General features: G+C 41.7%; 5 protein-coding genes and 2 long non-coding RNA genes across 8 annotated transcripts in view; 5 read left to right on the forward strand and 2 right to left on the reverse strand.

The window, feature by feature from the left end:
* The first annotated feature begins 12398 nt into the window (after positions 1 to 12398).
* Positions 12399 to 38102, forward strand: LOC105930929 (monocarboxylate transporter 1). The gene is made up of 5 exons (XM_012869379.3): positions 12399 to 12570; positions 19525 to 19833; positions 34283 to 34426; positions 34516 to 35310; positions 36382 to 38102. The coding sequence occupies exons 2-5, from the start codon at positions 19617 to 19619 to the stop codon at positions 36660 to 36662; spliced, it is 1437 nt and encodes a 478-aa protein (XP_012724833.2). The 5' UTR covers positions 12399 to 12570; positions 19525 to 19616; the 3' UTR covers positions 36663 to 38102.
* Positions 38103 to 38818: 716 nt separating this feature from the next.
* Positions 38819 to 52646, reverse strand: LOC105930763 (vasopressin V2 receptor). Its single transcript, XM_036142803.1, has 8 exons — positions 52588 to 52646; positions 52465 to 52554; positions 47666 to 47934; positions 44382 to 44627; positions 42962 to 43108; positions 42636 to 42888; positions 40729 to 40914; positions 38819 to 39307 (listed from the first exon to the last, which is right to left on the reverse strand). Exons 3-8 carry the CDS (start codon positions 47927 to 47929, stop codon positions 39120 to 39122), a joined length of 1284 nt encoding a protein of 427 aa, XP_035998696.1. The 5' UTR covers positions 47930 to 47934; positions 52465 to 52554; positions 52588 to 52646; the 3' UTR covers positions 38819 to 39119.
* A 4772-nt stretch (positions 52647 to 57418) lies between these two features.
* fam120c (family with sequence similarity 120C) lies at positions 57419 to 88319 on the forward strand. 2 transcript variants are annotated; one of them, XM_012869391.3, is made up of 17 exons: positions 57419 to 59061; positions 62452 to 62698; positions 62781 to 62863; positions 66850 to 66978; positions 69949 to 70051; positions 70141 to 70214; positions 70294 to 70568; positions 72601 to 72763; positions 73172 to 73255; positions 75547 to 75718; positions 77153 to 77402; positions 79371 to 79485; positions 80342 to 80551; positions 80771 to 81005; positions 81749 to 81935; positions 83514 to 83577; positions 84848 to 88319. In XM_012869391.3, the coding sequence occupies exons 1-17, from the start codon at positions 58537 to 58539 to the stop codon at positions 85091 to 85093; spliced, it is 3162 nt and encodes a 1053-aa protein (XP_012724845.2). In that variant the 5' UTR covers positions 57419 to 58536; the 3' UTR covers positions 85094 to 88319. The 2 variants fall into 2 exon arrangements, with proteins under 2 accessions (XP_012724845.2, XP_012724856.2); XM_012869402.3 differs by having other exon boundaries at positions 81800 to 81935.
* An 8072-nt stretch (positions 88320 to 96391) lies between these two features.
* On the forward strand, positions 96392 to 101278 carry hsd17b10 (hydroxysteroid (17-beta) dehydrogenase 10). Its single transcript, XM_012869420.3, has 6 exons — positions 96392 to 96506; positions 98759 to 98923; positions 100240 to 100404; positions 100483 to 100611; positions 100690 to 100798; positions 100880 to 101278. The coding sequence occupies exons 1-6, from the start codon at positions 96483 to 96485 to the stop codon at positions 101068 to 101070; spliced, it is 783 nt and encodes a 260-aa protein (XP_012724874.2). The 5' UTR covers positions 96392 to 96482; the 3' UTR covers positions 101071 to 101278.
* Positions 101279 to 104622: 3344 nt separating this feature from the next.
* Positions 104623 to 105874, reverse strand: LOC110368949. Its single transcript, XR_004931230.1, has 5 exons — positions 105811 to 105874; positions 105433 to 105558; positions 105296 to 105354; positions 105117 to 105204; positions 104623 to 104947 (listed from the first exon to the last, which is right to left on the reverse strand). It is a non-coding gene; the product is annotated as an uncharacterized LOC110368949 (long non-coding RNA).
* A 22348-nt stretch (positions 105875 to 128222) lies between these two features.
* On the forward strand, positions 128223 to 133314 carry LOC118564521. Its single transcript, XR_004931907.1, has 3 exons — positions 128223 to 128656; positions 129999 to 130328; positions 133263 to 133314. It is a non-coding gene; the product is annotated as an uncharacterized LOC118564521 (long non-coding RNA).
* A 5-nt stretch (positions 133315 to 133319) lies between these two features.
* Positions 133320 to 144179, forward strand: part of LOC110367897 — a 57010-nt gene continuing 46150 nt past the window's right edge. Inside the window, exons 1-4 of the mRNA XM_036142832.1 lie at positions 133320 to 133430; positions 133510 to 133602; positions 135633 to 135682; positions 135761 to 135874. Coding sequence (XP_035998725.1) covers positions 135659 to 135682; positions 135761 to 135874 — 138 coding nt within the window. The 5' untranslated portion in view covers positions 133320 to 133430; positions 133510 to 133602; positions 135633 to 135658. The remainder of the gene's footprint in view (positions 133431 to 133509; positions 133603 to 135632; positions 135683 to 135760; positions 135875 to 144179) is intronic.

Raw genomic sequence — 144179 nt, forward strand, 5'->3', positions numbered from 1 at the left:
TCCACATAAACCCGTTATCGTAGCGCTCTGCAGCCCTTTAGCAAATAATCCTCCTTCTCAGGTCTGGGGGCTGGATGCCCTGCTGTTCTTTTTATATCTCTCTTTGCAGGTGTAGATACAGACTCTGAGGATGTTATATCGCTCTCTCTCCCTTTCCTCCTTTCTTTCACCTTTTCTCCCTTTTAGCATTTCATCTCATCTTTTTCTCTTCTACCTTTCCACTTTTGTGTCCTTGGAACGTGAAACAGTCCCAGAATAAAATCTAATGAAGCTTCCTGCATGTATAAATCAAACAGAATGCTATGGTGAAAGCAGGAAGGCTCCACCGGTGAAAGTAAAATCTGTTGGGCTCTTTTTGGCATTAGGACAACGATTCTTAATGGCACTTTGCCAGACAGGACAATAACTCTGCAGCCATTTTTCTGCTCCCCAGGTCTTCAGGTTTTCATGCATAGCTGCTCGGCTTCGTCTCCATGAAGACCACGTCTGGTCAGACCTCTGCACACAGGTGATGGGTCTACCTGGATCCCGCTGATTTCTGCCCGTTGTGAGCTGATGACACCCTAATAAGGAAGGGAAATAAGTGAAATGTGTTTTTTATCTGCTACGTCTGAGGTCCTCACCGTTTCTTTGTGCTCCTTCTAAAGAGCTGGAGCAGCACATGCTGACGCATCAGTCTGCTGGTGAATATTAATCTGGGGGAGACTCTGCTGATGCAGCATGACTACTGTGTGTCTTGTTGCTGTCCTCGGTGTTGCCGTAGCGTTTGACCTGAAGCTGTCTCGCCTCACCTTGGTGGGGGGGGGGGGGGGGGGGTGGGGGGGGGGGGGGGGGGGGGGCTCCTCGCTAAGTTTCATGCCTCCTCCACAGCTGCTGTTGATGACTTTGTTTCAACCCACATGTGACGCCAGCTGCGTTTCCATTACAAATGTACGCAAAACACTGTCGATATTCTGCTAATTTCGATAAAACACATTTTTGCCATTGCAGTGTTTTCATTAAATAGGAAATGCAATTAATACGTTTACTCACAAGTGTATCTCGTATTGTAAGTATTTGATTTTTTTTTAATTTTTTCCACTGGCGCCACTTTTGCCGAGCTTTCTTTTCCTCGCCAGGTATTTCTTTCTGTTTCAGAGTTTTCCATTTTGAACGTAAGATTTGCCACGGCTTGTTGAGCCCCGCTTCCATCATGGCCGCTTCAAGATCTCGGTAAATGTTTTGAATCTAGTATGTTGGTAGCACCCCCGTCACAAACTAAATTTAAAAATACAGCGTCTCCTTGTGAGTCCAAACATGCTGCGCCATCATCTTGCTACCACTTCCTGTCATCTTCTTCGTCCATTTCACCCGTAGTAACATCCCGTTGTTAATCACGTGACTCGTGTAATGCGAGAAAAAATTGTTTCCTTTGCAGTTTTGCGATGTATACTAATTTAGACAATGGCTGAAAAACCACCTCATCCTAGCGTAAAAATAGGAGTATTGTTTTGTAATTGCTACGTTTCCCTATAAGCAAATTTTTTTTTGTAATTACAATTAGCACAAATTGTTGGTCAATGGAAACGCGACTAGCATCATCACCTGGCTGGTATAATTGGTTGATCAGCAACTCTACAGCATCCTGTCTCATTACGGGGTCAACAGCAAGAAATCTCTCATGGGGGAGGAAAGGCAACTTCTCCACTTGTTAAATTGTTAACAGGTAATTGTTTTCGTGCCATCCCCGTTGCCACATCCGTTAAAAACCTGTTGCTGAAACTATTAAATCCTCCTTTTGCATGCAGGACAGAAAGGTGTTTCTTCCAGGCTTGCTTAATTTCTGCGTTATTTCTCTGTAGATACGAACGAGTTTAAACCAGCGGCTGTTTTCCTGTAACTTGTGAAGAGCAACATATTTCTGCATGTTCTCTTGCCTTTCCTGTCTTGAAGAGTAGTCAAATGAAACGGACCTCTGTGTCACGTCATATTTATGCTTATAATTTTTATATATTGGATTTATTTTATTCATTCTTGTATACTCTAACCAGATTTATTTTTTCAGTTTCCTTGTACTCTTGACAATAACTATTAAGGTCATACTATATTGTTTATATCCTGCAGACAGCAGGAACTTGCAGACTACTAATAAAAGTACATAATTACACAATATTACCTTTTATTTTATAGACATTTCATGGTCACTAGGCAGGCGATTTATTAAAACACAATTATTCTAAGCCCCACCCCAACATACGCACACTAAAACAATCAAAACACTAAATTAAGTTTTTACTGCAATAATAAAATAATGCAAGCGCTGTTCAATGTACTATTGATTTAAAGTTATTCAGTTTCATTTTTGTTTTTAAAGCTCATGATGAACTTTTTTGGGAAAAGCTGGTTTCTCTGTAGAAAACGCCTTAATCAGTGAAATTTAGTGCAGCCGTCAGCAGATTGTGGTGAGACCGGGATGTGCTCGCATTCTCGTTTCCGACTGTCTCCTGATGAGCTCAAAAAGCTCTTAGTTGTTACTCACTGACACTCCTCTGTGTGACAAAGGCAGGGAAATCACCGCTGGACGCGCATGAAAAACTTCAGTCGGTGTGAATCTGTGAACTTTTGAAACTGGACCTTAGATCTGCTGACTTCAACCTTTTTTTTTCCACGCACCAAAGTCCAGATAAAGCAGGGAAGCCTTCAGATTTTAATCGTTTTATTGCTATGAAGCCGCCCTGGAAGCGTATTCCTACTCATTCATTTATTGGCAACTTGATTTTGAAGTTTGCAATGATCCTGATTTAAGGTATTAAAGTAAATATGTTCAACTAGGGATGAGATTTAACAAACAGAAAACGATAAAGTGGGAGAAGAAATAAAATCAGCAGGAGATCTTCATGATAAGCCTCCACAGAGGGATGTTATCTGTGTCTTTCTGTGGCCCCATCAGAGCAGGCGGACTCTGGCCTTGCAGCGTTTTTATGGTTTCAAACTTTGTGCGGTGAGTTTGCTGCTCAGAGGGCCTCAGATCTGCTCATGTGAGAAGGAGAGACGCTCATGAAGCCAAAGGTTTGCTTCACTTGCAGCGTGCATTCCTCTGCAGGGGAACTGGCCCCTCAAAAAAAAAACCCAGTCCAGGTCTCAGGCTTGGATTTGTTCCATTTACAGTAGCCCCCATCCCCCTCACCATGGCGTTTCTCCTTTGTGAGGCCTCTCCTCTGGATGTTTCCTCTCTTTTCTCCGCTGAGCGCGGGTCCCTGACTCCTCTTATCTGTTTATTGTCCTACAACGACTGATTAGACGGACACACAACGAGGCAAACAAACCCGCTTGTTGCGTAAATATTTAAAAGGCATACAGCATCTTGCTAAAGTCTTGCCGCCCCGTGGGCTGTTTGCATGTCGTGACGTTACAGCCACAAACATTCGCTGTGTTTTACCGTGATTTGGTGTTATAGATCGGAGGTCCAGTCCTCCAGAGCCGCTCTCCTGTGACGTTTAGATTCCTGTTCCAGCACGCCTGGGTCCATGGCTGGATGCAGGACTCTGCAGATCCTAATCAGCCGAAGAGGCAGTGATCTGATTCACCTGACCCAAAGACCGGAGTCATGGACCTACACAAAGCACTGCATTCTTGCACAAATTATGATTTTGCACTGCCAACATTGAACTTTTCAGATGAATGCCTTTTTGCACCATCATCCTTGCACTACAAACATGGTGGAACATTCTTCTGCACACGTTTTTAAAAACTGTTTTTCTCCTGCACTGTTACATTCTTATCACTGCTGCACTCTATATTGTAATGTTATTTTATTTCAATTGCAATCTCATGCAACAAAATTTCATTGCATGAGATTGCATCAATAAAGTTTGTCTCGGTCTAAGATCGTAAGGTGGAAGGCTGATTATAGACGCTTTTCTAAAGCATTTACACACATATATACAGTATGTGTGAACAGCCCTTACATCTTTTTTATGCTGCAGACTCTCTGTTGGATTAAGGGTGGGACTTTAACTGGGTTATTCTAACACATAAATGTGCTTTTATCTAAATCCTTTCACTTGCTGAATGTTTATGACGGTTATCTTCCTACAAAGTTAACCTCCTCCCAGACTGAAGCATTTTCAGGGCAGAGGTTTTCTACCCTGATTGCCCTATAATTAGCTCCAACCTTCTTTACATCAACTCAGACCAGTTTACCCGGCCCTGCTAAGGGGGAAATATCCCCACAGCATGATGCTGCCTCCACCATGCGGAGCCACGCCTAGCATTTTGCTAACCTGCTCCACACGGCTCCACACATCCATCTGGACTCGCTGCCATTGGGAGGGATTTCAACACCACATAAAACAGACGAGCCAATCAGGATCGCCGGGTGGGACTTTAGTAGATGCAACATATCTGTTTGGATTCAGACAACAATGGCGGCTCGCAGTGAGGAAGCAAGCAGTAACATTGATGCTGTTTCATCATTGTTGTCTAATCTACTGAATATTAATTCTTTAAAAGAACCCCAGAGAACGGCTTTGAAGGCTTTTGCTGCTGGAAACGATGTTTTCACCTTTCTACCGACCGGGTTTGGCAAGAGCTTGTAACGTTTCAGTGAAGATGACGGACAAGTGGTCTATCCAATCATATGCAAGGAGTTTTGATTAGGCCCCGCCTTCTGAAATTAATTTCCAATGCAGCGATCCCAGATGGATGTGTGGAGCTACATCCATCTGGCGAGAGTCAGGTTAGCATTTTGCAGATATGCCTAAAAAAGTCCAGCGGTAGACACACGCTGCCTGTGTCTCCTACACAGACTTTTGGCCAACTACAAATACGGTAAACTTCTTGGCTTCTTTTTAACATTCTTCCACGAACAAAGATTTCCTGTCCCTGGATTCTTCCGCCTGAGGTGAGCATCTCTGCTGCCAACCTTTATCAGAGTAAAAATGCATTTAACATGTTAGTGCTAGGCATAATTTCCTTCCCTGTTGCATGAACGTTTTGTTGATCACATACAATCTGAACAAAATGCATTAAAATCTGTGTTTATGAAATAAAAAAAGCAGTGGATCCTTTCGCACTGCAGAAGATATCTGGATTTAAATGGCAGGTGTTCATCAGAACCATGTTTCCCATACTGTCTCAGTTTGTTGTCTGTAATTACACCGTGCTCCCTACAGGGACCCAAACATATTTTTCTTTCTCCTTTCATTTTTCAAAGCAGCTCATCTTCTTCCTCATTAGCAGAAAACAGAGAAAATGTCATGAATGGTCCAATTAGGTACTCCCCATTCCTCCTGCACGACCCTGAGCGGGATAAAGCCTGGATGGAAACTGAATGGAAGGCCGGATGAATGAGGTTCTGTAGCTGGGCTGTGGCGGGGCCATCCTCAGACGCTGCCATTTGGCACCAGGTCCCTGTGGCTGTGGTCATTAAGCAGAAGGCACATTACACAATGTGAGCTGCTCCTGCTGGAGTAAAGGCGTCCAGCTTTTCTTTTTTCACAGAGGGTATTTAGGGACGGGGTGATCGAGTTACAGCTACAGTTGGGAGATTTGAAAAGGGACTTTTTTTAAATAGTGGAGTTGGAAGAACGGCGATAGTGCTGCTAATAACTTCCGCTCTCTATATCTGCTTCTTGCAGTGGTGATGGTGGTGGTGGTGGGGGTTATATTTCCAGGGTACACCATGAAAAGTTTGCCAGGCAACACAGAGACACGCAGGAAAAGCAACAATGCATGCACACACTCACAGCAAAGCGCATTCAGAGCAACCAGTTACCCCGACTGTTGGGTTTTTAAACTGCGGGGAGAAACCGGAGAACCCGGAGGGAGCCCACACATGCAAAGTCCTTTAAAAACTTGGGCTGGGAGTTTTCACAGGAGAAAAAGGTGGAGGAGACAAATTCTAACCAAAGCAGGGAAATAAGGTGGGAAACCTCTGTTTCCAGCGACAGGTCATCTTTGGATCCTTTGTTTTGAAGCAAAGTCTTAGTTCAGTTTGCTGATTCTGCTTTTGCAAATCTCACGTCTATAATTCATCATACATGGAAGTTAAACGTGTGCCGGGTTGTAAACCTTATCCAAAGTCCAGACATTTACACTTTTATCTGAAGTATGCAAATGAGTGACAGTTTCCAGAGAAACTCTTGCCCTCTATTATATCTTCTAGTCTACAACAATGGATTCGGTTGGACAGCTTTCCTAAAACAAGCTTTCCAGTCAGCATTTGTATGTGAGGCTCCATGCGGACTTTGCTGAGGCTGGATGAGTATTTACTGAGCAAAATCTCAAAACGGGCTCCTTGTGTGGGGTCTACCTGGGTCGGCTAAATAATTTCTGGATCAGCAAAACGATTTGGTTGCTCTTGATAGTTCTTAGGTTGCAAAAGAAAATCTAATTTAAATTGAGCAACGCCTCTTGGATCTATATGGATACTTACCCTGAGTTGGATCTTGCAGAGTTTCTTTAGTTCTATGGGGCTCAGATCCAACAGGGTGTCAGAAATGTTCCACGGTTAATATAGATTTAGCAGATTTCCATCCACAACATGCTCGTGTGTTTAGATCTGCTGACTGTGGAGGCCATTAGAGTACAGTAAACTCATGCTAAACGTAAAGAAACCAGTGTGAGTCGATTTGACCTTTGCAGCATCATGGATCATCATGCTGGATATAATCAGACGATGTGGTCAAAAGGGGACGAACATGGTCAGAAACATTGCTCTGGTACGTCGTGGTGTTGAAGAAAAAAAACTTAAGTAAAATCTTTATGGTTCTGCCACTGTGTACTGGTGTTCCTCAGGAGTCTATTCTCGGTCCAACCCTATTTAAGATCTACATAGATCATTTTATCTATGCTGCCAGAACATCCTTTATTCGTTTATATGCTGATGACACCATTCTGAACACATCTGGAGCCACTTTGAACAACGCCATCGATACCTTACAAAGCATCTCCAGCGGCTCTCAACACGCATTTACCAAGCTCCAAAACCAAACTCATGATTTTATAAACATTTTTATCCCCTGACTGTCTTCTTAATATCTCCACTGTGGACTGTCCAGCATACGAACGTCTCTGTTATGGCTGGTATGAACTGAACCAGATATTCAAGCCAGAACATAGTGTTGCATTTTAAAAGTTTGTTATAAGTAGCAGAAAAGTCCAAAAGGAGCAGCACAAAATCCAAAACTCAGAGGTGGTGACCAGATAAAGCCTCTGTCGAGTCCCTAGAGCGCTCAGTGAAAGTGCAAAATCCAACCGGTATTTACTAGTAGCAAGCGTCACACACAAACACAAGTAACCGATTGTTATTATTATATATATTGAAGGCAGAGTAAACACAGGTCCACAGGAAAATGCTGGCAGAGCCACAAGACACTGGGGTAAATTTATGCAGAGCGACAACGGTGCAGGGAACGACTATGGGAGGCAGGTATAAACAGGAGCAGAGACTTGGGTCTGATTAACAGCAGCTGAAGCTGATAATGTGGAATGGAGCAGGGAAATAGGAAAAAACAGCCAGCCAACCCAAAAAACACAAACAGAAAGCCAAATATGTGACAATCTCAGCTCCTACAGACATTCAGATATCTGGTGCAATGCTTCATTGTCCTTTACTTTCTAAAGTCAAATCAAGAATCAATGTTCTGCATTGTAACAAGTACACTGGTCAGAATGACGATCCTTCCTGTTCTAGATTATGGTGACATAAACCTCCATTAACTAGATGTCACCTAATGTCACCTACCCCGCTGCTGTGATGATAGAGCTTCTCTTTTCAGCGCTGTATTCTGCACTCTGCTGTCAACCAGCCTTCACTTCCGTTCTCGCAGGTCGCTCCATTGTTAATGGGCAATTTATAAGGCAATTTATGCCCCAATAAACTTGTTGTTTCGCATTTCCTGCTCCAAACAACTGGAATCCTTGCTTCCTTCGTCTACTTTCAATGATACACGGCAAATTACAGTTTCTGACTCCTGCACATGCTTTCAATTGGTATAAATTGTAAATTAATTTCTTCTTTTCTCCAAATGTTACTTTGTAATTTATTTGTACTGTTTGCTTGATGAGAAGTAATTCATGGTTGAATAAATAAATAAAGAATAAATTATTTAAAATATAATTAGGTGTACCCCGCCTCTCGCCCAGTGAACGCTGGAGATAGGCACCAGCAACCCCCGCGACCCCATGAGGGATAAAGCGGTTTGGAAAATGGATGGATGGATGGATGGATAATTTAACACGAGTGTACATGGACAAATATGGAGGGTGGGTGGGTGGGGGGGTTAGTAATCTATGGAGAATCCCATCTGAAGCCCACTAATTCAAATATTGAATATTACAAATTTAACAACATAACAAACAAAGTTATAAAAATTTTACCTTTGCCTCTTGCCTATTAAAAGCGAATAACTGCCACAGTTTGAATATGGAGGAGATGAATGATACCTTGGACAGAGGTAGCCGAAAAAATGAAGCTTTTTACAATAATATTATGTTAAGTGTGCAATAATGTGCAATAATGAGCCAATAAATCAGGAATCTGTCCATCCGTATATCGTTTCCTTCTATCCAAGTTCAGGTTCCAGAGGTAAGACAGTTTTTTTCTGGAGGATTCCCAGGAACATTGTCCCTGCAGCAAATTCTGGCTCTGCATCTGGGTGTTGTCCAAGTCGGCTGTGAACGTAAACGCTGCAAAGAGAGGCACCCAGCAGATATCCTGAACCTCTGCAGTTCAATTCAGTTCAATTCAATTTTATTTATATAGCACCAATCCACACATCATCATCAAGTCTCTTTCCAAAGTCAGATTCCATCAGATCCTCCAGGTTGGTGAGAAAGTTTCCTCTCTAAGGAAACCCAGCAGGTTGCATCAAGTCTCTCCAAGCAGCATTCACTCCTCCTGAAAGAGCGTAGAGCCACAGTGGACAGTCGTCTGCATTGTTGATGGCTTTGCAGCAATCCCTCATACTGAGCATGCATGAAGCGACAGTGGAGAGGAAAACTCCCCTTTAACAGGGAGGAGAACCTCCAGCAGAACCAGAACCAGGCTCAGTGTGAACGCTCATCTGCCTCCACCCACTGGGGCTTAGAGAAGACAGAGCAGAGACACAGAAAGCTCAGAAGCTCACATTGACCCAGGAGTACTTTCTATGTTAGTTGACCGCCAATCCAAGGGGACAAAGCCAGTTGTCCCCTTGGATGTTAAGGGCAGCAGCTCTACATCACGGCCTCTATGAATGAAACTCTTCAGTGTTTAGAGCCGAACCCGGTCACCCTACAGAGGAAGCTCACTTTGACCAGATTTGTCCGGGATCTAATTGTTTTGGGTCATCATAATGAACGACTCGTGGCAAAAGGCGGCAGACTGGAATGTAGATGAAGGAGCAAAGACAGAGCTGAGCAGATCTGGTATTAGCGCCGACAAAGTCATCTACCCATCTCCTTCTCCCGGGGATCAATAGTAAACGAGACACCAGGACACTTGAACTCTTCAGGTTGAAACAGAATCTCCCACCTTGGAGGCAGCAGTCCATTGTTTTCCAGCTGGGAAGTAAGTATTGTTATTTCCGTAGAGGAGCTGATTTAGATCTAAGAGAGCAAAGTGAGCCTTCCTCCTGTCACGGCTCCTCACCTGACCTTTAAATCACCCCCATTGTGGCCGGGGGAAAGTGTTCATGACGCAATAAAACCTCTAAGTCATTGCAAAACCCAACAGGGTGTTGCTCGTGTCCTGCAAAGCCAGCGCGGCATCACAGGCTCATATAAAAAGCAATAACAGAGATTCCTCTCATTAGTAGGCCGACGCTAAAACACAAGTCGTTTCACAAGAGTGTGCCAGACAAGACAGAACACGAGGAGTGATTCTCAGCGCTGCACAGGATCCTGGACGGTTCAGACGTGCAATAACGCTGCATCAGGTAGTCACCAGGTGCAGCCACAGCCTGACGACGATTAATCACTCAGTTAAAGTGGGACAAAGCAGGGAAACACTTCCTGATGGAAAACACAGCAGCAGGAAACAATGGGGGCATTTACACCTAAATAACTAGCAGCGTTGGCTGATTGTATTTAAAACCTCATGTGATTACAGCAACATGTATGTTAATTAGTGTGTGTGTGTGTGTGTGTGTGGGGGGGGGGGGTATGCATGCTGCTGCATTCAGATGGGATTAATTTAATCTGTAAATGGTCGTATGGTTGATCTAATCTGATTGTGTTTGCAGGCCAGTCTTCTCTGACCCTGCACCCTGCAGCAGGGTCAACGGGGGAGGAAGACGGAGCGCCGCGGCTGAACACAAAATATTTTTGACCGTGTTTGCATGTCAATAGTGAGGATGTTGCTACAACAGATCTGTACTTCAAAGAAATATTTAAAGGTTTCATTACAAAAGGCTGCTGCGGCTTCAGAGAGTGGCGGTGAGGGCAGGCAGAGACTGGATTTAGCCAAGAGAGGCAGAATAAAGTTCTGGTTAAAAAAGGTTTTAAACCAGTGTTACTTGTATAAATGTCAGTCCTAACACTACAGACCCGTGTACGTGGGACCCATAAGTGTTTTGCTGCGGTTTGGATGAGAGCATCCTGTAAAAGACACATTGGGTCACCCATAGAAAACCAACATATACGTCTCAGCTGGGTCTCAAATGGGTTTTTACAAAAATCTGCTCAGATTTAGCAACACTTAGGACACCGTGTGGATTCTGCTTTTTCTTTACCCATTGTGGCCCCATATCAAGCTTATAAAAGCAAATAAGGCAAAGCCAATATGTAACCTACAGACAATCCTATCTGGACCCGTTTGTGTAAACAGTGAATACATGACTTCTGAATTCAAGCAGCCACAGCAGAACTTCTCTTAAGACAGAAAAGGAAATGTTGAAAACTGTAACTGCCCCCAAATGAAATGCTGTTCAGGTCTCATTTTTTTTTTTTGGCCAGCTCTGCATGTGGAAATCTGCAGACAGCTGCAACAGCTGCAGACGGACGCTTCAGACCAACAATTTGTTTTATTCTGCATTTTACTCATAATCTGATAATGAAATGTGGTTTTATGTTTCCAATAAATGATGTACTAGAAGGAAGTAGGCGTGGTCATAATCTCACAAGGTTCATAACAATCAACTGCTCTGCGTCACTTTGCTTCTTTGGTAATCGGTTTCCTCATCTCACACTCGTATGTAGCCATTTTGGCCTTTAATGCTTCTGTTTTGTACCTATGTTACTTAACCCACTGCATGTCAGATTGCTTTTTTTCCTTTGTATTCAAGTGTTTTCATGAATTGTTAGGATAAACGGACTTAAAATATTGAAATACTAATTTTCTCTGCCATTATTTTTTATTAAAACTTTGTATTATAACCTATTATCTTCCATTTATTTATATATCCTTACTTATTACGCCACAATTTGTTACTACTATCAGTAGATGAAAGAAAATTACCTTAAATTATTAGCCGTCGATGAAGATATGTCGTTAAGGTTGGTATGAGTTGGCACATTGGGTAAGGGTTAGGGAAAGTACGGGATTTTCTGCTATTTATAAATCGAATAAAATAACAGGGTTAGTGGCAACCTTGTAGTTAGGCTGCTGGTTCAAATCCCACAGACTGCCACTCTGGGTCAATGAGCAATACCTGAGCTCTGGAATGCTCTCTGGGAAACGCACCATGGCTGCTCGGTTAAACAAAGATAACAAATTTCATTAAACTGTATGCTACAATGACAAAGAAATATGGCAACTGTTATGAATTTGCCGTAGTAAACCAGAACAATGTCTAAACAGTCATACATGGATGGTATGAGCTGATATTTTGCTTATTGTTTTATGATCATTTGTATTTTATGATTGCATATAACACTTTGGTCCTGTGGGTGTTTAAATTGAATTAAATTCAATTTAATTTATATAGCGCCAATTCATGAAACATGTCATCTCAAGGCTCTTTCAAAAGTCAAATTAAATCAGATTATACAGGTTGGTCAGAAAGTTTCCTCTCTAAGGAAACCCAGCAGGTTGCATCAAGTCTCTCCAAGCAGCATTCACTCCTCCTGAAAGAGTGCATTATATTATAAAAAGCTTTTAAATAAAATGTGTATGGTATGATATACGGCTAACCATGGGAATGGGTGGCCCCCAAATTAAATGTTGTTTACAGACTTAAATTGGCTTTGGTTCCTTAATGTTTGTGGCCGTTTTAAGGGTATAAACGTGTTTATTTAACTTAAGAAGTGACCATCTGTTCGCCATTGACTGTAAAGAAAGTTGCTGCGGATGAAGGGAAGCTGCGTAAGCGCTGAGCGTAATCCCATTAAATGTTAAAACCTCTTGCCATCGGCTACGTGCCGCTCGGGCAGCGCCCCGCCCTCTGCGCGCACGTGCGCTCTGTCCCCTCGGCTGCTAGCACGGCCTCTTATACGCATGCGCGTACGGCTGGCTCGTAATGCCATCATCCTGCTCCTCATCCTCTGTGGCCGGACAGTTACGCGCTGAGGTCCGCGGCACCCCGAGCTGCCTCCACACCGGTCACAGCGGCGACTCCTAACGGGGAGACAGCGACCTTCAGCCGGACACCGAGCCGAGGAGACCCCGCGGTGAGTAAACCGGGCTACCGTCACAGCGTGCCGCCGTTTATATATAAAAAACATTTATTTTACTGATTATACGGAGAGCTCGGGTTGATTCACGCCACTTTTAATTAACCATCCTGGTCGGTTTTGGGGTTATTAGCTTCACGCGGGCACCGCGCTGCCCTCGCGGCTTCCGCTATTCCTCCTCTACGGCACGCGGGGACATCAAGCGGCTCCACGGGAGCCCACGGTGGCGTGATGCTGCCCGCGTGGCGCTATTTTTACACCCACACGTGGAAAGCGTGGGTGTCCGCTTCACGGCCGGGGCGTCCGGACCGGAGCGGCCCGGTTCTGAACCGGCTGGATTTATGATGCGCCTGACGGACCCGGACGTACCGAGGAGCCTCCCGGCTGCCTGCGCGCTGGGCTGACATGTGGCTATATTTAGTCCGGGAAATAAATGTTTCAGCGTGTGGTAACCCGGGTCAAGGTGAGCCGCTGAGAGTTTTTATGTTTTTAACCCACAGCTGATCAGCTTTGGCTCCTGATTACCATCAAAAAGCTGCGATGTCTGAGGAAATCACAGCGTTGGTCTCCAGATCCTCTGTTTCCCTGCTGTGGCGCTGCGCCTCCATTGTCTAACCTTGGAGCTGTTTTTTTGGGACTGTTTTGCATATCCTGCTGGATATTTAGCATGTGTGTGGAGGTTAATTGCTCCCACCTCTGGTTGCCATTGTTTTCCAATCTTGGCTTTTCGCTGATCTGCTAAGTGAGAAGCGCTTTAACACTAAATATCACCTTGGAGACTTTAGCCCCACCAGCAGAGCTTTTAGAGGTCAGTGAGTCCTGGTAACTTATTACTAAAGATTACCCCATTTTTGCTCCTCTGATAACAACCAAACCGGTTTGTGTCGCTGTATATTTCTTCAATTTAAGAGATAAAAATGTAACCAGATTTTAGATTAAGACTGGAATCCCATTTGTTTTTTTCATTCAGTAGAGAGATTTTAAATCTTCCAATTCAGTTTTTTATATAGCTCCAATTCACATCATGTCATCTCAAGGTTCTTTCCAAAGTCAGACTCCATCAGATCCTCCAGGTTGGTGAGAAAGTTTCCTCTCTAAGGAAACCCAGCAGGTTGCATCAAGTCTCTCCAAGCAGCATTCACTCCTCCTGAAAGAGCGTAGAGCCACAGTGGACAGTCGTCTGCATTGTTGATGGCTTTGCAGCAATCCCTCATACTGAGCATGCATGAAGCGACAGTGGAGAGGAAAACTCCCCTTTAACAGGGAGGAGAACCTCCAGCAGAACCAGAACCAGGCTCAGTGTGAACGCTCATCTGCCTCCACCCACTGGGGCTTAGAGAAGACAGAGCAGAGACACAGAAAGCTCAGAAGCTCACATTGACCCAGGAGTACTTTCTATGGTAGAGAAGACAGAGCAGAGACACAGAAAGCACAGAAGCTCACATTGACCCAGGAGTACTTTCTATGTGAAAGGAAAGTAAGATCGCATAGCGGCAGTAGCTCCTGTACTAGGTTCACCAAGGAGAGAAGCTCTGAGCCAGTTCTCAGGTCTAACGGATGAGAGGGAGCACTAAGCGTATCGTCACACGTAGAAGTAGAAAACATGGTTTCCAACATTTTAAAGCCTCTTACTTTCTTCCAAGAGCGACGGCCAGCAATTAACAATTCATTGATCGCTGTTGTCTTTACGAGCTGAATCATAAAGATGTCTATATTTACCCACCTCCACCAGAAGGAGCGCTGGGTCGTCCGCCATGTTTTTCTGCTGCGGGTCTGTCGGTCCAGTAAGAAATTTCCACGGTGGCGTTGAGCTGAAACTGAGCTTTAGAGCTAAACAGGACATCAGGCTACATGTAGCTATGAAGAGGGAGGAAAAACCATGACGTCGAAATGACAGCAAATGATGAGAAATTGGAGAGTAGTAGGAGAATGTAGCAGAGTAAGTGGAATGTGGAAACTATAAGTTTTGTCAAATGGGGAAGTTTTAGTCCGCGTCGTTAACCGTAGACGATGTCCTGCGTGTCTCCTGATGGTGATGTGGGTCCCTTCATGTCCGGTCAGTCTAAATCTGTCCCGTTATGATTCAGTCGTTTAGACCCGGTCACGTTCTGCAGGGAATCCATTGTCCCGCATCGGCCGGCGCCGCCTGTTTTATTAATAGGCGTGTAACCAGGAGATATCATCTGGAGCAGAAAGCGAGCGGCGGAGTCGTTTCCAGCGGCCTTCGCCTTCCCAGAGGCCTCAGCGTTCCTGCCGCGCTGACCCCTGACCTTTGTGAATGTCGCGCTGCAGCTCCAGTTTCACTTAAACTTCATTGTTCCTGGTTGAGTTTGTCTGAGTCTGCTGGGGTGTGAGGTTGGTACAATCATGGAGCTTTACCCCTACAACCCAAAAAACCCCATTAAAAAATTAAACTTCCTGTTTCATGGCCACACATTTGAATTATGTTGAGCAGGAGAACCGCTTTGACCTTCACCTTGAGCAGGAGAACCTGCTCTGCTGCTTGTTTCCACTCTCAGCTGTCTGTGGGCTGTAAGTTTATATATTTTTTATTCTTGAAATGAAAGAAAGGGGTTTTGTAAGCCTCTCTGTTGTAACCAGATGATTTCGATGTGTTAATGCAGGAAGTTCCCATTCTGTGAAATGCAGGTTTTTGCTGCTTCTTCAGCCGTTTTTTTTTATTGCTGCCGTCTCTAAAGCTGCACCGACTGCCTCCTTTGATTTAAAACGAGGGAGACGAGCTCCAGAGAACGTCCTGCAGCTTTAATGAATCTGATCATGTCATCGGTTTTAAAACCGTGCAGCCAGAGCTGGTATCTGGTCGTTTTTTTTGGTTTTTTTTTTTTAGCGCTGCTCCATGTGCATCATGTTCTCCACATGACCGGTCGCGTCCACTTCCACGTCTGCAGTAATTAAAGTTTTCCCACGCCGAGCCTCGGCTGCATGGTTTACGTTCTCCTGGCATTAATCTGGGTTTAAAACCTCGACGCAAACTTCACTAATGCAGCTAAAGGCTTTTTTTCCTCCTGCTGCTGCTGGTGGGCAGTAATTTCCGCTGAATGACTCCAATGTCCTGTGGAGGAAAAAGGCGTAAAGAGCAGCAGAATGTTAGCAGGACGTTTAAAGGTGTTTTTTAGGCTCCGCTGCTGTTTTCAGGTAACGCTGACCTGCGTCTCCAGGTTGAATGAGGCGTCTGTGACGTCTGAATGAATGTCTCCATTCAGGACTCCTCTGGGGGGCTGCCCCACTTTCACTGGCACCCACACACCCGGCACCGAGGGGGGGGGGGGACCTCCTGGGGGAAAATGGCCGCATGGCTCCAATCCCACTGGTTTATGATAACAATTCACTTTTTGTTTTGTTTTTTTTACTCCGTTAACAAGACTTCAGTCTGATGCTTAATGTTTCCTGAGTGGTGCTTTAGGTGCTGCTTAACCCTTTTTAGATAATTATTTTTGGTTAAAAACATTATTAAACTTTATTATAACAGAATCACTGCAGCAGAAACAGCATCAGTTCTAAAAATCCAGATTTTCAGAGGTTGTGTTGCAGCTAATGCTGGTTTGTGTAAAATTATCACCGTTTCTCTCCATCCTTATGATTCTTGATGTTTTCTAGATGCACCAATAGTTATAACTCCTCATATTTAATATTTACTGGTGGTGACATCACCGGTCATAAGTTTACATACACCGAGAAAGGTTCTCTTTTAACTTGTATGTAATACATGGTGGCTTAAATGTGTAGAGACGCCCCTAATGATGATTAACTGTCCCAAAGCAAGTTAACCCTCTATCACATGTTTTTAAATAAATTTTTATTATTGTAATCTTGTTTTATGTGCTGAGTTGCAGCTTCCAAACACAGATTCATCCTGTGGGAGACTAATAAATAAACTTTTAGTCACACAAACAGCTTTCTGACATTATTCTGACAACTGTTGCTCTCAGGACTGAATTTAAATTAGTTTTCTGGAGCGGATCTGGCTTTTAAGCCCATTTCATAAATTTATTTTGGTGTAGTTGAGGTCAAGGTTTCCATGGGTTTATTGTCAGCCTGTGGCGTCCATTAAACCTTTTAATTTTTGTTTGGGATCATTGTGTCGTTAAAGCGTCCAAATGTCGCCGTTTCTACCAGGGCTGTACGGTCAATGTTGTGATTTATTTAAGCATAATTTGGATTATAATATTGGACTTTAAAAGCACACAAGCATACGCAAAATGTTGAGCTTATTTTAATCATGTGATCAAAATGTATCGTATTAATTAATTGCTTATCGTGAGAGGCCTACTGCACTCCATTGACTTAAAGCCCACAGGAGCCCTTACCTTCATGACCCTGATGGGTATGTAAACTTTTGGCCAGCTCTGTAGGCTGCCCCCCCCCAGCATTAAGCAGACGTCTGTCCTCTGGTACATTCTGTTTAAGTCACAGCAGCAGCGGTGGCTCCCGTGTCCCTCGCTGCTGCTCAGCAGAGGAAGCTGAGCCGGGTCTGAGGCCCCGCTGCTGAACTCTCTGCTGTGAGTTAACAGTGAGGTGCAGGAAACAGCAGGGGGGGGGCTGTGGGGGGGGGCTGGGGGGGTGTTTGTCAGATGTTGGACTTGGAACAGACGTGTGATCTGCAGCGGGAACCCGTCGTGAGTTTCTCTTCTTCCTTCAGCTGTAGCTCGACTCCAGCCGATCCTGAGGGGGGGGGGGGGGCTGGTTGGCGTGGGGGGGGGGGGGGGGGGCGGGTTGCTTTTAGGCGTGAGGCTCGCTGTGAGGTCGGCCAAGATGGACGAACGCCATCAGGTGTGTGAGCAACACAAGACGACCAGCCGGCGTCTGCCAGGACGAGCTTTCACCGCCTCATCTGGACTTTAATGTCAGAACGGGTCGGAGGCCACGCTGTCAGGAGCTGCTTTGATATTTAACGGGATTTAAACCCCCAACCCCACCATTCAGCAGACCGGGTCCTCTGTGGGGGGGGGGGGGGCTTTTGTACCCGACCTTAAGCGCTCTAAGCTGAGTAAACACTGATACTGCACTGCAAAAAGGAACTAAAAGGCAAGTCCTCTTGAAATGAGTGTATTTGTCTTTTGATTTGAGAAGATGAATAAAATCTCCTTATGTCAAGTGCATTGCATCTAATTATCTTATTTTAAAGGTAAAAATACTCATTTCAAAGACAAATGCACTCGTTTCAAGACGATTTTACTTTTAGTTCCTTTTTCCCCAGTGCAGCTGATACCTGAAGTGGTTTGGATAAATCGGGCACATTGTGGCTTTTAAAGCGGCTCGTTAACTTCCTAACGAGGAAGTGCAGCCGCCTCCATGCTGCGTGCAGATCTGGGTGTTTTTGGCTGATTCTGGGCCAAATGTGACTTTAAGGACACGGTAGATCCAGAAGAGGAGAACCTTTTTCCACCGGTTCCAAACAGGCTCGGGTTCTCCTGTGTGTCCTGATGGGGGGGGGGCTCCCCCCCAGGGCCTTGGGGTGGGATTGTTTTAATGCTCATTAAACAGACAGAGGTGACTTGAATGCTTCCATTTTGGAAGTTATGACTCGCGTTTCGGCACGGATCCCGTTTCCGTGTGTGTGAGGTAATGTAAGCCCTGCGCTGAGTTCAGACCCGGGGGGGGGGGGGGGCAACGTCTGCACCCTCAGCCCCTGTTCAGACCCCAGAAACCGGGGCGGGACCTTCTGAGGTCACACGGGTTTCCTGCTCAGAACCTTCAACGCAGGCAGAGAGCGAGTCTGAAGGCACGCCAGGTTTTTAGACCATTGAGTTTACTTATTTCTGCCCCATACAGACCATAATAACACTGGTCCAATGGTCTGTGATGTTTACTCACTGCAAACAGACAGAGCACGGCTCATGAAGTGATCAGGCACAACATTATGACCACTGCAGGAATCCTGAAACTGATTCTGAATAAACATGGAAAATTCTTGCTCTGTTTTTCTAATGTTTAACTCAGAGTTTCTTTACATTTCTAAGCGGCCTACATCACATTTATCCATTAACGTGTGTGTATTTTTGTTTTTAGACATGGCTGGTCTGCGTTTGGTCATGTTTCCGGTCTGTGAACGTCACGTATCATGAGGCTGAAATTAACCAGTTTTTTTTTTTAAAAACTGGTTGAGCAGGGCGCTCTGTGGTGAGGATGCCGGAAGCTAAATGGTTAGCTGGTGGAAGTGAAGGCGTTTCCTCTGCGTGCATCAGACTGGGGGGGGCGGTGGTGTTAACCGGTTATTCAGTGTAATGATTGTTAGGGCACGCTTGTTTACAGCTAAAAGCCTTGTAGGCAGCGTGAGTCCTGGCTGTTAATTGGCTCCAACGAGGCTGCAGGAGCTCAGCCGGCCTCTCCTTTCCAACATAAAGCATTTATTCTCCCATGCTGGCAGCCATTCGTGTACTCTGTGGCTTTTTTTTTTTTTTTTTTTTTTTTTATACAGTCCCTGCGTAGCTTCACTGGGTCATTTCCCTTACATGGTGTCTAATGCACAAACAGAGCGGATCATAAATAGCAACATGTGGCCTAAATAAGGAGAAAAAAAAGGATGTTTTTATTCAAGACGCTGCAGCATTGCGTGATTACCCACTAACTGTGTGAGGGCATACAGGGACGACTAAAAGGGCTTTTTTAAAATCCTTTTTACAACACAACTGGTTAAAGTCAAGTGAAGACGCCTCTTCTAACTAACTTCAGCAGCTTTAACTGCACTGATGTGAGGTTTTTTTTATTTTATGGTGGAAATTGCTCAACAGGAATTGGTGACTTCGTATTTTATAGCAGCGTTGCGCTTCCTGAGAAACTCTCCATGTCAGATGTTCAGACGTTCAGAGCGAGGAGAAAACAGAGGGACGTCTGGGGTGAAACGCTCCACTGGGATTATGGAAATGAATGAAAACTATTCTCCATTTGTCCAGTTTTATAACCTCTGCTTTGTTTCTTGTCCCCCTCCAGGTGCTGCTTTGAATCCCCCCCCCGTCCCCTGCCCTCAGGAGGGTCACCTGTCCGTACCTGCACCACCTTCTGCTCCGTCTCCCTGAGCAAACATGCCTCCCGCAGTGGGTGGGCCCGTGGGGTACACCCCCCCAGAAGGAGGCTGGGGCTGGGCCGTGGTGGCGGGAGCCTTCATCTGCATCGGCTTCTCCTACGCCTTCCCCAAGTCCATCACCGTGTTCTTCAAGGAGATTGAAGTCATCTTTGACGCGTCGCCCAGTCAGGTGTCCTGGATTTCCTCCATCATGCTGGCCGTCATGTACGGCGGAGGTGAGGAGAAAACTAACGTGAATGCAGTCGTCTGCGTATAAAGAGCAGAGGGCCGAGAACACGAGCCTGAGGGACGCCGCTGCTGCTGCCTGTTAAAGTGCTGCTGCTGCCTTTCAGCCAGCTGACCGGCAGTGCCTCCTCTCAGCATTTCTTTGGCCTCCAGTTAAGATTAACTTTGAACAATAAACCTCGTCGTACAAGTCGTATGTTTCAGTCTTAAAACCGTAACTTTTAACAACTTTGCGTACCTTGATGCCATAAACTCGCCCAAGCTTTATGCAGTTATTTATTTTTAATTTAACAGCTGATAAGAAAAGTCATTAATGAACAATTTAGGGTTGGCTCAAACTGAGACAATTCATGGTTTCTGAGTTAAAACAAGATAAATTGGGTTATTTATACCATTTTGTGTCCTTTTTAAACATTTTGCATTCTGTTTTTTTTTTTAATCTAGAGTGGAATAAAATGTCATCAAATGGGAACTTTTATTGTAGATTTTGCAAATATTAGCAGAGATGTTGAATATTATGTGGGAATGATTGGAGAAATTATTTCTATCGTTATTAATTTACCAATTTTAGCAGATTAAAAGATGGAATGTGGGATTAAATCAGGTTATTTTGTACCATTTTGTCCTTTAAAACGGACTGAAGCTCAACATTTTGCATTGTCTTTAATCTAGAGTGGAATAAAATGTGATCGAATGGTAACTTGTATTGAGGATTTTGCAAATATTAGCAGATGTTGAATATTATGTGGGAATGATTGGAGAATTGATTTCTATTGATTATTAATTTACCAATTTTAGCAGATTATTAGCTTAATGTGGGATTTAAAATGCAGTGATTGCAGTATTTCAATCTTCCTGAGATGTCAGGGCGTTTTTTCTTTTGAAGGTCAAGATTCTCAGGCTGACTGGAATATTTTATAGAAATTACAGGAATATCTTGTCAGTCATGTGTCTGCTGCTGGTGAGTGATGAGACGATGAGGAGGACACCAGACGTCCAGCCGGTGTATCTGAGGAATTCCTTCCTGAGGCCCTCAGGAGCTCCGGCTCCGGTTTTCCCAACATGCAGGAGAAAACTTTGCTGTCCGCCTCGTTTCTTTTCCTGCAGGTGAAGCTGAGCTGGCCGGCCTGTTGAGGCTCAGATTATCCTGAGGAGTCTTGTTTGGCAGGGATTAGCTCGGTGCGCTGCGTGTCGCCTTATCGTCACCGTGCTCCCCCCCCCCCCCTGTATTGATTTCACGTAGCGGCTCATTTTGTGGCGGTTCAGGCGTGACATTTTGCCGTCTTCTTACCCTCCTATCTGCTCTCCCTTCAGCGAAGCAAGAGGAAAACATGCTTTATCTTCACCACGCTTGGCCAAGCCGAGGCGTCGGCCCCGACGATGTAGAAATGTGCGCCTGCAGGGCCGGCGTTGCGCCACGGACGCTCGCTGGTTCTGATGTAATCCAGAGAAAGCTTCTGCAGAAAGTACACACGGCGAATTAGTGACGGCTTTATCTCTGGTTTAGATTCTGCTTTGACACCGAGAATAAAAGCAGAGCGTGGCTCAGAGGTGAGAGGCTGGCTTTGTGGCTGTGGAATAATTTACCTTGGCATATTCCATCGTCAGGCTCCTTGGCAAGGCAAATTTATTTATATAGCACAATTCAGTACAATTCAATTTTATTTATATAGCGCCAAATCATGAAACATGTCATCTCAAGGCACTTTACAAAATCAAGTTCAATCATATTATACAGATTGGGTCAGATTATACAGATTGGTCAAAAATGTCCTATATAAGGACAATACAAAGTGCTTTACATGATTAAGATATAGCAAAATAATAAAATGTAGATAGAAAATGGAATAAAAGCAAGTAGGGATAGAATGTAGTAACAAAAAAAGAACATTAAAAACAGTAAAACAGTTTAACTAGAACAGTCAAAGGCAATCCTAAACAAATGTGTTTTTAATCTTGATTTAAAAGAACTCAGGCTTTCTGCACTTTTACAGTTTTCTGGAAGTTTGTTCCAGATCAGTGGAGCATAGGAACTAAATGCTGCTTCTCCATGTCTGGTTCTGGTTCTGGTTCTGGTTCTGGTTCTGCAGAGCAGGCTGGAGCCAGAAGACCTGAGTGGTCTGGAGGGTTGATGCCCTGATAAAAAGTCTGTGATGTATTTAGGTGCTAATTCAGGGATTTATAGACTAACAGAAGGATTTTAAAGTCTATTCTCTGAGATACAGGGAGCCATGGAAGGACTTGGAGATTTTTAAATCCTCTCTTAACACATTTCTTTTCCCTGGCTTTTAATCAGGTCTAGGTGGACATTTGGCAAATTATATTTTATTTTAACATTTATTTTATTTAAATTTAAACATTTATCCTGTTATATTTTATCTGCATTCAATTTTTCTTTTTGCATTGTGTTTATCTATTTTAGCATTCAGTTTTTATCTTTTATCTGTACAACACTTTGGTCAACCCCGGTTGTTTTAAATGTGCTTTATAAATAAAGTTTGAGTTGAGTGTTAGAACGAGGCAGCCGGCTCGCCTTTAACAACTCAACCTTATTATTTTATCAGCAGGGTTCCCACGGGTCCTTGAAATCCTTGAAAGTTTGTGAATCTGAAAAAATAAATTCAAGGTCCTTGAAAGTCCTTGAATTTTTTTGTGGGGTTGAAAGTTTACACGGATACCAACTCACGTGTCATTATTTTACTAACACACGATCTTTTAAAATGATATTGATTCCGCAGACTTTTAATTTGCAAAAGTACGTTTGCTCTTCTTCGTTAGTTGCTAGGCTACGGTTTAGGCCTACGTGCGTCCAACAGGTTACATTCACGCAGTGTTGCCAACTCAGCGACTTTGTTGCTATATTTAGCCACTTTTCAGAGTCAAAGTCAAAAACTAGCTTAATGAAAAATGAAAGTAAGTGAAACAAATTGATATAATTCTGAACATCTCAATGCTGCACTTTTTTTCCATAAATTCCATGAAGCGGTAGACTAATGTACATCTTATATGTAATGTAGTATGGCTTAGCCATGTACTGTGGATATAAATGTAGGCTATGAATATGATCAATATCAATGTAGGCTATAAATTAAGTCCACTTTCTTGCATTGCTTCTGACCCAACAACTTCTATGCTGTTTAGTCTTTTATTGAATTTGCATTGTATTAAAATATGATAACCTATTCAGCGGTCACAGTAGGTAAATGCCGCCACGTGTGGTCCTTGAATTTGAGGAAATTGGTCCTGGAAAGTCCTTGAAAGGTCCTTGAATTTGATGCTCACCAAGGTGTGGGAACCCTGGGTTGGAGAACATGTTGTGAAAGCCTACATCTTACCTCCTGGCCTATTTATTTGATCAAAAATCCTAAATATGTGAGATGACATGAAGTTGAGGCGTTTATCTCGTGCTGCTGAATGATCTGAGGTCCGTTAAACGGGACGTCTCGGCTGCCTTCAGCCTCAGCAGTTATGATTTTTAGCTGCAGACATGTTTGATCCAGAGATCAGAGACGTTTCTTTTTTACAGTATTTATCTGCGGTTTGGATCTTCAGACTCGACACTTGATTGACGAGCTGTAAATGTCTGGTTAAAGCTAACGGCGCTGGCGTTGGAGGACAGATGGTCTGGACTTGATGACGGGCTCGTCTTTCAGTACCGCTTCAGACGTTGACGTGATAAAAGCTCCTGGTTCTGCTCTGATATAAAGTATCTGATGGTGACATGAGGGGGGGGGGGGTCTTTGATCACTCTGCAGACCAGAGACGCTTCATTTCTCTGTCTCTGTGGTTATTTTTACTGATGCGTTAGTGATTATCCCTCTGAAATACTAGATGATCAGGTTTCTAACAGAATTCACCAGATTTCTGTTTAAGATCTGGTGTTCCAGTTAATCGTTTTTGGAAGATAATCGTAATTTTAACAATATATCATGTTCAAATCACAGAAGACTGCAAGTATCGGCTACGTAACGAAGGATAAAAGGCGTCCTTTGGGTGTTAATGTTTAAAATGGGTTTGCTCCACATTTTAAGAGAAGAGAAAATATAATTATATAAACTCTGAAATAATAAAATTACACTTTTTTACCAGAAACTTTCAGGAATCTCACCACAGCGTTAAGTAGCGGTCAAACTGTTTAATACATGGACTTATTTGTTGTTTTCACTTTATGTTCAGCAAGGGTAATTTGTTTGCATAACACGTTTCATTACAAAGACGACGCAAAAGGCTTTACATGATTGAAATATAGGAAAATAAAAGTTGGAATAAAATTTAGAAAAAATAAAAGATGGGGGAAATGGAAACTAAAGGCAAATATTAAACAGTTGGAACAAGGATTGATTAACTCAAAGCTATTCTCGTAATATTCTGATTTAATAAGAAACGGTTACATTGTTAACAAGGACAATTTAAAACAAAACGTCTTTATCTGCAGGGTATTTTCGTTGTTTGTTAAAATTAAAGCTAATTTATGTTTGAAATATATCACAGTATGAGATTTTTGGCCAATTCGTGCATCTTTAAGTCGGTTCCAGGCCCTCAGCATCACAGAACCTCCTCCGTGCTTAACAAAGGACAGGAGGTTAAAATGAGGCTCTTCTCATTCAGGCACATTTATTTTAACTTCCCTTACATTCTCCATGTGTGAGGAAGAAATGAATCACTCAGTTAAAGCTGCTTTTTAACATTTTCTGACTTTACATGTTAACTAACCACTATTTAATCATTTTTTTTAGTCTTATTGTGACCCATAATAAAAAAGAAAAAATCTTTAAGTCTAATTTTTTTGCCGCCTTTTTTATTTTTCTTGATTTTCTTTTTTATTATAGGTTAAAAGGAAAAATAAGTCTGTGCCACATCATTCATACCAGGAAGTCACAGATTACTAGTTTCTGAAACGCTTTGCTCAACACAAGCAGAAACTCTTAAACGTAACAATTATTTTTATTTTGATATTAAAAGATTATAATTTTGGGCATGCTTTGGTGGCGCAGTGGTTAGCGCGCGACGATGTACGCATGTCTGCTGCGTGTCTCTCCCCGTCTCTCGTCCCCCTTTCCTGTCGGCCCACTGTACAAAAACAGAGCCACTAGTGCTTTAAAACCTTAAAAAAATATATAATCTTTGTTTAAATTCAATTCAAAAAGACTTAATTAATCCCAAATGGAGAAATTAAACCTTTAACTAGGGATGTGCGATATATTGGCATTTTTAATTGACCAAACTTAAATATATATAAACATTTCATTGATAAATGTCGGTTATCGGACATAAACGTAATATTATTGGACATCGATATCTCCACATCTCTAGTTAAGAGGAGAGGATGCTCAGGTTGTCCATAATGTTATGAAGTCATCTCCAGAGGTTCTGCAGGAGTCCCCAGAACAGAACCAGCGTTCTTTATTCTTTGGGCTTTAAGGCGCTGGCACTGATGCTGCTGCTCCAGCAGATGTTGCTCTCCTTATAGACCAGGTGTGTCCCTGCTCCATCACACCTGAGTCAAACGGCTGAATCGGCTCCTCAGGTGCAGCCAGGCTCTCCAGAGTCCTGCAGATCACCTGATCATGTGACTCAGGTGTGTGGATGCAGCAGAGATGCACACAAAAGCTGCAGGACTGGAGCTGAAGCTTCCTCAGGAGCTCCAGTCTGCTCTGTCCTTCATGTAGACTCCTTCACTCCTGCATCTCCAGTCTAGTCTGCTGGACTGCGCTGGAAAATGTCAATTATCGTCTTTCAACGCAGATTATTGTGGAATTAAGCTACAGCAGTAACACTTTCTTTTCAAAGCGATTTGCTCCTCATTACCAGAGGTACCTAAACATTTGAGTTTGCAGCTTGATGCATCAAGGCAAACCTCCTAAAACTGGATTTAACTGATTTTTATCTGCATTTATCAGAGCGCTGAATGTTTATTTTTAGGTCAGTAAAGTAAGATGCATCTGATGGGACAGGATCTGAGCTAAATGGGCTTTCTGAGCAGCTGATTTCTGCATAAACTGAGTTAGAAGAAAGTGGTTTTGTTAACTCTAGCAGCAATGATGTTCCTGCACATCTGCATTGGAGCAGTTGGCTGTCTGGACAGATAGTGGTTCTAAAAATGGTCCGTTTCACTCCACATTTCAGAACCTGCAACGATCACAAGCACAGCTCGACGTCAGTGTTTGTTTGTTTTTTATCATTTTAATCCAGCAGCTGATGCAAAGATGGCCCCCGCTGTCCTGAACTCTTCTTGCTTCTCCTCTCAGACAAAAAGTGATCCAGTTCCAGGAGGAGTCGAGTTTCCCTTCCCGTCTCTGGGACAAAGCGAGCTCTTATTCTCCAGAACTTTTTTTTCACTCTTTGCACAGTAAGGATGCATGGGGGGGGGGGGGGGGGGTGCACTGGGTAAATACAGGGAGGCCGTCCCGCCTGCAGCGCTCCAAGCCGGGAATGACGAGGCAGAAAAGCTTACAGGAGTAGAAGTTGCGTAACAGGAACCAGATGTTGGCGTGCATAGTTTCTCCCTCCGCTGCTGTATTTCCTCACTGAGCGCTCCTCCCAGTTACCGTCTCTGTAGAAACCGCAGTTCCCCAGAAGCTGAGGGGGGACGCCTGCCTGCCTGCGCCGGCCGGCTCTTTGACTCACCGGCTGCTTTGTGTGACGCGACGCACGTCCGCACTCTTCCACACAGGTTAGAAACGCCACCTACCCGCTCAGAGCCACGTCACAGACGCCTGACTCACCGCAGACAGGATGCTCGACGCGATGGCACAGATGACAGGTTAATGCCTTTTATAGCAAGGCATTAACGCATCATTGTCAGGATGGCTGTTCAAAGCACCACAATGGGCATAAATAATTCACAGATGAGGGCATGTGAGGTTAATGTGGCCATTAGAGGAAACAACCGGAGCCAGTTTGACTTTTATTGACCCAACTTCTTCTTTTGTGATTGAATTTGGGTCTCTGATATGTTGCCACACCACCACAATGAGGCTCCAACCCGGATAAATATTTAGCTTGATATCAGTGGCATATTTTCTCAGCCTCTGTCTGACGGCCAATCAGCACGGCTCTTCTGTGGAGCCCGCTGACTGTTTAGTGCTGCAGCTACTAAATAATTCATGGCTTCAACCCATAAAGCGCATTTCAGTTTGGTCAGCTCGTCCCTAGCGTCTTTCGTCAGCACCGGTTAAAGCTATAGTTGGTAATCCTGTTCACAAACGCTTTCAGTAATCCTGGGTAAAATGTTTACAGTTCTTACAGGCCTGCAGCTCCCACAGAAGACAAAATTTAACCTCCTTTTTCTAAATGCATAAATGTTTTGACAACTCCCTGCCCTTCAGACCGAGGGGCAGAGATTGTTAAAGTTTTGTTTTTGTCTCTCACCCAGAGGCGTTATCGATTCACGCCCCTCTGTCCCTCCACTACCAGGTGTATCGCCTCATCTACATCATTCTGACGCGCTCAGGTTTCCTTCTTACTTTCTGCTTGCTAGCTGCGCTCTTCTACTGTTTATGTATCTGGTTAGCTGAGCGGTTAGCTGAGCGGTTAGCTGAGCGGTTAGCTGAGCGGTTAGCTGAGCGGTTAGCTGAGCGGTTAGCTGAGCGGTTAGCTGAGCGGTTAGCCAAGCAGTTAGCCAAGCAGTTAGCCGAGCAGTTAGCTGAGCAGTTAGCCGTTCATTGTAGCTCTGCTCCTCTCACTGTAGACTTTGAACATGGCTGAGAGTCAGAAGAAGCGAACTGTGTTCATGTTTTTAACAAAGAGGAAGGATTCAGTAGAAGGAAATAAGACCAGAGTGGATTTGAGAGATTTTTAAGTCGTGATCCCCCTTGAAGAGCGAGATAAGCCAGTCTTGCGCATTAACAGTTATTGAAAAAGCGATTTGGGAAAACTTTGGGGGGAAAATCACAGACCCTAGCTTTATAAATGCAGAGTTTCTGTGGCAGGTTTACAATCTGCGCTTCTTTGGACTCGGAGATGCTGTGGTTGCTAGCTTCAGATATTTATTTTAGGAACATATTAAAAATAAAACAATATTTGTCATCCCCTCAGATGTGAACTTTAATCATCTAAATTAGTCGTACGTTGCTTCCACTCTTGTTTATTTGAAATGTAGAGGTGTTGTGTTAGCTGTTAGCATTGCTAGCATGACAAAACCTGCATTCTCCATGCATGTTCCTTAGAGAATATAAACCTGAAATTAACCTGCTGAGGTTTCTTAAAGTTTGCCAATATTTATTTTTTATCCAGCATGTTTCAGGACAGACGGATGTTTAACTCTCACACATATCTGGCCTTTCTGTTAGCTACTCAAAGGCCTGCTCTCTCTTGCAGCCTTAATGAAAGGAAGACGTGTCTTAGAAACTGCAGTTTTGTTTATAGATGGCCTCTTAAATATTTTTTTTCTCGTTTTTCTTTGGTTGTGTTTAATAACATGTGGACAAAAACTACCTGTGTGCTTTCGTCATATGTTCATTTGTTTTTACGACATTAATAACCTGTAAAACCAGAGTGGACTGCTTCTGGGAACGCATGGCGACGTTCTCAGAACAGTCATTACAGATTAAAGCAGTTGGCAACAGTGTCGCAGCGGTCTTATGTGTAATTTTGTTGGATGAAATGTCTCCTTAAAGGCTCTATCCAGCCGTTTAAATGTAAATATTCTAACGATGTATCCATTTTTATCAGCAATGTCGAAACTTTTTGGCTATTGGCCCAAAAATGGCTAAATTGAAACCGCTCAAGGGCCAAAGATAAAAATAACCAAAAATGCTAACCTTGCCCAACAAAATATGATAATTTTAAGAAAAGGTATTAAACTGTATTTATCCTACTTTATTAAAGGAATTCAATCAGGTCTTAATGAACCAAAGTCGGCATTTGCGTCACCCAATTTACCCAATTTACCATGTCCTTTAATAAGGCACTTCTTACATTTGCTTTAATTTCAAACGTTTTGTGTTGTACAGAACATTAATTTGTAAAATATTAACTTGTCTATAATAAATTTACTTTAATTAAAAATGAAAAGTTTCCATCTGCAAAAAGCCACTAGCGTTGGTCTTAAAATTCTGGTTTATGGCCGCACAAAGTCAGCACAGGGGCCACAAATGGCCCCTGGGCCACAGTTTGGCCACCCCTGGTATAGATGGTAAAAACATCAGTTTTATATATGGTTTCTGGTTATTGCATTTATATTAATTGACTCTGAAATGTGTAACAAGTTTTCAAACTTCCAGTCACCAGCAACTGAGTTCTGTTGAGTCTTTTGTTGATGAGTTGGAGCTGGACGATATACAGAAAAAAGCATATCGATAAAACAAAATCACATTTATCGATGATTATCAAAATATTCAAAACTTGCATTTTAAGTGCAGCAGTGGCTGTTTTATGTAGTTTCTTAGCGACTTATTTTTAGATAAAGACACAAACACTGAATTCAAACTCGACCATTTATTCAACCAACTTTTTAACCAAAACTGCCAGTTTTTTTAAAAAAAGAATGCAAACTCTCTGAAGGGGGCGGAGCTTGGTTCCTGGGTCTACATTGTGATTGGCTGGGAGGATGTAATGATGTAACATTAACCTACATGACTAGAATGCATAAGGAAGGAAAGCTGTTATTCTATTGAACTTTTTTTATTGACCCTTGTTCTATCATCAATCGATAAATATTGTTATTGAATTATTGTCCAGTCCAACATTGAGTCTTTGTAGTTGAAGTTAATTCTAAGGAATTAAGCTGTAATTATTTTTATGGCTCAGGGTTGGAGTCTGCACAGTTTTACTGCCTCTTAATGCTTTTATTGTTGGCTTGTCTGAAACGTTAACGTTGGATCCCTAACAAAGGAAAGCTCTCTCCTCCTCACATGTGGGTTTGTAGATGAAGCGGCGGCTCTCATGTCTCCTCCGCTGCTGCAGCAACAACGGACCGTCTGTCCTGCAGATCCTCCAGCCTCACTCAGCCATTGTTGCCTTCGTATCCGCCGCCCCGCCTGGTTCTGGTTGCTGTGGCGCTCAAGCTTTAGACGGTCTGCTTGGTGTTGATTCTGTCCTTAGGCTGGTGGCCCTGCAGTCAAACTATCGATTTCTCCACTTTCTGTGGGGCTGAAGTTAAAGCTAATTTAATCTGTCCTGTAAAAGAGACTAAGGCGATTAGCGGTAATGACCGTTAGTTGGTTCAGGTTTTCCTAATCTTCCCGGCTCTGGAGGTGTTTACAAACAAGCGTGATCCGTAACTGTTCCTGTGAACCCAAGACGTTCTGCCCGGGGCGCTAAAAAGAGCTTTTGTTGCCGGCCAGAGGCACAGAGTGGGCGCCCTTATGGTTGCTCATGTGGTCTGTGGGTGGGAAACTGGTCTGGATGGACAGAGGAGAGCGTTTGTGCCGGTTTATAATGAAACTGGGCCGATAAGGGGCTGAATCTTTACTCCTTTAATGTGTCCTGTGCAGCTGACCAGATAAACCTGATAGAGGGGGAAATATTTCCAGATAGGATCTATAATCCAGTCTGGGGAGGTGTGCAAACGTTCAGACTTCTATTCTGACGCATCCTTTGGTTTGATTCAGGCGTAAAGTTGACGTCTGTGATTGAACTTGAGACAAAACCAAAAGAACCTGAGCGTCGTGCTGCGGGCTTTTCTGCAGCTAGAACTGAGGTTGTTGCATTGGTTCATGATTAACAGTTCCAGATGTCAGTCAGAGCTGACCAAAACTCTCAGTTTGTGGAAGCGGAAATCTCTGCAGCTTTCTAACTCTACAGGAAAAAAACGTGACTATTAAAATTAGTGGTGCACCAATCGATCGGCCACGATTTCCTTAATTTCTGTAGATCTGTGATCGGCTGATATTTGGATGTGAAGCCGATCTTGTCTACCTCTGCAATGGTCTCACTGCTCTAAACGTTAGATTTGCGATGGTTTTGTTTCACAGGTACTGATTAAGGTTTTTCAATTGAAGATGTCTTGTGATCTTATATAAACTGTCCTGTTATTTTAAAAATAAAATCAGTATTGGTCTGATTCGGCATGTCGGACTTTTTAAAGATCGGCCAGAAACCTGCAATCGGTGCATCCCTGATTTTAAACGCCCAGCCAGACTAAAGCAGCATTTTTCCTCCTTTTCTACCAACATTTATGCAGAATGTTGCATTAAATGGTGGAAAAGCTTTTGAAGATTCACCCTGATCTCGTTTTTCATTGGATAAACACCCACAGAGCCGCTGTAGATTTGGGGGGGGGGGGGTGCACATAAATACTAGTCAGCAGACATGGTTTAATGGTAAAAAGCAGCTTAATAAATGTTTAATGTCAGTTTCTAGCTGTTTTATTTTGGGTCTGTGGATGAATCAACAAACGGCATGGTCAGTTTTAGATCTTTTTAGCTTAAAATGTTTAAATTAAAGCAAACGTATGTTCTTGTAAAGACATCAGGATTCGTGGTTCAGCCTGAATCTTAACGGGCCACGAAAGGACCGATCGGTGCGTCTCTGCAGCTTAAAGCTTGTGGACCCACAGGTTCTGCTGGGTTCCTGCAGAGAACCTGGGAGAACCCTGGTAGGGAGGTTATTCTGCTTTGTGACAGTTCCTCTGTCTGGATTGATTGATGGATTGATGGATGGATGGATGTTGGCCAGTTAACGAGTCGTGCAGCTGGTGCGTCGCTCTGATTGGACCAGATCCAGTCGGCGTCTCTAGTCACTGACTCACCAGCAGCTGCTCTCCTCTCCAACGCTTCAGATGGTCCTCCTGAACGCTAGCCGTCCCGTTAGCGGGAACGAGGCGCCTCCTCTGCCAGGTTGAACAAACTGGAGCTGTGATGCTGCGGCGTTGGAAGCTTTGCTGCTATAACGGGAGACGGGAAGCTAAAAGCGGCTCCTCTTAATCTACGTGTTGACCGGCTTGGGGATTCCTGGGAAGCTGAAGTCGGGTCTTTGCTCGGCTCCATCTTCCTTCAGGGAGGAGATTAGTGCAACAAACAGGTTATGTAATCCCAGCCGGGACAAAGACTCCAACGTTGGGGGGGGGGGGGGGGTTTAGCACGTCGAGCCTCTCAGGGTCTCGGTTGTCCTCTCTCAGCTCGTGGTTCTGGAAACTCACTGTGCCGTAAACTCGCCCTGACCTCTCCGGTGCGGGTGCAATGCACCCCCCCCCCCCCCCCCATGAAGGTGGCAGCCCTCCAGCACACTGAGTGTCGGCACTCAGCGCCTCGCTGACGGACGCGGCAGAAGTGACGAGTCCCTCGCCGGCATGTGTGGGTCGGACCGTCCAGGCCGGCCTGACCTTTCCGTACTGCTGCCAAACTCCAAGGGCAAAGCTGCCATGTTCTCTGAGGGGGGGGGGGTGTAAGGGTACCTGGAACAGCATCACCTCTGAGATCATCTCTATTTTATACTTGGTTCACAATTTTAACAGGGCTGTGATCAGCGTGCAGCTCCTCTGACCGAGGAACTGAGAACTAAATGGCAGCAGCTATAATCTGGGTTAAAGCTATACATTTATTCTGGAACCCCCTGGATTGGGGCAGAAAGTTTCCACTTTAAGAGAGGAAAAAGCTCTGATTCGCTGTTGAACAATTTTTCTGTGTTGGCCTGAAAAAGCAGCTTACTGAGTAAAAACTTCCTCACTGAAGAGGGTTGGTGTAGCCGGCTGGTATCTGGACGTCCTGTCAGAACTGGCAGGTTCAGAACATCATCTGATATCTCTGCGCATTTAAAGGTATATAGCCATGTTTATACGCTTAAAAGACCAAAAACTGTTTGATCATGATAAAATAAGGTTATATACACAAAATGTCCATCCTGAGTGTGTAGATTGTCCTTTTTTGAGCATAAAAATAGCCCCACAACGAGCGCAATGAGCAGATAGAAACAGACGCCATCTAGTGACAGTATCACAGAACTATATTAATGCCAATTTGCTTAATTAATAAATCACTAGTAAATAATGATAGCCTGAGCCTCTGCAACGCCTCGCAGTAAAGCAGCAGCTCGGCGTGATGAAGACCAACCGTTAGTTTTATCGTTTCATTTAATTAATAACAGCAACTTTAAGAGCCTCGTATCAGAACATTTACTCACTTTAATCAACTCTGCGTCACATCTGAGCCTCGGCAGGTTTAGTGTCTGCTTCAGTAAATGCCAACGTTCAGACTGGATTCAGAGCTTCATTCTGGGAGACGCTAACAGCTGTTAGCTGTTTTTTAACCCCTGCTGCACATGGGCAGTACGTACTTCCTGTTATTATAAATAAACATGAAAGACTTTATGTACTAACTGAGCAAAAACAAAGCATAAAACACCAAAATGATCTTTTCATTAAAAACTTCATATCCAACCAGTGAGCTACTGACGTATAAACTTAAAGTAAAATAATGTTGCTATGCACCTTTAAGGTCCAACTCCAGGATAAAGTTTGGCTTTGTGGCTTCTTTGCTTCAGTTCTCCTTGTGTGTTTCAGGCAGAAAACCGCTTTTCTGTGATCGGTTCTACTCATTAAATTGCGATAGTTTCAAAAAGAACGAAAGTTTTGGAAATCATCTTGTTGCTCTGGATCAGTCCTCTTGCTGCTTTGCTTTCTCCCAGCATGGCTGAGGATCTGCAGACTTTCCACCCTGCAGAGCGTCTGTCATACCGGGTCCATCTGGAGCTTCGGTCATCTTCCTCCTGCTTCACGCCTTCATCTTCCTCCTGCTTCAGGCCTTCATCTTCCTCCTGCTTCACGCCTCCCTTTGTAAATCAGCGCCATATTTTTGCTAAGATGGCGCCCTCTGCTGGTGGCTGGATGGGTTGTTTATCTGGAGACTGTCCTGTGAGATGGTTTTATTTTAATACGGCGGCTTGGCTGCACTGCTTTGTTCCTTTTTTTTAAAAACACATTTAAACATTTTAATGTGAACTCGCTGCGCTTAGAGACCCTTCATGTCGAATTCTTTTTTTTTTTTTTTTTTTTTTTTTTTTTTTTTTTTTTTTTTTTTTTTTTAGACCACTGCAAACATGCTTTGACATTTTTATCAACCTTATTACTTTCAGTTTTTCCCATTCAGAACAAAAGTACATAAACAATAAATGTTTGTTAAAATTAGCATTTACATTTTATTTATTTTTTTTTACTTTTGTCCCTAAAAAGATCAAAAAGCCAAAGGGTGAAAAGAAAGACACAAAAAGATGAGATAACGATGCAGATTGGAGAGCAGTGGGTATAGTTCCTGTATTGTGCTGATTTACGTCCTAAAATAAGTGAGTTGCATTGACTCTGATGCACAGCAGGCGTATTTGTTCAGAGGCGGTGAAGCTGCAGCTCGTGGAGATCAGGAGGCATGCTGGGAAAAATATGTGGCTGTAAATGAGGGTTAGCCTTCAGCGACGGTGCTGCAGGTTAAATGCTTCCCTGAAGTTGTGTAAATCTTTTTTCTTTAATGTATAAATCTGTTTAACGTTTTATTGTTTGTCGTTCAGGTCCGATCAGCAGCATCCTGGTGAATAAGTTCGGCAGCCGGCCCGTCATCATGCTGGGCGGCTGTCTGGCGGGTTCAGGCCTGGTTGCTGCTTCCTTCTGTAACACCGTGGAGCAGCTCTACTTCTTCATCGGCGTAGTTGGAGGTAAGATGTTCGCTCATCTGGTTCCTCCTTCCTGGTTCCCCCTCAGCTAACCTCCCCCCCCCCTCCCCGCCTCCATGTTCTCTGCCCAGGTCTGGGTCTGGCCTTCAACCTGAACCCCGCCCTCACCATGATCGGTAAATACTTCTACATCCGGCGGCCCATCGCCAACGGCATCGCCATGGCGGGCAGCCCCGTCTTCCTGTCCACCATGGCGCCCATCAACACGTGGCTCTACGACGAGTTCGGCTGGCGGGGCAGCTTCCTGATCCTGGGCGGCCTGCTGCTCAACTGCTGCGTGGCCGGCTCCCTGATGCGCCCCATCGGACCCAAACCCCAGCCGCCGGCGCCGAGCGCCGACCCGACGGCGCCGCCGCCGCCCAAGAAGACGGCGCTGCAGACGGTCAACAGCTTCATCGACCTGACGCTCTTCAAGCACCGCGGCTTCCTGCTCTACCTGATGGGCAACGTGGTGATGTTCTTCGGCCTCTTCTCGCCGCTCGTCTTCCTCTCCAACTACGCCAAGAGCAAGGACATCAGCAAGGAGAAGGCGGCGCTGCTGCTGTCCATCATGGCCTTCGTGGACATGTTCGCCCGGCCCTCCATGGGGCTGCTGGCCAACACCAAGTGGGTGCGGCCCCGGGTGCAGTACTACTTCGCCGCCTCCGTCCTCTACAACGGCGTGTGCCACGTGTTCGCGCCGCTCACGCACGACTTCACCGGCTTCGTGGTGTACGCCATGTTCTTCGGCTTCGCCTTCGGCTGGCTGAGCGCCGTGCTGTTCGAGACGCTGATGGACCTGGTGGGGGCCCAGAGGTTCTCCTCCGCCGTGGGTCTGGTCACCATCGTGGAGTGCATACCTGTGCTGCTGGGGCCGCCGCTCACCAGTGAGTCCGCCGCCGCCGGGCGCCGCTTTATCAGAACCGTTTAACGTCAGAAACTCCTGCTGCTGGGGGCTGAGCAGCTTCCAGAGGTTCACAAATAGGGCTGGGCGATTAGGGTGGAAAAGCACATGGATAAAATATAAATCATATTGATCGATATCATAATTATCAACAAATTCAAAATATATGTTAAAGGCAGCCCTGGACATTTTTAGATTAAGACACAAACAATTAATTCAAACTCAATTCAAACTTTATTCAATCAACTTTTTACCAAAACTACAAGTTTTTAAAAGAAAAAAAGAATGTGCTCCCTGAACCCTTAGAAGGGGGTGGAGCTTGGTTCCTGGGTCTGCGTTGTGATTGGTTGGGAGGGTGTAGCGATGTAATAATAACCTACATGATTGGCTAAAATACAAAAGGAAAACTGTTCTATTGAACTTTTTATTCACCCTTTTTTTTATATCATTGATATACGTCTATTGAGAGAGATATAAATAAAAAATATATAACTAATTGAATTATCGTCCAGCCCTATTCACAAATGCTATCATGACTCATCCATTGTAAAAATATTAGCACCCTTTGAATTCTAATTTAAAGAGGAAACTTTTTACCATAATTCGAGGCAAGTTAAATTAGTTTTTTGAGTTAGTTTGAAGTTACATCAGGGAAGTGAAGCCTGTTCTGAGCTTATTGTGTAAAACCACCAGCAGCAAACATTTAGTTATATTTTAATTATTTACAACAGCAGGGCGGCCATCTTGTTTTTACAGCTTTTATTAAGTTACACTTTCATTTCAGGTCAATTCCAGACAAAATGCTTGACATAAAACTCCGTTTTTAAAATTTCTTTTTGTGAAACGAAAAGGAGGGGAAACAAAAATTTGATCAGATTTTATTTTTAAGCCGCATTGCCACAGCTATACCCTGAAGTTTTCTATATTGTCACTTAAAGAGTTGTAATGTTGTATTTTACATATACTGTCCTTCTGAAAATGTCTTTAAATTAATGTTATTTTTAGGAGAGATAATTTTTTAAATGGAGCTCATTCTGACCCCCCCTCCCTCCAGGTACCTTCTACAACTACTACCACCACTACGACTACACCTACCTGACCTGCGGCATCATCCTCATCATCTCCAGCGTCTTCCTCTTCGTGGGGATGGGCATCAACTACCGCCTGCTGGACAAGGAGAAGAAGGAGGAGGAGAGGCTGGAGCGGGAGGAGCCTAAGGAGGAGCGCGCCGCCATGTTGGAAGCCTCCCCGCAGTCCAAGTCTGACGACGGCGCCGCCGACAAGGACGCCGTCACGATGGCCGACGTCGCCAAGATGGACGAGGACTCTGTGTAGAGCGGCGGGACTGGAGGGGAGGCAGCCGCAGCCACGCCCCCCCCCCCCCCCCCCCCCCCCCCCACCCTGAGGCCATAGTTTCTCTCTTTAGTGTCAGGGCGGCGCCTCGGCACGCTTTGGGCGCCGCCTCCTCCGTGCCTTAGGAAAGCTCGGCATTCTGGGAGCACAGGTACTTTTTTCACGTAGAATCGGAGACGGTTAACAAACCAGGACTTTTTTTTGTTTTTTTTTTTTTTTTTCACTCTCAGGGTGCGAAGCTGCTGCAAACCTCCAGAACTTCACACACTTCTCCTTATTGCCTCCCTCCCTGCTGCCAGAGAACAGACTGAGCCCGTTTTGTTCGGCTACTAACGGTCCCCCCCCCCACGCCGCCGTTAAGGCCGCTACGCTTGGTGTTTATTGTAGGGACGTATATTTGTTAGCTGTGAACACGCGTTATTAAAAGAAAAGACAGGTAGGAGGGGACGTTTAGATTACTAACACACGGGGGGAAAGGTGTATTTTATTAGCTAGGCGACGTGTTTTTAACCTCGTTAACGATGACTGTACGACGCGGAGCGCCGCAGAGGGCAGATCTGTGCGGCCGTCAGACGTCTTCCACAGCGGGCGGCGTGGAGACGAGCCGGACGGCCGCCTGCAGGACCAGACTCCTGAGTTTTAACGCACCGGTTCACAGCTGTGATGGACTCATTTTAGCGTCATTACAGCGACTACAGCACAGGATTCCCTATAAAATCTGATCTTTAGCCATTTTTCTAACGACAGTCCTGACTAAGGCTGTAGGTTTCAGCAAATTTTAACGGATCTTTTTGTTTTTTAACTAGCCAGGTTTCATCATTTCAGCCTCGTCTGGAAACTGAACAAAGAGTCATATCGCATCAATTTAAAGAAGAGAAACTCTCAGGTTGTTGTTTGGGGGACAGTTTGGACCCAGAATGAAGGGATCGGAACATCAGGGGTGTATCTTATTTTTTATATAAATGGTTTTGGGTTCTTAATGGTGGAACACTACTCCTTCAGCCCATAGCTCGTCCTCAGATTAATCACGACCAAATGTAGGATGTTTGAGGCTCTCTTGGTTCTGCTGAATTGTCCTGATCTGGTCCGGTTCTGCTGGGCGACGGCTCGTCTGCAGAGAGCGCCGCCGTCTTAAGGGTTGCACACATTCCTCCGCTCTCAGCCCCACGTGTTCCTTCAATCACCCCACAGAGAAATTATTTTTGATAGAAAACCAGACGCTGAAACCACACAAAGTTTGACTGACTTTTATTTTTAAGCGGTACTGTATTCGGCCACAGAAACAGGTTTTTTTTTTTTTTTTTCTTTCTTGTTTAAACGGTGAACAAATGACTTGTTACGTTGTTCCGTTGCAGTGGGAGTTTTATCGTTTTGTGTGTTTCTGGCTGTTTTTATGAATAAATGGCTTTTATGACTTAAACAGACCTGTTGACGTTTCTTATTCTAGAAAGAAATTGACATTTATTCTCCGTTTCTAAGGATCTAAACTGGTTCATGTTTTATTTTACCTGTAGAAAAGGATCGTACCAAAGAAGAAACTAAAGTAATTAAACTACTTTATGCAAAAGTTTTTACCCATAAAGGATCAAAGCACTCGTATAAAAGCAGACGCCACTAATAATGGATAAACGTCCTTTATAAAAGTGGCAGAGGGCCTGGTTCTTGTAGCCGTTACATTCATTTTGGCTGAATATTTGAAAGTTGTTTAATTTGTTTTTTTTCTTTCTTTTTTTATCTTGGCACAGATAAATCTTTTAATTGGTGCCACAAGGCGAACCGGGTTTCGATCTCTAAGCCCTAGTGGGTTCTGGTTCTGCTGGAGGTTCTCCCTGTTAAAGGGGACTTTTCCTCTCTACTGTTGCCTCATGCATGCTCAGTATGAGGGATTGCATCAAGTCTCTCCAAGCAGCATTCACTCCTCCTGAAAGAGCGTAGAGCCACAGTGGACAGTCGTCTGCATTGTTGATGGCTTTGCAGCAATCCCTCATACTGAGCATGCATGAAGCGACAGTGGAGAGGAAAACTCCCCTTTAACAGGGAGGAGAACCTCCAGCAGAACCAGGCTCAGTGTGAACGCTCATCTGCCTCCACCCACTGGGGCTTAGAGAAGACAGAGCAGAGACTCAGAAGCTCACATTGACCCAGGAGTACTTTCTATGTTAGAGAAAACAGAGCAGAGACACAGAAAGCTCAGAAGCTCACATTGACCCAGAGGACCAGGGCTGAGAAACTGTCCCTCCCAAAGCCCTACCCTCTATTTAAGATTTATGGACGAAGCACAAACTGCTCGGCACCAGGAAGGCAACCAATCTAAAGTCATGCTGCCAGTTCTCCAGAAAGTAAAATACAATCTAATATCTAGCTACAAATATTGTGGTCATCTGCTTTTCTCTGTAATTATTCCTCTGATAAACTCATGACTGCCTGTGGGGGGGCGGGTCATCGGGAGTTGGAGGTGTGCGTGGCCGTCGAGTCGTTGGGCAAAGACCCCCGTCGATGCGAGGCCGTCCGGCAGAAGAGAAGCAGGCGGAGCTCCGGGGAGACGCTGCTGGAGAAGGCGGAGTAGATCCAGGGGTTGGTGCACGAGTTCAGGCTGGCCAGCAGCATCAGCAGCGTGAACGCTGCGTCTGAAAGCAAAGCCAGGCAGAGGGGAGAAGATATAACCAATAAAAGCATCAGATGCATTTAGTCATCAGTGTGAGCGCCTCAGTCAATGTTTCCCCCTAGTTCCTCATGTCTGAGCGTTCACTGATGGCCTCTTCCTCTTCTAACATGACTGAACACCAAGCACAGTCCATAAAGACCGGACATGCATGAGTCCTCAGCCTGATGGACCAGCTTAGGGCCTGGAGGCCTTCCTGTCCAACATCAGTGTCTGACCTCACACATGCTTTTTATTTTGTTATGAATTCCCTTAAACTCTCACGGAAGGCCTTCAGATTGTAGCTGCAAAGTGTGACGCAGCGTTGTGTATATGCAGTTAAAGTTGATGTGAGTTTATGGGCACGCCACCTGATGCAGCTGAAGCACGGTGGTTTGGGGCTGATTGTGCTTGTTGACTGGTGTTCAGAGGAGTTTGTGTCTCACTGCCAGATGCCAAAGTGTGTGAGACAGAGGTGAGGCCATCTGCATTGCAAAAACAATCTAGAAATAAGTAAAATGTTCTTAAAGTTAGTGTATTTGTCCTTGATTTGAGCAGCTAAATAATATTATTTGCCAATGGAACGAGTATTTTGACCCCCAAAATAAGATAATTAGACATCCTGTACTTGAAATACGGTGATGGAGATGAGTTGTTCCTATTTTAAGTGCAAAAATCTTATTCCATTGGCAAATCTTATTTACCTGCTCAAATCAAGGACAAATGCATTCATTTTAAGAACGTTTTACTTATTTTAAGTTCTGTTTTTGCAGTCTGACGGCTTGGCTCAAACCGGGTCAGCGGGATCCAAACCCCAGCAGATGATCTGCGACACGGTGGAGTCTTCCTCCACCGTGTCAGACTGATGAAGGCCGCTGATATTGCTGCTGAAGTGGTTTATTCACGCTTATTTCATCAATGCCTCTGATTTTTAAGGTTAGATTCCAACAGTTTTAAAACCTGGTGAGGGCCGGAACATTTTTACACTGCGAAAAGGGAACTAAACATGAGTAAAATTGTCTTGGAATTAGTGTATTTGACTTTGATTTGAGCAGATAATTAAGATTATTTGCCAATGGAATGAGTATTTTAAACCCCTATAACAAGATAAGTAGATATCCTGCACTTGGAATAAGATGATTGACATGAGTTGTTCCTAATTTAAGTGCAAACATGTTATTCCATTGGCAGATCATCTTGTTTAATTTTTACCTGATCAATTCAAGGACAAATGCACTCATTTCAAGAAAACTTTACTTACTTTTAGTTCCTTTTTTGCAGTGTATGTCCTAACCTGTAAAGTGGACTGTTGGTGTGGATTAATTTTCTGGTACTGAACTGGAGGAAAAGTCTGAGAAGCTTGTGGTGGACACCCAGAATAGCCTCGGTCTCTGCAGACAGACCTACCTGTCTGAGGCGGGTCGGGGTCCCAGGCCGCCCACAGCTGCACGCTGAAAAACGGGGCCCAGCAGAGCGAGTAGACCACAACAATGACCAGGGTCATCTTCACAGTTTTAGACATGGCGGCCGTCACCTCCCCACCACCGGCCGGGGGGGCTTTGGGAGGGTGTGTGGGGCAAACAGCAGAGGGCGCTGTGGGGACAGATTGCAGAATATCAACATGTATGCAGGGGTGTGGACAATTTCAGGACCCCCCCAAAAAGAATTGTCTTAATGCCAAAAGGAGCCCAACAGATTTTACTTTAACTGGAGCCTCCTTTCCACTTGATTTATACATGCAACAATCTTTATTAGATTTTATGCTGGGACTATTTCATATTAAATAGACATTGAAACAGGAAGTTAGAAGTGGAAAAAAGGAGAGAAACAGATGAGACAAAATGCTAAAAGGGAGAAAGAGGAGAGAAAAGGGAGAGAGCAATATAACATCCTCAGATTCTGCTTCTACACCTACAAAGAGAGATATAAAAAGAACAGCAGAACCAGCCGGTAAAGCATTATAGATACAAACAACCAACGCCTTGATACCATCACTGAAGAATATACAGGATTATTTAATATGACATGTATAAAGTGACAGCTGAAGATAATAACAGGAGTTTTCTGTATAGAAGTGAGTCTGTAGTACCTGGATCAACCTGTAGATGTTGCTGAGAGTGAACTGGTGTCTGTGAGGTTTATCCATAAGAAAAATGCTGAATAGTGGTTGTTTAAGCAGCCAAAGAACCCCAGAGCACCGAGGCAGACGCATTCCCAAACGTACATTAAATGAAGCTTTCTAAAACCCCGACTTGAACAATACTAGTAAAAAATGTATGCACAGTTTAAAAGTTGGGTCGGTACCAGGAAACCGACACATTACACAAAATTTGTTCCACTGTGCAAAGAAGAGAGGTCAATTATGTCAGAGGCAACATGGAGCATGTGGTCAACAAGCTACTTAGCAAGAACTGTTCAAAATACTCAGTATGTTCATCATAATGAGAATTTTGATCATCAGTATGTTCAAAATACTGGTGAGAGTCTGCAGCGTCTCTGCATTTGGGGCCAATGGGGCCACCAGATGTCGCTGTTGAGCTCTACGTTCACAATAATCAGTGGACAGGATCGTTCTTTAGAGTAATATTGTTAAAAAGATTGATTTCCTTACCAATAAAATTATATTATAAACATTTGTGTCCAAATAAGGCTGCCAGAAAACTGACAAGCTCAATAGCTAAATCCTCCTGAGGCGCCTTGATATTGGGGCCGACCCCCCAGCGTTTGTTTAAATAATGAACATCTGTAATCACACTGAGCATGCCCAGTACGCTCTCAGCAGACAGACGTGGGGTACAAATCCTACGGCCCCAAACTCAGATCGACCAATCAGAACGCTGGAAATGCAGACGGTATGTTTACGTTCTGCTGGATGGAGTGGGACAATCAAGTGTTGGTTGTCATTGCCGGTTCATATAGAAATATTGATGTGAATATTTTCTGTTCAATAAATTAATATTATTAGTGGGCCTTTGTTTGTAATTTATGTATAAAAATTAAATTACATTTGGCTTATATAAAATGGCGTTTCCAGTGTGGTAGTTTATGCTAACTTATCTGTTTCATTTAAAAGTGATCAGTCAGGTTTTATTAACCAGAGAAAGCTAGCTGCTGCTAACAGGCGTTGAGTTTCTGTGTCCCACTTTACTCATCATGCCAGAGACGGCACTGGTGAGGGTGTATGTAAACATTTGACCCTGTGTGGAGAAGACAAATGAAACAGCCAAAGAAATCCTTCATGCCGGCGCTCTTCGTCCTGATGAGTAAACAGAACCTTCTCGTTACGTTCTAAATGAGAGAGGAAAGCGTCTCACCGGCACGCCGGGTGTTCGTCTCACGCTGAGACGCCGTGATGCCGGACCTGAGCGGACTCATGGGCACGTGCTGCAAGGCTGACCCCACCTCAGCGCCGCCGGGACTCCCAGGGTTGTTGAAGGTGAGCGATGACCTCCCTCCTCCTCCTCCTCGGCTGCAGCTGTCCCGTCTGGACAGAGGAAGAGAGGCGGGGGACAGGCGGCGCTCTGGTTTCCTGTACAGGCTCTGGTGAATCTCCCTGAAGATGCGCACCTGATGAGGGAGACGTAAGAGGGGGTCCAGAGCGGCGACATCTTTGAACATCGTCTCCTCCGGCTTTCTTTACCTGACAGAAGGTGATGACGAGGACGGGGATGATGAAGATGGCCAGGGTCATCCACGTCACGTAGGCCTTGAGGCCCCAGGACTGGGCGAAGTGTCCCCAACATTCGTAGACGCCTGGGGCCACTTCAGACCGGGAGAAGATGAAAACCTGCCGGGCAAACAGGTGAGAGGAGGCAGCCAAGAGTTTATCAAAGTTCATTAAGGCACAAAGGGAAAAGATGGACATCCCAGACTGTCACACTGCAAAAACAGAGCTAAACTTAAGCAAAACTTCTTGAAATTAGCGCATTTGTCCTTGATTTGAGCAGCTAAATAAGATTATCTGACAATGGAATAAGTATTTTTACCCCTAAAATAAGACGATTAGATAAACTGGACTTAAAATAAGATGATGGTGAGTTGTTCCTGTTTTAAGGGCAAGAATCTCATTACATTGGCAGATAATCTTATTTAGCTGCTCAAATCAAGAGCAAATGCACTAATTTCCACGGAATTTTACAGACTTTTGGTTCTATTTTTGCTGTGCAGACCTGAATCCTTCAGAAAGCAAAGAGACCATAGAGAGAATCAGGTGAGCTAAACAGCAAACAGCATAAATTCTTGATACTACGCTTCAACATCTGTCTGTTTTCTCGTCCCTAGAAGAAAAGCTGTAGTTTGCATTAGGGCTAAACAATTAATCACATTTTCAATATAATCGCAATTTTAAAAAACGCAATTTCCAAATCGCAGAGCTCTGCAATTTTTGGCTATGTAACAATTAGGGAATTAGACGCGTCCATTAGGTGTCAGTAAAATGTTTAAAGTGGGTTTGCTCCACATGGAAGGGAAGACAGTTGCAGCAGTGAGATAATCTAATTTTATTACTTGTTTTAGAGTTTATATAATCATACAAAGCATTAAGTACAGGTCCATCAGTTTAATACATAGACTTGCTTGTTGGTTGCACTTTATGTTCAACAAGGATTGATGTCCAGATCAATTAAAAGCTGTTCTCTTGAATAATATTTTGATTAATAGAAACATTAAAAGTTCTTGTTTTGAATAGTCCTTCTTTACAAACATCTTTTTTAGACGCCATTTTTGTTGCTTGTGGTTAATGCAGAGAAAAGTCAAAATTGATTTTTTGGTTGAAATATATCGTAGGCAGAACGCAATCATTTCTGCTCTGAGTTTAGATGCTGTGGGTCTTTAAGCAACTAATCCGCACAGCGAGGAAACAAATTGATTTGTTGTTTGTATATGTTTAAAAAGACATAATAAATTAAACTGGGGGGGGGGGAATTGCATTAGATCGCAATATTAAGAAAAAAAAACACAATTAGATTATTTTGCAAAATCTTTCAGCCCTAGTTTGCATTTAACCTTTAATCAAAAGCTCCAGAAAAGAGTAATTCTAGCTGCTTCATGGTGTTTGCTACCTGAGGCAGGCTGAGCAGCAGCGAGAGGCTCCAGGCCAGCAGGATGAAGGTGTTCCACCGCCTTGTTGCACCGCTGCGGTGCGCCTGCAGGGGGCAGCAGATGGCGTAGTGGCGATCCACAGTCATGGCCACAATCATGTAGGAGGAGGCGAACATGCCGAGGACCTGCAGGTATTTCACCAGGCGGCACATGACGTCTGGGCCGGGCAGGCGGCCCTCCGCGTCCCACACCAGCTGAGGTAACACCTGATGGAGGTGAGATCAGGGGGTGAGGGAGTGTCCCAGCATCACTGGGGCAGTGTTATCTGCAGATGTGAGTAAAGTGGGACTGTTTGATTTGATCTGTGTTCACAAAGCCCTTAAAAGGTATGAAAAACCACAAATGTTGTTGGTTGTCTATGGTTATTAGGGTTTAGCTGTTTGTTCATCCAGATTTGCCAGATGTTGCATCAAATGTGTTGTGATCTCATCTAAGAAATGCTGTAGTTGTTATATTACCCTTACATAATGTTCTATTTAGTTTTCTGCATAATAATGCAGAGATAAGCAGGTTGTGCACATGTACAGATTTAAATATTGTTTAATTTTTCTCCCGGTCAGTCGTCATATTATGACTGAACCACCAGATCAACCTCCACTCGAAGTGAAATAATTTATTTCACTGCGGATTTTGTAAGTTTGCATAAATGGATGTAGTTTTAAAAAAAGTCTCAATAAAAAAATGAATTTACATCAAGCTAAACATTTATTTGTGTGTCCTTGTCATATAGATATTTGAGACGATTATGATGGAAAACATTTTTTTGGAGGGAACAGTGCTAAAATGTTTTTAGTTAGTTACTTGCAGAGGTGGGTAGAGTAGCCAGAAATTTTATTCACGTAAAAGTAAAACGTATTTGGCAAGAAGGCTACTCAAGTACTGAATAAATATTTACAACTGATTTAATATTTAAACATTTGGTAATTGGCTTGGCAAAAATATAAAAGTATGTACAAATTCTGGTATTTTAACGACTAACATAAAACATTTACAAACAATAACAATTACAAAGTAACAAATTCAGGCAGAAGAAACTTTTCTAATCAACGTTTTTCAACAAAAAACTTGACTTACTTGACTTATAAATGACTCGATGAGCTCAGCAGATTAAAACAACATACTTGACAGTCTCACCTTAATATAAACTGTGAAATAAGTTTGTTCTTTATTCATGAAGTTACTCACAGTGGATAAAATAGCCCAAAATTTTACTCAAGAGTAGCGATACGCCTTTATAATATTTACTCAAGTAAAAGTAAGAAGTACTGTGCAGTAAAAATACTTCCAGAAGTACATTTTGTTCAAAAAGTTGTAACTGAGTAAATGTAACTAGTTACTCCCCACCTATGGTTCCTTTTAGCTTCTGAGTCTGGCAAGGGACGTAAGGAGGTTACAAAAAAATGTAAATCTGCTTTTTCACTGAAGAAAATGTTGTTCTCAAACGAGTTCAGCTCAAAATCAGACGGCAAGATGCTGAGAGAAATCTCCAGAAACCCCGAAACGTCTCCGGAGGACTGCCAGAGCTGCTCCAGTGCTACGATGAGCCCTGAAGCCGGACAGAAACTCGTCACACAGATCATTACTGTGAAAATGTTTGTTTAGCTTTATAGAAAGAGGAAACTCTGCTCTGAACGCCAGACTGAGGTTTACCAGACTGAGGTTTGCCAGAGAGAACGTAGACAACCAGGACGTCTGGTCCAATGTTCTCTGGGTAGAAGAGTCTAAATCTGAACTGGACACCAACGCAGTCGACGAGTTTGGTGTGAGACCAGGCAGAGCACTCCAAAAAGAGAAAGTACCCACTGCGAGGCACGGGGGTGGAAGCGTCATACTTTGGGTCTGGTTTGATCATAAAAGTAATTAAAAAATCTACCGTGTTTGATGTGAAACCAAAGCAGAAGTGGACCCTGGAACATGGAGAAAAAACAACAAAAAACATAGCAGAGAATCCATCAAAGACTGGCCGACAAATCCTGAGCCGAGTCAAAGTGGAGTGGAGCAAACGGTCCTCTGCTGGAACCCACATTAACATGTTCATTTATTCTGTTTATAGAATTAAACATGCTTGCTCATGTACATACAATGGTTTGTATACTGTAACCTTCTCCTGCATTGTTTACATTCCAATTGTATTTTAAATCTATTGTTTACTTTTAAATCTCTGCTGCACCTAAAAACTGTAATTTAACTTTTACTGCATTTTACAAAGCTGTATGCAACGAAATTTCGTTCTGTACGCACTCTGTGCATACATAATGACAAATAAAGTTGTCTAAGTCTAAGTCAGTATGAGGGATTGCTGCAAAGCCATGGACAATGCAGACGACTCTCCCTGTAGCTCTACGCTTCTCCAGGAGTGAATGCTGCTTATATAGGAAGTTTTTTTGACCAATCTGTATAATCTGATTGAATTTGACTTTGTAAAGTGCCTTGAGATGACATGTTTCATGAATTGGCACTATATAAATAAAATTGAATTGAATTGAATTGAAACACGGTTAATTGATTCAGATTTTAGATTCAGATTCACTTTATTAGCCATTTGCAGTTTTACCTGCATTGGAAAAAAAATGTGCAAGTAGCTCAGAGTGCAAAGTCAACGTAAACACATCAGAGGACACAACATAGAAAACAGACAAACAAAGCCACATGAAGCCTCAATATTAAAAATGCTCCATATATAAATAAAAATGCTGTACAATAAAATCCATACATACATACAAGTGCCTAGTTTAAGATGCTTTGTTCAAAGCAATCACAGCTTGTGGGAAGAAGCTGTGTAAATGGCGATCAGTAGTACATTTTGCAGAACGATACCTTCTCCCTGAGGGAAGCATCTCAAAGAAAGCCCTTGCTGGATGGCCTGAGGCATCATTAGCCAGCTGTAAAGCTCGATTCAATACTCTAGCTTTATATGTGAAGAGTATTGAATGTTTTACCTGTAATTAAAGGGGACATATCAACTCTCTTCAATTCTTCCATTTCACGCTGAGGTCATTCAATTGTCTATATAAAGTGGAACTGCAATGATTTGGTCTGAATCTACCTCCATGTTCCTCATTCCCACCCACCCCCCCCCCCCCCCCCCCCCCCACTCTGAGGTGCATCTGCGAGCAGCTCGTTTTGGTGCCGTCTCTTTAAATCTAAAGGACCTTCCAGTCGGCCATTTTTGTAGCAGAAAGGTTCGGGACCCTCTGGACTCCCCTGGTTCAATGAAAGCCAGCGTCGTGACGGTGTGTGTTACCTGGAACAGCGCCACCACCAGGTCAGCCACGCACAGGTTGAGCATGAACTGGTGCAGCGGGCTGTGGCGCCGCCTCCGCTTCAGCAGCACCACCAGCACCAGCCCGTTCCCGACCAAGGCCAGCAGCAGGATGACGGCCAGCACCACCACCTCCGTCGCGGCCAGCAGGGGGTCCCGGTCCAGCTCCGTGATGTTGGGGGCCGTCGGGGCCTCAGAAACGCCTGACTGGTCCCGGTATGGCTCCGTTACGATGGAGGCCGACATGATGCCTGGGAGCGAGGAGAGAGATGTACTGGTAGTGGGCAGAGAGCGCTACGCTGCAAAAAGGAACTAAAAGTGTGTAAAATGTCATTAAATTTGTGATTTTTTCCTTGTTTGAGCAGCAATATATGACCGTTTGCCAAAAATAAGATTTTAAAATCACAACAGTTTGTACCCATTATCTTATTTCAAGAGCAGAATATCTAAATATCTTATTTTAGTGGTAAAAAAATACTCATTCCATTGGCAAATAGTCCTATTTAGCTGATTTCAAGAAAATTTACATACTTTTAGTTCCCTTTTTGCAGTGAACAACATATTTTTACTCAAGTAAAAGTAGCTGACCAAGAAATTACTCGAGTAAAAAAAAAAGTATTTGGTAGAAAGGCTACTCAAGCACTGAGTAATTATTCCTAACATCTGATTTAATATTTAAAAGTGATGTAATCAAACAGACAAAAACATAAAGTACGCATTCTGGTATTCTATCTGGTACACTAAAATAAAAAAAAGATATACAAAAGATAATTATAAAATAACTTCAGACAAGAGGAACACTTTTCTGTCTTGTTTTCAGCATAATGATTTTCATTCTCCAAACGACAAATGATCTCAGCAGAAGGAAAATAACAGAAAAACTACAAAACTTGTGTCTAAAACAAGAAGGTAAACTGTCGTTGTGTCTTTCTGGTGGATCTTTGGCTAAAACAAGTCGCTTCTTAATTCAGTGAAGTTACTCAAGTCAGAGAAGCAATATTTTTAAACCATATCACCAAAGGAAAAGTAAAAAGTACAGCGCAGTAAAACTACTCCTAAAAGTGCCTTCAAAAAGTTACTTGAGTAAATGTAACTAGTTACTGCCCCTTCTGGTCAGCGTTAAACGCTTTAAACTGAAATCTGTTGTAATATATTTACTTTTATTGTGAAAAACGGCCTGAAAACTGTCAGACTGGCTGAACCTGAACGGAAAGCGTTGAGGTGATGCCTGCAGACAAAAAGCTCTTTGCTTCCCGTCTCTGTGTTGCAGGATGAATGTGCTCACAGAGGCCTGACCATCTTTGTGTTTCTGGGTTATTTACAGCCATGCCGCCGACCGGCTGCCAAGTTTACATCCAACAGGAGCCCACGAGGGACAAACACAAGAACAGCTGATGTGTGCACGGTCACCATCCTCCGACTGCGGAGCCGCTGCCTGTTTCATAACCGGAGGTCAAAAGGCCACATTTCAAAAAGGGAAGTAAAATGAAGTAAAATGTGCTCGAAATTAGTGGATTTCTCTTTGATTTGAGCAGGAAAAATAAGACTATTTGCCAATAGAATACGATTTTTGCACTTAAAATTAGAACATTTCATCTCCATCATCTTATTTCAATTGCATTATATCTAATAATCTTATTTTACGGGTAAAAATACTCATTCCATTGGCAAATAGTCCTATTTAGCTGCTCAAATCAAGGAGAAATACGCTGATTTCAACAAAATGTTACTTACTTTTAGTTCCCTTTTTGCAGCTCCAGTCACAACAGATCATGTGACGCGGGGCCAGGACTACAGATGATGGATGAGCGTCACTAATTATCAGGCGGTGATGGTGGAAGCTGACTCAGGTCTATTTTTAGGGGGAAGAACAATCTCGAGAACTTCTTGTAAATATAATTTAGGTTTGCTGTGCTGGACTTTGCAGAAGTTTGATTCCTGCTTTTAACGAGAACACACAACCCCTTCAATGGCTTCCCGTTCAGTTTGAAATCCATTTTAAAATCATTTTAGTTGCTTTTAGGCCTCTTCTTACTTGACTGCACTGCTTCACCCTCACAGGCCACCGCATCCTCTCAGATAGCCGGACCAGAAAACTTTCTACTGTCCTGAAGAGTTTATAAATCTAGAGGACAGTTTATGAATCTAGAGGATAGTTTATGAATCTAAAGGATAGTTTTTTAATCCAGAGGATAGTTTATGAATCTAAAGGATAGTTTATGACTCTAGAGGACATTTTATGAATGATGAGGACAGTTTATTCAATTAAATTCAATTAAATTTTATTTATATAGCCCCAATTCATGAAATCTCAAGGCACTTTACAAAGTCAAAATCAATAATATTATACAGATTGGTCAAAAATTTCCTATATAAGGAAACCAGTTGATTGCATCAAGTCTCTCCAAGCAGCATTCACTCCTCCTGAAAGAGTGTAGAGCCACAGTGGACAGTCGTCTGCATTGCTGATGGCTTTGCAGCAATCCCTCATACTGAGCATACATGAAGCGACAGTGGGAAGAAAAATTCCCCATTAACGGGAAGGAAAACCTCCGGTTTATGAATCTAAAGGATAGTTTATAAATCCAGAGGACAGTTTATGAGTCCAGAGGATAGTTTATGAATCCTGAGGACTTATTTCGGCTTATTTAGCTGCTCAAATCAAGTGCAAATACACTCATTTCAAGAATATTTTACTTACTTTTAGTTTCCTTTTTACCGTGTACTTGATCACTGCTGCATTTAGCAGAAATCAACATGTTTGGGTCGGTGATGGGAGGACCCAAAAGGCCTGGTGTCTACAGCCAGATAAGGTTCAGTAGCTTTCATGGGGACTGAACGATCTAAAGAGGTCAGACCTTACACCAGTTCTTTGATAGGCTAAAATGTGAAGCAAAAAATAAAACAACAAAAATCCCCACTTGGTTTAAATATTTGGTGTCCAAAGTGTGGTCTGTGGGCCATTTGCGCCCCCTGGCCTAATTATTTGTGGCCCCCAGGTGTGACCACCAGCAGAGGTGGTTGGTGTGGACGGAGACTTTTTATTTTTGGCTCAACCACAATCGTTACCAGCAACTTAAGATCAGGCACAAAACAAAGCATTTGTCTGTGAAAAACCTCGATTTTTAGATTCTCCTTAATTTCATAAAAAAAGGACCACATCTATCCAATCAGGGTGATCTGTTTGATCTGAACACAACAATGTTTTCAAAGAAAGAGGGACCCAAATCCAGTTCTTATTGCTGAGAAAACACCAACTTTTCTCTATTTTTTAAAAATTGAAATTAAAATGAATTTGCTAACTGGACGCCTTTCTTCTAATGACGCAAACAATAAAAACCCTTTTTACTGAATCTACAATCTTTCCTAAAAAAAATCTGACTACTTTAGTTTTTTAATTAAAATATTGCAGGCTGAGTTTATTGTTGAGACATTATAACAATCACAAAGACATTTATATGTTATTCTAGTCTAATCCTCTCTACTGAACCTCTCATCAGTGCTTATTAACACTAAAATATATTGTTTCTGTCTCTGTATGCATTGTGCTCAGGCTTTTCAAATAACAGAAGCTCCCGTCGAACCTCTCTGACCCAAAAACATGAAAATCTTATGGAAATTTTGAACTAATGTTGGTTTGAGGTCACTGATGCAGACTTGGTATTAATGTAGTATCAGGTTTTAAGTGAAAGACCAAGACAAAGTTTTCCATTATGGTAAAAATGGAAAACGATACAAATCTATCTGCTGTCAGCTTCCTGTTCTTCCACAGATGATGGTTTGTTCCTGTCATTCAGCCGTTATTCTCTCCCAGACTCACACGTCATTAGTGGCCTATTTATTTAAGGTTAAACCTGCAACGTTTTGTTTTGTTAATTGAAATTGACATTAAAATATGCATTCTTTTAGACCTGCAACAACCATTTTAAGTGTAAATAACTGAAGACGAAACAAATAAAAGCTAACATTGAATCAATATTACTGAATATTATGCAAATTAGGACTCACCAGTCCTAAATTTCTGTTTCTTTTTAATTATTTTATTTCACATTAACATCAGTTCTTGTTTTTTTTTTTTTTGGTTTTTTTTTTGAGAATGTGGCTAAAACACAGATGAAAACATCTGAAATGTCCCTTCAAAGCCCCCAAAACTCTCTCTTAGAACTGAGGTCTGACTTTGTGTTTAAAAGCAGAAAATCATCAGACTGAATCTAATTAAAACGAGGTTTTATTCTCTCTCGGCCCACGTTTCTACTCCAGACAGCCACACCGGTTCTGACGAAGCAAACTTTTCTCACATGGAGGGAAAAAGCTGCGGCAGTTTGGTCCGGGCTGCAGAGAAACTGGAGTCCTCCGGCGTGTTTTGGTGTTCCTGCCGGGCGGAGAGTCGTGTGAAAGGCAGGCGGCTGCTGTGAAGCCCAGTTAACACGTTCCCAAGTCAACAAACTACGAAGCTGAAACTGCATCCGCTTTGTTTCGGACACAGACGGTCCAGAGCCAGCTCTGCCCTCAGCAGCTACGCAGGCTGGATGTGAGGACTTTACATGATCATCTTTAGGCCTCGTTAATCCAATTAGCCGTCTGGACACCTGCTGCTCTGCGCCTTTTTCAATTTAAAAGCCAAAAGCCAAAACCAAAGTCTGTTAAGTCTCGTCTTTTTCTCCTTCTCTAGTCGTAAATTTAACTGATCTGAGTTCTATTTCTCACCTAACCCTGGCAGAGTCGGTAAAAGCATCCACAGGTTAACAGCTTTAGTAGAGAAGCGTGAGGTTCAGACTTACTGAGCTGGTCCTCAGCGTCCCGTCCAGCGTCTGCAGGAGCCGGGTCGACCTGATCCTCTGCTGCACACGCACGCCGCCTCCATGCTGCGCCTGCTGCATGCGCACGCCGCCTCCATGCTGCGCCTGCTGCACACGCACGCCGCCTCCATGCTGCGCCTGCTGCATGCGCGCCAGCTCTCCATCCCCGCTCCGCTCACACGGTGACCTCTGTCAGCTCACGCCAGCCCCGGCTCCTGTCCTCCTCCCCTCCCCTCCCCTCCCAGCATCCCTCTCTTTGCTTTCCTCTCCTCGTTTGCATTCAGCAGGAAAACAAAAAATCGGTGAGGAGGAGAAGTGTGAGTGGGAAGAGCGTCGATGAAAGGACCTGGTGGGCCTTCCAGCGTCGGGGAACTGATATAATTTCCAGCTGATTGCTTAGATTAAGAGTGTGCTGCTGCTGGGGCCGCTTTGATCCCCCCCCCACCCCCCATGTGTGCAGAGCAGCAGATCAAAGAGCTTTTCCTACATGCACACTGGACTAACATGTACGTGTCGCCTTGCATCACCTGCTGATTAAAAACGAGAGGGGAGGGCAGACGGGGTCAGGTCTCAGGTTATCGGGGAGAAGTGGGGAACTGAGCAGCCGATCTCACTTTCTCTGCCTTGCATTCCTCCTCTTCCCCCTTTCTAGTCCCTCCAACGGGGCATTAATCTGTTTTGCCCCCTCGTTTGGAGGGGCTTGTAATTATGGAGGCCTCCGCTGAGTGCTGGAGTCACACAGACACACAGAAACAGCGGTGCATGAGGCCCTGTTGTTTCCGTGTTGCTCTACCAGAAGCAAAAACAAGCAGGATTGTCAGGTCTGGGAAGAGGCGACGGCGGTCAGAGGACTTTAATTAAGGCCTTCTGACCGGGACACTGCAAAGAGAGAACAGAATGTAAATAAAAATGTTTGAAATTAGTGTATTTGTCCATGATTTGGGCAGATAAACAATCTTATCTGCCAATGGAATGAGATTTTTGCTCTTAAAATAGGAAAATCTCATCTCCATCATCTTATTTCAAGTGCAGTTTATCTAATTATGTCATTTTAGGGGTAAAAATACTCATTCCATTGGCAAATAAAAATATTTACCTGCTCAAATCAAGGACAAATGCACTCATTCCAAGAAGATTTTTACTTACTTTAAGTTCTCTTTAGTAAGAGTTCCTAATTTATTTACAAAAATGTCAAAATATATGCACATACATATATATATATATATACACTGACTTCAACTAGTAACACAAGGAACTCACATACTAACCAGACGTGTCTGATCAGACCACTGCTGCCTAAAGGGAGACACCAACTAACAAACAAGGAGTGCTAATTGGTTAGCGATAGAAATCAAACTTGGGTTAGAACTTTCTGCCCAAAGGAGAAAAACAACAGAACAAATAATAAAACCAAAATATCCTGTCGGTCAATCCAAAAAAAGGTTATAAAATAAAACAACTGGACTTCTATTCTGACGCTGAAGACATCTGGGAAGCCTTAAAAATTCAGAATAGAAGTCCAGCTGTTTTATTTTATAACCTTTTTTGGATTGATCATGACCTGGATGACTGAGAATCTTCACCAACGAGATCCTGGGTCCTTCTGTATATTCTCCCTGTGCATGGATGGTTCTCTCCAGGTACTCTGACTTCCTCCCACAGTGCAAAAACATGACTGTTGGGTTAATTGGTCTCTGAATTAAGTGTGTGTCTATTTTTTGTCCTGTGATGCCCTGTGATGGACTGACAACCTGTCAGACTCCTCCTCCTCCCCAATGACCGCTGGAGATAGGCACCAGTTCCCTGTAATCCTGCACGGATAGGCGGGTCTAGCAGCTGGGACTTTTATCCAATCCACATTCCTAATGTCCCATTAAGCTGTTTGCCTACTGCCAATAAACGTCAAGAAGAAGAAGAAGAAGAAGAAGAAGAAGAAGAAGAAGCTGAGACTCCTTTCTTTGACGTGGCGTCCGGTAGCTGGTTATTTAAAAACAGACTAATTCATCTGTTTAATATTCCAGATAGTCAGGTTAATACCAAACATGTTTTTAGCTGTAAATGCAAATGTCAAGACGTTTTTAAACAGTGTGTGAACTCATTTCAAGAATGAGAAAATAAAAAGTAAATAAAGTATAAGAGTTAACATCAAGCCACCCGTCTGTGCGGCAGCAGGAACGGCTGAGGCAGGTACCATCAGGTCGTTGCTTCCCAGATCACAAGTAAGTCTCAAGTCGGGTTACAAGTCATTTACAAGTCATATTGAGCTATTAATGACTTCCAAAGACTTCCAGTCATTTTCAATCCTTTCTATGGCCTTATCCTGACCCTGGCCCTAACCGTAAGCGGTTTGTACCAAACTCTAGCCCTAAGCTAAAACTAATTCACACCTTAGTTCTAAACCAAGCCCAGAAAAATTAGCAAAAAATGTTCTCGCTCAGCTGCAAGTACAAGAACACAAACACACACACGTCACAAATCATCTAAGGCAGGGGTGTCAAACATCCGGCCCGCCGAACAATTTAGTCCGGCCCTGTGGCTAAATGCATTATCATTATAAAAAAAATAAATAAAATAAAAATAAAACCCCCCCCCCCCCCCCCCCCCCCCCCCCCCCCCCCCCCCCCCCAGTGTCCTGTCTGGCAATGTGGCAATAAGATGCCACAAAGAGCTCATCAGATTTGACTTTCACAAGTGGACAAGATAAAAGGAAGAGAATGATAAAACAATTATTGAAAAAAACATGTACTTCGTTTAATTGAAAATATGCAGTTCCTATATTGTCCATGAGGGACGCTGTGTTTTAATTCGCAGATTAAGCTTCAGGTGTGGAAAAATTCAAATCATTTCTTAATTTTTATCTGTTTGATGTATTTTGTCATGCAGGACAGTGTTTTTAAGTTCCAAAAAATGTGAATAAATGTTTTTCAACATTGTACAATCACTGTGATCAGTTCTTATGCATAATGCACAAGTAAATGTTTAACTGGGTAACAGTATTGTTGAAATTGCACACACTTTTCTTAAAAACGCTGAGGTTATTCATAATATATTGTGTAAAAGTGAAATTAACTTAATATAAAAATCAACAACAAGTCCACATTTATTAGTTCTATTTAATTTTGCAATGAGTTAACTCGTGTGGCCCTCTTGAGATCAGATAAAGCTGTATGCGGCCCCTAAACCAAAATGAGTTTGACACCCCTGATCTAAGGCCTTCTGTAGACGTTTAATTTGTGCTAACGTGAATATTTTCAGCCGTGCAATGGACTGTCGACTTGCTCAGGGTGGATCCGACCTTTTGCTGGTTGACAGCTGGGACACCTGAGAGCATCAAGACGCTTAAGTCCAAGTCAAGTCATTAGTATTTAAGTCAAAGTTGTATGTAAGTCTTTGCTAATATAACCATATCGGAAGTTATCAAATCTGTGACTGAAGTCTGACTCTAGTCAAGTCATCAGCTTAAAGTCCACACCTCGGCCATCAACCCGATCAATGCCTTTTTTTTTAAAACTAATATTGAAGATTCAGAAACTTTTGATTCTTTACCAAATGAAACCGAGAGCCGTGAAAAAGTATTTGCTCCAGTTGTTTTCCTCTTTTTTGGGTTTTTAACATCACACTTAGATGTTGCAAAATTTTAAACCCAGAAAAAGATAACCTGAGTGCATATAAAAAGCAGTTTTTTGTAAGCGTCAGTTTCTTCAATAAAAGGGGGAAAAAATCTATCCAAACCCACATGAAAAAACTTAAAAAATTAATAGTTGGCCTCTTGGCTGCTTCTCTGACGCTCTCCTTGGTCGGCCTGTCATGTCGTGTCTTGATAGGTTTCCAGTTACGCCATACTCAGACGCCAGATGGATTTTATTTGGGAGAGTCCGCATAAATAAAAATTGCACACTTCCCAGAATTTTTGTTGAAAAAGAAGCTAAAACTGTTTGTGTTTCTAACACGATAAACGGGAAAATTGTAAGGGATGTGAATACTTTTGCAGGGCTTTTCGTGGCCATTTTCATGGCATTTTAAAGTTATTAGGTGATATATGGGCTAGTTTTGGAAAAGAAATAGTACAGAATAATCCTTCCTCTGTTCCTCAGTGGGGAAATTTGCATTTTGTCAGCTGCCCAGAAATAGAATATAGATAGTAAATAATGGTCATTTAAGAATATGCAGATGTAAACGCAACATCTGAAAAGCAAATTAAGATGACGCATGGTGAGGATCTGGACATTGTATAAATGTATAGACAATGGAGAGAAAAATAAATAGCTGAGTTCTGTTTGTTTGCTACATGGTCAGTTACGGTGCTGATTATACTGCAATAGCCGCTGGGAGGAAACATCTACGCTGTTGGACACGTTTGATGGATTCAGGGTGCAGCACTGACACTGAAGAGGCTCTTCGGTGCAAAAGAGAAAAGAGAAGCATGGACTCTGGCCTAGTTTGCTCATTATTTTCCACACATTTTCTTAAAGGCGCACATAACTAAACACAGCCACCAGGGGGCGCCAAATTCACGACCATTTATCACAAAGGGGACAGCGTCATTCTACCTGTTAGCACTCAGTGACCGCTCCCGTATTAAACTATAAATTATTCATCGATATTCTTCTTAAATCAATATAGTTTTTTTTCAGTAGCTATATTTTCTGCATAAAATTGTGCATTGCATGATATTTACTGGAAAATATTTAATTATATTTTCGAGAAGGAAAAAAATAGAACAGAAAGTCAGCTCACATGTGCACCGTTTAAAAAAAAATCTGCTCTTTAGATTTTTATCTAAGTCAAAACCGAAATCGCCCTCAAGCTGGTAGTCGTAGTTCGTTCGTGTTCCAAGACAGGTAGCGTTGAGGTTCGTGGCTCTCACTTGTGGACTCCACGTCCCAGAGGCCTTCGCGGCAGTGACGTCTCCCCGCTCCGCGCTATCCCCACCCCTCCCTCCTCCCCTCCCACTCCGCTGGGCCGCGAGGAAGTCGCAAGATGGCTGATGTCGCTTGGAAGTAACGTTCCCCTCCGCAACATGAAGCCGTGAGCGCGGACGAACGCGAGGGAGGCACCATCGGGCTTTTATTTTTATTTTCTTTTAGTTCCTTTTCTTTCAGTTCGTCAAACATCCATTTCATTCCGCGTCGTGTCCGCCCCGGACTCGTCTTCGGGAGTTGACGCGTCAAAATCACGCCGGGGACCCTGCCAGCAAGCTAGCGGCTAGCCACCGTTAGCAAATAGAAGTGCAGCTAAGCTAGCCTCACCGCTTTAGTACTTTGCTTTTTTTTCTCCTCTCCGTTAAACTGATTTTAACCGCCGGCGACTCACAGCGCTGCGGCCACACGTCCGCCGGGCTTTCCCATTTGCAGTGCACGACAAACGTGGCACAAAAAAAAAAAAAAACACGGCTGCCATTATAAGAAAAAAAAAAACACCAAAAAACAACGACTTTTTAAAAATCTGAACACTATGTCCGCGAACTGGCCGTCCAGCCTGCGCGGTTGCTAGCCTAGAACGCGCAGCCAGCCAGCACCGCGTCCGTTCATGTGGACCAACCGGAGGGGGTTCTCGTCTGGTCGACATTTCACGGCGGCGCCCGCCGCCCCGCTGCATGCCCCGTTACTCGCCGTCGGCGTGACCGTGGAAGCGTGAAGCCCCACGTTATGGGAGCGGGAAAACCGTTGAACTTTTTCTAGTCGGGAGGCAGCGACCCCGGCCTTGGCTGGCAGCGCACCAGGAAAACACCGACAGGGATGGACACTAATCCGCGCAGCCGCGACCAGCAGTGAGGCTCGCATTTTGGGACATTTACGGGGATAAAACCCTCTTTAACCGACTCGTTAGTTTAACAGCCCCCCTTTACTACCCACCCGCCCACCCACCCGCCGGCCGGCCGACCCCACGGACCGGCTGCTTTACCGTTGAACTCTAAAGTACAGTTTGTCAATACGGCGGAGACCAGTTAGCGCTGCTAGCTAGCGTCTCGCCCCACGTCACGCTACAAACACGGCGTTCAGAACGTACTCCGAAGCCGCTCCGGGCCACACGCACCGGCTCAACAACACCGTCATGGGCGTGCAGGGCTTCCAGGAGTATCTGGAGAAGCGGTGCCCCGGGGCGGCCGTCCCCGTGGACCTCCTGAAGCTCGCCCGCACCGCGGCCCGCCAGCCGCCCCACCACCATCACCCGCACCACCACCACCACCCGCATCACCCCGGGCCCATGCCTCCCCCGCCGCCGCCGCCCGCCCGGATCCTGATCGACGCGGACTCCAGCCTGCAGCGGCTGTACGGCGGCTACCAGACGGACTGGGTGTGCGGCGGCGAGTGGAACGCCATGCTGGGCTACCTCGCCGCCCTGTCGCAGGCCTGCCTCTACCAGGGCGGCCTGGAGCTCGTCGTGGTTTTCAACGGCACTCTGGGGAAGGAGCGCTGGCCCGAGTGGGCGCGGCGGGCCCAGGGCCAGCGGCAGACGGCGCAGCTGATCGTCAACCACGTCGGCAGCAAGGCCACCCCGCCTCCCCGGGCATGGTTCCTGCCCCCGGCCTGCCTCAGCCACTGCGTCCGCCTGGCCATGTTCCGCTTCCGAGTGCGGGTAAGAGCCGCGATCACGGTTGTCCTGAGCCGGTTTCTGTGGCGCTGGATGCGGCTTGCTGTCGGGTTTTGCACCCGGTGAACATGTGCGGCTCATCCGGCTGTCATAGAAAGTTCACCCGCAGCCGCATCCAGCGCCTTTTAGCGGGCTTATCTAGCCCGGCATCACTCATTAACCCGGGTAACCTTTCTATAGGCGGTGGAACAGCTGCTGCTAGGCTAGAAGTGTTGTTTTAAAGCAGGTTTGTGTATTTTTCTGTTTATTAGACTGATCAATTAACACATAAAAGGAAACTGAGCTGCAGTTTCTTCATAGAAGTTTTAAATGTTGCAGAAAAAAAGACCCTCCTTTAGTCATTAAAGCACAAATTCTTAACCTTTTATATATAAGACGATTGTTAAACTCAAAATGCAAAGTGTGATTTTTATGAGTCTGGAGGGTTTTTTTTTTTGGTTTTCGACCTGCCAACTTTTCCTGTAGGAGCTTATCACGAATTAGGCTCTTTATTCATGTCCCAAACAGGCAATAATTTTACAGCAAGTCACAATAAAATACAGATAAAAAGTATATTGAAAGCCCGGTGCCAATATGGCAATATATGCTGTCAATCGAGGGGTTAGAATAAAACGTATTCCAGTCTCTGGCTCCTCTATTATTAACAGTGGAATAAAGCTTTTAGGGTAAATAAATGTGGAAAAGATTAAAATATGCTCACTGTCACCGTTTTTATCCACATTTCTCAACCAACAGGTTATTTTCACCCCAACCTACTTCCATTTGCTACATTCAAACCATATGACCTGTCTAACCATTGCTTATTAGTTTATTTCTCCTGTTAATGAATAATTTGCTGAATTGTTAAAAACCACAAAAATACCTATATGTCATGTATTATTTATTCTATTTGCAATATTTTTCAAGATTTGACCATTTCTCTCCATGATGGCATATCTGGGAATCCTGATTAAACTAAAATAGCTCTAAGAAACTATTTGTAGTCTTTGTAGTAGATATTAATTGGAGTCATGTGACCAGGCTTTCTTATAGCAGACCCAATAGGTTAGAGAATATTACTTTAAACAGGTTTTCAACGAAGGTACAAAATGTCCCCAAGGTGTGAACCGTCTGCAGCCTGGATGTTTGGACGGAGCGTCCTGCGTTTCTGAGATGATTCTCACCCCACATGAAATACCGAACGCATCGCCGTCTAACGTTTAATATGATGATGAGTAACAGGATTGTGAAATATAATCATCTGGCAATTAATTCAATTAAGCCCCTGATTAATTTTAGTGAGTCTGTCTCGCTTTTCCTGACGACGCAGACCACGTCAGCCGGGTCTCTGTGGTCAATAAACTTTAGTTTTTATAAGATCCGTCCCCAGAGAGAAACGGTAACAAATCACTATTTTAAGAAGGTCTTTGATAATTTTATCCGCCCGAAAATACAACAGATAAAAAGAAAATAGTTTAGCTGCCATATCCAGCGCAGCTTTTCCTTTTGGTCATTAGTGTCTTCACATTTAATGTTTAAAATAAAAAATCCAGACGTTCATACAATACTCTCGTTCCTGTTCATATCTGTAGCATAATGTGTTTATATTTAGCTCAGGTTAGTGTTGGTCTGTGTTGGTCTTTTTTTCTTCACAAATGTTTTAGGAATGAACTTGTATTGACATTTTGAAATTAAAGTACAGGACCGGAGAAGCCATTGATTCTTCCTGTTCCCTTTTCTGACGCCCTTCGTTTTGTTATGGAATATTTTGTTGGATATCTTAAATTGTTGCATAAGTTTTTCTCTTAAAATGAAAATAAACAAGTCTAATTCACTCTGAGTTCCCTTTAATCCATCTAATTAAATTCAGTTCAGTCACATCCAGTCCAGTCTTTCCAGTTATGTCATAATTATTTTTTATTTTATAAATCTTAAATTGATCAGGCTTTTTGAGGTCTGTCCAGCTAATTCCAGCTATAACTTATTTATTTAAACTTTGCTTTAACTCAACCATTAAGTGTAACATCTAAACGGGAAGGAGAGGAAATGTTCTGCAGGGCAGAAAGAACATTAATAGATTATAAGATTATATTAATTTAACCATTAAATTGTTTGTTTTTGTTAAACTTGGAACAAATTGAGTCAACAAACCTACAAGTTGGTTGTATTTGTGGGGAAAAAATTAAAGTTTTCAACTTTGCATTTAGTGGATAGGGGAAAAAACATTATTTTCAGTGTTTTACCTGCTGATCACTGAGCAAGGCCCTAAAAATATCGTATTTTTAAATACTAATATTTAAGTGTATAATAAACTCAATTTTTCCAGCAGAACCTTCCTCTAACAGGAAGTAGCCTCCAGCAGAACCTTCCTCTAACAGGAAGTAACCTCCTGGTCCAGGAGTCCTCCTTTAGTCTGCGGCTTCATCTGGAGGAGGAATCGTTGACTCAGCGCTAAAATCTTTATGATGAGACACATTTACAGCAAAAGCTTCAACTGCTTTGTCTAAAAGGGGGATGAACACAAAAAGATGGAGGTTGGCAGTGTACCATCGGTAGAAAGACGACGTGAAGCCGTGGGTGGTAGTGGGTCAGTGGATGGCCCCATCCAGGACGATGTCCCAGCTGACCAGAATGCCAGGCTGGGTGTGGCTCCTCTGGATAGAGTGAAATAAAAACGGAACATGAAGTTAATACCAGAAATAACAGCAGATGATGTAAAATGGTAGAGTAGTAGGAAAAAGTAGCAGAGTGAGGAAAAGTGGTCATTATGTCCTCCAGCAGCCGATAGTATAACAGCAGAGATGACTCTGGGTAACCTAAACCACAACATAGGGAACAATCATGATATTAATAATTTTTTTTATTTAAGTGTTGGTTTTAGTTGATAAAAGACAACCCAATATCACTGCCCGCGTGTTTTCATGAAAATAATTAAAAAAAACATTTGGAACTGGGGCTATCGTGTGAAAAAATAAAATATTGAATTGCTTTGTAATAAGGAAACCAAAGCGTATAGCAATAAAATCATGAAAACGCTCATGAAGATTTACTAACAAATGTGTTTTCAGAATGCTTTTAAAAAGATCTGTTTCAGAGAAGGTGCAAAGATCGCCAGGAGAAAACTCAATAAAACCTCAGAGAGCTGCTGCGCATGCAAACGTTAACAAACTCAGATAAATAAGGAGTTATGAGGCCGTTCAGAGACTTTAGGATCAACTTCTAATTACTCTGATAGATGAATAATGGCTCAGTGGCTTTTTTTACATTTCAGATTGTAAGATGTATTTTGAACTTTAGACCTAAACAAGAATATTAAGAGTGACTTAAAGTGTTTCTGTGGTTATTGGGATGTTTGGAGGACGATGGCGACCTGCTGTGTCTGCTGTGCCTCCTCAGGTCGTGCAGACGTTGGAGGACCACCACCAGGAGGTGCTGTCTCTCTACAGGGACTACGGCTTTTCTGGCCTGATCGCTCAGGACTCCGAGTTCGCCCTCTGCAACGTGCCCGCCTACTTCTCCTCACACGCGCTTAAGCTGAGCTGGAACGGGAAGAACCTGACCACGCACCAGTACCTGCTGTCCGAGGCCGCCAGGCAGCTGGGCCTGAAGACGCAGCACCTGCCGCTGTTCGCCGCTCTGCTGGGTGAGGCCCCGCCCTCTGTGGCGCTCCGCCGCCGTCCCGCAGCTTCCTCCGCCGTCCGCTGACCCGTCTGCTTCTTCTTCAGGGAATCATATTCTGCCTGATGAGGACCTGGCTGCCTTCCACTGGAGTCTGCTGGGACCAGAACACCCACTCGCTTCCCTCAAGGTACGCAAAGACCCAGAAAAATAAAAAAATCTGTTAGGTTACAACAAGACAAAGTTAATTTTAACTTGGCTTAACCAATAAGTGTCCTTCATTTAGAGAAATGTCTCGTTTTTCTCTTCCCTGTTTGATAAAACAGTAGAAAAGGTAAATAAAGATAAATGTTCATGTCCTTCACAGAAGTATAAACCTTTGATTTAGTCGTGCAATTATCTTTTATAATTATCTTTACTGTCGCTGTGTGCTTCAGTTGCCTGTTAATTTCCTGATGATACAAATAGATTTTACCTTTCAGGGACAAATAAAGGATTATTCTAAATGTTCAGCAGCAGCAGCAGCCCTGTTCAACTTCTGCCTTTATGGTCATTTAGCTTCATACACTGCAGAAATTGAACTAAAAATATGTAAAATGTTTTTGAAATGATCTAAATAAGATGATCTGCCTATAGAAATTAATATTTTGACCCCTAAAATAAGATAATTAGATATACTGCACTGCAAATAAGATGATGGAGATTAGTTGTTCCTATTTTAAGTGCAAAAATCTTATCCCACTGACAGATAAGCTCATTTACCAGCTCAAATCAGACAAAAACTCTCATTTAAAGAAAACTTCACTTTTAGTTTTTTTTTTTTGCTGTGTATTTCTGATCAGCTGCAGCAGCATGGTGGGTTCCTGCTTCTTCTCATCTTTGTCTCGTTAACGAGGCTCTCAGGCGTTTTTCTTGAGTTGCTGCTGTTGCAGCGCTGCGGTCGTAAAAAGGGCCACAATCTGCCGGATATACGGATGAGTTTCCTTAGATTTCGACGCAAATAAGCACAGCAGAATAATTAATTGGTTTAGTATCGATTAAATCTTTGACACCTCTAGTATTATTTAAAAAAATGCTAACCTAGAACCCGGCGCCTGGTTCACACTGAAAGGCTTCCAGATGTAACGGTGCTTGTGCTGTAATATGAATATTTAATCATCTTTTAGATTAGTAGTGACTGCGGCTTTGTAAAGCTTTGACCTGCCGATACTAATTCCTCCAGTCAGGCTGCAACACGTTTCCTTCTAGCCTTCCTGCTGTGAGCGCTTAATAATTTATAGCGGGAGCAGAGGCGACGTCACGCTGCGGTCAGAGAGCAGACGCTTTACAGCAGGACTTTAATATTTTAAAACAAACACAATGATCATGCAGCTATTATTTTAATTCCATGCGTTTAGACCGGGCGCCATTTGAACGGCTCGGCTTGGACGCTCTGAGCAAAGTGTGGACCGGCTGGTCTGACACGCCCTGCGAGGAGCTGCCCTGTTCTTTTCCTCTAATGCAGGGAAATATTTACCGTGTTAAAAGTTTTGATACCTGAGCTCCAAACTTCCTCCCTAATCCTCCTGCAGGTGAGGCCCTTTGCTGTCTCTGTAGTGAAAGCTCGACTGATTATAGGTCATAGGATGAGCACAAACAGCGACGGGGAGTTTGTCCTCTATTGCAATGTAAACAGGAACTAATAGTAAGTAAAATTTGCACTAAATTAACGTATTTGTCTGTGATTTCAGCAGCTAAATAAGATTATCTGCCAATGGAATTGGATTTTTGCACTTAAAATAGGAACAACTCGCCTCCATCGTCTTGTTTTTATATCTAATTATCTTACATTAGAGGTAAAAATGCTAATTCCATTGGCAGATAATCTTATTTACCTGCTGAAATCAAGGACAAATACGTTAATTTAGAGCATTAACGCTCAGATGAGACCTCGTATCATTCTGTTCAGCCTTCCTGTTATCAGCTCAAATTCTTGCTCTCTTCCAGCTGAATGAACTGAATGTAACCTTTATTTATTTATCAGGTAGATCTGATTGAGATTAGAAAGGGAGACCTGGCCAACATCGGCAGCAGCACACAGACACTTAGAAATAAAAACCAGCTGACATATTGTGAAAAATACAGTTTCCTTTAATTTCTCATTTTAAACACTTTTTAGATGTTTTTATGGATTAATATCTAACTTCTTTCACTCTAACGGTGTTTTTGTTAGCCGGTCCTTTTAGCTCCTCACATGTAGCAACGATGGCCTCTGGTCAGCATTTTGCTTCTTTTACGGCTTTAAAGTGTTTATTTCTTCCCCTTTCTGCTGAAAACCACTCATAGTTAAAGGGGAAATGAAAAGTTCACATCATTTAAAACTAAAAGCATGAACTATAGTTATTGTAATAGAGGTGAGTTAAAAAGCAAATGTACTAACATGAAAATAATTCTAAGTGTGTTCGCCACTCAAATGTGTGACAGAGAAAAGCAGACGACACTTTTAGATGAGTTCAGCTTCAACGCGACTCAGTTTGTTATAATCAAATGTTTCCACCGGCCCAAAAATACGAATAAAGTTACATTTCTCTGTTTCTTAAAATAAATAAACCTTCGTCAGAACTGGAAATGAATGTGAGAATTACTCCCCAAACTGATCGGCTACACCCTGAAGAGAGCTGCCCTGATTATTTTTAGTTTTCAAAGAAAAGCTGATAAAAGGAGCACATTAACACCAGAGAAATAAAAAGTATACATAGAGCGAGAACGCGGTTGTCATAAAAGTATGAATATATGGTAAATATGAAGCTCCTGTTTTCACACACTTATACCAGCCAGCTGTATTCTCCCAACATGGCGCGTGTTGTGTGCATTAAACATGATATTTAGATAACGATTCAAAGCAACACGGCACCAGAATATATTTCTAAACGTATCGCCTGCTTCCTGCTGATGATCTATGAAGCCCCACAAACTGATAAAGGATTTCTGTGATTTCTATAACTAAACACCTGGAACGTAATGATGTTTCTGGTAGTGCTGAACAATTAATCGCATTTTCAATATAATCGTGATTTAAAAAACGCAATTTCCAAATCGCAGAGGTCTGCAATTTTTGGCTATGTAACAATTAGGGAATTAGACACGTCCATTATGTGTTGGTAAAATGTTTAAAGTGGGTTTGCCTCCACATGGAAGGGAAGACAGTTGCAGCAGTGAGATAATCTAATTTTATTACTTGTTTAAGAGTTTATATAATCATACATAGCATTAAGATCAGGTCAATCAGTTTAATACATAGACTTGCTTGTTGGTTGCACTTTATGTTCAACAAGGATTGATGTCCAAATCAACTAAAAGCAGTTCTCTTGAATAATATTCTGATTAATAGAAACATTAAAAGTTCTTGTTTTAAATAGTCCTTGTTTACAAACATCTTTAATTTAGACGCCATTTTTCTTGCTTGTGTTTAATGCAGAGAAAAGTCAAAATTGCAATTTTGGTTGTAATATATTGTAGTCAGAACTCAATCATTACTGCTCTGAGTTTAGATGCTGCGGGTCTTTTAGCAACTAATCTGCACAGCGAGGAAACAAATTGATTTGTTGTTTGTATATGTTTAAAAAGACATGATAAATTAAACTGGAAAATAAATCGCAATATTAAGAAAGAAAATCGCAATTAGATTATTTTCCAAAATCGTTCAGTCCTAGTTTCTGGTTCTTCTGTGTTCTGCTGTAGCCCGTTTGGCACCGTCGACCAAAATCAGCCCACAGTTGACAGAAAAACCTCCAGATTTAAGTTTGAGGTGAGCGAAAAGGTTCCTGGTCGGTTTAGCGGAAGACTTTCACCAAGTGATACTGCGGCTATCTCAACGTTTGCAGATCTGATTTAGTTTTCTCTTTGAGCGGAAAAGTTTTCACACATTTCAGCGTGCGTCGTTAACCTGTCTCTGCCGTTTATTAATTAAACCGTAATGTTCTGTTTTACTCTGCGAGTTTACTGAATGGTGAGAACATTAGCAGGGAGCTCCTGTGAACGTTTTTATTTAGTTTATCTGAATTATAAACTAAAACACCTTCCTAATAAATGTAATGTATATATATTTAAGCTGCAGCATTACTGCGGTGCTGCAGAGCGTTCCTCCTGCTGCGTTCTGGTTCCCGTCTCACCGGGAACCTCCTGCTGCCGTTTCAGGTGCGAGCCCATCAGCTGGTGCTGCCGCCCTGCGAGGTGGTGATCAAAGCTGTTTCTGAGTACGTGTCCTCCGTCAAAGACCTGGGAAACCTCGACGCCATCGCCAGAGACGTCTTCAAACAGTCACAGGTAGGTCTGCGCCTCTGGAGGAGGAATGGAAACGGGCGGCTTCTCCAGGAAAAGTAGCAGAATAATGTTGATGTTTGATCGTTTTTATTTATTCCCTGAGACAGCAGCCTGGAGTCGACTTCAGATTTCTGGTCTTAGAAGTCGAGGTGATATCCACATGCTTTACAGGATTATCCCGTTTAATCAGCACAGGTTGTTGGTTCAGTCTTTGGTCCTGATCGCGTATTCTGACCCAAAGATGGACACACAGTGGTTAAAAGTCACGGCTCCGCCACACCTGCACCGACTTGTCGGGTTTTCCATGGAGGTGCGTTCAGGCGATCAGTCGGGTGTTTTTCCACTTCCCCACACAGAGAGATTAAAGTCTTTGTGGGAAGATCTGCTAATTCAGGGCTCAGCGTTTGCTGCACGGCTCGCCTTGTGGAAAGATTTCAGCAGGAAGCAGCTTTAGGCTGAAAAGGCTGTCCTGAAACCACAGACTGATGTTTAGTCTGCTGGTGTGAATATATATTTATTCTATGCAGCGTTAACAGGCTCATTGTTCTGCTTTGGCATTCATCAGGTTTTTCTTTATGATCACAAAATGCAAATTCAATTAAATGTTATTTATATATCAACAATTAACACATCATGTCATCTCGAGGCTCTTTCCAAAGTCAGACTCCATCAGATCCTCCAGGTTGGTGAGAAAGTTTCCTCTCTAAGGAAACCCAGCAGGTTGCATCAAGTCTCTCCAAGCAGCATTCACTCCTCCTGAAAGAGCGTAGAGCCACAGTGGACAGTCGTCTGCATTGTTGATGGCTTTGCAGCAATCCCTCATACTGAGCATGCATGAAGCGACAGTGGAGAGGAAAACTCCCCTTTAACAGGGAGGAGAACCTCCAGCAGAACCAGAACCAGGCTCAGTGTGAACGCTCATCTGCCTCCACCCACTGGGGCTTAGAGAAGACAGAGCAGAGACACAGAAAGCTCAGAAGCTCACATTGACCCAGGAGTACTTTCTATGTTAGAGAAGACAGAGCAGAGACACAGAAAGCTCAGAAGCTCACATTGACCCAGGAGTACTTTCTATGTTAGATGGTAATAGAGGATGATCTGCCTCCCCTGATGATGTCACAGCTAACAGAACACCAGACCAGGTGTACCTTCTATGAAGAGAAAATGACAGAGAACAAAAAGTTAAAAGATCAAATAACAATGTGAAGCAAAGTAGGACCGACTGATGATGCTGGTCCTGACTGTGCGTTGCTTTACGTGGAGCATTCAGGGCTTTAAGTTCTTAACGTGATTAAACATTATTTCACTTAATCCCACAGGGTTGCCCCTCCATAAGCGAATGCGCTAGCAGGGCATTAGCTTGACGCATGCTACTGTACCGGGCTGCGTCACGCCTCGCTCGTCAGGCTTACGCTACCACACACAGATAAAAAACAAAAAACTTCTCCATCTGGGCTAAAAGCCAGAGAGAAAAAATGAATTTTAAGAGATTTAAATACAGAAAGTGAGCCGCCCTAAGCGGATCGCTCCCAGACCCTCTGCTGACAGTCGTCTCTGCAGTCTGGGCATCTTTTACTAACACGGGTTTTTTCTATAAACACGTTCTAAGCACATTTCTCTCTCTCCGGTGCTGAATGTGTGTCCTGAGCAGTTTTCCCGGCACCAATCAGAGGAACTCCAGTCGTGTTGGAGACACAAAGCAGACGAGGCTGCGCTGACGTCTGAAGACGCGTGCGTGGAGCCAGAGTTCATCCAGAGGCTCGTTTAGCTAACAGACTATTTCTAGCTCACTATGGAGCGCAGCGCTCCTCTTATCTGCAGCCAGACTCGTCTGCCTCACTGGATCTGACTCAAAATACACAAACAGATGAACAAAAGGGAATCGTTACAAAATCTCACACAGGTTCCTCTGCCACTTTATTAGGTACGCCTGGCAACACAATCTAGACATGATGACGGCGAGGCGAACTTCCATCTAAGCACCAAAATAGGAAACTAATGGTTGCTGTGACTGAAAGAAACGTCTGATCTGGGATTTTTAAGGCATAAACATCTCTCAGGTTTGCAGAGAATGGTCCAAAAATGAGAAAATAATCTGAGTGGACAAACAGGTTTAGTTTAATAAATGTTGACCGGTCCGATGAATCTCGTCTTCAGCTCCGAGATTCAGGTGGCAGGAAAAGAATCAGTTCTGATTAATATGGAGGCGTGGATCCGTCCCGCCTCGTGTCGACGATTCAGGGCGGGCGGCGGTAGATATATGATAACGGTGATAAGCTGATGTAAAAGTTATTATATAGGAATATATTCTGGGTTTTAACCGCGCCGTATTGTGAAAACGAGACAAACGGATCCTGATGAAAGAAAATCAGTTCACTGCAAAAATAGACCTAAAAATAAGAATTTTTTTTCTTGAAATGAATGTATTTGTCCTTGATTTGAGCCTGTAAATAGGACTATTTGCCAGTGGAATAAGATTTTTGCACTTAAAATAGGAACAATTCATCTCCATCATCTTATTTCAAGTGCAGGATGTCTAATTATCTTATTTTAGGGGTAAACATACTCATTCCATTGGCAAATAATCTTATTTACCTGCCCAAATCAAGGGCAAATACACTAATTTCAAGAAAACTTTACTCATTTTTAGTTCTCTTTTTGCAGTGTTTCTGCTGCATTTACTGGACAGGAGCTGAGAGCCGGATTAAAATGAACACGTAGAGATTTTATTTTATACTCCAGTAAAACGTGTGATATTAAGGAAGCGCTATTTAAATGAAATGACGTAATTTAGTGAATGTTTTAGCTTTATTATTATTATTATTGTATGTGTGGCGTCAGTGAAGAGTAAAGTTTTTTTTTTATGATGCGTTCTGACAATATAAGAGAAGTTTGTGTGTTTTTACAGTTTTATGATCAGTGGACGTTCTCTGTACTCAGGATGTTCTGTTTCTGTCCCCGTCCTGTTTTTAGTCACGAATGGAGGACAAGGTGGAGCGCTTTAAGAAAGCTGTGGACTATTTCTCAGCTGCATCCAAGCCCCGCTCTCCTAACATGGGGCCCTCGCCCTTCATCTGTGAGTGAGACGCTGTCATGTCTGACTGAACCGAGCCGGCTGAACTCTCTCTGCCCGACATAATTCAGTGTTCTACTCCCTCTGCTCAGTACCCGGGTTCGGACCCGTTCCATTTGGGGGACCACCTGGCCACATGGGACCCATCCCTCTAGGAAAGAATCAGGTAGATTAACGCCGTTTGCCAGGCGAGATTTTGTTTCTGTTAGTTCCTGCTAATAATCTGACGTTTTCTCTGTTTCCAGTTTCCTCCCCCGCAGGGTCCGGGCTTTAAGCCCCCGTATCAGAACGCGCCGTACGGCCCTCCCTCCGCCCCGCTCTTCCACCCTCCCCAGCAGCCGCCCCCGGACTGCAACGACTCGCTGACCGGCAAGATGGGCTTCTCCGATTGGTCGGCGCCGTACGACTCGACGCAGAGCGGGAGTCGGCTTCCCAACCATCACACCAGCGGCCAGTCTGGTCCCTCCCCGTCTCCGTCCTCTTCCTCCGACGGAGACGAGCCCAACGACAGCAACGCTAAGTAAATACGCCCGTACACGTTCCGCTGGTTGAAGAGAACGCAGCGGTAGAGCGCTTCGTGTCTGGAGGCGGTCTGACGATGAATCAGAACGTGTTCAGATTCTGTCAGGTTACCGTCCCGAGCTTCAGTGACTTTTATTATTGGGCTTTATGTGATAGACAACGAGGAGGGGATAAATGTGGAGTGGTTATAAAAGAAAAAACGATAAAACAAAGAAAAGGGGGCAGAGACTATTTTTATTCTGCCCCGTTCTAAGTTAAAACCCTTAATAAAATTAGCTTTAACCCGTTTTTCAGTATAAAAACAGCGGCTCTGGTCTTTGGTCTGTTAGAGAACGCAGACGGGTCAGAGAGAACGTCGCTGAGAATTTAAATCAGGGTTACGCTTTAAAAGCTTTCTAGATCTGAACAGAACTTAAACTAAAAGCCATAACTTCAGGATTTTATTTTACTGTTGTAATAAAACTGCCTGTAGAAAACTATCAGACTTAAGTAAACGCCTACTAAGGTCTTTTGGTTTATTGGTTGATTTTTAATGTTACTAATGATCTAATGTGCACAGACCAATAACAGTACAGTTAACATTTTGAGTTGAACAACAATTAATTTTTATTGTGTAATTATATTAGGAATAAGGTGTCCATTTATTAATTTATTGAAAAACCAAACCACCCCTGGCCCACCCTCATGGCGCCATTGTGTGTTTAATTTAAATTTTTTATTATATTTATTTATTTCAGAAATAACTTTAAAATTAACACGGACATCAATAGCAAATCGACGCATCTTTAATGAAAAGTAGCAGAGATCAATCTTATATCTGCCCCATAACTTATCTTACAATAATCGTACATCAGTTCTGTTACTAAATCTTTTTTTAACAGTGTTTACATCCATCTAGTCTCAGTTATCCATATTTGCTGTAATTACATTTTACAGTATTCAAAAAATATTATATAGCATCATTCAAAGTCAACTCAAAGTTCTTTAAACAGAAACAAAAGAAAACAAAAACCATTCTGCTTCAGAGAGCTTCTTGTAGAAAAGAAACAAATGCTAAATTTCTCTTTACATAATATTATTATTATTATTGATGATCATTTTGATCACAAACCACTAAATTATTCTGAATACTCTTACTGAATACACTTAATTTAATACATTTTTAAATACTTTAAGTGACCTTGTTTCTTTAATTTCTTTAAGTTTATTCCATAATTGTACCTTCCACTGTAACGCTCCGTTCTTTTACTGTGGTTCTAAATCTAGTTTATTTTTTTTAAAGACTTCTGTTCCTTTCAAGCTATAACTACTTGCTCTCTTTTCAAACATGTTTTGAATATTGGTTAAATATTTTTAATAGTTTTTAAGTCAACTAAATCATGAATTGAGTATTTTATCGTATGAATAATGGATTGGAAGGATCTCTAAAAATTACTATTGCTAATAATTGTTAGGCCTCTTTTTTGCAAAATAAACAATTTTATTTATCCGGAAACCCAGAATCAGAGCCTCAATGTTTTGAAGCAGTCAGGAAAGTTTTATATGATCCTAAAAGATGTTGTGGCGACACTTTTAGTCCAGAACGCCACATTTTTCCCTCAGGCTCCTGAAGTAGAGAAGCATCTGTTATTTCTGCTGATTTACTGTAAAGGGAAGAAAAGCTGGAGTGAGAAGCTTTTCTTCAGTTCTTTTCAACCTAACCTCTAAATTTAGTAGAGCTGGACGATAATTCAATATTCAATAAATAGAGACATATATCAATGATAAAAGAAACAGGGTCAATAAAAAGTTCAATAGAATATGTTTTTCCTCCTTTTACATTCTAGCCATGAAGGTTAATATTAGTCATTATTGCTAATAATTGTTAAAGGAAAATTGTTTTTGCAAAAAAGAGCTTCTTGGTTATTCACTACTTCGTTGCTCCGTCTAAAACAATAATAATTCAGCGTCGCTGTTTGTGAGAGGATCAGCAAACGTTGAGGTGTAAATGTTTGAGGACTGAGTTCAAACTGCTGCGTTTCTCTCTGCAGTCATCTGACAGACAAGTCGTCTCGGTGGGAGGATCCGGCTGGAAGGGGGGGGCCGGCGCCCGGAGACGGTTCCCAGGGCAACGGGAGCGGGTCCAACATTCCCTCACTGTTGTCGATGGCGACGCGGAGTCACATGGACATCACCACGCCCCCGCTGCCTCAGGTGAGACGGGAAGTCCAGCTGACTTTAGGGATGCTGGATATTTTTACCAATATTCTTAACACTGAATTTCTGATTCTGATGTGAGTCGATACCGATTATAAAGTAATTTCACATCATGTCAGTCACAAACTTTACTCATAACCCGCCTTCACTGTGACGGCTGCTAGATGCTGTCATCAGGGAGCGTCACCTTTCAGCATATTTCACAAAAACCAGCCGTTATATTATCGGCTTTATATTATCGGGGGAACAACCTATAAGGATATAGACAGATATTACATAATTATGATAATATCGGCTGATAATATAGGACATCCCTAGCCGACATCATTCAGGTTGAGTTCTTGTTATGACCGCTAACGACCGCTGGGCGCTGCCGTGTTCTCAGCCTGTTGCTTCTCTCTTCAGGTCAGTGCCGAGGTTCTTCGTGTAGCTGAACACAGACACAGAAGAGGGCTGATGTATCCCCAGATTTACCACATTTTGACCAAGGTAAGTAAAATCCTCCATGCAGCCCCAAACCGGCCGACTTGTTGTTTAACTGCAGAACCGAGACAAGTCACTGGTTTCAGACCCGTCCAGCTAAACGTTTTGTAAAAGAAATGTTTATTTTCGTCTGTATCTGAAATGTTTCAAACTGGCAGCAAGTCTTTGCTGAGCTAGAGTTTAAAACATTCCCAGAACCTTAGAGCCAGTTTACGTTAAAATCTGCAGGTTAGGCGTTTTAATCTACACGCCACTTCGTGTATCTTTACTTGGTTTATTTCTCTCACAACACGGACAAAGACTTTGACTGAGGAGACTTTCTTCAGTGTCTAAAATTTTATAACAATTATTATAGCCCTTAAAAAGATTAAATTTTATTTTATTTATTTTTTTATGCTTTAATTTCATTTACTTGCATCTGAATTGTTTTCATTCATTCAATAATGGCATTTTCTAAAACTCTCTTGATTTGCTGGCTCTAGTCGTGTTGAGGAGGCTTAGGTGTCGTTACACTGTGACAGATCTGCCGGGCCCGTTATCACGCAGAGCAGCAAACGGCTCGGTAGGAAGGAATTTATCCACCGACATTCAGCCACAAACCTGTGGAGGGTTTTTCTGCTTGAAAACAGACTTCAGAGCTGAATAGCAGCCGTTGTTGCCAGTGACTCCTGTGGAGCTGATTAAAATGCCTTCACGACCTGAAAAACACAAGTGGACTGGTTACTTTTTTAATTTAAGGCCTGAAAACATCTAAAAAACATCTTAAATGTGACTGTTTGAGCCTCCGGAAACCCAGAATCAGAGTCTGAACGTTTTGAAGCAGTCAGGAAAGTTTTATATGATCCTAAAAGATGTTGTGGCGACACTTTTAGTCCAGAACGCTACATTTTTTCCCTCAGGCTCCTAAAGTAGAGAAGCATCTGTTGTTTCTGCTGATTTACTGTAAAAAGAAGAAAAGCCCGGAGTGAGAAGCTTTTCTTCAGTTCTTTTCAACCTAACCTCTAAATTTAGTAGAGCTGGACGATAATTCAATATTCAATAAATATCGATCTACAGATGTATATCGATGATAAAAAAAAAAACGGGTCAATAAAAAGTTCAACCGAATAAAAGTTTTTCCTCCTTTTGCATTCTAGCCATGAAGGTTTATATTAGGCATTTCTAGGGCTGTGCATAACAATTGATACAAAGATTAATATCAATGTTTTTAAAAGCGATTTAATATTGATATTCTGGCTTTAAATATCGATTTACCTCCCAACCACTAGGGGGCGTTATCACAGCGAGGAAGAGCAGTGAGATGAATTTGCGGAACAGCTGAAAGGATCTTAGAAGCTCCTTCGTCCCTAAAATCAGACGTTTGGGACATTTTTGGTTTCTGTGATGCGTTAAATGCATTGAACCAAATGCACTTTATGTTTCTGTTAATATATCAGTGTTCAATAAATAAATATAATATTTGGCTGGTTTTATTGATTGATTGACTTTGAGCATTAATTTGAAAGTAATATAGATATTGGAGTCAAATCAAGCTGAGCTACGTATCGAGAATCGTATTGGCTCATCCTACATGATAGCCAGCCCTGGTCATTACATCCTCCTAGCCAATCACAACGCTCCGTCTCTAAGCTCCTCCCCCTCCATAGAGGTCAGAGTGCACACGTTCTTTTTTCTTTTTTAAAAATTGGTTTAAAAAGTTGGTTGAATAAAGGCAAGGCACATTTATTTATATAGCACAATTCAGTACAGAGACAATGCAAAGAGCTTTACATGATTAAAATATAGGAAAATAAAACAGAATAAAAGCAAGTAAGGATAGAATGTAGAAACAAAAAAGAACATTAAAAACGGTAAAACAGTTTAACTAGAACAGTCAAAGGCAATTTTAAACAAATGTGTTTTTGAATAAAGGGTTGAGTTTGAATTCTGTGTTTGTGTGTTTTTATCTAAAAATAGATCATTAAGCAACAGCATAAAATGGTCAGGGTTGCACTTAAAAAATATGTTTTGAATTTGTTGATAATTATCTATTGATCAATATGATTTCTATTTTATTGATGCACTTTTTTTTCTATATCGTCCAGCCCTAAAATTTAGACTTGGCTCAGTTTAGGGTGAAGTTTATTTATAATTTCTTGTCGTTTGTGTTATTAGAGCTTGTTGATTTTAAAGCGAATCTCAGGAAAACCCGCTTTGTTCTCATAATGTTTAAACACGGGAGGTAAACGGGTGAAGAACCGTGTCTGTGGACGTTCTCCGGGACTCACGGTTGTCCCGTCTGCTCCTCCGTCCCTCAGGGAGAGATGAAGATGCCGGTGTGTATAGAAGACGAGTGTAACTCTGAGCTGCCGCCCGCCTCCCTGCTGTTCCGGGCCGCCAGGCAGTACGCGTACGGCGTCCTCTTCAGTCTGGCCGAAACCCACCGCCGTCTGGAGAGGCTCGCCCTCCGCAAGAGGACTCCCCTGGAAGGTGGGTCCCATCAGGAGGGCAGACTCCCAAATGTTTCCTGACGCCTGATATACGGTAAAAGCTGCTTTATGTTCACATAGAGATGATGATTTAATCTTCATAGGGTCTGTTAGCGTCACTGTGGAAGAATAGAGTTCTTTGTTTCATGAAATAAAAAGCAGTTCTGCTCGTTAGGCAGTGTGAATATCACACAATAATCCACTGATTAATGCACAGCACACAGGATCTTTACAGCATTCTTAAAGATCCAGGCGGGCTTGATTGATTGGACCGTTCTGGGATTAAAAAACAGTTTCTGAGGAGTTTTTAAGTCCTGAACCTTTTTCTGTGTGAGAGGGAGGAGACAGGATGGTGTCTGTGGTGAGCGGAGTCTGCAGTAGGGCTGGAACAACCATCAATGTACCGACTAAAGGATTAACGACCCAATTACATCCACACAAAATGAAAATACTCATCCATAGCCTCAGTTTTTCAGATGCACCTTTTATTTTGAAATTCACAAGGAATGAGACTAAAATGAACTGATTATTATTATTATTATTATTAATTATTATTATTAATTGTTTTTGATTTAAATGTCTGCTGATCCCCGATAGGCGAAATTCATCTGCCTGATGGCATAGATAAAAAACATAAAATAGGATAAAAACATAAAATTGGATTAAGAAAAAAAATAAGATAAAACAAAAAAACTCAGTCTTTCAAGAGGCATTAAACTGCCTAATGGCAGCCGGGACCAAAGATCTGTACATTAAAATGGTTAAATATAATTTTTTTATATCAATAGTGTTAGATAATAAACTATAAATAATAATGTTAGACGGGCGGATGATGTCGCATCACATCGATCGGCAATCGTAACAGACTTGATGATAACTGCAAGCATCGTGTCGTCATCCAAACTCTTCCTGTCTGTCGGACTTTCTCCGCCTGGTGAGATGGGATCCAGGTAACACCCAGGAACTGTATTTATTATTTATTTTAATATTCCAGCTGATAGAAACCTGAGGTTTCTCACGTATGGGTCCCACATACCTCCACCCAGAGCGCCTGTGTGAAATCTCCACTGTCGCTCACATTTCTTGCCTTTCTCACTTCTCCCTGATAAAAGGAAGTGGAAGGCTGTGGTTTTGCAACTCGGCTGAATTTTCAGCAAACTTGTCAACCACTGATTATTGAAAAGCCAGAAGCGTTCTTTAAACAGTTTCCTACAGAATGTTTGTTTCTATTTAAACATTAAAAATCTTAACACTCTCTTATCTGTGTTATGCATATATTGCAGAACTAAATGTAAGTTTAAATGACCTTTACATTTAGAAACATTGACCAATTTAAGCCGAAGCTGTCAGGCTGCAGACCGCTGCTCTAGCATATATGGAGCTAAAGCTGGAGCTTTCCTTGTACCAACGCTCCTTCCTTCTGTCTGCGGTCCAGTTCCTCCGGTCATCGTCAAAGAGTGGAGCAGCGGGAAGGCCAAGTCGGCCCTGACACCGGAGCTGGTTCCGGCTCTGTGTTTCCGAGAGTGGACCTGCCCAAACCTGCGGCGGCTGTGGCTGGGTCGCGCCAGCGAGGACCGGTCCAGGAGAACCAGAGCCTTCCTGGCGTGTCTGCGCTCCGACTGCCCGGCCCTCCTAAACCCAGCACAGGTCCCCCAGCATCTGCTGCTGATGTGCTGCGTCCTCAGGTACCGCCTCCACCCTGGCTGGAAGGTCCCCTGATTGTCTTAGACTTAAATTTAAATGTGTAAATTTTGTTGCATACAGCTTACGACAATGTAATGAGATTACAATTGAAATAAAATAACATTAAAATATAAAGTGCAGCAGTGATAAGAATGTAACAGTGCAGGAGAAAAACTGTTGAAGTGTGCAGAAGAATGTTATAGTGCAAAGATAATGGTGCAAAAAAGGCATTAATTTGAAAAGTTCAATGTTGGCAGTGCAAAAAAATAATGGTGCAAAAAATGCAGTAAACCTTCAGTTGTGTACTTTTAAATTTAAATGGATTATAAAAGTTCAACATTGGCAGAGCAACATAATGATGTGAAATGGCCACAAAGTTTGTCTCCACATTGAGCGTGTTTCGTTTTTAGCCAGGAAGGTTATTTCTAAAGCAGAAACATTAAATTAGACTTAGACAAACTTTATTTGTCGTTCTGTATGCACAGAGTGCGTACAGAACGAAATTTTGTTTGCATACAGCTTGAAAATTAACAAGAAAAAGCAAGTATTGAGAAACAAAAACGAGAAACTTCTGTTAAAGCAACTTAAAAGCCAAAAGTTTTGAGCTGCTCTAAAAAGAGACGGCTGGATCCTCTGATCCGAGGTTGAGCTTTCAGAACCTTTCAGAGTCCAGAGTAACGCTTTCAGCCTTTAGTCCGGCGTCCTGCGCACTCAGCTGGGCCTCAGGGACCCGCTCAGGATGTCAGGATGCAAAACTGCTTTAATGTAAGATAACGGCGGTGCAGTTAAGCGCCAGCCTGCTAGTTTGACACGCTGAGCTCTGACCAGATTCACGGTTCTGTCAGCAGGTTGTAAACTTCAGCGATCTGGGAAGGAGAGCCGTAAAAAGTTAAATTGGACTCGTAGGTCTGAGAATGCGCCATGACGGATGACTCTAAAACTGACATGCAGAGTAAACAGTTTAATCCGCTTTAATCAAACCGGGGTCCGTTTGCTCAGGAGGTTCGGTTCGTTTGGGGCGGTGTGAAGGCGCGGTCCACCTCTGATCCGCCTGGAAACCTCGGCTCGGTTGACCTGAGCTGAGGTTCAGACACACGGGATGCCAAAACCAGGAAGTGGACTACAGCGCCGGGCAATCTGGGTAGATACAGCAGTAACTGAGCGATAATACATCAGCTCTCTGCAGCCGTGTTCTCTGCTGCTCGCACGCCGCCGCCTCACCGGCTCGTATAAAATATAACGATCTCATCGTCCTCTGCTCATGACAACAAGTCGGCTAAAATCCACGCCGTCTCCATTATGCTGCTGCTGAGCGACCTCTTGGCTTCAGTGGCTCCTGGTGCAGCGCCGCCACAGACGAGAGGCTTTGGTTCGTGTGACAAACTGCAGCGTGAAAGTAAACGGCACCAGCTGAAAATGTGCAATTAGGTCTTCTTCTTTTCTCTGGTGGGACGTGGAAGCTTGCAAGTAACATTTTCTTGAAATTAGTATATTTTTCCTTGATTTTTCCTTGATTTGAGCAGCTAAATAAGATTATTTGCCAATGGAATTAGTGTTTTTACCCTTAAAATAAGATAATTACATATCCTGCTGTACAATTCATCTCAAAAATCTTATTGGCAAATTGTTTTATTTACCTGCTGAAATCAAGAAAAATGCACTAATTTTAAGAAAATCTTTACTTTTGTTCCCTTTTTGCAGTGCGGAGTGATATTAAACACTTGGGGAGAATATTTAATGCGTCTTATCCGTTATATTTAGACCTTTCAGACCCATCCAGCTAAAAAGCGTGGTGGAGTCTCTCTGCTCTGAGCTTCTTCCCACGCCTCCCAGTCACAGAGTCTCTGGGTTCCCTCAGTGCAAACGTCCTGCCCTGAATTACAAAGCAAGACGAAACGTTTTGACTTTTTTCCCCCTCTCTCTGAACCTGTTGCTGTGGTTGCCAGTTCTGCTTTCTGTCCCCCTCTCAGGTATATGATGCAGTGGCCCGGTGGACGGATCCTCCAGAGACACGAGCTCGATGCCTTCCTGGCCCAAGCCGTCTCCAGCCAGCTCTACGAGCCCGACCAGCTGCAGGAGCTCAAGGTGAGGAGACGCCGGTTCTGGTTCCTGCACCAGAACCGCCGACCCGCCTCACCTGCAGTCCTGTTGTTTTTGGGCTGATCCTTTATTAAACGTGATTAACTCACTGAAACAGCTTCACCTGTCACGACTGGACCGTTTCTCTCTAGTGGTTAATGTGTAAAAGAGAAGATTTTTAGATTTATTTCATTTTATAATCAAACCAGCTCATGTTATCAATAGTGTGACCTGGCAATTATGAGAATAAAGGTGGATTTACAATAAAAAGCTTTAATTTGAGTAATTTCCTGCATTACCAGATTGTTGCACTGCAAAGACGGAATGAAAAAATATTTCCTGGAAATAAATGTATTTAATAGAGTGAATATTTTGACCCCTAAAATAAGATAATTAGCTAAACTGCACTAGAAATTAGATGGAGAGGAGTTGTTCTTATTTTAGGTGCAATAATCTTATTCCACTGGCAGATAATCTGATTTACCTCCTCAAATCAATAACAAATACACTAATTTCAGGAAGATTTTACTTATTTTTTTTTGTTTTTTTTTTTTTGTTTTGCAGAGTAATAATCTGGTTATACAGGAAGTTACTCAAATTACTCAAATTAAAGCATTTTAATGTAAATCCACCTTTATTCTCACTTAGAGAAAATTGCTTTTAGTTCAGTTTTTGCAGAGTTGTTATTAATTAGGTGCTTGAGATTAATTTGATCGGATAATCCCTGGAGCCCGTAGTGGATTCACCACTCATTTATTTTATTTTAGTTTATTTTCTCCTCCGTGATTTGCTGATTTCTGAGAAGCAGAACCCGCCCTGCGTTTGCCTCCAGTCTGTGAACGCTGCCATCTTTGTCCCTCAGGTGGAGAAGGTGGACGCCCGCGGCGTGCAGCTGGCCGCCCTCTTCATGGCCGGCGTCGACACGGCGCTCTTCATCAACGACGTCTGCGGCCAGCCGCTGCCGTGGGAGCACTGCTGTCCCTGGGGCTTCTTCGACGGCAAGCTGTTCCAGAGCAAGCTGGCCCGGGCCGCCCGCGACCGCGCCGCCCTGCTGGACATGTGCGAGGGCCAGGTAGGACGCCGCGGCGGCACACGGTGCGAGGCGGAGGGCTTAGTGTGCCGATGACGAACCACGCATTTTCAGTCACATGATCCCCGCAGGGAAGCTGTTTAAAGCTCTCTATGGGGGCCGGCTTCACTTCTAACCGTCTGACCAATCAGAGGTCCTCTTTAGATCAGGCTCGGCCGTCACCTGTAAGAACCGTCATGTGACCCGATGTTTGTCCTGCAGGAGGAGCTGGTGTCAAAGGTGGAGAAGATGCGCCAGGCCATCCTGGAGGGCATCAACCTCTCTCGTCCTCCTCCCCCGCCGCCTCCTCTGCCGCCTCCTGCCTTCCTGCCCCCCGCCATGGTGCCCCCGTTCTACCACATGCCTCTCTACCCGCCGCGCCCCATGGGGGGCATGCCCCCCCATCACCCGCATCACCCACATCACCCCGGCCAGCACAGACCCAGAGCTTTCCCAGGTACGCAGCCTTTCAGCAGGAAACAAAATTACCCGTCAGAGGAAAGATTCTCAGGCGTAAAGTTAAAGCACTTTGCTGCAGAAGGCCAGTTTTCTTTAAAAAATAAAGACCCACAAATTAATATTTGGCCTTTTTTTTATTATAGAGGGACTTTAAGTTACAGATAAAATCAGATTAGATCCTAAATATATAATCTAGGGTTTTACTGGGTTACTAGTTTCCTTTTTTTTGTTTTATAAATGTGATTGTGTGACATAAACTGAGCAGTAAACTACCCAATACAGCAAAAAGATTAATAAAAGTTTAAGGTAAAGTCTGGGGATGGGCGATGTAACGATATCAGAGCATAAAGGGTTACAGCTACAGCAGATTCAGACGGTTACTTTCTGCTCTTCTCCCCGTTTGTTTGTGACCAACATTTATTCAGTAAAGACAGTTTTACCGTAGTGCTGACATTACTGATTACTGCTCACCTTTGAAGTTAAAGTAGGTTTTTTTGGGTTTCTATTTGCTTAATAGCCCGAAAGTGAATGCAGTTCAACGCTCAATAACACAAACTGATTAAAATTTGTTCAGAAATGTTGTTTTACTGCCAAGTTCTTGTTTTTAAATGTAGGAAAATTCTAGTAAAATCAGGATTGTAACCTAATAAATGTCTGAATATTCCTGTTACCCCTGTAATCCTCTGATACGTGCTGATCCGCTGTGAATGTGAAGGTGTATCTCTGTATATTCTGTGCCAGGTTGGTACCATCGGGCCGGGCCGACTGACGAGCTTTCCCTCCTCTCTCCAGGCATCCAGTCCATCCCGCCTCAGGGAGGGAAGCTGGAGATAGCCGGCATGGTGGTGGGCCAGTGGGCCGGAAACAAGCCTCTCCGCGGCAGGGGGGGCTTCAACATGCAGGTGGTCTCAGTGGGAGCAGGAAAAGGGTGAGCACAGTCCGCACTAACACTCTGGAAACCTTTCACTAGAACCACTGATGTCGTGGTTGTGTTTGGAAATAAAGGATATATAGATATATGTAGAGTTTAAAGGTAAATATTCACCTTATTTGACATTTTATTTTTACAGCAGTAACTCACTCTGGTTGCATAAAACGCATTTCTGGAATATTATCACTTCCTGCTGGCTTAAAATTTGATCATTTTTGTCTTTTAAGCTTAGTTTTTGTTGAATTTGTCAGTAAATATAGTCTTTTTTTTCTGTATATATTTACCATTACATCATGTGACTGGGGTTACGTTACTGCACACGCGTACAATTGGTCAACAAGTCGAAGCAATGGAGGCGAGCGAGGGGGGGGGGGGGACTACCAGCATAGTTGCAAAAATAAATAATAAAATAAAGTCCAAGATCAAGTGTAAAAAGTTACAAGATGATGTTTCTGTTGGTTTTCAGTGAGGCTCTGTCAGGACTTTTTTAGTAGCTGCATTAATGGCAACCATCTGGCTTTCTGGTAGTTCTGCAGTACTGCCAGTAGATGGCGCCACGTCTGTTTATGTCAGCTCATCACGCTGCTGGAGTTCTAGTTACGTGAAAAAAGGACAATTAGAACATTATCTGGACAGACGCTTGGAGAATACAGCCTTATTCTATCATAACTGGTATTATAACGTGGCTGTGTACCTTTGAAGGAAACTTGGTTGTGGTTGGTGGAAAGATTTTTATTTTTATTTGCAGAGGATCGGTTTTTTTCTCCTTTAGTTTTAAACTGCAACATACAATGATGTATGTGACTAATATCTATTAGATTAAACATGTTTTTAACAGCATGTTTGAAGCCTTTGCTCAATTGTGAACAGTGATTTAACTTTTTACAGGATTTCCTTTTTCCAGTAACTATCAGGACAGCTTCCAGATGCATTTCAGGGTCTAACGTCAGTATTTTGTCATCTGAACTGACTTTTTAACCATAAACATAAAAACGTTTTAACAGTTCAGTCTGTAAACGGTTTAAAATCATCCCGCTATGGTTTTAATGGCAGGAGGACCAATGAGACGCCGGCGTCGGTCCTTCCTGGTTGCTGATGATCTGTTGGGTCAAACTTCTGCCCAAAGAGCAGCGAGGGCTTTTTTTTCAGCTCAAACTTACCCAGACGAAGTTTTGTTGGAGCCAACTGGACATTTTCTCCATGAAGCAAAACACTAGAAGGATTTCCCTGTTTATTATGGCTCCTGCTGCAATCTGCAAGTGGGCGTAGGATTAAGTGTTGGAGCCTTTTTTCTGCAATCCCCTGCCAGTATTTAGCCTGTGTGTCGACTAGTTGGACCAATTGTTAAAGTCACGTGTGCAAAAATAGGTTGTGATGATTTATTTGGGATTGTTAGCGTAAAGCGGGAGCTGCAAGCTCGCTGGGAATCCAACAAACGTCACCCAGCTACAGATTTTAGCGTTTGTTTCATCAGGGATTCACATACTGATCATTTTTAAATGAAAAAAGACTTTATCTGACCTTAAACGATCGGGGCGTTCCTCCTTTTTAAATGTTTCTGTTCCTTCGCTGCAGGAGGGGTAAGGAGATTCCAGCGAAAGTAAAGGGAGCGAAAAAGCCAGCTGCCAACAGAACACAGGTACGACACACGACGAGCGTTTATTTCCGCTCAGTTTAGTGATTATAACTCACAGCGGGGGGGGGAAAGAAGCAAAATTCAGTTTATCAGAAAATGAGAATATTCCATCGGACCAATAAAATGTTTTTAATACAGAAAAGTTCTGATGCGACCTAAACTATCAGAGCGAAGTTTACGGTCATAGACACCAATTAAAAAGAAGTGGGATGTTCAGAGCATGTTGATGGAAAACTTGGTGGAAGGAAAACATAGCCATCGTCAGCGGGACCCGTATCTGACCTCCGGGGGGCGCTGGTGTGAACGTCTCTGACCAAACCACCAGAACCAGACTTCCTGCTGGGCCCTGTGCTCCGGCCTGGTGTGGTGAGGGTATTTAGGCGGTTCCTGGACGATGAAGGCCTCCACGCTTACCTAAACCCAGCAGAACATCTGGAACATCTTGTTCTGGTCCATTTGACGGCACCAGGCTGTCCAGGATGTGGGAGGAGACGCGGTCAGGCCTGCAGACAACCTGAGAAGTGTTTATTTATTTAAAGGCTTCTCTGCCGTTAATTACTGAACTTATACCCCGTTTCCACTGCCCCTTTTTTAACCGTGCCGAGAACGGTAACTGATATAACTATCGAGGTTAAATGGAACGCAAACTGAACTGAACCGAGCCAGACACAACCGGACCGCGCTAAATCTAGACCAGTTTGATGGGCGGGTTTTTCTCTGGCTCGGTTCTCTGATAACAAAGAGCGCATGAGCAGACCGCGTCATCTCCTTACAGTCAGCTGACATTTCAGACATTAATAATAATACTAGCTTCCTTACCGTGCCACACGATTTCCAGAGATGATTCTGCTTAGCAGCGTGATGAACCTCAGCGTCTGTCGTTGTTTCCTGCGTCTGTAAATCCTGATTAGACGTTCGTTTGTCTCATCCACGTCCCAAAAGCCGACTCTGTCAAGTAAATTCTCCAAAGGTTGCCGTCTTCGCCTGACTCTCCGCAAACAACAAAATATCACAATTATAACCAAACATAACTTCCTGAATGTTGCGGGCGCCGCCATTTTTATTTGCTTGATTTCCTCCTTTAACCCCAGAGAGCCGTAGTACCGCAGATCGTCACTAGGAGGCGAAACTGAGATAGTGGAAATGGCGCTAAAGTTAACTTTTCACTTATTTAGGAAGATTCCAGCGAATAAAGCCCAGTGAGCCCTCTCCTTTGTCCCGTCTGTGTCCTCCGTCTCCTGCTCTGTTGACGTTTGTCTCTCTCCGCCCCCAGACGTCTCCCCCCCCGCCCGGCAGTCCCTCCAAGCCCCCAGAGGAGGCGGACTCCGCGCCCGAGGTCTCCACCCAGCAGCTGAACGGCAGCTCAGCAGCCTCCGCCATCGGCCAGCCCCTGGAGCCGGCCCAGCCAATCCCGTGTGCCTTAGCCAGCAGAGACAACCAATCAGAGGGGGCGGAAGTGGAGGCCCCCTGTTGCCTTGACGACTGCCCGTCTGACGGAGCGCTGCAGAAGGAGGAGTGACCGCGCCCTCGGCGGGACGCGGCGCTCTCAGAGTTATGTGTTCGACTGCCTTTCCCCCGTTTTTGTAGCCCCCCCCCTCGTCTGCTAGCTGCCGCGCCGTCAGAGGGAGCAGGAAGTGACGCGGGCCCTTCCCTCGCCTCACTTCCTGCTGCCCTCTGATAGGCCGAGGCAGCAAGCCGTTGCTCCCTTTTATTTTACTCATGTGGTTTTAAATAGTTTTATGAAGAAAGAGTTTCTCCATGAGTACGTAAGCGCCCCCCCCCCCCACACACACACACCCTAAAGTCGTCCAAAAAGTGAAAAAAAAAGAAAAACTAATCGTCACCGTCTCCCACTCAGAGCTCAAAGCTTCCCCCCCCCCCCCATCATCACGTCAGTTTCTTTGAGTTTTTAATGGTCCTGCTGTTTAAATCTACACACTGATGTCAACGTTTTAAACAGGTGTACCATTTTTTCTGTCCAGTGACCCCCCCTCACCCCCACTACACACACACACACAGAGTATTAGCATGTGTGCTAGCAACCCCCCCCCCCTCCCTATATAGCTTGATTGGTTAATTATCACTGGAGCACTTCCTGGTAATAGTGAGCTATCTTACGTTGACCTATGTAGCATAGCCTGAAGCTTAGATGTGCTGAGAGACCCCCCCCCCAAATGAATTTATGCACCTTACGCCCTAAAGTATGCAAGATCGCCCCCTCCCCCCCCCCCTTTGTCCTTCTTGTCCCAAAGCTTTGATTGTATTAACCCAGCAAAAGCACTTAATGTTGTATTTTAAAGAGTCCGCTAAGCCCCTGTACGGTTGGATGGGCGTGGTCCGGGCCGCTCCTGGACACGCCCTCATGACGCGCACATGTGCGTCTTTAAAAAGGTAGAGATCTATTGGAGAGACGTTAGAATGTGAACAGAGTGGTTCAGCACTTTGTCTTAAGAGATATTCAACCACACTGGACAGTCCTTTACCAGGTGAAACGGAAATAAAAACTAAAACTCTGAGGCACCTTCTTGACTTTTGAGGCCAAATAAAAATGGAGAATAAGACAGAATAATAATAGTAATGTTTCCCTGAGACAGATGGAAGTAGATGGTGAGGGTTTAAGGGAGCCGCTGCCAAGCAGAGTCCCCCCCCCCCACCCCCCCCTGAGCTCCTCGCTGTCAGTCAAGAACCTTGCAATGAAGCAAAAAGGGAGTCACGACTCCCGCCAAACATTTCAGATTACTGAAAGTTTCTATCCAAAGTGTCAGTGAGGCTGTAGCCGTCCAAGGCGGCTGGCCGTTATATTTAAATAAAAACGGGCGCAGCAGCAATTCCTCGCAGGTCCCACCATCCCTCAGCCGGGAGCCGCCGCCGTGCGACGCTCCGGTGAGAAACGTCAGACCGACAGGAAGCCCCTCGCCGCCCCGCAGTCCTTCCCACAAGCACGTCACAGACTCTGTGGGCTCGCATCACACGACAGGGAGGCGGCGCCGCCACCGCCGCCGCTCACACCCTGAGACCTGGAACGTACGGAAACGTTCAAAATCAGAGCACTTATGTTTGCAGACAATGAACCGCGCCCTCCTGCTCGCCCCGTTGATCTCGTCCCAGAGGTCCACAAGTACACGAATCCAAAAGAACCCGTGGAGCTGAGAGACGACGGCCATGAGTATTTTCAAAAATCTGACATTTTCAACATGAAAAAAGGCAAGTCAGCTAGAAGCACCTTATTTTCTTACTATATATAAATATATATATAAATGACTTGTGCTCGATCGTGTGCCACAACCTTTACAGAGAAGAAGCTCTTCTGAAGGAAATCAAACCAACGACCTTGACTGTCCGCGTTAATGTAGTCACGTCAGACATCTCCCTCCGTTCTGAACTCGACCATTTACCTGCGACACCGTTTGGCCCCGCCCCCAGCGTAGGCCTACGCTCCGAGGCGCCGGGCGCACCGACTCCAGCTCCACTAGGAGTCCGTAGAGTTAAGGTAGCAGCATCAGGGCCTAACTGGACCGTTAAAACACCAGAGACTAGAAACTAGAGCTCCACTCGCCGAAAAGCTACGTCTAGCTTTTCTAGAGACATGATGCGTAACTGCTTTCAACTTTTGACATTAGTACAGACAAGATGTAAAGATGGCTTTTTTTTTTTTTCTCCTCCGTGGCGAGCCAGAGCGTGATCCGTTCTGCACGACGCCTCGATTCGCTCGCCACACACACACACACACACACACACACACTGATGCAACAACACACCCATCCACCCACGCACCACATTCACAGCCATGCGTCGCATTCTCTCTGCCTCTGTGCTGAAGTTTTCTCCTTTTTTCCCCCCGTGCCGTAGACGGAGGTAAGGGGAAAGAGAAAAGGCGTGAGGCCGGCACGCAGACACGCGACACGCGGCACACATGGCAACGACACGCGGCACACATGGCAACGACACGCGGATACATAGTTGTTGATCTAGTTAGTCATGGTTCACAGAGAATCACTTCAACTCATGTAGCGTCCCGTTTTCGTCCTCGTCTGTTTTAGTTTGATAGATATTGATCAATTTTTTTTTCTCCTCCTTGTTATTCTAACAGCCCCGCCCTCCTTCTGTTACCCCCCCCCCCCTCTTTATTCACTTCTTCTTCTTCTCTGCCTCGGCGCTCTTCAGTCCTCTGAGCAGCGCTCACATCCTCACACACAAACACAACGATGACACAGATTAACCCCTTCTATCCCCACATTTCTCTCTCTGACTCTGTTAGCCCCTTTAGGAATGTCTTATTTTAAATTCTTTTTTCTCCCCCCCCCCCCCCTACATCCTTTTTTCTCTCTTCTCTCTGGGCTGCCCCGCCCTTAATCAACCCGATTAACAGTAAAGGTTATATTAACGTTGATAATCAGTTTTCTGTATGTATCTAGCCAGAGTGGAAAGAAAAAAAAATCTGAAAAAAAAAAAATCAAAACTGTTTTATTCAATTGTGCAAATGTGTTTTTCTTACTATTTTTAATGGTATTACATCTCTAATCTTAACCTTCTACCATCGCTTCAGTTAGTACTGAATACGCTTAGCCAACCTAGAGATTTGAACTGTAACGATCGCCATTCTCCTTACCTGTATCTATATGGCATCTTTAGACCACTTCACCGTTTATGTATGTGAGTTAAGTATTGCCCGCTTTATTCTCAAATTGAAAATCGTCGTATGCATAATGTTTGATTCTTACGATATCCCTTAAAAAAAAAAAAAAGATCTCATATTCAGTCCAAGCTGAACTCTGCACCCCTTGCACAAAGCAGCGAAACATCTCTTGTGAACATCTGAGAACCAAAGCACGCCTTGCAATGTTCCCCCCCCCCCCCCTTAAACCCCAAACCCCCCCCCAATCCAGCAGATATCAGCAGTCTGCCCCCCCTCTGAGTAACCAGTTTTTGGATGGATAACATTTTACAGCACGTGTCTGAGGCTAACGGTGGCGGTCGCAGAGACGCAGACGGACCGCGAGCGAAGCAGGTCTGGACGCTAAGGGGTCGTAGGTCAATGCTCTCTCTGTCCCCCCCCGACTGAAATGAAGGCTTCACGAGCCGCCGGCCCTGAGCAGGTCTACACTAACACACGGAGAAAGCATGACGCACACGCCTTTGGTCCTACTGGGGGCTTTTCCACCCCCGCTCCACCCGCCTCTTTGAGGGGTTTTATTTTTGTTCTTCTTCTACATTTATTTGTTGTCGCATGTTGGTTCTGCGGCTCAGAGCTCGTTGGTTCTCGTGCCGTAGGAGAGCAACCAGGCTGTCCACAGAGGCCGAATCTTCCCACAAACACCTCGTACTGCCGGAGAACGCCAACACAGCGCACCTTTAATACGACACCTTCTCTTAAATGACCGACCCAACCATCCTTTTCCAGTCGGTTAAAGTCGTTAGTGTCGATGTTTCTACATTTAAACTACAGAGGCTGAAGTCAGTTCAGCACCTTTCTGCGTTCTATAACAGCACAACACAAATTAAAACCATATTTAGAGCAGTTTTACTGTAAATATTAAGAAAATCTGCTAAATTTCTTGACTACATAAATATAAATTGGATTTTCTTTATGTATTTGAACCTAAGAGAAAGTTTTTACCAGTAATGCCCCCCATCTTTATGGTCTAATTAGGCTTTGGGCTCGCCTTAAGCAAAAGTGCCCCGGTGTTGCTAAAATAATACAACATATAAAATATTAATGTTAGAATAGATTTATAGGCTTTTTTTACTCCTAAAATAAATTGTTTTGTACAAAATTGTCCTTTTTTGCTCAGCTGCTATTAAAAGAAAGACTATAAAAGGGCAATGTTAGCGGTTTAATGAGTCAGGCTCTAGTAGAGCATGCAGTCAGTAATTTAAAAAAGAAAGCAACAGGTGGGGGAGGGTCAGCGCTCTATTATTTATGCTCCATGCAGGTAAAAGAAAACCTTTCTCTGGCATCTCCTCAAAAGGATTTTAAAGTCGCTCCACACCTTTAATTCTGGTTTTAATGAACTGTTGGGGGAGGAGTGACGACTAATGAGGCGTTTGTGGGAAAGTTCGCCGTCTGTGATTTGATCGTTGGGTTGAATCCCGATGTGAGCGGAGAACCGAGTCCTGAGACGTATAACTCGTGTCGTTGTAGAAAGGAATCAGTATTACTGTCAGAGTTGAGAGTGGAGCCCCCCCCCCCCCCCCCCCCCCCCCCCCCCACCCCCCCCCCCCCCCCCCCCCCCCCCACCCCCCCCCGGGACCGAACCCGTCCTGATCTGTTGATCCTCGCCGCTCCAGTAAACACCCGTTACTTCTGTCCGTCTCTACACTGCCACGCCCCTCTCTCAACAGCCCCGCCCCCCCGCCGCGCCGCTACCGTTTCCACTTTCCCAGTCAGGCTGATCGTTTCTCGTCACTTTGGTCAATCTTCAGCAGCGTGTGTCCTGATGCATCCATACCTGTAACCACCCAGAACTACCTGTGCAGCGAAAAAATAAAAAAAGGGTTCAAATGTATCCATGATATAATTGTTATAGAAATATTATCATCATTATTGCTGTTATAATTATGGTTGGTATAATTTGTCATTGTTAGCATTATGGAAGCACCAGACAGTCTGTGGAAAGAAAGAACGAAAAGAAAGTTTTTGTTTTATTTGTTTTTTTTCCTCTTTTTTTTTTTTTTTGGTTTTAGTTTTATTTGTCTGGCTGTTGGTGGTCTGATCACACAGAGGGAGGGGAGGAAAGGTTCTGGAAGAGACAAAGATGGCAGTCATGTTTGTACTGGTTGGGAAATGACTTACAGTGCTGAAATAAAATTTATTCTTTTAGTAAAAAAAATAACAGCGTGTGTCCAGTGTCTTGATTTTTATTTATTTTTTTATTCAAAGTTTAGTGACTGATTTTGGACCTTTTTGGTCAAATATAACCTTTCGAACTAATGTTTTAATTTCCAAAAGGAAATCTGAGCCAACTTCTGATCAGTCAACAGTTTGTAGCAAATGGCTGCATGACGGGTATTTATAAAACTGCTTTACATTTTGTTTTTACTGAATATAATAAACGGACAGGAAAGTTGGAGGTCTCTGCACTCTACAGCACCACTGACCCGCTCCATCAGTTTACACCAACTCTTCATAGCTGAGTTGCTGCTGTTCAGTCGTTTCCACTTTGTTATAATACCACTGACAGATGACTGGGGAGATATTTAGGAGCGAAGAAATTTCACGGCTGGGCTTGTTGCAGAGGTGGCATCTATCCCAGAACCATGCTGGAGGTGACTGCCCTCCTGAGCGCAAATGTTTTATAGAAACATCATGGAAGTAATTAGAACACCTACTTTTGGTTATTTGGATGGGAGAGCCAATAGATTTGACAACATACTGTATTTTTACAGTTTTATATTTAAAATCTGATTTGCCATAACGTCCGTGCTGCACAGGGTCAAAACCAGATTCAGATAAAATCTGTTAGATTTGTATTTCTGTATGTTCAAAAGATTAAAATTCTCTAATAATAGTCGAAACATGTGAAAAACTGTAAAACACTTCCAGGGCTGTAACTATAGACATACGTAGATGCCTCATTACGTGTTGGAATGCATCCTGCGGCGCCATCTTGGATGGGTCTCTGCTACTCTATGCAGGCATAGCAGCTCATGGGAGTAAACGCAGAGGGAGCAACTTTACCCGTATTTTCTGCAGTTTATGATTCCACCAACCAGTGATGACTATTTAAAGTAGATCACATGGTTCTCAAAATTAGTTTTTCATTGGTGAGAACAATGCAGAAACCAATAGATGGACCACAATTTTATTTGTTAATTTGTTATCGCTGTATTTCACAAACTAAGACTGAATCATGTTGCCAAATTGAGTACCCTGAAGATGCAGAGTACCAACACATGCAAGAAGCTGTGCTAAAGGGTCTGAAGCCCTAGTGTAAGACACTGGAATAACCTGGAATTTTTAAACTACACTTTTCCAGGCCTGATCAAACTGCATGCATGTGTGCACAGCACGCAAACATGTGAAGAAATTACTGTTGGTGTGTAAAGACGGCTCAGGTTTCTAATATAACGTGTAGGATTCTACAAGTGAGAGTGAAATAAATGGTAAATGAACAATCAATCCTCTCTACTAATATATAAAATGTACTAATGTATACATTTGTTAATTTGTAATACCACACGTCTGTTAAATAGCATAAAACAAAGTATTTCAGTATGAAATCACATTTATACATTAATGTGTAATAAGTGTCTGTTAAAGACCACACATTTGTTAAATGTTTAAACAACGTATTCCAGCATTAAAACATAATTTTGTTTTATGTGTAACAGCTTCCTGTATCATAACCACATATCTGCTGTTTGTAGCAAACCAGCAGATACCAGCTTCCTCAGTACAGATAAATGCACTGGGGTTATTATTGTGAACTGCACTTTTTGTGATCTTCCAGAGTCTGTTACACATTTGTTCTGGTTGTGTCCGTATTCTAAGACATTCTGGCAACTATGTGGATTCAGATATTTGAAAAGATTTTGAGCTATTGGTTTTCAGCTGCAGAGTAAAATGTTTCTCAAAACTTTCCTTATCAATCTTTTAATTATCTTAGCCAAATTTCACTTAAATTTAAATCTCTAAAGAAAAAGCCAGACTTCAATGTTTATTTAATTGAACTTAAGCAATATTTTTATACTATTCGAACCTCCACTCACCAAAAGGCGCAAAAATAAATAAATAAAAAAAAATCTGCCAACTTAAAATTCTGGACAACCTAATGTTGTAAAAGATCCGTTTATTTGTAGTATATATATCTAGTGGAAAGACAAACTGACAAACGTGTGTCAAGGAGTGTCTATATATATATATATATATATATATATATATATATATATATATATATATATATATATAAAAAACGGTTTGCCAGTTTATTGGTTTCTCCTCCTGACTTTATGTACTTGTTTATTGTGGCATAACCCCTGGCATACTTATTATTTGTATAATTAATATATTGTTGTTGAACATGTTTATTCTTTAATTTAAAAAAATGTGTAAAAGAGGGGAAAAAATTAAAAAATAAATGTACTGGGATCGCGTGAGAGACCCATCCAAGATGGCTGCCGCGCTGAAACGTCAGTTCATGGGGCGTCCCTGGCTGTAACTGCGCATTTCCGATTACGTAGTAAATGGAGGTGACGTATTTCCGGTGGAGGTCCAGTTGAGCTACAGTCCAACTGTAAGCCAGGCGCTCCTGAATCAGCTGGGCTGGACCGGGAGAACCGGGCTAACCGAGCGGGATTTTACCAGCAAGCCGGCGGAGAGGAGAGGAGTGGGTTTAACGCCCACGCACAGTGGACCGCCGTGGGAGCAGGAAGTGTTTGTGTGTGGGAGGACGGAGGTGACAGTGATCGGTGTGTGGGGGGGAGCTGGAACCGCCAATTCAAGCTAACTTCAGCTAACTGGCCGCCACCAACCGGAGCTGATCCGGTCCAGAACCGACAACTACCTTTTTTTGTTTCTCCGCCATCATGGAAAGTACCGGCGGGCCGCTCCGGGTCTTCACCTGAGCTGGAGTTCCTTACGTAACGCCTCCTGCGCAGGTAGAGTCCAGGTGAGTGAAATGAGCCCTGACCCGGTTCCCCCCGGTTAACGGGACCCAGAGACCCCGTCGGTGGCCGCGGTGAATCGGTGCTGTCAGCGAGGCCCGGCCGGGTCGGTTCCTCCAGCAGGTGCCGGTTACCTGCGGGGGCGGAGCAGCCTGGGCGCCCTGGGATGAGGTAGTAGTTTGTATAGTTTTAGGATCACACCTGATCTGGGAGATAACTATACAGCCTACTGTCTTTCTCAGGGCGACCGCCACCTGCACCGGAAGCTGCACACCTGGTGACGTCACGACGAGCCACGTCCCCCGTTTCCGGTTCTGAGATGTCTGCGATTTATTTTTACATAAATTGTCTGGTTTTTATTCTCACTTTCTGTCCGTATTATGCGTTATTTCTTTAGCTTAAAACAGAAAAACAACAAATGTTCATTGCTGTTAGAAACGCACCGATCAGGCTTTTCCTGCCGATACCGTTTCCCAGATATATTTTATATTTTATATATATTTTTTTAGACAGAATGTTTCTTATAAAATAGGAAAAAATTATGTTTTACCTTTCCTTGATAGACTTACCCAAACTTTACAAATACAAAACGAAATTTTGTTGCATACAGCTTACGACAATGTAATGAGATTGCAAATAAAATAAAATAACATTACAATGTGAAGTGCAGCAGTGATAAGAATGTAATGGTGCAGGAGAAAAACAGTTTTAAAAGAAAAAAAAGTGTGCAGAAGAATGTTTCACCATGATTATAGTGGAAGAATAATAATGGTGCAAAATGCAGTAAACGTTCAGTTTATAGAATTACCAGATTATCCTCATTTTAGCGTCAAAACTGTAACTCAAATTTTTATGCAGTGTAAAAAAAAAAAAGCATCAAAAGGAAATGCTGAAAACTGGTTGTTTCTAGTTTTCATACATTCAGAGAAAATGAAAGAAAGAATTTACATTTTTACTAATCAGCTGTTTGAGGGGAAAATTGCCTGATTTTAACCTCTGGTTCTCTTGATGTTATCTGTGCCTCCCTGTTATTTTTATTTTTATGCTCAGACATAAGCACTTTATGTTATTTTCATGTATAGTTCAAGGAAATAAATGTATTATTATTGTGTATATATTTTTTCTGAAAGCATTATGCGTTTTTGTCATTGTACTCTGTAGATTCCTGTGTAATTTCTTGGTTATGCGGGTCATAACAACAGCAAACAGGCTTAAATCTGAGGCAAAGACTCCTGGATATAAGTGTCAAAATGTTTTCAGCAGTCCAGTTTCCTCCGATTAAAGCCTGTTTGCTGTCGCCATGACCCCAATAACTGAGGATTTACACAGGCGTACATTAAATGTATTAATTGTCTGTAAGACTGAATATGTTTTCACCTGAATAAAAGCCTCTGGTATAAATCACCTTGACCCGTCAGGTCATCAGAACCAGAACTGAACAAGTAAAGCCAGGATTTATTATTCTCGTTGCTCCTCGGCTTCAGGACCAGATCCCAGAAAAAAACCCGACGTGAAGAATCCTGTTTGAACTTGACTGAACAATATTTTCAGCAGCTTCCTCCTGCAGCCACAAGTTTATTTTATGTAGTTTATTTCATTGCCTTGTTGGGTTTAATGTGCATTTTACTGCTACTTTATATGTAATATTCAGCATTTACTGCTGACTTTTTGATGCATTTTCTTGTTCCTTAAATTCACTTTTTTTGTGTATGAATGGTGCCTTAAAAATAAACTTTCCTTAACTGCAGTGAAGTAGAATAAAGAATAAAATCAGGTCTAAAGTCTCCAGTCTGGCGCTCACAGGGGGGCAGGACGGCTACTGACCCTGGAGGATTCTCATTGGACGACGTCACTACGTCTAAGGGGGCGTTCCCGGAAGCTTTTAGCGATTGGTCACATAAAAAAATTACGAAGACTGACCAAAGCGAGGGGAAATGTAAAGAGTAACCACTCTGTTGGAAAAATCTGACAAGTCATGGATGAAGGTTCATGTTTACGTTTTAAATTCATTATTTCCAGCAGGCTGTTCGTTATTTAATCTTAAACTTTTAATAACTATGATAGAGTGAAGAAACTCAACACAGCTTTGTCTAATAAATGTGTGACAACAGATAACACAAACTCTTAAATCTGATCAAACTTAACTAATTATGTTTTTCACAGGAATAAGTTGAGTAATGCTATAGCAGATAATGTGGGTTAAACGATGAGACTTAAATACATGCTAGCAATATCATGTTAAGCTAATTAACAAGAATACTATTGTTACCTCTCGGTTGCATCCCTGGCTAGTTAGTTCATGCCGAGAATAAACACAAACCTCTTTAATTTCTGCGTAGAACCTGTGCTCATTGTGGCTTTCCACATATTTAAAATAAATCTTTATTGCTACAATAGAAGGAGCAGAAGCAGCGACAGTGGACAATGAAGTCTTCACAGGTAAGGAGAGGTTACAACTTTCTGAGTAAAATAAATCTGAACACGGTCCTCACAGCTAATTCAGAGTGACTCTCATTCACACTAAAATATTTAATTGTGTATTGTAACATTTAGCCCAGGGAGAAAGCCACGGGTCAGGGCAGAGACCAGACTGCAGCGCTGACAGGGAGAGCCTGCAGACAGAGCAGGGGACTGGTTCTTTGTTTGATTTATATATTAAACATTTATTTTCAGTTTCCTTTATCCTGATTAATTTTGCACATCTGTTACATTTGACTAAAATGTGGATTTGTTTATTGTTGGATCACTTTCTTTGTTCATGCCAATAAGTTAAATTATGAGGCTCACAACCCTGTTACCTTGTAATATCTATATGATCTGATTCAATCTGACTTTGTAAAAAGCCTTCAGATGACACCTATCATGAACTGGCGCTATATAAATAATATTTAATTCAATTGAACATTAATAATTTGCTTACAGGAATGTTTTGTTCTTTACCAAACATCTCATGTTCACTGTTTTCATTTAGCACCCCATGATCTGGTTACTTGCCTTTTAGATGTCAAAGGGTCATTGTGTCCACTCAACCAGAGGCTGGGAGCTAAAACTAGATTTTGTTAATTTAAAAACAAAACTAAAGTTGGTTGCACTGTTGGCGAATAACTAAAATAATTTTAAAAGTTTAGTGTGTGGTCATTTAGAAATATCCTCCCATAGCAGGGAGATTAGGGAAATGTAAATATATGCACAAAACCAAGACGAGCTTCTGTGCGCACGCGCTGTCCACGTGGGAGAGGGCAGGAGTGAGTGGTGTGTTTTATAGACGAGCTTCGGCGTGACGTCACACTCCGTCCGGATCAAACATGGCGAACATTCGGTCTGTGAAGGTGAGTTGAGAGAGAAATAAAGCCGCGTTTGCGCCGCACTGCTGCGTTTAAACGCTTCGCGTGGAGCGAATGCGACCCGTTCAACTTCCGGTCCGCCTCCGTTTGGGTCGGAACCATTGTTCTGCCCCGTTCTGCTGATTTTTCCTGCGGGTTTAGAAGTTTGATGCACAGGCTAACGTGGTTTAAGCCCATAGACATAATATATGTCTATGGTTTAAGCCCATCAGCTATGCTCACTTTTCTGTTGGACTCTAAAAGTGCCGCTGACTGTTTTCCGATTCTGCACAAACTGCTAGTTAACACGTGATGAAAAAAGTTGTTTTCACTGTAATATATTTATTTATTAAAGTTTTGACCCCTGGAGGGGGGCATGATGTCTGTAACATGGTGATGACGTCATTGGATGTATTACTGTGGGACCAACAGACGTGCTCCTGATTTCACTGGCATGTTTAGGAGAGAGTGCTTTTAAAATATTTAGTTTCATGAAGTCAGTGTGTTGAAAATTACGTAAATTACGTCCTGTTGCTGCTTTAGGAGCCACGCTGACTGACAGCTGCCTTCTTATTCACGTCACCTTACAGCGGTCATAATGATTTGGCTGATTGGGGTGAAAATCGTGGGATTAATATCCGAAAGTAACACAAATTAAGTCAACATAACAAAAAAATGCAAGTTAGATGTAAGCTGCGATGCATCCTACATTTTCTTGCTGTCACGTATTTCCTTACGATGCTTCCTGCGCTTTGTGATTTTATCTGCTTTACCGTCATCACCTGCTGTGAGGCTCTGTACAGCAGGAAATGTTATTCCCAGGCAAAAAGTGCCAAATTTGTTAAAATAAAAACATAAATTAGTCTCATATGGCTTCCTAAACGCGCCTTCAACTCAATAAAATTGAGAACAGAAATCTGAACATAAATAATTCATAAAATGCTATGTAACATATTTAATGTGCAAAAGCATCATTAATATTATCCAACCAGTTACATGGAAACACAGATTTGACCTGAAGGCATTTGTGAGAGACCAATTAACCCAACAGTCGTATTTTTGGCTGAGAAGAAGCCGGAGTACCCGGAGAGAACTCGTGGATGCTCTAGGAGAACATGGCAGCTCCATGCAGGGAAAAAACCTGGCAGGGATTCAAACCCAGGACCTTCTTGCTGCAAGGCAGCAGTGCTAACAGCTGCAGCACTGCTGTGCAGCCCTTTATTATTATTATTATTATTATTATTATTATTGAATTTAATTTCTCTGTCAGCCTCACCCTTTGATGTCAGCAGACATGTTGGCTCCGCCCACTACCTCGGTGTAGGTTAACCACGCTGATGTCAGGTTTGAAACCATGAATAATAATAACTTTATTTATAAAGTGCTTTCAAACAAAGTGCTGTACAGAAGTTGATAAAATGTTAAAACAAGAAATAAAAAAATACAATTTAGAAACAGGTAAAAAGAAGCAAGAAAACATCAAAATGAAAACAATATAAATTTAAGCATCGGATCAGTGACAGTTTAACACGTTTTAACGGTGCATTGCAACACAGCAGCCATTACGTTTACATATGATTCAAAATTCAAATTTACAATAAAGAAAACTGCGTCTAATTGCATATTTAATCAGTTATTGACATATATGTGTATTAAATATATTTCTTTTAAATTTTGTTTTAGTTCTAATTATACATATTTAGTTTTACATCACAGATTAATTATTGTTTTACACCATTCTTCGTAGTATTTTGCACACAGATTCTGCAAAGCTAATATTTCAGGGATCTACTGTGAAGTCTTAGCTAAAAAAAGGAATGTCAACCAAAAATGTTTTTAAATTTTTTTCCTTCACATTATGTTTTTAAATATTAACTTATTGTAAAGGAAGCATTCAGCGGAGTATAAAAATGTTGATTCAGCTTGTTTCATGGGGAAGTAGTTGACTTTATATTTAGATTTCAGCTTTCTATTTTCTGTAAATAAGTGAGACAAGTGAAAACAATTCCAGCGATAAGTAGTAAATAAAAGTAAAGATTTTTTAACTAAACTGCAGATATTCCTTATTTTTTGTTGGACCAAGTGGGTCAGAACTCAAAGACGTCCGGTAATAACCAGTGAAAGCCTGATTTCTTCTTTCATTTTAGCGTTTTGTCCAGAACTTCAGTCTCCTAAGCCCTGAGGTCCCACATCTGTAAAATGTTCAGATGCAGAACCCGTTTGATCAGATTTACCGTGTCGGTGTTTACCTCCGGCAGGGCATGGTCGGGCTGGTCACCGGCGGCGCCTCCGGTTTGGGCCGGGCCACCGTGGAGCGCCTGGTGCAGAGCGGAGCGTCCGCCGTCATCGTGGACCTGCCGTCCTCTGAGGGACAGGCGCTGGCTGGCAGTCTGGGAGAGCGCTGTGCCTTCGCTCCTGCAGACGTGAGTCCAGCAGTGGTGGAACGGAGAAATCCACGTCCTGTCAGGCACAAAATAACCAAAGTGGAGGCAGAACTTTGAAGGAGAAACATTTCTATAAATGATCAAATGTTTTTAGCTGGATTTAGGCTAAATTATTAGGTCAGCATTGATATTTGACTGTTTTTAGAAATAAGTAGACTAGAAAAAGGAAATCTCATCTGGAAGTACAGTTGTAATGTCTAATCTGTCCAGCAGAGGGCACTCTGTTCATTTCCAAAGCCGTCTGCCTTCATCACTGAAGGTTCTTCTTGTAATTTGTGAGATTTTATGTGACAGAGCAACACAAAAAAATGTGAACCGGAAGAAAAACGATACAAGCTTTTATTTTTTATACAAATTAATCATAAAACAGGCTGCTTGCGCAAGTCTTTAAAGTCTTAATAAGTATGGAATTTTGAAACACTGTTTTCCAGACCTTGAAAAGTCTTGAATTTTTTGTGAAAGTCTTAATAAAGTATGGGAAAAAAATGTGTGGTAGAATTTTACAGTATGCTCAAAGGCATTGTGAAATGAGAAATAGGAAGGTAGGCTATAAAACTATAATTTTACTAACTGGTCACGTACTGTATTAGCCTAATGGAATCAAACACTTGTTTGATGTGAAATTCATGTACTTGTGATTTTCATGTTTTGAAACGTTTTCATCAGTAAAAGCATAATTTACTGTGAATAATGCATTTGTTCATTGAATACTAGCCTATAAAAATTAACATTTCTAATAAACAGTTTGTACAATCTCAACCAATGAAGTAGGCAGTAGGCACACAAGTATACAAGTACATAAAGTTAAGGTCTTGGGGGGGGGAAAAAAATATCAGTTTTAAAAAAGTCTGGAATTTTAATTTGGAAAAAGAGCAAGCACCCTGTAAAAGTTTGGTCTGAATTGGTATTTTTCACCTTTACTCTCCCCCGATACATAAAGTCCAGTGCAGTAAATTAGATTAAACATGTAATTAGTAAACGGTTTAATTTCAGATGTTGTTGAGAACATTAGTGGGGGAAAAAAAAAGCTTCATGAAGAGCAACAGACACAACAGGTCAGGGAGAAAGTTGTGGTTTAGAATACAAATGCACACCTTGTTTCAGATTTTTATGTAAGAAAACACTTAAACTATCTTTGCTTTTCTTTCCACTTCAGAATAACGCATCAGCTTGTGTTGCTTTGTCCCATAAAAGTCCAGTGAAACACCCAGACGTGTGCGTGTTGTAACAGGTGGGCAGTCAGCGGGGTGTGAATACTTTAGCTCTAGTTTTCAGACCCGTGTGGCTCTGCTCAGGTCACATCGGAGGCAGACGTGCGTTCGGCTGTGTCTCTGGCCCGGGAGAGGTTCGGCAAATTGGACCTGGCGGTTAACTGTGCCGGCATCGCTGTGGCTGTTAAAACGTACAACTTTAAGAAGGACCTGCCCCACAGCCTGGAGGACTTCCAGCGCGTCATCAACGTAAGAAGAAGAAGAAGAAGACGACGTCGTCCAGGCCGCTGGTTATTAAAGCTCACCAGGTGTGCTCTGCTCCTGCAGGTAAACATCGCAGGAACGTTTAACGTGATCCGCCTCGCCGTGGGGGAGATGGGGAAGAACGAGCCGGACGCAGACGGACACAGAGGCTGCATCGTCAACACAGCCAGCGTGGCGGCGTTCGACGGACAGGTAGGCGAACACACCTGAGCTCACAGATCCCTGCCAGCTGCTCCGCTCACCGGGCTTGCTTCCTCGTCTCCCCTTCAGGTCGGACAAGCGGCGTATTCTGCCTCTAAAGGCGGCATCGTTGGAATGACGCTGCCGATCGCTCGAGATCTGGCTCCCATGGGCATCAGAGTGGTCACCATCGCCCCCGGTTGGTCCTGAAATCTGATTCTGAGGCGCATGAGAAGCCGGACTGAAGCGCTGAAAAGTGTTTTCTCCGTCCGTCCTGCAGGTTTGTTCTCCACCCCGCTCCTCGCCAGCCTCCCAGAGAAGGTGCGCTCCTTCCTCGCTCGCCAGGTGCCCTTTCCCTCGCGCCTAGGAGACCCCGCTGAGTTCGCCCACCTGGTGACGGCGCTGGCGGAGAACCCGATGATCAACGGGGAGGTGATCCGGCTGGACGGAGCCATCCGCATGCAGCCCTGATGAGCGGCGCAGCGTGAAGATGGACAGATCACCGTTTAGACCGAGTGGGAAAATGAGGAATATAAACTCTCACTTGAATCCTGTGAATCTTTTATTCAATGTTTGTGGGTCTCAAAGTGTCAGAATATACTTCATGTTGAATATTTCAGTAATAAATATCAAAAGGTTTCATTTCGTATCTTAATATCTATTAATTCCCTAAAATTCATCAAACTTTGAACTTTTCTTTTCGTCATCATGTGATTTAAAGATGAGTTTGTGAGCATTAGGATCGATTTCAGCCTTTTTAGAAATAAGTAGTGGGAAGAGCTAACGAAGCAGTCTTAGTAAAATTTAAATGCCACAGATCCCACAGCTAAACTTTAGTTATTGAACTGAAGACAGTTTCTGACTTGAGGGAACTAATGAGCTGATTTCATTTATTTAGGAGCCATGGTGACTATAAGCCTCTTTTCTTAGACGGCCACCAGGTTTACCTCTGACTGTAATTCACTCCCGCAGCATTCACCGTAGCTTCAGGTTTAATTACCCGAATTTAGCGCTGTGTGTGGGTGAATCTTCAGAGATGTTAGCAGGGCGAGAACGATAGAAATGCTGCAGTTCTCTGTCCCTCGGTGTCCAAATTGTGGCCCCTGGGCTGACTTTGTGGAGTCAACTGCTTTTTATAAATTTTTATTTTTTTTTAATTAGGGCAAAATTCTAACAGACAAGTTAAAATCTTCTTGGAGTTGAAAGTGTTTGGTAGAAAACCACATTTTGTACATTAAAAGTCTTCTATCCAATGACTTGTAATCAAAAGCAGACCTCGATGCACCAAAATCTGCTTTTGATTCATGAAAATGTACTAAATAAAGCAAATGTACTAAATAAAGCAAATGTACTAAATAAAGCAAATTTACTAAATAAAGCAAATGTTTTCACATACAATAAACTGACCCAAATCCTGTTCTTATTGCTAATTGCAATCACAAAGGCAAACGTGCAAAAGTTTTGAATCTACATTGATTTCCGCATCCTTTTCCAAATATATAATCTTACTAATTAAAATATTACATGCCTGTCTATTTGTGGACCTGGTGATAAAATTCACTATCTAATATTTGTAGTAATTTTAGTTTTTCCCTTATATTTTTTTTGGCCCCTGACAATTTTTGTGATGAAAACTTTGGACACCAAAGCCCTAATCACACACTGTGGTAAAGGGGGAGGAGCTTTAGTGAATATTCAGAGTTAACATGGGGGAGAGATTCTGTAGCACAAAGTATTGAGCTGTCTGCAGCTTCTCTGATGGTTTCCTTTAAATTTGGGGCTCAAATATTTCTGCTAGCATGGACCAGAAACCAGGAGTCATCACTACGTCTGGTTAGTGTCACCATTTTCTTAAATACAGTGAGAACTCTGACGTCTTTATGTGACGGAAACACACATGAATTTATTTTCTTTTTTAAATACTTTATTAGCAACTTATATAATACAAAAACTCTTGAAGTGGATGCATGTCAACAACCAGAAGAAAGACAAAAGATCCCTGTAACACAATAAAAAGGAGAAGGTGTATGGCTACAAAAATGTCACAATTGTTTTAAATTTGAACGCTAAAGACAGAAAACCAACATAATGGGAGCCTAGGAGGACTTGATCAAAATAGTAAAAAGGAGACGTTTTCATAAATCTCTAAAGAAATGTTAGATTTCTGACAGTTGAGGGAAATATTGTTTAAAATATTGTGAATGATGGAAATATATTCCTCCACTTGCTATAATGTATATGAATAATGTTGGATAGAAATGAATGAAGGTTGTCCGTGTAAAACAATATTTGGGATGATTCAAAATGGGGGATATTGCTGATTTTTATTGATAACCCGCCGTGTGTCTGCAACCAGAAATGAGCGGATAAAAATAAAACAAATGCTGAATTGTTTCATCTGCAGAGTCCCTAAAGGAACACGGGTCTACTTTAGATTTAAATGTTAATAATTCTGCTACCAGGTTTATGTTATTAAAGATTTTAAAATGTGTTTCTTTTATTTTTGGGGAGACTGGCCACTTCACATATTTGGAAAAAAAAAGTTTCCTTGTATGACTAATACCAATTAAAAGCTTTTAAATGTCTTCCCTAATTATAATCATGAAAAATAATAGTTTAAATTTAGTGTTAATGACCTTATTATGAAACTTTCTTTAATAAATTACAATCATCTATTTTATTACTTTTAACAATTTTATTTACAAAGATTCTAACTATACAAAAACAATTTAGTTAGAAATGTGTCACGCTAGTATAACTTAGAATTTCTTTACATGAGGAACTAGTTATACTGCAACTCTCCTTTAGACACATTAAATAAAATCTTGTTAAAACCTCACTGCATAGATCACTAAATGTCTCTTTGATTACTGAAACTAGTGTAGCTCGTATTATTTAGGAGCCTTTAAGAATAAAAGGTAATGAACTATAAATGCTGTTATTAAGCTATTAAAGCACATAAGCAAAGTTAGCATAATGTTGTATATTAGCTGCCTTCAAACACTGGAATAGTCGTACAAACTTGCTGGTAATCTTTTTGTGTACAATCTAAATTATATTTCTTTGAAAATGACATAAAGTCTAACAAATTGCCATCTGAGTTTAGTAAATCAGATACGAATAGAATACCACAAACCCATTTCTAAGAAACATCGATTTTCTATTAACCGTTTTCACTCTATTGCTCTATAACGCTGACCTGTGGGAGATGGTTTGTGGGTAAATATCATCTTCCAAAAGGAAAGAACTGGTTTGTGGAAGCTAGCTAATTTAATAGGAATTTTTACTAATCTCAAAGTCACATTTTAATAAAAAAATCAACATCCACTTGCTTTTTAAATATCGATCTAATAAGATACAAGTGATTCAGAACCCAGGGCTTTAACACCACATTTATTATACTCACTAACAAACTGAATTTTAAAAATATAATTGGTTTTATTTTCCCACAGGAATTGAAAAGTTATAGCGCTGCGTTTCTTGATATTTTGAGGAGATTTGTACAAAGACTGGCATGGGTAAGTTAATTTAGAAAGATCTTCATCTTTGGAGAGAATAACTCCACCAAACATAGTTATGTCTTCTTTTCATATTAGAGACACAATCAGAAATCTTAGAGTCTTCTCTTGTTCTTAAATATTTCACTTCAGGTTGGCTGCACTCACATTGTCTCCACAGTCACTAAATCTCAGTCCAATAGATCTTTGGGATGTGGTGGAACAGCAGATTCCCATCATGGATGTGCAGCCGACAAATCTGCAGCATCTGATGCTGTCATGCTGTCAGGCCCCACCAGGTGTCGCTGTGGAGCTCTGTGTTCACAATAATCAGTGAGACATGATGGTTCTTTATAGAGTAATATTGTAAACGAGACAGATTCCCTTACTAATAACATTCTGTCATAAACATTGTGTCTACATATGTAAGTCTGCCAGCAAACTGCAGCTCAAGCTGCTGCTGCCTAATCAGGTGATGTTTTGACAAGAAGGATTATTCTGCTTCAGGTCACAACAATCGTTTATTTCTTTGTATCAGAGGTTCACAAACTGTGCAAAACTAGAAATACAAATATTTGCTACAAGAACACACATTTATTTCTGCAAATGAGCACCTGAATTATTTTTTTTTTATTTTTTTGCAGATGCACAAACCTTAATTTCTCAGATATTTTATTTACACAGTATAAATGCTGGGCCTACATATTGCGCTCATATATTTCTTCCCTTTAACAGCTGGCTGCAGTGGTGAGAACCTTCATAGACTTTGGAAAAAACGGACGTAGAACTGAAGCCGCCGGCCGTCTCCTCAGACCCGACGCTGTTTAGGTGAGTGCTGCAGCTTGTAACATCTGGTAACAAACAAATAAATGATTAACACTGTAAATAAATGCTTTAGAGTGTAAAATGGCATAAATGCAGATCCTAGCTTATCGTGCTCTAGCCAGAGAGAGTTTCTATTCATGGAAATAAAGAACTACTGATGAAAGCATTTATTTTAGCACCAGAAGTGCTTCTAACCTCAGAGGTTACAGTAAAGCTGTTGTTGACCACAGCAGCGTTCATCTGGTGACACCGGCGTTCGGTTTGTACAATTTGAAGTGGAAAACTGTGAAATAACAACGATAAAGTTTAAAACAGTCATATTTTAAAACCTAATCTGCTCAGTTTAGACAAAATCCTGCCTGATGATGACCCACCTGGACAGTTCTGCCTCCGGTGTTGTTCCTGCAGCTCAACTGGGCCCTGCTGGTAAAACCTGTGCAACACATCTTTAAATGTTTTCTCATTTCTTTTCTCTACACGAGTCCTGGAACGTATTCGGGTGTCGGCTCACCGTCAGACTCCCTCGTTGTTTTCCATTTGTAGAGGAGCAACACAGCTGCAGCAAAGAGCGCCGCCGCAACACAGAACACCAGAGAAAGAATGAAACCTGAATGAGAGGCGAGGACGCTCAGCTGGCCTGAAACCAGATAAAGAGAGGTCAAAGGTCAAAGTCATCTACGCATTTCACAGGTGCTGCAGACAGGAAGAAAAGCACCAAGTGGGCGAATGACAACTCTTTGTTTTGACTAAAATATTGTGATTTGTGTTTTAATGAACTGTGATATTACAAAAGGTTTTAGCAGAGTGGAATTACAGTGTCAAAGACAATGTGAGATTTAAGCACGAAATGAAAAAGCGTAGATAGAGTTTTAGTTCAGCAGGTCTGGACCTTCAGAAGCTCCGGTCCCCTCAGTCTGCTGCTTCAGTCCGTCAGGAGGAGCTTCCAGCGCTGCCAGTGACAACAACATAAAAAAAGGTCAAAAACATACATTTAGCTGTGCCAAAGGTTCGGTTACAGCTAATATACGGAGGCAGGAATAAATCAATGAGCAGCTTGGTGATGGCTGATGTTTATTCAAAACTTTAGTTAAATAAAATAAAACACAATCTGGAAATGAAACAATTAACACCTCAACTGTGAATTACTGCTCCAAAAATACTTTATGCTGAATACATTTTTACTTTTACAATAAATCAAGTACACCAGATGTATGGAAAGACCCTTTTGCTAATAGGAGAGCACCTAATCTCATGGATCATGACCAAGCTTCTCCAGATGATCCATAGTTCTGGTCTACTCTGACGTTCTCTGCTCTTTAGTGCCCCCTGTAGGTTTCATGTAGGATGTAGGTCTATGGACTGAGATGGCTATGGTAGAAGGTTGGTTTAAGTCTGGTGAACAATATGTGGGTTGACTGGGCTGCATGGTTTGGACCATTATCCTGCTGAAGGACCAACCCAGTGGCGACCCATTGTCAGAAGGTCTGGCAGAGGATGGTATTTCTAAAGTCGCCTGGACGTTTAAAAAGAAACAAGCCCACAGCTTCAGGGATCTTCCACCCTGCTGAATAGTTGGCATGAAGTCTTTTGAAATGTATTTATTTCTTTTTTCTTTTTTACATAATCCACACCTTTGTGTTAAGCCAGACCCACCTGGAGTATTTGTTGCCAAGAAAGTTCAATCTTAGCACATGGTTCCAGTTATAGTTTAAATATTGATAAATAACTCCACATTTTTAGGGTTGTGATGATGGGAGTTAATGGACTTTTTCAAGGATCAGTTTTATTTGATCTAACACGATGTTCATCGTCTGGTCTGACTCCTGGATCAACCATCACCCCTTAAAGCTAGGGTCGGCGATTTTTCCCGAAGTTTCTCTATCTAAGTCCCTTTTTAAATAAGGGGGCATGTGCTAGACCGTCTTACCTGCTCTTCCACTCCTCAGGGGAATGTGTCTTAAAAATCTCCCAAATCCACTCTGGTCTTCTTTCTTTCTACTGAATCCTTCCTCTTCTTCTCATAAACATGAACACGGTTCACTTCCTGTGACTCTCAGCCATTTTCAAAGTCTACGGTGAGAGGAGCGGAGCTACAATCAACAGCTAACCGTCAAGCTAACCGCTAAGCAAACCGTCAAGCTAACCGCTAAGCTAACCACCAAGCTAACTCCTAAGCTAACCACTAAGCTAACCGCTAAACTAACCGCTAAGCTAACCGCTAAACTAACCACTAAGCTAACCGCTAAACTAACCACTAAACTAACCACTAAGCTAACCGCTAAACTAACTACTAAGCTAACCACCAAGCTAACTGCTAAACTAACCACTAAGCTAACCGCTAAACTAACCACTAAACTAACCTCTAAACTAACTACTAAGCTAACCACCAAGCTAACCGCTAAACTAACCACTAAGCTAACCGCTAAACTAACCACTAAGCTAACCGCTAAGCTACCCACCAAGCTAGCTGCTAAGCTAACTGGATACAAATCCTACAAGTGCACATGCGCAGCCAGCAAGCAGAAACTGTGAATGAACAAGCACGCATATTGCCATTATGTGAGCATGTCAGAATGATCGGCATGTGGGACCAGTAGATGAGGTGATTCCTCCAGAACTAGAGGGACAGAGGAGGGTGAGCGCAGGAACAAACTCTGACAAATCCCTGCCCTTCGGACTGAGGGGTATGGATTGGTTAGTTTTTACAGTCCTGCAGCTCCTCCAGAAATAAATGTTTTTACTTCATTTTTGTGAATACATAATATATTTACTTTCAGGATGGAAGGACGATTTTACCCAGTATTACAAAAAGTGTTTCTGAACAGGATTACCAGCTCTAGCTTTAACAGACTCACATATAAAAACAAAACTCACCGGCAATGACTCTGATGTTGAACTCCTCTTGTGAGTCAAGCATGAAACGCCTTTTTAAGCCACACCTGTAGCGTCCGGAGTCCGCCGGGGTCAGCAGCGAGATGCTGACGTACAGATCCGTGGTGGAAGCTGGGAACGTGCCTTCCTCGTATCTGATGGCGTAGCGGCCCCGTCGATGCTCCGCGGCTTCGGTTTCAATCAGGACGTCTCCATCGTTGCACGGGTCCCTGCAGAGAAACTTTCCCCCTCCAGAGAAAGTAAAGGAGCACTTCACTGTGACGCTTCCTCCTTCAGCGTGGATCAACGTTTTCGCTCCGCAGAGGGCTGTAAAAAAAGATCAACAGCAAACGGTGAATGTTAATAAAAGCCCAGACCTCTCAACTTTTATCAAAAGTTAGGAGTGAGATTATGCTAATTTGGGGGCGGGGCTTGTTTGGGGGCGGGGTTTGTTTGGGGGCGGGGCTAACCGGACCCTGGAAGAGCCGGTGGAGTCAACTCCATCTCATTTTTATCCCACCAGACAATGAAGTAGACATGTATTACTTGTGTTAAAAAGAGAAAGAGACATATTAATACTTTATTGTTCAGTTAATGGATTAAAACATAAATAATACACAATTGTTCAAATAATACTGAATAAAATTAAGTAGATTTTAATTATTGACCGAATTATTATACTGTTACACATTCATCTATGGGTTGTTTATCATTGCAAATCTATAACCTGATTGGTGATTCAGGCTGAGTTTCATCAAGCCTTTATGAACCCTCAGCAGCAACACTGAAGCACACAAAGTTTCCCGCTGCGTCTTTATGCATGATCCTGCTGCTGATGTGTCCCTCCTTTCAGCTCAATGCACTTCTAGACTGTTACAGTTTATAACATTCTCATCACCTTTCACAGCTACAGGTTTCTCAGTCAGTCGCCGCGCTGACCAGACAAATCTCTATTGCTCTCGTCAGTGCGCTCTGGGCGCACTGACGAAATGCAGAATTAATAAAAACGAAACTTATAAACAGACTAAGTGTTTTTTTAAACTGCATCTGGTTAGCAGAACTGTTTTATTATCCAGCGTGCAGCCATGACTGGTTCTGAATGAACCGGTCATCTGGCAGCAGCCCCCCCCCCCCCCCCGCCCCCTCCCCTCCTGTGTACGCGGTACAGGACCTTACCGGCTCACGTTCACCACTGTTAAGACTAAAATTATTCATAACTCTGATCGCTCTTCCTGCTGCTCTGTTAACACGAACTGCAGCAGGAATTACTGATGGCCGCAAGCTGTGAAAGAAGCTGAAACATCTCAGCAGAAGGCGGAGTTTTGTCGTCCGCAGCCCAGATGGGCTTTGTGATTTTTATGCGTGAGAAATTCAATGTTTGCGTGTGAAATGTCATGTGTTGCGTGTGAGCGTGTGAAGTTAGTGAAATGCGTGTGTCACACGGTCAATGCGTGAGAGTTGAGAGCTATGATAAAAGCTGTAGACAGACTCTGGGCTCATTGATGCTCACAATACGCTTCTAAATGTGTTCCTGTCTGCTTTCACCAGCTTTGCATTCTTACTATTAGAAAGTAGGAGAATGATCCAAAGTAGGTCCCAAAACACTCAATTTCTTTGTGACTCTATAGTATTATTCCAGTGCTAATTAATGCTTAAGCTGTTAAACTTTCTGTAGGATTATTGAGGTATAAATTCATTCATTGTTCTCTTACAAACAGGTTGCAGAAAGCATTAGCACATCTTTCCTCACCTGAGAGGAGGCAGACGATGAGAACAAGTTGCATTTTTCTTTAAAATGTTTTTAAACTGCGCAGGAATTATTTCCACCCCTTCATCACATCCAGTCCATGAATTTATGAGCGATCAGGAAGGAGCAACTCTGTAGTTGGATGTCTTCCTTCCTCCCTGTGGTTTCACCTGCTTCAGCCACACCTGCTTTTTCTGATTAAATATGTCAGAAAGGTTTCAGACCACATCGGCAAAAAGTAGCCAGACCTTTTACTTCCGCTGTGAAACTATCAGAGGGAAATGTTTGAGACGACGGCTGCGATGTTACATTCAGTGTCCACCCTCGCCACATCCCCAATCTGAGTATCACTTTCTCCACCTGGAGGTTTAAATGTGGATGATATTGCGGCTTTTCTCACTTTCTCCTCCAGGACAAATATTCAGATTGAAAAAAAAGAGCCGATGAGAACGATGCTCACAGCAGAACCTGCAGACAACAAACTGTGATTCATAAACATCACCAGATACTTAAAGCACGAGCAGGCCAGATGTTAAAAACAAACCTTTCTTCCTGTTCACTGAATGCATCAAACTGAAGGTCTTCCAGTTTTTTTTTCAGTCTGTAAAGCTCAGCATCATGTTGTTTGACGCATTTTGCTTAGAGATAAACGTCGGGACAGATACGACGGCACATGAATGCAGATGAGCCGGATATTAAAGACTCGCACGCATCCAAAAGTCTGGAAAAATCTGGAATCTACCTGCAGGTTTGGAAAAACCAAAATGAGTGAAAAATATTGGTATTTACAGACTTTGTTCCCTTTGCTATTGTCTATGTTGAGTATCTGCTTATATCTTTTCCTCTTTTTTCTGTCCAAGCTTCCTAGAGTCCTTCCTTGTCCCCTTTTACTACCTCCCTGTGTCCTAACTTCCTTTCTGCCTGGGTCCCTTGCTTCCTTTGCCCATCGTACCCTTCTTTTCATATATCCAGCCTCCTTTTCTACTTTTCTCCTTCCTTCCTTTCCTACCTTGTATCCCATTTCCATTCCTTTCCTATGTCCAGCCTCCTTTGCTTCCTTTTGTTCTACTTCTCTTCCTTCCTTGTTTTCCCGCCTTTTGTCCTTTCCTTTCTTCTCTTGTATCCTACCAACTTGTTTCCTTCCTTTGTTTATTCCTTCCTTGTTTCCTCTCTGTCTTCTTCCCCTGTGCCTCTCATTCATTTAATTCCTTGAATCCTACCTAGCGGCCCTCCTTGTGTCCTTCCTTGTCTTCTTCTGCATTTTTTCTTTTATGTTTGCAGCATTTAAATGTAAAACAATGTTCACACAAATAATTACAGTAACTTTGTACGTCAGTAAAAGCCTCTTCGGTGCAACTTTGTTTGAAACCTTTGTAATAAGAAATAAAATGCTCACATGTCAAATGTTTTATTTTTTAAAAATCACTGAAGCTGTGATTCTTGTACAAAAAGCTTAAAAACCTGTTTTATCCTTCAAATAAGCAGCTTAAACATGTTTTGATATTAAGTAATCAGTTCCTGAGGGTATAATGGACAACGGCACAAACACTGTGAAACTTCTTCCTAATGTTAATTTGAATTATTGCAGAGCACATAAAGCTTTCAGGTCAACATCAACCACATGAAGGTGTCCGGGATGCAGGTGATAAACTAGATGGTTTGCCACAGAGATTGACTCATCAGCTAATAAAGTTCATGCAGCCTCAAAAGTAACAGCTTCTGAAACCCGGATCTGAAAAACAACGTTGATGCTCATCTAGAACATGTAAGCTGGGTCTGTCTGCAGGAAAACCTCAAGATGTTCTCACATCCTTACTGGTTTTAGCACCTGGTTTCACGATGTTTCATGATCTTTCACTTCCTCTTTTCCACTTTACAAAGTATTATTATAATTGTATAATCAGTTATAGTTTTTATATATAATTTTTTCATACCCTACTGGTCTTTTACTTCACTTTTTTTTTAAAGTTAGGACTCCAGCGGATTTTATTATAATTGTATTTCATAGAAAAAAACAACTGCTTATTTTCAACAAGCAATATAAATGAGCAGAGGTCAGAAGTTTGTGGGAGGACACAGGGGTATCAGGGAAAACTGGAGCTCTGGAAAACAGATAAGAGGTGAAAAACCCAAGAGAAAAACACGGTGATTATGAGGAATCTGTGGATTAATCACCATTCTCAGAATGGACCTGAATAACCGAGACATGAGGAAAATTACACACAAGAGAAATAACGAGCACTCTCCAGGGACGCCCTTTGGTGGAAAAAACCTGTATTGAGCAGAAGTAACCAGACCCCACACTGCAAAAACAGCGCACAGTTATAAAAGAAAGTTACACAAGGTTTTCAAAATGTTTGGTAGATTAATATTTCCCAAAAGATGTGCCAGAATTTAAATATTCAGACCCTTTTACTCTGATACCCCTACAAATATTTAGCACAACCAACTTCCTTCAGAAGTTACATAAATGTAATTTATACTCAGTGAAAATGCAGATGTTCTCTGAAGGCCTGTGAATTAGCTGCAAATAAACATCGGTTGTTAATATCGGCCCAGTTTTACTTATAGGACAGATACCGATGTGTTAAAACATGACCAATACCGATTTTAACATTTCCTATGATAGATATTTCTCAAACATTTTTAAAAAGAGAGAGGATGATGCGTTAGTTTTCTCTTCGCACCGTGTCGGCCAGAACAAGTCCAGTTCTGGACGTCTGAGCAGAACACCTGTTGGAACCTGTTGGTGCTTTTTTATCTGGTAATCTGTAGTTTATAGATCTCTGTAGATGGCAGAGATGTTTACGTTCATCTGCAATCACCGCAAAGACAAATAATCTGGAACAAATCTCACTGCTTTCTAATCCAAACCACACATTTAACTCCTAGAAAGGTTTTTTTTTTTATTATTCTGGACAGTTGTTTGACACAAAACTTTTTTTTTTTTTTTTAAGCAAGTCGGAAAAAACAACTTTTCATCTAAATTACATACACAAAAAATGTAATTTAAAGAAAGTTAAGAATAACTGTTGCGTAAACTGGAAGCCCTAAGTGAGCGTTAAATAAACTGGTTCCTGATCCATACTGGCTGGATCGAGGTTCTGGTAGTGGGGGTCTTCAGATCTGCATCCTGGGGGCCAGTTTTCATATTTCACCTGTAATAAAGAGAATAAAATCACCTGATGCAGGACTGCAGGTCTAGTGGAGCGGGAACACTGATAAATGTAGGAGGAAGGCGCCTGAGGCTAAAATCGCTATATTTAAATAAAAATGAGGTACTAAGAACATGTTAAACAGTCCTGAGGTGGATTGTGAAGGAAAACAGGCGCCGTCCATCAGCTATTTGGATGATAATTTATCTTTCCTATTAACTCTAAACCAAAGTTTAACTAACAGCAATAATCCAAGTCAGCGCTGCAACCCAGTTTAACTAAATTTGTTTGTCGTTCAGTTCCACACATCCACGTCTGACAACATCAAGACTCTCTTTTTAATGTTGATCCATCCAGACTAACCTGTCTGCATGTTTTTGGTTTATTTATTCAAATGGGGTAAAGCCTGAAAATGCTGCAAAAGTCTCTGCTGCCAGTCAGAAACACTGTTTTTGACTTGGGGTAATAGTTAGAAGTAGAAAGTAAAGTCTGTAACTTTCATGTTACCTCTGCGTCTGTCGTCGTCGAATCTGATCCTGGGGGGAAAGAAAGGGTAAAAAAAAAAAAAATAAATAAATTAATTAATTTAAAGAAAATTAATGTGGATTATTCCAACGCTGTTTCCAGTAAATGTTATTTTGGTTTGCTGATTAACATTAATTAAGGCTTGAATTGGAGCGTACTGTTGGCTCTTGTCTTGTTGATCTGTTTGTAAAGCAGAGTCAGAAAGCCCGCCAGGAAGACGGCGCCCACCGTGGCACATCCACCAACAACCAGAGGGAAAACTTGCAGGAAAACAAATAATGGTCAGAATAATTATATCAATTATCAGGGCGGTTCTAAAACTGAACCTCCTGCAGTGCTTTAATTTGACCCGTTTTTGTGTTAATTAATTTATTAATCAAAAAACCACATTTAAAGCTATAAAACATTAAAAATCAGTAAAAGAAATACAATTTCATCATGTTTACTCATTAAAACTGTCAGCAGGCGGTGTCGCTTGCCTTACATTAATAAAGAATGGTTATAGTAATATCTGCAGTGGGTTTGAGTCGGTTCACCCCTTTGCCAACAAGAACCAATAACTGACTGGATGACTGTGATCCTTTAAGGCAGGGGTGTCAAACGAATTTTGGTTTAGGGGCCGCATTCAGCTTAATCTGATCTCAAGAGGGCCACACGAGTAAACTTATTGCAAGATTAAATAGAACTAATAAAAGTGGACTTGTTGTTGATTTTTATATTAAATTAATTTCACTGTTACACAATATATTATGAATAACCTCAGCGTTTTTAAGAAAAGTATGTGCAATTTCAACAATACTTTTACTCAGTTAAACATTTACTTAAGTGCATTATGCATAAGAACTGATCACAGTGATTGTACAAGGTTGAATAACATTTATTCACATTTTTTGGAACTTAAAAACACTGTCCTGCATGACAAAATACATCAAACATATGTCACAGCGCCCCTCGTGGACAATATAGGAACTGCATATTTTCAATTAAACGACGTACATGTTTTTTTCAATAATTGTTTTTATCATTCTCTTTCTTTTATCTCCTCTTTCTTTCACCTTTTTTTTCTTCTTGTTCTTCCTTTCCTCTCCTACTTTCCCATTGTAGTGTCCATATCATTTGAGATATTCCCCGCATGAATCATAATAAAACTATTCACACTCATAAATCAAGCGGAGCACTATGGCAAAAGCAGTACTGCTCCACTTGTGAAAGTCAAATCTAATGGGCTCTTTTTGGCATTAAGACAACAATTCTAATTGCCACATTGCCAGAAAGGACAATGGAAAAAAACAATTAAAAATTTGTTGAATAATGATAATGCATTTAGTCACCGGGCGGGACTAAATTGTTCGGCGGGCCGGTTCCGGCCCGCGGGCCGGATGTTTGACACCCCTGCTTTAAGGTGTTATTCATAGATTTACTGCTGCAAATTATCCAAACAACAGAGCGTGATTAAATGTAAATCACCTGATTGGCTGGTTGGTTGTTGCTTGGTTGTTGACACCTCCGTGGCTGAAGGAGTTCTTGGAGCTACGGTTAAAATATCAGATGATCAGTTAATAACTCTTCTTAGGAAGCTTGAAAATGGATCAGCTTTTATCTATCTATCTATCTATCTATCTATCTATCTATCTATCTATCTATCTATCTATCTATCTATCTATCTATCTATCTATCTATCTATCTATCTATCTATCTATCTATCTATCTATCTATCTATCTATCTATCTATCTATCTATCTATCTATCTATCTATCTATCTATCTATCTATCTATCTATCTATCTATCTATCTATCTATCTATCTATCTATCTATCTATCTATCTATCTATCTGACTGTTTAGTTTGAACCAATATCAGGTAATAATCCATCTTCTCACCTTCAATAACTCTGATCTCCACCTCCTCTTCATATGACTCAGACAGGAATGAACTGACGACTCCACACCTGTACAGTCCAGAATCTGATGGTTTCAGATCTTTGATGGTCACCTGCAGAAGTCCTCTGTGATAGCTGAGGCTGTACCTCCCAGCTTGAGTATCTGCTGAGTTTGTGTCGATGATGATACCGTTGTCTTTACACTCCTCCCTACATAGAAACCTCCTGCCACCTCCTACCAGGGGGAACAGGAACCCAAAGGAGATGCTTTCTCCCTCGGTTCTTATGAGAACAGAAAGTTCTGCAGAGTACGTGTCTGATGGAGCTGCTGTGTTGCTGAAACAAGACGCTCCTGAAAAACAGAATTTTAAAAATGCAGGTTAGAAAAAAAAAATATTTTTTTTCTAATCTGGTCAATTATTTATGTGTTTTTAAAATTGGAGTGCCATTCTCTCCTTAGGACCGTTTAATTTAATTTGTGTGCCTCCAATGTAGACTACAGGTCGGCCCCCATTTAAATCTCAGGATAGTATAGAGACAGTAAACATAAATTACAAAATAAGAGTAATGATCTGTTTTCTCATAAAATGTGTCTGACTTTTGATTTTTCAGCATTCCCATTCAATTTTGGGTTTATGTAGGTTTTCTGTGTAAGAAATATTTTCTGTTTGCGTTCCGATATCAAAATTTCCTTAGGAATTTTTGACAATTGTAAAAAATGTTACAATCGTCCCCAGTCTCCCATACTCTTTAATTTATTACTGGGCTATTTTTTTAATTAAAATTATTAGACTCTGGTTCGTCACGTTTGGGATAGAAGAGTAGTGCGTGGGGCTGAACAGCTGATTTTGTTTGTCTATATTAAATCCAGCCGCTGCTGTGGCTGGATGGTACACACTGAGGTGACGCACGCAGATGAAGTTGCTTATTGTCGTACTTCGTAAGTGATTTAATAGTTAACGTTGATCGTATAATGTGCACACATCAAACCAGATGTTGTACTAAAGATTAATAAATCAACCTCGCACAGTGAGTCATGTAGTAGCTAGTCTTATAAGCAGAGGAGGGTGGTAATTAGTGTAATTTACATATTACTTTTACAAAAGTAATATTATAAAAAGGTATCACTGTTCTTAATTGAGCAACATGTCTGGTTACTCAACCTACCATGAGTAACTTCAATGGATAAAGACCCGACTTGTTTTTACCAAAGACACACCTACAATTTATGTTAAAGTGAGATTGATTGGCTGTACTCAAGCTTTGTTGTTTGAATGTTATTTTCTATCTGCTGAGCTAATTGAGTATTTTTGGAGGTCAAGTGAACACACAGTGTCAATGGAAGTACTGTGGAATATTGTAGCACACTGTTTATACATTAAAGGAGCAATAAGTAAGAAATTTACTGTAAAATTAACCAAAATTATTTACATTTGTCACCTGGGACTGAAGTAAAATTCCCTGTAAACAATCAGTCCTCTCCATCAACAATGTCTTAGTAAAGTGTTTTTCTCCTTTCAAACCTAGAGGTAGGATCTGGACCTACTTCGGTTCAGAGTGTAGCCCGTGTTTACTTCCTGGTTCCTCAGCCAATCATATGAGAGTTCCCAGGGTTCTCAAAACAGAGAGCAGCATTTAGTATTTTATTTAGATAAAAGAGCAGCAGCCTGCAGACATGGAAGCCAGTAAGAGAAATGGACCAGAAATAGAACAATATACAGCATTATAGACCTGTCCTGTGGAAGTTTCACAGCAGCAACGGACCGTTGAGGAAATGGCCTTTCGCTGTAAATATTGGATTAATAAAGTGTATGTTGAAAAAAAAAGTTTGGTGTTTGGATCCAGGTACTTACAGACTCACTTCTATGCAGACAACCTCTATTATTATCTTCAGCTGTCACTTTATACATGTATACATGTTAATTGATACTGTATATTCTTTAGTGATGGTATCAAGGTGTTGGTTGTTTGTAACTGTAATACTTTATCAGCTGGTTCTGCAGTTCTTTTTCTATCTCTCTTTGCAGGTGTAGAAGCAGACTCTGAGGATGTTATATCGCTCTCTCCCTTTCCTCTCCTCTTTCGCTTTTACCTTTTCAGCATTTTGTCTCACCTGTTTCTCTCCTTTTTTCCTTTTCTACCTTCCAGTTTGTATTCATTGAACATGAAATAGTCCCTTTGTCTAATAAAGCTTCTTGTATATATAAATCTAGTGGAGCACTACTGCGATAGCAGGAAGGCTCCACTTGTGAAAGTAAAATCTGTTGGGCTCTTTTTGGCATCAAGACAACAATTCTTAATGCCACAAGTTTTTGAACGATGTTTCTTCTGCCTGAATTTGTTATTTTGTAAGTACGTTATTTTTTGCATACTTTTATTTTTAGTCCAAATACAATAATTTGTAACTATATTTTTGTCTGTCCGATTACTTAAATTTTATTTCTAATATTAAATCAGAAGCTATGACTAGTTACTCAGTACTTGAATAACCATGTTACTGAATACTTTTTTATTCTTCCTTGAGTAATTTCTTGCTTTTTACTTTTACTTGAATAAAAATATGTTCAAGTAGGACTACTCTTACTTGAGTCCAACTTATGGCTACTCAACCCACCTCTGCCTTTAGGATTGCTAAAGCCGCACAGTCTGTACTAGACATAAGGGAGATGCTGTTGAAGGAACTGCGATTCTCCAATAATGGGTATGTGGTCGAGAAAAGAATAAATCAGAATCGTTGATGTAAGTGTTGGGGGGATGGAGAAAGAAGGGGTCTTTGAGCACCTAATCTGGGGAAGTCTCCAACAAATTGGCAAAGTTGTTCTATTACAAGGGATAGGAGATGGATTTTCATGTGGATCACTTTGTGTAGTCAATTAAGAATGAGTGGAAGAGGAGAGAGACATTCCTTTGAGTAGTTTACCAGGTTTTTTGTGTGTGTGTTCAACTGCTTGGCTATTCAAGGCAAGCAGACGGGGTTTTGAGGTCCTCAAAGATGCATGCAAACAGTGAAGCTTTTCCAGGCAGCCCCTTTAGTGCAGAGTCTTTCCAAAGAGGATTTCATTTGCATGAAATTTTAGAGGAAAGCGAATGATGAGAGTCACAGGATGTCTGCTGATGGTGCAAGTTTCTGAATTTCTGTGCAGAGATGGCAACAAAGGTTGGCTTGCACCACGTCGGAGATCCTTTGCAAAAATCGTCAGAGTCCGAGGCTTTAAGTGAAAGCGTCTCCAAATGAAAAAAATGAAAGGGTTGCCACTCTGTGCAAAACACCCAAATGTTAAAACCAACTCAATAAAAGATCTATAAAATAAAATCAACATTTTATCGATGTCAATACAGGCAATAAGTTACAAAGACAGGCAGGTAACGCCTCCAAGACCTCCAGTACTGTTGAAATCTTCTAAATAAAAGAAAGCTGAAACCCTGAGACCATGTTGGCAATGATAAGAAAGAAGCTGTGGATATTGTTTCTGAAAGACCTTTTATATAAACCACAGTGGATGATTTTCATATTGAGGATCATCACATGTTCACCAGTTGCATGCTGCCTTGAGAAGAGCATCTAGAGGATTTTCTCCAGATTGGTAATTATGTGTTTTATATTTTATAAAAATACAACTCAAGAAGTTTCACGTTTCAACAAAATACAGATTAAATCAAACAGCTGAAGACTAAACATAATTTGCATGAACATAAATTTGTCTCTTTGCACTCAAATGTGTCAACAGAGCCAGTATATTTCTTATGTAGCTACATATCATGCGATTAAATTTTAAAATCTCTGGATGTGTTGCACAAGAACACCAGGTCAAATTCCTTGTATGTAAAAATACAGTAAAATGAATTCTGATTCTGGTAAAATGAACATTTAAACAACGATTTAAACGTTTCCCACCTGTTATGAAGCAGAAGAACAGAGTGCGTTGCATCTTCATACTGAATTTCATCATAAAAAGTCCAAAGGGTGAACAACAGGTTTGCAAACTCCTCCCTTCCTGCCTCGCTCTGTCACCTTCACCAAGAAGCTGGTCGTCCCGTTTCATCAGCAGATGACTCTATAGCTAGCGTCTTCCTCCCCTTCTCCTTTTTCTCCTTTAATCTCTGACTCATGCTGATGAGTTTTTATGTGCAATGGGATCGTGTGCCAAGGTTTGCAATTGTAGCTGCTACTAGTTCAACCTTTTATGACACAAAAATGATGTTGACCCAAACAAAATTGGGTCAAAGCAATCAGTTGACTGCATGGGGGCTGTTTTTGTTGTATTGCTGCTAACCAGAGAGTTCCGATAACTCCGCCCTTGATGGGTCATCAGGAGTCTTATTAATTTGATCATCGCAGAAGGATCTAAAAAATATTAACTCTGAGCAATATACAACAAAAAACAAAATTCACAAGTTAACAAAGACAATACAAATTAAATTGTACTGCAAACCTACAATTAGCTAAATTAACCTACATCAAATCATTATAGGTTATCTGTGATATTTTTGTGAGATCGCAAATTAAAATAATCTTTTAAATGCACATTTTAAATAATATTTATAGACTTCATTAGAATTTTTGATAAATGGAAGCTTTTATTAAATATTATCAGGAGAAGATTTTAATCATGTTTTCTGTTGCTGCTGTGTGGATTGTGGTTTGGTGTTCCAGACTATCTCGAACCTCTTTGCTGCGACATTTTTCTGTTTCTAACACACAAGCACATTTAAAGCACATTCTCTGTTGCTGCATGTCACGTTTGGGAACTTCTTGTGTTTCACATGGTTTACTTTTCTCTGCGTGGTAAAAGGTTGCTAGCCTAGCCTAGCTTTGGCCCTACTATGGCTTCCTTCCTATCCTTCCATTAGCTTCTCCGTCTCTGGCTAAGTCTCCCCCTATCTCCTGCTCTCTGTGTCTGATGTTTAGTCATTCCTCTGCCTTCTTTAGTGATAACGGTACTTGTAATAAATGTAGTGTTTTTGTAGCTTTGGAGGCATGGTGCAAGAATTGGAGGCCCGGCTCCGTTCTGTTAAAAAACCAGAAGCTAGCCAAGGCCCCTTAGCTAGCGCAGAGCCACAGAGATTAGCTTCACGTAGCGGTCCTTCAGCAACACCCGAGCGACCGGGTAACCAGGTCAACTGGATGACAATACGTAGGACGCATAGCTCTGGATTCCAGCCCCCAGGTCACCACCAACACGTCTGCGTTTCTAACAAATTTTCCCCGCTCAGTGACACACCCGCTGAGAGGGCGACCCTGATTATTGGGAGCTCTATAGTCAGAAACGTGGCACTAGAGACACCAGGGACCATAGTTAAATGCCTGCCAGGGGCCAGAATGGGCGACATAGAATCCTACCTGAAACTGTTGGTTAAGGATAAGCGTAAATACAGTAAGATTGTTATTCACGCTGGCGGTAATGACACCCGGTCACGCCGATCGGAGGTCACTAAAGTTGGTGTTGCTTCGGTGTGTGAGTTTGCTAAAACTATGTCGGACTCCATAATTTTCTCTGGTCCCCTGCCTGATTTGACCAGTGATGACATGTTTAGCCGCATGTCGTCATTCAACCGCTGATTGTCTAGGTAGTGTCCTGAAAACAACTTGGGCTACATTGATAACTGGACATGGAACCAACTCCCAGTTTTGGTCCGTGAGGCAGACACCCCGTCTACTTTTAAGACTAATCTTAAAACTTTCCTTTCTGACAAAGCTTCTAGTCAGAGTGGCTCATGTTACCCTGAGCTACCTCTATAGTTATGCTGCTATAGGCTTAGGCTGCTGGAGGACATCAGGGTCTATTTCTCTCTCTCTGCTGAGTTCTCCTACTGCTCTCCAATCTGCATTGTTTGTTGTTATTTCAGCTTTTAACTTCTCTGTCATTTTTCTCTTCATAGAAGGTACACCTGGTCTGGCGTTCTGTTAACTGTGACATCATCAGGGGAGGCAGATCATCCTCTATTACCATCTAACATAGAAAGTACTCCTGGGTCAATGTGAGCTTCTGAGCTTTCTGTGTCTCTGCTCTGTCTTCTCTAAGCCCCAGTGGGTCGAGGCAGATGAACGTTCACACTGAGCCTGGTTCTGGTTCTGCTGGAGGTTCTCCTCCCTGTTAAAGGGGAGTTTTCCTCTCCACTGTCGCTTCATGCATGCTCAGTATGAGGGATTGCTGCAAAGCCATCAACAATGCAGACGACTGTCCACTGTGGCTCTACGCTCTTTCAGGAGGAGTGAATGCTGCTTGGAGAGACTTGATGCAACCTGCTGGGTTTCCTTAGAGAGGAAACTTTCTCACCAACCTGGAGGATCTGATGGAAGCTGACTTTGGAAAGAACCTTGATACGACATGTGTTGTGAATTGGCGCTATAGAAATGAAATTGAATTGAACTGAATTCAATCTTTTGGTCAAAGATCTCACTTTTTCCTTGATCAATAATAAAAATCAGATAAAAAAAATCAATAAAAGCATTAAAACAAGAAAACATCATCATTTTTGGACAGCAAATGCATACTTTAATGGACCTTTTCTGGTTTGAGTAATAATCACATTAAGGTTAGAGACATATATGCTTTAATGCACAAATTGGGTATATATTGTAATTTCTCAACTTTTTGTTAAACTCAAAATTGCTGCAACTGATGATAAACTTTTGACAGAAGAAGAATCTGAATAATTGGACCACAAAAAAAAAAAAAAAGATATCATTATCAGTCCAGGAAAAGCCTGATCATTGCAGCTCTGGTATATTTATAGCTGTTTTTGCAACAGTCATCCAGCAGATGATGGTGTTGGCTCAGTTTACTCTGAACACTGGCCCGCTTGAATCACCTGGCGCTGACTGGGACTGTGAATCAACGCCCTGATTAACTTTGATGAATATATATAGTCAGTGCGCTGATGTTTAACAAAATTAAAAGATATTAAGGTATGCAATAAATAGGCTCTCTCAAATATGGCAACAAAGATATGGAGATAGGAAATAAAAATGTATTTAGCACATTTATTCATTCACAATGTGAACATCTTAGCTGCAGTTCTGAGGAAACCAGCTGCCGCTCACCAGTCAGTGGACATAGTAAAAGATTTAAGCTTGGTTGAAAATCTAAGTCAAAGCATTGACTTTATATTGTATAAAACAATTTTAAACAGATGTCAGTGCAGCAGTTTCACATTTATGACATTCACAGAGCTGGGTGGCTGCATTTTCATTCTGATCGGCCCTTTATTCCCATTACTTCTGTCCATATAAACGTAGTTAGTGTCAGGTCCTCCGCTGTGTTGTCCCTGTTCTGGTCAGCTTTCCTGGTCTTTGTCTCGTCTGCCTTGTTTGTAAGTATTGCCATTTTTTCATTTTAGATATTCGTTTACTTCACCAAATGGCTCCCAAGCTCTTGTCTGCACCCTGGTCCATCAACTAAAACTAAACTTATGAAATTATAAAATCCAATAACCGAGGGCATCACTGGGTGCTTCTGTCTGTTCTGAGCTGTCCAGTGCTAACTGGACCTTACTTAAGTATCTAAAATCTATCAGTGTATATAGTTTATACTTTTATTGTAATTAGAGCTAATTGTTGCCTTTACACACCCCAATACTGTCAACTTGTTTTTCATTAACAAGATTTTTTTTTTTTTTAGGGTCTGGAGCTTTTGGAAACTATTATATAAGTTTCTGTACTGTTTTTGGTCTTAATTTGAATTAGTTCCTTTTTAAAAATATATATTTTTGGTGTATTTCTGTTTTTACAACTACCTTATTTTCATGGTTTCACATTTAGCTTTTATTTTTAGATGTTTTTGTGTTTACATTTTAATATTTTTTTTTGCTGGCTGACATGGTTTCCATTGAACATTACATTCCTTATTATGTTCCATTGGTCGTCGTTTTAACCCATACTTTATTTTCCTTACTGAGTTATTAATGTTGATTTATTAAAAAAAAAAAAAAAGGGTTTTACAAAATATAATCTAATGTCTTCCATTTTTTAAAAAAGATTTTAAGTGAGTTATTTTTGTAAAACACCTACTAAAAACAAGATCATAAGGTACTCCATAGAGTAAAAAACACAATATAAACATAAAAAGTCAAGCTAAATCATTATAAAATGATTTAAGGAACCATGATCCTGCTTAGTAGAGGGACTTGTAGCTTTTTTGGAGAAATTATTGGGACTTTAGTCTTTTCATAATTGAACCCATACTGTAACCAACACTGAAGATAGTTACCACTTTTTGACCTAAGTCAAGCTGTTGATAAGGAGGACAATTTTTGCAATTCTGTGGGAATAAAGTTTAATATATTGGTAATAATTATTATAAGGAATTATTTTTTCCTGTCCTGGAGGAATCATATATGTATAAGAAAGAGAATAGGGCCCAATACAGAAGCTTGTGGTACCTCACACATCCATAAGACATTATCTGATTTGCATAAAATGCTAAAGCTTCTTCCAGACGGGTTGTAGGTGAATCATTTTGAAAACTGTTCCAGAATAGGTCAACTAAATCTTTAACATTTTATGTAGCATGTTTCATTTTAATGTCCTGCAGGTTTTAGATGTTCCACATTTAAAGGATTTTCAGGGTCATATGTAGTAAGAGTTCTATAGATTATTTATGCATCCAAAGTTGAAATCATTAATAAAAAAACAACCTTAAAGAAACAAGCTAGATATGACAATAAAGAGCAAGGACATGACAAAAGTGACAAAGTCTCCAGTTAAATTGTGAATATGTGCTGTAACCCTCAAATTCCACGTCCTCCGTGACCACTCTGTTCACGTACGTGATTCCAATGTACGTCATCATCAGGGGAAAAGCTTGCTGTCATTCACCGTCAAAATATGGAACAAGTCTATTTTCTGCTTCGTTACGGTCTGTCAGACTCCATCCAGAGAGAAATAGCCCACTATTTTCTACTGAAATTCATATAAAATTATTTTTAATTGTAGATTGAAATGTCTATTATCATAAGCTAAAACACAATTACATCATTTTAAATACAAAAAAAACATATATTTTTTTGGCGGCAAATGTACTCGCCCATGCTTGTAAAATCAATCAATCAATCAATCAATCAATCAATCAATCAATCAATCAATCAATCAATCAATCAATCAATCAATCAATCAATCAATCAATCAATCAAATTTTATTGTCAATTACAATTTGCATTGCAATCGAAAAGTCAGTTCCAGTACAACCGTCCATCACATAAACAAACAAACATTTTGGGGGGAACGATTGACTGAGGCCTTGCGTTGCCAAGGAACGCAGCCAGTCAGCCGCTGCTAAATAGCGCAGCCGTCAAGGCCACATTCTTCCAAACAACCCCGAACCCCGCCTACACGGAGTTCACGAGGCGCTGACCTTGAACTGTCGAAGGAAGTGCAACAACATGGGGGAAAGAGGGGGGGGAGAAAAAAAGAGAAAGATGTTTGCCTATTTATGCTCTCACCACTAAAGAGACAAACAACCAACATAAAAAAACCCTCATAGCACGAAAAGGACAAATAACACAATACAACATGTATGCAGAAGGTAAACATTTGAGACCTGTCGCGTGTACATAAGATTCATCAGTTTTATGAGTATCAGTTATGCGTGTGTGTACGGGCGAAACTGTTTCTATCTCCATGAACACTCTCCCGAGGCCATTGTCCTTGATGTTATCAGCCGGCCCACAGTTCAGAGAAGCATCCTCAGGTGTCAGCGGGGGAGGAGGGTAGCCGGGGGCTTTATCTGAGCACTCTCCGCCATGACAATCCAGGAGTTGATAGGGAGGGAATCCAAATATGTTATTTGTTATGAGACAAGCTGCACTGCCTTTCCAGTCAGCTTTTAAGTCTTTTAAGTCTTTTGCTGGCTCCACATAAATCTAATTTTCCAAATTATTAGGCTTTTTCGCGCTTCACTTCCAGATTTTATCCCATCTCCCCTTAAGTTCAACCACCAAAGTCAGTCTGCGTTCCAACACAGGCAGCTTTTCGGCTTCGCTCCATTCACCTGCCAGGTTTGTCCGTTCATCGCCTTAGTGAGCGCGTCATGCAGCCAGCAGCCTGATCAAGGCCAAATGGCTCCGACATCCGCTGTGTTTGCTGATACTTCAAAAATCCACAAAGTAGAGATCCCAGTATCCTTAATCCAATATGAAAATTTCAAACGTCCAGGAATGACAAGGTCGAAAGACACACCGTTTTCCTCCAGGAATTTAGGGTGTATCTCACAAAATAAGTCAAATCAGGACCGGACGGGTCCCCCTTTTGTTGTCTACCCGTCGAAAAAAATGTATCAATAGTATTGAGAGACCAGCTTACCAGATCCATGTTTTTCAGAGTTCGGTTGATATGAAGAAAGTGCTCAGAAAGACAAGACATAGCAAAGCAGGAGAGAGGGGGGGGGGGGGGGGGGGGTAAAAGCTGCAGAGAGAGAAAAGATACGACAGACCTCGGAGAGAGACAGAGACAGAGCCGAGTCAAGCTATAATCAGCAACAGATACATTTTTGGAGGCTGTCCAAAGGGTGAATGACAAGCTTGTTTTGTTTCTTGCTCCTTTATATCCCCTTTTTATGATGTAAATGTAAATGGTAAACGGACTGAACTTATATAGAACTCTTTTCCAGTCATGCTGACCACTTAAAGTGCTGAACACCATAGCTACATTCATCCAATCGCTCTCACTAACGCACACACATTTGCAGCTCGGTAGGCAACTCACAAATCGACATGTGACAAGGGGAAGCTGGAATCGAACCCACAACCTTGCGATTTCAAGACTCAACCCATCAAGCCACAGTCGCCCATGTGAACTCGTACCTCTCGTGCATGCTCTCCTTCATCTCCAAGCAAGACGGAGTAACTGCAGATGTAGTAGCTTCTGCTTTTCACAGACCCACAGAGGAAGTACAGGAGTGGAGGATGTGGACTTTGCGGGTTAGGATTTAGATTTAGTTGACTGTCCATCACTTGTTGGCTGCACAGTGGCAGCACTGCTGCAAGCTGCAACGCAACAAGAAGGTTCAGGGTTCAAATCCTGCTCTTTTTAGTGTCAGTAGGTAACTTTACATCAGAGATGACAAAAATCACATGTGGGGTTCCCCAAGGCTCCATCCTGGGTCCCCTCCTATTCAATATCTACATGCTCCTCTAGCTCAGATAATAAAAAACATCATCACTACGCAGACGACACACAGCTCTACATCACCATGTCACCAGCTGATTATGAACCAGTTCAAGCTCTGATTAAATGCCTCGAAGAAATCAATGCATGGATGAGCCAAAACTTTTTAAAGTGGCTAGACATAATCTACTGCTGTGGTTTTATTTTACTTAGGCTGTGGGTTTGTTGGTCTTTCTGTTGGTCTGTAGTGTTTCTTAGACTGAGAAAATGAGTTTGAAATTTTTATGAAACTGAACAAACAAAACCCACAGAGTCCACTCCTCTTCAACTAGTCTGTTCTGTGGTAGAAACCAAATCCCCCCCGCTTCCTAAATATGACCAGTTTCTGCTTTCATGTGTTGGTACTTCTTCTGCAGGAGGCTGGCATTTGATCAAGGAAGTGGAAGTTTTCGTGATAAAATGACTTGCTGTGGTTTTGCAGCAGCAGTCAGAAGCAACACACGTCGTCTTTATTCGTTGTTATCATCCATTAATCTGATTACTGTAAGAATACATATAGCATCTCTGGAACAGAGGAGCTCCTTTAGTTTATGAAACTTTGTAGATCTCTTAAAAGAATATAATAAACATGAATCTGTGAACATTTGACTGTTTTGCAGTATAATAATGCATTGCACCATTTTTAGAATATTTAACACATTTTTAAGTTGATCAGTAGATCTCAGCCCCATTTAAAGTGTTTACAACAATAACCAGAGACTATTTATTCATTGATGATGTCAGGTTAAAAAAACACATTTAAAAAATAATGAACCAAAGAAATCTATGCAAGGAGATTACATTTTATTAAAATGTGAATGTTTCTAGTTTTCTGCCACACGACAACTGTTTTTGATATATTTTGTTTTATATTTTCAAAAAATATTTAGTTCTTTCTAAATTTCTACGTTTCCAGCTTTTTACACCACGCCCATAAATTATTTTCTTCCCAGCTCATTGTGTTCAAAAGAAGCCCAGTTGGGTGGAAACCTGCCCAATCTGGCAACACAGACTACACTATTGCTTTCTTAAATTTTCTCTTTTATTTAGTTTTAGATTTAGGGATTTAATTAATTTTTTTTTATATTTAGCACTGGTCACAGAGCCACTGTTCAGCCTGAAGCATGTCATTCTTTTTATAAGTGTGCTCCCTGAAAAAATAGAACGGTTCCTGAGGCGAGAGACAGAGTGCACCCTGGACAGGTTGCCATGTCATCACATGCGAGACAGAGAAACACTAACCATGCACAGATGCTCACACTTAAGGGGAATTTAGAGAGAGCAATTAAGATAACACGTTTTTGTACTGTGGGAGGAAGCCGGAGAACCAAGAGAGAATCCCTGCATTCACAGGGAGAACATATAAACTCCATGTGCTATTAACTGCACCCCCGTACAGCCAGAAACAGAAAAGAAAAATAACTGCCTTGGTATCGATAGTTAATTAAACACTGTGTTCACTGGAAAAGGATTCCTGGAAATAAATTGTCCGCCTCACGTTATCCAAACCACAAGGAGCTTAAAATAAAGAACAACATACATTTAATAAAGTTTTTACAGTTGGAGGTCATAAACTGTTTCATTTGTGGTAGCACTGGAACAGTTCTCACTTCCTGGTCACAAACAAGTGAAACTTGTACTTGTTCTGGTTCACTGTACAGCAGAAAGAGCTCCAGGATAAATGATAACTGTATCTAAACTTTACGCTTAAACTGTATCTGTGCATTTTAATTTTAGCTAAGCCTACTGTAGAAATTATGCATGCAGACATTTGCCGTCAGGGCTGGTTTACAGGATGAATAGACTACGATACATATTTTAAATACAATTAATATATTTAAAATTTAGACATATTTGAACTTTTTTTGGTTGTATTTAAAATTTTTGATTTTTACCAAAAAAATAATACTTGATTGTCTGTAAATGTGAAGATCTGTCTGTGTAGATTCAAGCTGAGAGCATTTCAGCTACTTATGCCAGTTTTACCACGCTGAGAGAACCAGGAATTGAACCACTGGTCAGTTAAAGAAGCTGAAGCTCTTCTACATTTTGTTTTATTTATTTGTTTCTCCATTAGCTGCCTAATTAATGAAAGCTAATCTTCTTGGGGCCCACACACAAACATTAAACACATTCAGGCTTAATGAAAGAAATCAGTTGGTTTATGAACATGTTTAAATAAAAACATGTATACATTTCTTGAGTCCCACAAGTTGAACAGTTTCTGTCAATAGATTTGATCTTTGGAGGTAAAAAACAGGGTAAGAGGAAGTTCTTGTGTTTAGAGGAAATAAACTTTCAATAGAAAAGAGAAGTTCCTGGTTTAGGGGCGAAGGAGGAAGAGGAGCAGCGTTAGAAACCTGTAGCAGCTCAGGATGAAGGTCTCTCACTGTTTCATCTGCTTCTTCCTCCTCAGTGAGTACATTTTAAGTAATTTATTTCCTCTCATTCTGGGCATTTATCTCCAGTTTCCTGATTATTAATCTGTATCATGCTGGATCTTTTTCTCCAGGTGTTCAACATGTTTCTGGGTTTTGTAGTAAAACTGATGTTAACTTTGTAGATCCAGTTTTCTGATTTTGTATTTCAGTGTTAATCTTCTGTACTGTTAGAAAAATTTAAGTTAGAGTTTTGCACAACTTGTAGATAAGTGAGATGGCGAGGAAATACCTTTTTTTTTTTTTTTAGATCATGACAGCTGCAGTTAACTAATGAGAGTAGCAGCACCAGAAGTTTAATTTCACACAGGGAAATATTTCTTCTCAGACAACCACCATCCAGAAACATCACCTCTAAGATTTCAGAGAAAAACATTTGTGGTTTAAAATCGAGATTATTTCATAAAAATATTCCCTATATAAGAGATAAGATAAGATAAGATAAGCTTTATTGATCTCACAGTGGAGAAATTCACTTGTCCCATCGGCTCAATAGTCAAAAGTCAGAAGAAGGTGTCAAAGTAGGTAAGTAGAATCAGTTAGATACAGTTATACAGCTATATACAATATACAATTCTGTACACTCCTATGTATAAATATGTTATTGCACATATGTTATTATACAGTTTATACAGGACTATTGCACAGGCTTATTGCACAGTTTATACAGTTTATACAGGATTATTGCACAGGCTTAATGCACGGATTATAGCACCTTGTTTAAATAGCTTATTGCACATAAGTTATTACAGTTATTGTTGCAGCTATGGTGCATGGTTGCAGTCGTTACTCTAATAGTTACACTTATAAAGCTATGATCAGGTAGCAGCAGGAATGAGTGACCTTTATAACATAATAATATAACACCATAATAATAATAATAATAATAATAATAATAATAATAATAATAATAATAATAATAATAATAATAATAATAATAATAATAATAATAATAATAATAATAAACACAGCACATTATTGCACGTAGTTACTGCAAAACACTTGTTACAGTAATTGTAACAGTTATACAGTTACATGCATCTAAAATGATCTCATCCTGTGATTGGGACCATGTAGGGAGCTTCTGCTGTTTAATGCACACTTTCATGGTGTTTCTGTTGATTCTTCCTGGCTCTTTTATGCTGGTTAGTTTATCATTAATCTCTTTATGAAGGAAAAATGCTCCACAAGTAAATCAGAGGTCATGTTTCCAAAAAGCAAAGAACAGCAAATCTCATCTTTTGCTTTATTTATGAAAACACTTCATCTTCAGGCTGCTGAATGTTTCAGAAACGCTTTGCTGTTTGTCTTTGCTGCAGGACTGCAGGACGGAGAACTTGGATCCGTTCAAGCAGCAACCTACAGAGAGATGGAGGGAAAAAACATCTCAGTTTCATGTTCATTTTCCACAAATGGGATAAAAATGTACTTCTGCAAGAAAGACTGTAGCAGAAAAAACATTCTTGTTGAAACTATAAAGAACAGAGCTCAGAGCGGCAGATACAGCATTGAATTTAATAAAACAGGAGCATCGTATGTTGTTGTAGTGAGCATCACTGAGCTGAAAAGGTCTGACTCTGGATGGTACAGATGTGAATTGGGATTAATTGTGACTCAACGTGAGGATTTTGAGATTGTTGTCAACTATGGTGAGTTCTTTTTATTGCAATTACACCAAATATCAAGACAAGCTAAAATACACAACAATAAATAAGCAACAAAGGAATGTAAACTGTAAACCGGGAAAGGTTTATACTCAACGGTCAAAAATGTAGAAAGAAGAAGCTTTGATCCTGATTTGTGAACTCGGGGGGCTGGAGGTGTAATAAACAGAACCAAAGGACCCAGGATTCAGCCAGACAACCACTGCTAAACCATCTTAGGTGTTTAGTGTTGCCAAGCTGAACGCGTTTCATTCAGACATAAAGAAATCAAACTTATTTTCATTGTTTCACACAATACAAAACAGTTCAGCAGCTCTTGTTTGGCAGTGTGAATATGAGCTGAAGCTCTCTAAAGAGAGGATGGTGTAAACATAACACAACAAAGGTTGCCGTCTTCAGCAGGTGGCTGTTGTAGAAGTCCACAAGCTGGACCAGAGTCCTCCCTAAAGCCGTACCAGCCTCTCTAACCAGGTTACCAGGTTTTATTGGTCAGATGAACATGTCTGTTTGGTAGTCCTTCATCTTTAAACATGCTGATTATTAAGGGCAATTAAAACAGGATGATAACCAAGGGGATGCCTGTTAAACCTATGTTTCAGTGACCTCTGAAAAACTGCCTTTTCCAATGTTATCTTTGCAAATTGGATAGATACATTACAGAAAAAATATTACTGAGCTTTAATACGATATTCTGAAAATGTGCAAATTAATACCAGAAAGGTTGAAGGATGATGGGTAAAGTTAGTTTTCACAGAAAACAAAACCGTTCTAAAAATGGAGACACACGATTTCTGTCCAACAGAGGCAATATGTAACATCCTCTATGGCAGCAGTCACCAAACTGAGAGCTGCTTCATCAGTACTGTGTCATACGAAGGGCTACCAGTACTGACCTCAGAACTAGAAGAGTCCGAGTTCACCGTAACTTTAAGTAAAATAAACATATATTTTTCATGCTTTGTTATACATATTGTAATTTTTAAATCTCTATAAATGCAACTGTGGATAAACAGGAGGAGTAACAAAGTACGAGTAATAAAATAAAGTTTTAAAAGCAGCAGTACAGGATCGTGGGCGCCACATGTGGTCCTCGGGGGCTACTTGTTGCCCGTGGGCCCCGTGTTGGTGACCCCTGCTCTGTGGTGTTTAAAAGGTGCACAAGCCTAACCATGATTGACCGTTTAAGCTCACAAGGTCTGCTCCGATCAATAGTGCCAATGTCTCGTCTCGAGTCGAGCAGCAAAGCTTTGAGATGTTCTGCTCCTCGTGGACCGAAGCAGCTTAAAAACCAGCTACGCTTGCCCGTTTATACAAACATTTGATTTCATGAAACATCTGAAAGTGACTGGATTGAAGATTTATGTGCTTGCACAGCTGAACGTGTCATTGGACTTGTCTGTTTCACAGTTTACTGACCTTAATGGGCGGTTCTAGACAGGGGCCAATGGGGGCCAGTGCCCCTGTGGAACTGGTCCTGGCCCCTGTACTGAAGACAATACAAATTAAATTACATATGATGATGTGCGCTGGGATGGAAACCATAACTGAATGGTTCCTTGGACCAACTTTATTTTTTACTCTCACAGTTTTTTTTCAAAATGATTTAAAAATTAAAGTGCTGCAGTTTTAGCTTCATCTGTATTGAGATAATATCACAGTTTCCATCTGCTAGATCGGGGCTGCCGCTCCAGAGGCGCAACTGGTTCTGTGGCTCTGTGGATTAGTTAATATATTAAATTATGAACTATTTATATATTTTTGTTTCATTCTTTTGTTCTGTGCCATCTTGTTGGCATGACTCTCCATGTTTTGTTGGTCACTTGTGTGTTTAGCAGACTTCTTAAAGAGTTAACTTGTGGTATTGTACCACTTAGTGTGATAATTTGTGTTGTGGTATCAACAGTTCATGTTTAGTATTAGTTGCAAATTGTGGTATTATGCGGTAACTTTGTGTAATAATCCATTTGGTTTGACTGCTATACACCCTTTTCGGTCGCTCGTTGACATTATTGAAGTCGTTTGTGTATATGGTCTTAATGGGCTTCTTTAATTACATCAGGTTGATCAATGTTTAAACAACGTGCGTCCAATTTTGTTTGAATAGTTCAGCCTCCTTTTGCTTCTCAGGAAGTAATTTAGTGGGTTTGAATGGGAAGGTCTATTGTTTATGAGTAACAAACTGGTTATAGCATAATGGTAAGAAGTAGAACGACTGTTTTGGTGATCCATTTGGGACGCCATCTTCTGGAGGGTGCAGTTATGACACCTTGTGGTTAGATAGATAGATAGATAGATAGATAGATAGATAGATAGATAGATAGATAGATAGATAGATAGATAGATAGATAGATAGATAGATAGATAGATAGATAAATAGATAGATAGATAGATAGATAGATAGATAGATAGATAGATAGATAGATAGATAGATAGATAGATAGATAAATAGATAGGGTTCTCTCTGCTCTCCTCCACAGGTATGCTGCTGCCTTTTGCTTTGTAGGCACATTGCAACTTCCACATAGATTCTCCACTCATACACACCATACACCACTGATTTCTGAATTCCTCACTTCACCTTAACAGTTTTAGTTTTAACCTCAGTATGATTTAAATAAATTGCCATTTTAAAATTCTTATACATGGCGTGTCTCTCGTTTTCTTATGGCCTTTATGCCAGGTCGTAACAGTGCCCCAGTGAGGAAATACTGGCCCCTCCCAGGCTCCTGTGGCAAATGCAGTTTTGGGTTTAGCCAAGGCGCCTCTGTGATTAAATTTGTATATTTATATATTCAATTTATATATATGCATATTATTTACATTGGTGCGATAACGGTAATAATAATATTAATTTATTGTTCGTTAATATAACAAAACTATTTTATTTAAAGAACCTGTTTAATCCAAAGTCTTTCACAGTGTCAGAACCTCCCCAACCAGATTCCTCAACAGCAGCAACAACAACAGCAGCAACAGCAGCAACAGCAGCAACAGCAGCAACATCAATACAGCATCTGAGCTTCTCTCCTTCCTCTCCATCCTCCACTGACACCACCGAACAGTCCAGGACATCAGCTCCACCTTCAGGTTCAGGTAAACCTCTGCTGCAGGTGTGCAGCTCTGCATGAGATGATGGGACTTTATTAAACTCTAAACGTCTCTGCAGGAGTGGTGCTTTCTGTCGCCGTGGCTCTAAGCATCACCATCATCGTTCTGGCTGCAGCTTTTCTGGTGCTCTTCAAGTGCAGCAAGCATAAAGGTGAGTTACAGGATACACTGACTGTAACTATAACTATGTTTAAAATGTGTTTAATAATGTGACCAGGGATTCAGACGTGGTTGTCCTAAGATTAACCACGCCCAGGTTCATTTATTGTGAGTCTGTCTTTGACGCAATCAGCCAATCGATGTTTTAGTTCCTCGTTTCTTTTTTACTTTACGGGATGCATGTGCATATTTCCTTCTGATATATCAGAATCAGAATTAGAATCAGACATACTTTAATAATCCCAGAGGGAAATTGCTTTATATAATTAGCAGAACAACCTTTTGTTGATAATCCAGCTGCAAGTCTCCTTTGGTTTATGTCTTAACAAGCTACAGACTGATATTTACACACATTGTTCCATGCAGAACTGCTCAAACTCATTCGGAATGGATGAAAAGCTTCTAAACAAAAAAAGGATTGTAAAGACTTTAAATTAGATGAAGGTCTCTAGGCTATTTGTGAATATGAATGTTCTTTTATCTAAATTGAATGCATTGTCCTGCTTGGAAGGTGAACATCTGCCTCAGTTTTGCATAAAATAACTATAAAATACTAAAAGATCAGAGGCGTCAGGTAACTAAGCACAAATACTTTTTTACCTTACTTAAGTAGAAATTTTGGTTATTTATTCTTTGGAGAAGTAATTATTTTTTAGTCTACTTTTTACTTCTACTCCTTACATTTTCATGCCATTGTCCATGGTGGCACTGAAGTGTAAACCATGTTAGCAAATCTAAACACAACTACAAATTATGTAAAAAGTAAAACAGCAAATTCAAAAGAACAGCAACGACATCAAGTCAAGTTTAGGCGTTTCTAAGGGCTTTACATCATGAAAACATAAAAACATCAAAAACACATTGAAACAGTCACTGGTTGTGATGCCAGTAAGTAACATTAGATTATATCAGGTGAAAACATCAATAAACATCACATATGTCGGTCAATGTTCCTGTTAATATGGGCCCAAAGGAACGCTAGAACGATGGATTTTCACTCTTGATTTAAAGGAACTCAGTGTTTCAGCTGTTTTGTAGTTTTCTGGACGTTTGTTCCAGATAAGTGGAGCATAGGAACTAAATGCTGCTTCTCCATGTCTGGTTCTGGTTCTGGTTCTGGTTCTGCAGAGCAGGCTGGAGCCAGAAGACCTGAGAAGTCTGTAGGGTTGATACAGCAACAGCAGGACTTTAATGTACAGTATATATCACAGTTTTTATCTGCCATTCCAGAGTCACATCTGGTTCGTTGGCTGTGTGGCTTACTTAATGAATTAAATGATGAAATATATATTTTTTAATTTCATTCTTTTGTGCCTTCTGTGCCTTCTTGTTGGCGTGACTCTCCATGTTTTATTGGTCACTTGTGTGTTTAGTTGACTAAAGTGCTAACTTGTGGTATTGAACCACTTAGTGTGTGATAATTTGTTTTATAGTGTCAACAGTTCATGTTTAGTATTAGTTGCTATTTGTGGTGTTGTGTGGTAACCCAGGTGACTGTCTCTCCAATGCTGCTGCCGCCGAGGAACAGCAGGCGAAGAGAACGATTGTCTGAGGGCAGCGAGACTTTATACAGTGCCCCCCCCGCCCCATTATTTTATTCTCTCTCTTTCTATTTGCTGTTCTTTAAATGAGTCTCTGGTTGTTTTAAGTTTAGAAATAGAGTTGATTTGGATTAGAGCAGTTTAATCTAACATGTTTTACTGCATAATTACCCAATGAGACAACGTTTATTCATCCAGGTGGAAGTGGGACGCTTTCCTTTAAGACTTTGATCAAATCTAAGAGTCCATTTGAAGACAGTTTCAGGCTTATAAAAGCTCTCTGAAAGAAATGAAACAACAGTTATAACAAATGTTGATAAAGTCTGACAAAAAGGGGAAAGAGATACCAGAGATTCTGAGTGACTTGATCTGATCCCGTTTTTTAACCCCCTCATTAACCTCCTTCCACCAATCATTATCAGCAATGACTCTTTGCTGTAAAGTCTCTCTTAAATATTTAACCATCTTATCTTCCGTGCAGCATGTTCTGCAGAGCCTTCGGTAGAAATGGAGTACGCCACCATCAAAAAGGTGAGTCAGTCTGAACAGTAAACCGTCTCCATGGGCTTCATTTGTTATTTTCTGAAGCTAGACAAGGTTCTCCTGCAGACCAACAGAGTAAACACAGAGAACAGAGAGGAGGAAGGAGAAAACAGATCACCTGAGTTCCAGGTAACAGAAACCACAGACGAATACAGCCTCGCCAGCCATCCTCAGAACACGGTGAGTGAACGATAGCTGTGTTTCCAACCAATTCTCATACGTATTTTGAGCAAAATTTTAAGATATTGCAAAATAAATTAGGCACATCAGACATGTTTCCAATTTACCAGGGGATGCACAGCGTAAAGTCGTCATACGTTGGCTGTAAAGTAAATGTTGCTAACTACATGCACATGAAAATGTAAAAAATTGCACAGCAGCACGCTTTGGCCCAATTTCTGCAAAAAGTTGATTTTGTGTGGGTTACACTTTAAGATGTAATGGCTGTTCCTGTTATCCTCCAGGTTGGAGAAGACACCCTGGATTACTCCGAGGTCCATTTTTCTACACCTACAACCATCTTGCACAACAGCGCCCCCTGTGGTAACCTTGCAGACAGCGTTCTCTACTCAGAACTTCGGACAGATGGAAACCCTGTCAGCCAAAGCAAAAATGATACACCTCCTCTTTATTCCACTATTACCTTACATCAGCAGAAACAGTGTTAAAGGGGACCCATTATGCTTACTTTAAACATTCAGGATGTGTCTATGGGCTGTATTAAACATATTCATAAATGTGTTTTGGACAAAATCATTCTCAGACAACTGCCACAGACTGGCGACCTGTCCAGGGTGTTCCTCTCACCCATTGAATGATGGAGATAGACACCAGGACCCCTCATGACCCCACAAGGGTTAGACGTGTTGGGAAATGGATGGATGGATGGATGATTCTCAGACAATGACATTTCATATCCCCTGTTTTGCCTATTTTGAGCTCATTTATAATAAACTGTTTTATTTTATGCAAATAAGCCATAGTTGGCCACACACCCCCAACTGAAAGTTTACTCTTGGATTTTATACATGTGAAAATTATTTAATCTTTTTTGCCGTGTTATCAATAAACATGCAATATTTACTCTGTTATTTTTACTTTAATATTTGGCCTCTGATATGCTCATTCTTTGTTGCTTTAGAAATTAGATTAGCTTGGTTTTTCATTACTATAAATTGTGTGTAACTTTGTCAATGTCATGCCCAAATTTCCCTATTGTGGGACGATAAAAGAACTTCTTATGTTTTTTAATATTTTCTTCTTAAAATGACACAACAGTACAGCTGTACATCTCTTACTCGCTCTGTCTACTTGGCCACCGAAATAACACTCTACACAAACATTTTCTAATATTTCATCAAACGCTACAATCAGGGACATGTACAGGGACAGCTAAAACATCTAAAACTGAGACGTTCCCTAGTAATTCAGAGACCGAGACTGTCCGTTTTTGAATAACTGCATATGCCTTACCTACTCTTTCACTGTTCAGGGGAATTGCATGACAAAAATCTCCCAAATCCACCCTGGTCTTATTTCTTTCTACAGAGGCCTTCCTCATCTCAAAAACTTGTATGTGGTTTGCTTTTTGCGACTCTCAGCCATGTTTAAAGTATATGGTGTAAGCAGCGGAGCTCCAATGAATGGCTAACACCATTGCTAACCCCTAAGCTAACCGGATACATAAACACTCGAAGTGCGCATGCACAGCCAGCAAGCAGAAACTAACAGAGAATGAGCACGGACCCTGCGGACAGCACGGACATTTTGACACGCTCAATATGTGAATGTGTCAGAATGATGACATGAGGGACAACCAATGGATAAGATGATACCCCCAGGAACTTGAGGAACAGAGGTGGGTGAGAGCAGGAACAAAACTCTGACCATCCCCTGGTAGCCCCCAGGACCATATGTGGTGCCTGTTCAAAGAAATAGCACAACCCTCCAAGGAGCTGCATTTAAAATGCTATTTTATTCAGTTGTTCTTCCTTTTTAATCATACTTGTATTTACATAGATTTAAAAATGACAAAAGCATTAAAAACATATTCATATTACATAAAGTTAAGGTGAGCTCGGACTCTTGTAGTTCAAAGGTCAGTTTCAAAAAGGTCAGTGACTCCTGAATTATAGGTTTTACAGGCATGCAGCTCCCACAGAGAAAGATTTTTTAACCTCCTTTTTCTGAATACATAATGTATTGACTACTTTCAGGATGGAAGGACAATTTTGCCCCGCATAACACAATGTTTCTTAATAGAATTACTAACTATAGCTTTACCCAGCATATGAATCTTACTTGCACATGTAATTCGGTCCTCTGTCACAAGAGGTAAGTAATGTAACACACAAAAAAGTGTTACATCTTAAAGTTACAGATAACATGTACAATAGAATACAAAACATTTTCTGAGACAACTACAGTTTTTTTTTTAACACTGGACTGTTTCTAGAAGTAGTAAAGACCTAAATAGAAATACAAAAACGTGCAAAAAGTGAATCTTCATAATAGGTCATATTTAAACTTAACACATGCTGTTTTCTTTATTTAAACAGTATCAATAATTCAGTTAGTAAAACTGGTTTTATTTGAATTGAGCACATTAACATTAGTCGTACTAAAATACAAACAAACAAAAAGCATCTTCATGTTATATAAGAGATGGAACTGAAGAGAAGATTAAATAAATCTTGTTATTCATGTTAAACTTTATTTTTAACCATTTAGTTAAGTTGATTTATTAACTGATTTTGCACTTTACTGCAAAACAGAGAAGAAATTTTATTCAACTATAACAATAAGCCACTGGTGCCCATTATGGAAGCACATAAACCACTGCTGATCCTCATTTAACCTGAAGCTCTGTAGAGACGCTTTTCCACTGACACTCAAAAGATCAAAATTGTGATCAAAAGTCCGCGACAGTGTACTTAAATATAGTCCTCGTCAAACTCGCTATGGCTGAGAAATATTATACCCATGAAGCTCTTAAGATCAGTCTCATCTACCCTTCACTTCTGTCACATACCTCTATGGTCCCTGTGCTGGCCAGACACAAAAAAAGCTTTATTTTTATTTAATTATACCAGGGGTTCCCAAAGTGTGGAGCTGCCACTAAGGGGCGCGCGAGGCGAAAACTGTAATGGCGTCTGACCATGCCCCCCCCCACCCTTCCCACAATAAAGATATGTAAATAAGCATTTATTTTGTAAAGCTCAAAAAACTGTTAATTTAAACAATAAATAAAAATGTATTGTAATGATCCTTATTAGACTTTATTGCTAACTGCTGTTGCACACTTACAGTTCCTTTAAATCAGATTTCTTTGGGGTCATACCGGAAGAAATGTGCGGCTTCCGGGGAGAGGAGTCGTGATTCGGGGGAACCGGTGTTGTTTAAAAAAAAACCAAAAAAAAAACACTCAAGTCAAGGTTGTAAAATTTACTTTAATCGGTAGCTGTTTCCAAATTTATAAAATACACACCACAAAGTAATAAAGCAGGCTCTTCCTACGCTGATTTTTAGAAGAAGTGGCGAGTTAACCCAGCGGACTTGCTAGTCCTTCAATCAATAATGCAAATGTGCATCACGTGATTTTTTTACTGTTTAGAAAATGTTTATAGACCTTGTTTTATTAATTTGTGGTGTGTATTTTATAATTTTGGAAACAGCTACCGATTACAGTAAATTTTAAAACCTTGACTTGAGTTTTTTTAATTTTTGGTTTTAACCGAGAAATCTATCAGAAGTGACGTGACAGTGTTCAGCCCAGCCTCCCTCGCTGCAATGCGCGCTCCCGACACAGGGGAAACAGATTTCCATGGGTGTCATAACGGAACGATACATTATTAACACGGAAATGTTAATAAACTGTATTTATTTAGAAGAAATCTTCTACGCTTCATTTTAAGATGAAAAATCCGCATTGGGCTGTATATGCGCATATGTGGTCTGTGCTTCAACCATTCTCGCAAATTCAAATTCAATTCATATGCTCAATAGGCTGAAATCAGGGAAACAGGCGAGACATCTAAGGTGAAAGTTAGTCATTAAAGAGGAGAGGAACAGAGTGAGAGAGAAATTGGAGGCAACAGAGGAGAGAATCGCAACGGATCCGGGAGAAGAAAACGAGCGACAATCAGAAAATCTCTCTTCTTCTCTCCTGGCTTTAGTCGTTTACGTCAGCAGAGGAAACATTTAATTCGGGCTGAAAGTTTTATTTACGAGATTAAATTGACTGAGTCGGTCTCTATGGATCGCGCAGCGCCTACAAACAGCGCTGCTGCTCATGGTGCCATGACTTTGAACCGGTGACAAGCTCTGACGCGCAGGACACGCACACCGCTGTCGTTACCGCTGATCCTGGGGGAAAAAAAAAAAAATTCTCATTGCGATTCAGACAGGCGCAGACTGCACCGTGCAGTTCATTTTAAAGAGGCAGTTTTAGCGCATTCAGACAGAAACGGGCTGTGGGGAGCCGAGGTGTGCTGCCGTGGGCATGTTTACCTGCTGATGGTAACCGCTGTGAAACAATCAGAAAGATTTCTATGATTAATAACATCATTATGGAGCGCTAGAGTAATTGTTACTCTGTGCTGCTTCACCAGTTCTCTCTACTCTCGCTCGCTCGTCATCGGACACAAATCAAACTACTTCGTGTGTGTATTTTTAAATTGTGCGTCAGACTCAGATTTAGAAGCTTTGTTACGACGTTTGAGTTGTAACTGCAACCGTTTTATATATATATATATATAAAATCTAAATTCTGACAAGACCGAAGTTGTAATCTTTGGGCCAGAGTCTTCAAAAAAATAAAGTTCTTAATCAATCACTTAATCTGGATGGCATTAACTTGGCCTCTGGTAATAAAGTAAAAAATCTTGGTGTTGTTTTCGACCAAGACATGTCATTTAAATCCCATATTAAACAGGTTTCCAGAGTTTCCTTTTTTCACCTCCGGAATGTCGCCAAAATTAGAAACATTCTGTCCAGGAGTGATGCTGAAAAACTGGTTCATGCATTTGTTACTTCAAGGCTGGACTATTGTAATTCTTTACTATCAGGAAGTCCACAAAATGCAGTTCAAAGTCTTCAGCTGATCCAAAATGCTGCGGCAAGAGTTCTGATGAAAATCAACAAGAGGGATCATATTTCTCCAATTTTAGCTTCCCTTCATTGGCTTCCTGTTAAATCAAGAATAGAATTTAAAATTCTCCTTCTAACGTATAAAGCCCTTAATAATCAAGCTCCATCATATATCAGAGCTCTGATTACCCCGTATGTTCCTAACAGAGCACTTCGCTCTCAGACTGCAGGTCTGCTGGTGGTTCCTAGAGTCTCTAAAAGTAGAATGGGAGGCAGATCCTTTAGCTATCAGGCTCCTCTCCTGTGGAACCAACTCCCAGTTTTGGTCCGTGAGGCAGACACCCTGTCTACTTTTAAGACTAGGCTTAAAACTTTTCTTTTTGACAAAAATTATAACTAGTGACTCATGTTACTCTCAGCTACCTTTATAGTTTTACTGCTATAGGCTTAGGTTACTGGAGTATATCAGGATCTAATTTTCTCACTATATTGAGTTCTACTGTTCTTCAATTATGCATTATGTGTTGTCATTTCTGCTTTAACTTTCTGTTCTCTCTCTTTTCTCTTCATAGTAGGTACACCTGGTCTGGCGTTCTGTTAACTGTGACATCATCCAGAGAAGACGACTCACCCGCTACTACCATCTAATGTAGAACAGATTACTAGATCAATGTGTGCTTCTGTGCTTTTTGTTTCTCTTGTTGTGTCTCTGTTCTGTCTTCTGTAACCCCAGTCGGTCGAGGCAGATGACCGTTCATACTGAGCCCGGTTCTGCCGGAGGTTTTTTTTCCCGTTAATGGGTGGTTTTTCTTCCCACTGTCGCTTCATGCTTGCTCAGTATGAGGGATTGCAGCAAAGCCATGTACAATGCAGATGACTCTTCCTGTGGCTCTACGGTTCTCCAGGAGTGAATGCTGCTTGTCGGGACTTTGATGCAATCAACTGGTTTCCTTATATAGAACATTTTTTACCAATCTGTATAATCTGACCCAATCTGTATAATATGATTGAACTTGATTTTGTAAAGTGCCTTGAGATGACATGTTTCATGATTTGGCGCTATATAAATAAAATTGAATTGAATTGAATTGAATTGAGATGAAGAACAGCTGAGACCAATAAAAAGAGATGAGCTGAAATCAAGAGTGCAATGAACAGGAACTGAAGGTAATTCAAGGAATCTAACTGGAAAAATAGAAAATGTGCAAAGAATAAACTAAGAACATAATGCACAAAAGTATGAACTAAAATGGGAAAAACTAGGAAATATAAACAAGAATCAAAACAGAATCACAAAGAAACCCAACAACTAAAACATCTAAGAATATTAAGCATAAGGAAATAATTAAAGAAAACATGGCCTAGGGAACATAACAGCAAAGAAATGGTGAAAATAGAAACATAAAAGAAAAATATAAACCACAAACATCCATGAAAAACTGGAATTAAATATTTACTGATTAGATAGTGTTGTGCCATTGCGCATGGTTTTAAGTTATTTAATGTTTAATAAATAACTCTCTGCCTGTTAGGTATGGTCCGATGAATATCAGCCCAAACAGCTGATATTAGGACACAAGTTGAAAGGAATGATTCGAGCAAATAGTTTGCTTTAACCACTTATGGGATTTAATTAGAGTATTGAAGCTGTAACTTATTCGACACTATGCTGCACCAAAACAAGCTGCGAATTGGTGGTTTAAGGAAAATTTTTCTTACACTGGAAAAAGAGAATGAAAAATAAGTGAAATGTTCTTGAAATTAATGTATTTGTTCTTAATTTGAGCAGGTAAATAATATGATCTGCCAATGGAATGAGTATTTTTACTCCTAAAATAAGATAATTAGATATACTGCACTTGCACTATCACATTTAGACTTGCCTGCTCAAATCAAGGACAAATACCCCCATTTCAAGAAAATTTAACTTACTTTTGGTTCCCTTTTTGCAGTGTAGGTGCATTGGTGCAAAGTGCATCAGAGTGTTTATTTCTTAGGGTGAACTGAAGCTAAGGCTATTTATCACAATCTGTGCAACTGTTGACTGGTATAAAGCAGTGGTTCAGTTTTACAGTGGGGAGACAAAGCTGCGTGAAGGTCTGTCCGTCCATTTTGTAGACTTTGAAAAATAGTTTCAAATTAATCTGAAACTGGCCAAACTAAAGCCACACAGTCCACTTCTCTTCAACTTGTCAGCTCTTATTCTGATTAAGGGCGTCACTTTCAGAAGTTGTTTGATGCCTCTGCCAACATCTGTCTCATCATAGGTCAGGTTGACCCAGACTACAGAGAGTGAACACAGGACTTTGTGGACTGGTGCCAGCAGAACCATCTTCTGATCAACATGACAAAACAAAACCAAGGAGCTGGTGGTGGATTTCTGGAGGTGCAGTCAGACCACACTGACATCCAGGGAACTGAAATAGTGGACTCCTATAAATACCTTGGTGCTCACCTTAACAATGAACTGGACTGAAGTCACAACACAGATGCTCTTTACAGGAAGATTCAGAGCAGACTCTACCTGCTGAGGAGCCTGAGGTCTTTTGGAGTGCAGGGGCTTCTTCCTGAAGACCTTTTTTTTTCCCAGAATCAGAATAAAAAAGAGTTTGATTTTCAAGTAGTAAGCTATTTAACACGCATGAGTCTAAACTTGACTCTGGTTGCATCAGCCATCTTATCTGTAGCTGAGAGGAAGTGGTTAGTTAAGCTCATCCAGCAGGCACCCAGTGCAGGCGGTGGAAGACAGTAGCATTCATTTTTGGGTCCCCCTACTTAGTCACACATATAGTTTATTCTGAGTATGCGTTTTTTTTAGTATGCGGTTTTTATTTAACGGTACAGTATTTATTATTCTATTGTGGATCTTTCCCTTCTCCAGGGTATAACTGTAAATGAAATTATTACAATTGTTAAAAGATTTAACAGTAAAAAACCAGAAGACTTGAATGGATTAGATATGTCAGTGTTAAAATAATTAATTGAGTATATTGCCAAACCAGTTGGCAATTTTCTGAAGTTGTATTTCACACTGATAAAAGTTTTTTTTAAGACCACCTTCCAGAAACATCTCCTCTCAGCAGTCAGAAAAAGTTTGTAATTGTAATTTATAATGAAAATTATTTTATAAAAATATTCTCTATATGCATCTAAAATGATCTCATCCTGTAGTTGGGACCATGTAGGGAGTTGCTGCTTTTTAATGCACAGTTTCATGGTGTTTCAATTGATTCTTCCTGGCTCTTTTATGCTTGTGTTGTGCAATTATACACTGTTTAAAGTTATTTAATGTTTCATAAATAACTCTCTGTCTGTTTAGTATTGTCTGGTGATGATCAGCTCTTAAGCTGATATCAGGACAATAGTTGAAAGGGATGAATTCGAGCACTAGCGATCT

This window comes from Fundulus heteroclitus, chromosome 1 (genome assembly GCF_011125445.2).
Source record: "Fundulus heteroclitus isolate FHET01 chromosome 1, MU-UCD_Fhet_4.1, whole genome shotgun sequence".
NCBI lineage: Eukaryota > Metazoa > Chordata > Actinopteri > Cyprinodontiformes > Fundulidae > Fundulus > Fundulus heteroclitus.

Excerpts from the sequence above, each read along its gene's own strand:
- LOC105930929 (XM_012869379.3), top strand. The coding sequence starts at position 19,617 with ATGCCTCCCGCAGTGGGTGGGCCCGTGGGGTACACCCCCCCAGAAGGA. Across the intron at positions 34,427-34,515 it reads CTTCATCGGCGTAGTTGGAG|GTCTGGGTCTGGCCTTCAAC; the intron begins GTAAGATGTTCG and ends TTCTCTGCCCAG. Across the intron at positions 35,311-36,381 it reads GCTGGGGCCGCCGCTCACCA|GTACCTTCTACAACTACTAC; the intron begins GTGAGTCCGCCG and ends CCCTCCCTCCAG.
- LOC105930763 (XM_036142803.1), bottom strand. The coding sequence starts at position 47,929 with ATGTCGGCCTCCATCGTAACGGAGCCATACCGGGACCAGTCAGGCGTT. Across the intron at positions 44,628-47,665 it reads TGGTGGTGGCGCTGTTCCAG|GTGTTACCTCAGCTGGTGTG; the intron begins GTAACACACACC and ends CACCTCCATCAG. Across the intron at positions 40,915-42,635 it reads GACGAACACCCGGCGTGCCG|CGCCCTCTGCTGTTTGCCCC; the intron begins GTGAGACGCTTT and ends CTGTCCCCACAG.
- fam120c (XM_012869391.3), top strand. The coding sequence starts at position 58,537 with ATGGGCGTGCAGGGCTTCCAGGAGTATCTGGAGAAGCGGTGCCCCGGG. Across the intron at positions 70,569-72,600 it reads CCCAACGACAGCAACGCTAA|TCATCTGACAGACAAGTCGT; the intron begins GTAAATACGCCC and ends TTCTCTCTGCAG. Across the intron at positions 79,486-80,341 it reads ACCAGCTGCAGGAGCTCAAG|GTGGAGAAGGTGGACGCCCG; the intron begins GTGAGGAGACGC and ends TTTGTCCCTCAG.
- hsd17b10 (XM_012869420.3), top strand. The coding sequence starts at position 96,483 with ATGGCGAACATTCGGTCTGTGAAG. Across the intron at positions 96,507-98,758 it reads CGAACATTCGGTCTGTGAAG|GGCATGGTCGGGCTGGTCAC; the intron begins GTGAGTTGAGAG and ends TACCTCCGGCAG. Across the intron at positions 98,924-100,239 it reads GTGCCTTCGCTCCTGCAGAC|GTCACATCGGAGGCAGACGT; the intron begins GTGAGTCCAGCA and ends GGCTCTGCTCAG.